This window comes from Aquarana catesbeiana, linkage group LG04, assembly GCF_042186555.1.
Source record: "Aquarana catesbeiana isolate 2022-GZ linkage group LG04, ASM4218655v1, whole genome shotgun sequence".
NCBI lineage: Eukaryota > Metazoa > Chordata > Amphibia > Anura > Ranidae > Aquarana > Aquarana catesbeiana.
In genome coordinates this window covers 565,900,340-566,044,518 of record NC_133327.1, presented here as the reverse complement: position 1 = coordinate 566,044,518, position 144,179 = coordinate 565,900,340, and the positions used below count along the sequence as shown (strand labels likewise).

The 144,179-nt window shown below is 43.1% G+C and overlaps 3 protein-coding genes across 4 annotated transcripts; 1 reads left to right on the top strand and 2 right to left on the bottom strand.

Moving 5' to 3' along the window:
• Positions 1-33,589: 33,589 nt before the first annotated feature.
• On the bottom strand, positions 33,590-67,779 carry TTL (tubulin tyrosine ligase). Its single transcript, XM_073628037.1, has 7 exons — positions 67,363-67,779; positions 54,506-54,584; positions 48,206-48,447; positions 43,238-43,373; positions 40,973-41,242; positions 38,796-38,939; positions 33,590-37,023 (listed from the first exon to the last, which is right to left on the bottom strand). Exons 1-7 carry the CDS (start codon positions 67,517-67,519, stop codon positions 36,909-36,911), a joined length of 1,143 nt encoding a protein of 380 aa, XP_073484138.1. The 5' UTR covers positions 67,520-67,779; the 3' UTR covers positions 33,590-36,908.
• An 18,965-nt stretch (positions 67,780-86,744) lies between these two features.
• NANP (N-acetylneuraminic acid phosphatase) lies at positions 86,745-95,591 on the bottom strand. 2 transcript variants are annotated; one of them, XM_073628035.1, is made up of 3 exons: positions 95,438-95,591; positions 91,658-91,782; positions 86,745-89,926 (listed from the first exon to the last, which is right to left on the bottom strand). In XM_073628035.1, exons 2-3 carry the CDS (start codon positions 91,745-91,747, stop codon positions 89,291-89,293), a joined length of 726 nt encoding a protein of 241 aa, XP_073484136.1. In that variant the 5' UTR covers positions 91,748-91,782; positions 95,438-95,591; the 3' UTR covers positions 86,745-89,290. The 2 variants fall into 2 exon arrangements, with proteins under 2 accessions (XP_073484136.1, XP_073484137.1); XM_073628036.1 differs by having other exon boundaries at positions 95,381-95,522.
• Positions 95,591-135,375, top strand: POLR1B (RNA polymerase I subunit B). Its single transcript, XM_073628034.1, has 15 exons — positions 95,591-96,035; positions 98,763-98,930; positions 100,591-100,737; positions 101,886-102,018; positions 105,925-106,061; positions 109,253-109,476; positions 110,592-110,763; positions 111,917-112,088; positions 112,769-113,050; positions 114,957-115,090; positions 115,988-116,158; positions 118,178-118,334; positions 128,238-128,434; positions 131,761-132,014; positions 134,205-135,375. The coding sequence occupies exons 1-15, from the start codon at positions 95,709-95,711 to the stop codon at positions 135,085-135,087; spliced, it is 3,558 nt and encodes a 1,185-aa protein (XP_073484135.1). The 5' UTR covers positions 95,591-95,708; the 3' UTR covers positions 135,088-135,375.
• The last annotated feature ends 8,804 nt before the right edge of the window (positions 135,376-144,179 follow it).

Sequence of the window (144,179 nt, the reverse complement as noted above, 5' to 3'; positions counted from 1 at the left end):
TTGTAAAAGCAGATTTTTTTTTCTAACCTTAAAGCGATATTAAAGCCTTGTTTTTTTTTTTAATTTCTAAAATAACAAACATGTTATACAGTGGTTTTGCACAGAGCAGCCTGGATTCTCCTCTTCTCGAGTCCCCCACCGGCGCTCCTGGCCCCTCCCCCCTGCCGGATGCCCCCACAGCAAGCTGCCGAGCCGTGGCTCTGTGTGTCCATTCACGCACGGAACTATGGCTCGGATGGCTCGGCCCGCCCCCTTCATCTCCTGATTGGCTCACTGGCTGTGATTGGCTCCCGCTGCTGCCAAAAGCCAATCAGAAGTTCTAGTCCCTGCAGAGGCAAGGCTCTCATGGACATCTCTGGATCGAGAGGGGGTTCAGGTAAGTATTAGGGGGATGCTGCACACACAAGGTTTTTTTACCTTCATGCATAGAATGCTTAAAGGAAAAAAAACCTTGTGCCTTTACAACCACTTTAATGCATTCTCTGCATTAATTTAAAAAACCTTTAGCAATGTAACTCCCTCCCTAAATACTTACCCGTGCCCAAGCTTGTTCCAGCACTGCTCTCTCTCCTTGTCTCCTCACAGGACTCAGATACAGCAGCGGGAGCAGGGCCGAGCCACACTGTGTGCGCCAATTGACACACACAGTCCAGCTTGGGATTGAGTCCACATGAGTGCTCCCATAGCAAGTAGCTTGCTATGGGGATACTCAGAAGGCAGGAGGAGCCACAAGCGCCATCGGGGGACCCGAGAAGAGGAGGTTGCGGGCTGCTCTGTGCAAAACCATTGCACAGAGTAGGTAAATTTACCATCTTTAGTATTACAAAAAATGAACCTTTACAATCACTTTATTCATATAATACATTTAACAAAGAGGAGTTTATTAAAGATTTATAGACAGTAGACAGGGGCTATGTAGCCTAATGTCAATATAGCACAACCATGCAAACCGATGTGCAACTGAATGACCAGTGTGAGATAATGTTCAGGATTTTAATGTGTACTTCAAGGGAACCTTTAAGGTTCAACACAGCAATAATTTGGTTTTAGAACTAGATAATATGAGTATTAGTTATATATATGTTTTTTTACTACTGCTGTATAGATCTAGCCCTGTAAAGTTCCCCTGGCAACCACCTTCCTTTGTTTTTATTTATCTGACAATTAGAAAAGTCCTTTATTTATTTATTTTTTACACTCATGCCACCCATTGCCCTCCATATAACAAAAAAGAAAATATTTGGGCTTAACTACCCATTTTTCAAATGTGTTTTTTGCATGTGAATACAAGGTGTTCTTTGACTGGAAGAGGGGTGAAGAATGCCAAGGCACCCCCCCCTCCAATCACAGAACACCCTGTATTCAGGGCAAATAATAAAATAAATTTATGAATGTAGGGGGTGGAGAGTTAGCAACTCATTATCAGAGCTGTACTCCCGACAGACCTGTAGGTTTTAGCGCTTACTGAGGTGTAAGGGAGTAATGAAATATAATTTGTGGAAAGCAGTGGTGGTTGGTCCAGCCGGGGGGGCGGCAAACAAACCACCCAACAACCCCCCCCCCCCCCGGGTGGTAATCAGGACCAATTCCTGATTGGCTGGGAGGAGAAGCAGGAAGACTATAGTGAATATTAATTCGCTATTGTCACACAACTGGTTGGGCTCAGGACGCAGTGCTCTGCGCCCCAAACCCACCCCTTTTTTAAGCCAATTAGAGCCTCGGGCTCTAATAATGTGCTTCCAAAAAAAACAAAAAAAAACAAAACATAGAAATCCATGCATCCGGTGCCCCACATGTAGAGTAGGGGCCCGGACGCATGGATTCGGGGGCGTTGTCCCTGCGCCCCTAATGGAGTGGCCGCCACTGGTGGAAAGTTATTTTTACATTGCAAATGTCCAAATATATTTTTTTTGGAGTTCATCTTTTATGCCTCTACATATCTTTGCAACTACTTACTGTATCCATGTGAAATATACCTTGTTTTTTTCTAGATAAATTGGTTGTTCATTTAGTGGTATAAGTTAATGGGTATCCTCTGTTTTTTATTTTTTTGTTTTCAAGGGAAAACTGTCTGAAAAAAGGGGGAAAAATAATTTTTAAACTTTAGCTCCATATTTTTAGACTAGGTTCACATTTATTTGTTGTGGGAATGCACACAAAATCACGTATGCTCCCACAACGCACAAAAACGTGCATCCCTCTTGCAGGTGTGCGACAGTGCTGTTAATTCCTAATGGCATCCCCACACACTTGCTAATAAGCATGAGGATATCATATGTGCGTACATTATTTGTTCTTTGTATCTGTAATAGGGCCAAAAACCATAGTGTGTATTTTTCTTTTAGACCCTAACATAAACACTGACACTAACCTTGATCCAGCCCTGATCTAACTAACCATTTGGTCTTTATTTTCTTCTTTTTCAACACACTTTTATTGTGTTTACTTTTATAATAGCAAGGAGGCAAAGATACAATGTACAGTATATTTTTCTCCTCACAGGAGAGCAAGTCCTAAAACTTGTGATCACTGTGATTGGCTATCACAGTGATCGAGTGATTGGGAGATGTTTTACCGCCAATAGTTAGTAAAAACAAGGAGATGCTGACGACATCTCAGTCTCTGTGCTGGGGGTACATATGGAATGCATTCTCAGCCTAAATACATGCCATATAAAAAGTCCACTTGCATGTATATGCTGTGAAGCAGCATATACAGTATGTGTTACACCATGGTTAAGGGGTATTAAAACATACCCAATGACCAAAGAAAAAATAATTGTACTCTAATGCCCTGTACACACGATAGGATTTTCCGACAACAAAATCCATGTTTTTTTCCGACGGATGTTGGCTCAAACTTGTCTTGCATACACACGGTTACACAAATCTTGACGGAAATTCTGATCGCAAAGAACGCGGTGACGTACAACACGTACGACGAGCGGAGAAAAATTAAGTTCAATAGCCTTAGCGGCTCTTCTGCTTGATTCCGAACATGCATGGAATTTTGTGCGTTGGAATTGTGTACACACGATTGGAATTTCCGACAACGGATTTTGTTGTCGGAAATTTTGAGATCTCAAATTTTGTGTGTCGGAAATTCCAATGGAAAATGTCCAATGGAGCCTACACACGGTCAGAATTTCCGACAACAAGCTCACATCAAACATTTTCTGTCGGAAAATCCGACCGTGTGTATGGGGCATTAGATTGTAAGCTTTAACGAGCAGGGCCCTCTAAACCGTCTTGTACCAAATTGTATTGTAACTGTAATGTCTTCCTTCATTTTGTAAAGTGCTGCACAAATGGTTGGCGCTATATAAATCCGGTATAATCATATAATAATTATTGATATTGTATATGCAATAAAAGTAGAAAGTGTTCAAATACATATGTAGTGCCAGAACGCAATAGGGGAGCAAAATGTCTTATTAACACAACAATGACAGCAGTAACTGAGGTAAATACCCTGGCAATATAGGAAAGTGCAAAAACAGTGCCAATAATAGCATGGTCTAACTACTGTGCACAGGTCCTGTCTAACCAGTGGCCACTGGCCAGTAGAATAACAAACAAGTTTGCTGGTGATGGGGCCTTTAAACTCCTATTGGAGTGCTCATCCTTCCAGTAGGCCACAATGCCTCTGGCTGATGATGGTGGATGAGGGGAGGATGAAGTGAGAGTTATCCCGCAATGCCCTGGCCTTCCTCCTTCAGGCTATATGCGCTCTGTCCTTGCTTGTGTCTCTAGATTCTCCTTGGTGCCTAGGGGGTCCCATCCTGGCCTCCAATGTCCCTATTTCCTGCTGACAGACTTCAGCTCTCTCTCCCTTCAGACTCTGGGCTCTCCTGAGGCTATGTATTAAGCTCCACAGTTCTCTGGGTGTTCCCCAGGAAAGTCCAAGGGAATTCAGGATCTTAGACGGTTCAAATCCTGCTGAACCAGCTGAGATTTGAACCGTGTATGGGCAGTCTGAATGTACCAAGTTAATCGATCGATCAACTTGGGTACAACCAGTGGGCCGGATTTTACTTGCGATTATCGCTATCAGCTGCTATAGCCACTAGCAATAACCAATGTCTTCTCCCGGTGGGAACAGCTTCCCCTGCCCCCCCTGCTGGGAGAAAACAATGGCTTGGCAGGAGGGATTCCCGCATCTACACTGTCTGTGTTGATGGGGGAATTGAGTGAATTTCGCTCAGTTTAAAGATATATTCTGATTTATTGCCTTGATTCTGGACAGGCACAATCTTTGGCCCAGGGGTCCCTACACAATCTTTTACACAATCTTATGTTGGACCGTTAAGATCTCTGTGTCATTATCTATGGCACCAAGCCCCTCCTCATCATGTGTCTTTGGTCTATTGAGCAGCATAAACATCCAAAACCCAAAGAAGTGTTTCATGGGAAGGGGTTCTAGTGACTCATCACCCCCAAGGACTGCAGGCATGGCCAGGGCCTATAAGGACTCAGAAGGTCTCTGTGGAACATTTTTTTTATCTGCGGCCAGTGGGGTTTTACTGTAAATCACTAACCTGAAGCATGAGCTGACTAAAAGGATTAAGATGGGAGTCTGGATCTGAATTTACAAATGTCATAGTTTATATTTGACATAGAGAAGATAAGAGGATACTGGTTTTAGGAAGTCAAGTGGACCTACCTGGATGATGCAAAAGTGCATTATCATCTGTATATGGGTAATTGTATAACAATGGCAACTTAAAGACAAAAATAAAAAATGTATACAATAAATAGATATTTAGTATGGGGTGTTTGTCGCTTAACCCTTTGAGGACCATAAAATTACCGTTGTCAATATAAAAATAATTATATTTTTTTCCCTTTAAGAATGTATTTGAACAATAAATAAAACCATTTCCACACGTGTCATTTTTGAGGGAGGAATTATGCTAGATCCATTTGTTGATAAGAACTAATATTTTGACTCAAACCAAAAAAAAAAGTATTTTAAGTTCTTAATCAGATGATACAGGCAATTAAAAACATGGGACAAATACGTCCCTTGGTCCTCAAAGGGTTAACTGCCTTTATCTTTTTTCACTGTTCAAAGAAACTGATCTAAGAAGAACATTGATATAGTATGAGTGTCCTTCAGTGGGTGTCTGAAACCATACAACTGGCAGCTCCCTTTCACTGTCCCTCTGAGTGTTGCAAGCTGAACAGCAACACTTTAATTCCACAGAAAATTGACTATCAACTTTAGCTAAATAATTATAAATCAACTTTAGCTTGATCCTGTTTGTTTCAGACATGACAGCACAGTAAACACAGCACGCCACATTTACTCTCTATGCATACATGATTATTCTTTGTGGAACACTGTAAAAAGCATTTTTCTCACCTTCAGAGTTCCTGTTAAGATGTTTTGTGCTGCAGAGATTAGGTCTTCCTGGTGCTTTCGACCAGTAGGTTGAATACAGAGTTTCTGAACTGACAGCAGGATGGATTTTCCAGTTATCAGGAGGCTATTAGCAGTATGCTCCATTTCCTTTCTTAGAATACCATCATCACACCCCTCACCCAATCTGTGCAGGGAAGCAATATAGTATTATTCTCCAAAAAAGCAAAAAATGGATTTACCAATTTTTTTCTAAAGTGGTGTAAGTAACATTAAAACACATTTGCTGCACATTTGGTTTTGTAAAATCATATCCCTTAGGAAGATTTATCTGCATGTTCATTGCATCAAGTGCCAACATTCACCAACATCTGTCCTTCAATAGGAAATATCACCTATTAAATCGACAGTACTAGTTATTTACGCCAGTACTTGGTATAGACTGTGTTGCAGCAGTTGACTGGAGCAAATACAGTATGTGCTGCAGGATAGGTTGGCATTAAAGCAAACCCACTGCCTTGCCCTGCATATGTAAAGCACATGTTTGCTTTAACATTTAAGGGCTCATGTAGGGGTTGGGTAAGAGTAAGTTAGGACTTGTGCACATGGGTTTGATTGCTTGTCTACTTTAAGCTACTTTACAATTACCATTGGCTTGTATGGGGAGAAATGCAGTTAACGTGAACAGAGAAATGTGCATATATTCAGAAAAAATAGGGAGGTGCCACATTCTATGAGAATGCATTTTTTAGCATCAGGTAGCTGTACTATTCTTTTCTTAAACAGGCATTTGCATCAAATACTATCTGAAAGAAGGTCTTAGAGACTGCTTTACATATTTTCTTTATTTAATAATTTAATTGCAGGAGTGTTTTCTCTGTGCTATGGGCCTGTGTGCAAGAACATAAGTTGTTCTGTGGACCTGCAAGAAGCTAAGAGCCATGTCACACTGATGTCTACACATCTTAGATCAGAGTCCCCTCTTAGATCAGAAGCCCCACTTAGTTTAGAGTCCCCCTTTAGATCAGGAGTCCCCCCTTAGATCAAGAGTTCTCCTTTAGATGAGTCACTTTTACATCAGGGTTTCACCTTTAAATCATAGTCCCTCTTACCTTACAGAAGGGAACTGGGAGCCAGGAAGCAGGAGCCAGGAGGCAGAGCATCTCCTCACAGAGTAAGTTCCATCCTACAGTGCAAGTTGGGGAAACATGCAGGCAGGTGTAATTCGGCCCCCTGCATAGGTGCCATTGTCTGTCAGCTGCCGCGCAGAGAGTAGCCGAGGGTAGGGGGAACCCATGTTCCTCTGAGACTTTCCTTAGGTGTCCCCAGGGGGGCAGCTGTCTAATCAGACTCTGCCACCCTGATTGACCTCTGCAGCCATCTTAAGGGTGGGCAGTGCTAATAAATAGCACTGTCCCCCTTCAGTTGGCACATATTTGTGAATTGGTTATGTCAGGGACAGTAACCTTCTGGCTAGGGACAGTGAGTCTAGTGCAGGGAGAGGTTCCAGTGGAGGAGGGACAGTGTAGGGTCCACTCTTCTGTGTCATCAGCTAGGAGCTTCTCCATCTTCAGGCGCCTTGTTGCCATACTGCCTTCCAGCCAACTTCTCTGTGGGATGCTGTTGGCATTATTAGTGTTATGGGAATCCCCTGCAACTCCTTGTAAGTGCTGCAGTTACAGTCTGGCTGTGTTACAGAGACTCTGTTACCACCTTGTCGGAACTCTTCTGTTAAATATATGTTACCACAAAACCTGCTCTGTGTTTGTTCTCTCTACTCTGGGCACCCAACTCTGGGCCCCCTCACAAGTGGGCCATCGGTTGCTAGGACTCTAGTGGTCCTAGCAACCAATGACTAGGGATGAGACCGCGGTTCAAGTTGAGCGTAAGTTCGACTCGAACATCGGGTGTTCATTTGCTCGCAAACAAACCGAACATATGGGCCGTTCCCATAATGCACTGGCAGAATTTATGATTTCTTGGCCATTTTTCAGAGAATATGAATGATAACACAAAAACTTTTCTATTAGTTAGTGTTTGGCTGAAGCCATTTATTATCAATCAACTGTGTTTACTCTTTTTAAATCATAATGACAACAGAAACTACTCAAATGACCCCGATCAAAAGTTTACATACCCTGGTGATTTTGGCCTGATAACATGCACACAAATTGACACAAAGGGGTTTTAATGGCTAATAAAGGTACCCATCCTCACCTGTGATCTGTTTGCCTGTAATTAGTGTGTGCGTAAAAAAGGTCAATGAGTTTCTGGACTCCTGACAGACCCTTGCATCTTTCATCCAGTGCTGCACTGACAATTCTAGATTCTGAATCATGGGGAAAGCAAAAGAATTGTCAAAGGATCTACGGGAAAACATAGTTGCACTTTATAAAACAGGAAAGACATATAAAAATATATCCAAGGAATTGAGATTGCCAATCAGCAGTGTCCAAACTATAATCAAGAAGTGGAAAATGAGGGGGTCTGTTGAAACCAAACAACGGTCAGGTAGACCAACTAAAATTGCAGCCACAACTGCCACGAAAATTATTCGAGATGCAAAGAAAAACCCACAAATAACTTCAGGTGAAATACAGGACTCTTTGAAAACGTGAGGTGTGGCTGTTTCAAGATGCACAATAAGGAGGCACTTGACGAAAGATGGGAGGCATGGTCGAGTCGCCAGAGGAAAACCATTACTATGCAAATGCCACAAAGTATCCCGCTTATAATACGCCAAACAGCACAGAGACAAGCCTCAAATCTTCTGGCACAAAGTCATTTGGAATGATGAGACCAAAATTTAGCTTTTTGGCCACAACCATAAACACTACATTTGGAGAGGATTCAACAAGGCCTATGATGAAAGGTACACCATTCCTACTGTGAAACACAGAGGTAGATCCATGATGTTTTGTGGATGTGTGAGCTACAAAGACACAGGAAACTTGGTCAAAATTGATGGCAAGATGAATGCAGTATGTTACCAAAAACCTGGAGGAACATTTGCATTCATCAGCAAGGACGCTGCGCATGGGACGTACTTGGATATTCCAACACCACAATGATCCAAAACACAAGGCCAAGTCGACCTGTCATTGGCTACAGCAAAATAAAGTGAAGGTTCTGGAGTGGCCATCTCAGTCTCCTGACCTCAATATCATTGAGCCACTCTGGGGAGATCTCAAACGTGCAGTTCATGCAAGACAGCCCAAGAATTTACAGGAACTGAAGGCATTTTGCCAAGAGGAATGGGCAGATTTACCATCTGAGAAGATAAAGAACCTCATCCACAAACATCACAAAAGACTTCCAGCTTTTATTGATGGTAAAGGGGGCAATACACGGTATTAAGAACTGGGGTATGTAAACTTTTGATCAGGGTCATTTGGGTAGTTTCTGTTGTGATTATGATTTAAAAAGAGTAAACACAGTTGTTTGATAATGAATGGCTTCAGCCAAACACTAACCATGAGTGAAAGAAAAGATTTAGTGTTATTCATATTCTCTGAAAAATGGCCAAGAAATCATACATTTTGTCTGGGTATATAAACTTATGAGCACAACTGTTAATACTCTGCATTCGGTGTAGACTCTATATTCAGTCAGTGTATTTAAAAAATATATATAGATATATATAGATATATATCTATATATATATATAGATATATATATACTCTGTATTTAGTGTAGGCTAGATATTCAGTGTAGACCAGGGGTCTCAAACTGGCGGCTCTCCAGCTGTTGCAAAACTACAAGTCCCATCATGGCTCTGCCTGTGGGAGTCATGCTTGTAACTGTCAGCCTTGCAATGCCTCATGGGACTTGTAGTTTTGCAACAGCTGGAGGGCCACCAGTTTGAGACCCCTGGTGTAGACTCTATATTCAGTCAGTGCAGGCAGTGTAGAATATATAACACAGTGTATTAAAGTGGTTAAGGGGAACCCCACACCAAAATAAAAAAATAAACATCCATACCGGGCCCTTACAGGCAAACTAAGGGGACCCCCAGGCACTATATTTAAAGGAATATTTAATTTTTATTGTTTCACTTTAAGCATTATTAAAACCACTGCTCCTGAAAAAACGGGTTGTTTTTGAAACTTTTTTTTGGCATTGATGCATGTCCCCTGGGGCAGTACCCAGGTCCCCAAACACTTTTTATGGCAATAACTTGCATAAAAGCCTTTAAAATTAGCACTTTTGATTTTTCATGTTCATGTCCCATAGATGGTGTTCGCATGTTCGCACACATTTTTTGCATGTTCTGGTGCGAACCGAACCGGGGGGTGTTCGGCTCATCACCAATGACAAAAGAGATGGTGGGAACCTGTGCTGGAGAAACGGAAAGTGCAGGCAGCCCCTGCTGACAAGAATCTTCAATTTGTGCAGTGTGTAAGAGCACAGTGGGCCTCATACCTCTTAGGAGCCCTGCTCACATTGAGGATATGCCAGTGTTGAAGACTTAAAATGTAAAAATTTATTTTTTTAATTCCTAAGCTAATATGAAATTGTGCATATGAATCTTTCATATTTATGATTTTTATCCTGGATCCCACTGGTTTCCGCCAGTTCTGTCTTTTATCTGCTGCATTAAGTTTCCTTGGCAAACTACAGCGTCTACGGTACTCAATGTTGCCCGTTTCTTTGTGCTTCTTCTTGAATCTCTAGTCTGCTTTGAAATCTTTGCCTGGGAGAGACCTTGCTGATGCAGTATAACAACTTTGTGTCTTGTTGCTGTGTTTAGTTTTACCATGGTATATGACCTGTGCCCTCAAACTGTCTTCCACAACCTCATCTAAGTAGAATTTCACTTAATGACTGTGCTTCAATCCACATATGAAATTGATGATCATTAGCAACCGTTTGGTATAATTGGTCAATCATACACCTGACTCTAAACCTACAAAATCTCTGACTTTGTGCAAGTGTACAAAGTGTGCAAGTGTAATGCCCCGTACAGACTGTCAGATTTTCTGACGGAAAATGTTCGATGAGAGCTTGTTGTTGGAAATTCCGACCGTGTGTAGGTTCCATTGGACATTTTCCATCGGAATTTCTGTAACACAAAATTTGAGATCTGGATCTCAAATTTTCCGACAACAAAATCTGTTGTCATAAATTCCGATCGTGTGTACACAATTCCGACGCACAAAGTTCCACACAATCAATCAAGCAGAAGAGCTGCACTGGCTATTGAACTTCATTTTACTCGGCTCGTCGTAAGTGTTATATGTCACCACGTTCTTGACGTTCGGAATTTCTAACAAGATTTGTGTGACAGTGTGTATGCAAGACAAGTTTGAGCCAACATTCGTTGGAAACAATCTATGGATTTTGTTGTCGGAATGTCCGATCGTGTGTACGGGGATTAAGAATTGATGCCAGTTTGAAGCCAAAGGGTAGTCACACCAAATTTTGATTTGATTTAGATGTTTCTTCTGTTCATTCACTTTGCATTTTGTAAATTGATGAAAATAAACAATTAAAATATACTATATTGTCTAAAGTATTCTTACTTTACAGCATTTCTTCACACCTGCCTAAAACGTTTGCACAGTACTGTATATAATGTGCAAACTGCTGTGCAGAGGCGGCTCTAGGCTTTGTGAGGCCTTCAATAAAACCTAGACATGAGGCCCCACTCACAGCCATAATGGAAAAAATAATTCAAGCGATTAAAAAAATAACTGTACAAATTGCATATATTAAGAGCTTTAAGGTGCTGGTGTCAGTGCTCTTTATCTCGGTGCTGGTGTCAGTGCTCTTTATCTTGGTGCTGGTGTCAGTGCTCTCTATCTCGGTGCTGGTGTCAGTGCTCTCTATCTCGGTGCTGGTGTCAGTGCTCTTTATCTCAGTGCTGGTGTCAGTGCTCTCTATCTCGGTGCTGGTGTCAGTGCTCTCTATCTCGGTGCTGGTGTCAGTGCTCTCTATCTCAGTGCTGGTGTCAGTGCTCTCTATCTCGGTGCTGGTGTCAGTGCTCTTTATCTCGGTGCTGGTGTCAGTGCTCTTTATCTCGGTGCTGGTGTCAGTGCTCTCTATCTCAGTGCTGGTGTCAGGGCTCTCTATCTCGGTGCTGGTGTCAGTGCTCTTTATCTCGGTGCTGGTGTCAGTGCTCTCTATCTCAGTGCTGGTGTCAGTGCTCTCTATCTCGGTGCTGGTGTCAGTGCTCTTTATCTCGGTGCTGGTGTCAGTGCTCTCTATATCGGTGCTGGTGTCAATGCTCTCTATCTTGGTGCTGGTGTCAGTGCTCTCTATCTTGGTGCTGGTGTCAGTGCCTTGTATCTCGGTGCTGGTGTCAGCGCTCTCTATCTCGTTGTTGGTGTCAGTGCTCTCTATCGGGGCTGGTGTCAGTGCTCTCTATCTCGGTGCTGGTGTCAGTGCTCTCTATCTCGGTGTTGTTGTCAGTGCTCTCTATCTCCATGCTGGTGTCAGTGCTCTGTATCTCGGTGCTGGTGTCAGTGCTCTCTATCTCATTGCTGGTGTCAGTGCTCTCTATCTCTGTGTTGGTGTCAGTGCTCTCTATCTCTGTGTTGGTGTTAGTGCTCTCTATCTCGGTGCTGGTGTCAGTGCTCTCTATCTCGGTGCTGGTGTCAGTGAGGGAGATAGCAGCAGAGAAGTCAATCAGCAGGCAGTGCCAGCGCAGGATGTGAATCGCCCGGCCCACCATGGCTGAGGATCAGCTCTGGACTGGGCTGGGACCTCCCGACCCCGCAGTGGAGCCCTGCATAGACGAGGGTAAGGGCAGGGTGGAGGGCGGGGTCAGGGGCTGTCAATCACAGGTGAGCACACTGGGACACTGGCAGAGGACTAAGCTGTCCTGACTGTTTGTGGCACTGATAATCAGGAGGAAGGGAGTGGAGGGGATGGGGACAGAGAGTGGATATAAAGGCCAGTGGCTGTGGCTGATGGATGCTGGAGGAGCAGGTATGAGGGACCTGGCTCTCTCTCATGCTGGTGGTAGTTGGCTGCAGAAAGGGGGTTGTGGCATAGTAGCTGTGCCTCTCCCTGCAGCTGGAGCCCCTGACCCCCCCCGCCCTAATTGACAGCCCGTCTCCATCCAGCCCTGGTGAAGCCTCCCCCTGGCGTGACCCTCCTCTTCCCCTCCTCGTCACTGCATACCAGACGCCAGATGCCTCCTCCGGGTGGGCGGAGATCTCTCTGCAGAGCACTCCAGTGGGGGGTGACGGGGGGGATCTGCATCTCCAAAGCAGCAGGAACATTTAATTTTATTACCATTTTGCTCCAGCTACTGGAATGAGTCTCCTCCCCTTCTCCTCCTTACCCAGACAACACAGCGCTGGCCCTTCCTCTTCCCCAAGACACAGACACGGCCCCATCCTCTCTCTCCACTGCCTGGCCATAGAGCTCAGAGGCAGCATTACTCTTCTGCAGGCCAGAGCGCAGCGCCGCAGTGGCATTGTTGTCAGCAGAGGCGGCTTTTCAATTAGGCGGTCGCGAGGCCAGTGTGAGGCCTTAGGCGACCGCCTAATTTGCCTAATTGGAGAGCCGCCTCTGCTGCTGTGATCTCCCTTTAGCAACCCCATTAGGCTGTGCGACAGCAGCAGCATGGGTACGCCCTGTAATAAATGTTTATTTGTAAGATTAGGACTGAAATATAAACAGTATTACATATAAACCATAGATAATAGTAAATGGTACCTTATTGAAATGTTAGCAAAGTTCTCTGTAGTTTTGGATAATTCTTCTGCCATCTGTTCTAAGTCACAGCTTGCTCCGGTATATTTGCTGCCATCACACTCCAAAGCAATAACCAAGTGACAGAGCTGTACCGCCATTGGAGAAATTATCCTGTCTACAGTTTTGGTTATAAATAATGAAGTAATATCACAGTATGATGTGAAATCCATTGAGTCCTGAATAGTAATAAAGAAATAAAATATCTATAAATTTACCAAACAAAACGTGGCTACTTTTAACTGAAGCATGCAGTAATTAAAGTGTGCCTAATGCTAAACCCTTTTTTTTAACTGACTTTCATTGTGGAGGTCCTCTTCTACTTCCAGTCCAAGAGACACAGTAGGGAGTAAGAGGAGGTCTCTCCAAAGTAAGTAGATATCCCCTCCTAATTGTCATCTGGACACATTTCCCAAGTGGAAGATTTTCTCTTACTTCCTGTTCCTGTGATAATTAAAAAAATTATAGGCGTTGTGGTCACCAGGACCAATAGTGAGTGAGAAAGCCTCTCCCTGCAAGATAAAAGCATAATATGCTAGTATGCATTGCATACTAGCACATTATGAAAGACTTACCTTGAAATGAAGCTCTCTAGCCGTGCGCTGTCACCGCTGCAGAGGCTTCCATCTTCACCCGGTCTTTTTTCTGGGTTTGTGGGCTCCGGTCGCTTGAATGGCCGAGCCACGATGACATCACTCCCGCGCATGCGTGCGGGAGTCTTGGCCACGGCACACAGCTTTGAAGGAACGGCATGGGTATGCCGTTCCTTCAGAGCACATGCACCGGTGACGTCACCGGCTGCTGCTCACTAGAATATCTCCTAAACGTTTAGGAGATATTCATTTTACCTACAGGAAAGCTTTATTGTAAGCTTACGACCCCTTTCACACTGAGGCGCTTTCACACTAAAAAAAGCGCATGAAAAGCTCATGAAAACCTATTTCCATTAAAATCAATGAATGCTTTCACACTGGGGCAGTGCGCTGGCAGGGTGGTGAAAAAACTCCCCTTTCCATTGAAATGAATGGAAAGCTCTTCAAAAGCGCCCGAAAAGCTCTTCAAAAGGGCTCAGTGTTTTACCGGTGGTTTAGAAGCGCCTCAGTGTGAAAGGGGCCTAACAGTAGGTAAAAATAAAAGAGAGTTTACTAACACTTTAATCTCTTCTTCTCAAGAGAGAATTTAGCTAATCTTTTCTCATAGCTGAGCTCCTTCATATCTGCCTCTTATCAGTTTGGTTGCACTTTCTCCAGTTCCCCAATATCCTTTTGTGAACTGATGCCCAAAACTGAACTGCATATTCCAGAGGTCCTACTAATAATTTGTACAGGGGTATAATGTCTCTCTCTCTCTCTCTGCAGTCCATGCCTCTTTTAATACAAGAAAGGATTTTGTTCACTTTGGAAACCACAGCTTGGTATTGCATGCTGTTATTTAAGCGGAGTTCCACCAAAAAGTGTAGCTGCTGACTTTTAATAAACAGACACTCACCTGTCCCATGGTCCAGCGATGCGGCCACCCGAAACCTCGCTTCTCTCCCCCTCCTCTCTGCGATTCTGGCATTGCAATTGTGGGCGCCCGGCCCTGGCTTCACAGCCGTGTGCGCACTGCACAGGCATGAGCCGCACTGTGCGTTATGAATGCAAGGAGGGAGGGGGGAGAGGTGAACTTCCTTCCGGCACCGCGGCGCCAGGAGAGGAAGTGGGAACTGGGTACCTGTTAAAACTAGGTACCCGCTCACTCCCCCAAAAAAGACATGCCATATCAGGGGGTCACGAGTACTTAAAGCGAAAGTTTCATTTTTTGGTGGAACTCCGCTTTAAGCTTATAAATTACCAGAACACCCAGATCAGTGTTGCCAACCCCCTGAACTGAAATTTACTGGCAGGATGACAAAATTTACAAACGGCACCACTTTTTTACTGGCAAAAATCATGAAAATTACTGGCAGATCTGCATTTTTTACTGGCACTGCAAAAAAGTACCTAAAATTACTATTTTCAGTGCTAAACAGTGCAAGGATACATATTTGAACTATAAACATATAGCTAGTGCTGTTAGCAATGTGTTTAAGCTAAACAAAAGTCAAAAAACATATTTCTCCATTGACATAAGGGTCAGGTTACTATAACCCAGCTAGCACTAGGTTCCCTCCTAACATCAGAGTCTGTAGGGATCCCCCTTACAGTGAAAGGGAACTCTTTTGTAAAGGGGAACGCTGCAGATCATGATCTATGGGGGAACTCTGATGTAGAGGGGGGCTCTGGTGACCAGAGACCACCTTATATCAGAGTCCACTGTGTTCCCTTTACATCAGAGTTCCCAATTACATCAGGGTCCGCAGATTGAGTTCCCCTTTGCACTGTAAGGGGCAATCCTGCAGACTTTGATGTAAAGGGGAATGCCAGGAACTCTGATGTGGTGGGCACTCTGGTGACCAGAGACCACCTTCCGCAGAGTGAATACACTAAGGTAAGGGGAGTTACTAATTTAGGGGGAAACCTTTATATCAGTGCCCCTTACATTATTGTATTCACTCCCCCTTACATCAGCAACCCCCCTAGACTGACTTGCCAGTGCTGTCACTGACCTCCTCTCAGGTGCATCGTGCAGGGCTCAGTCAGATGGCTCCAGCTTGGTGGTTCTGGTTTTCCTATGGTCTCCTCTCCACAGTCCACACACGTCTGACTTCTCCCGTGACCCCATGATCCCGGCGGCGCTCCCACTCTTGACTCCTTTCCCGACTCCCCCTCAGAGACTGCAGACATGATGTAGGAATAGGTCAGAGGCTGCGGGCAGGAGATGGTCAGAGGCTGCGGGCACTGGGCAGGAGATGGTCAGAGGCTGCGGACAGGAGATGGTCAGAGGCTGTGGGCACTGGGCAGGAGATGGTCAGAGGCTGCGGACAGGAGATGGTCAGAGGCTGCGGGCACTGGGCAGGAGATGGTCAGAGGCTGTGGGCACACGAGATGGTCAGAGGCTGTGGGCACACGAGATGGTCAGAGGCTGTGGGCACACGAGATGGTCAGAGGCTGTGGGCACACGAGATAGTCAGAGGCTGTGGGCACTGGGCAGGAGATGGTCAGAGGCTGCAGACAGGAGATGGTCAGAGGCTGCGGGCACTGGGCAGGAGATGGTCAGAGGCTGCGGGCACACGAGATGGTCAGAGGCTGCGGGCACACGAGATGGTCAGAGGCTGCGGGCACACGAGATGGTCAGAGGCTGAGGGCACACGAGATGGTCAGAGGCTGCGGGCACAGGAGATGGTCAGAGGCTGAGGGCACACGAGATGGTCAGAGGCTGTCACTCACTGTGATATACACACAGACACATTATATATATACACACACACACATCTCCATGCACAGTGACAGCCATGAGCACACACACAACGGATCCCGTTATCAGAGTAACTTCATCACAATGCACAGTGTGCTCTGCAGACATGAACACCGCACAGCCCCGGTCATCCCCGGCACACATCGGTCACCCCAGCCCCGGCCACCCAGTGGGGAACGCCGCACTGGTTCGGACTGCAGGCATGGCTGGCAGAACAAAAGGCAGCAGCAGACATGGGCAGTGCCAGGTGCCCACCTGATAGTGGGTAACCCCGCAGAGAGTGAGAGAGAGAGCGCCGGAGACAAAGCTGGCAGGCTGGGATGTACTCACCGGAGACGGAGAGTGGAATCCGGGTGATCGGGTGTATATGGAAGTTGGAACCAGCAGAAGAAGAGCTCCGGGCAGGGGGGAAGAAGGAGGGGAGAGCATCCAGGGAGAGGGGAGGAGAGAGTGACTGTTACCTGTCCTGCCGTGGCCGGGCCCGGTAACATGGCTCCTCCTGCTCCCCCCGCTGAACCGCCGAGAACTGAAGATCGAGCGGCGGCCGGCGGCTTCTGTTCAAAAATGGCGCCAGGCGGCGTCATTACATGACTGCGCATGCGCCGGCCTGCCGAGCTTGTACGATCTTTCCCGAGTCCTGCAGGCTTCGGAACGGCGCATGCGCAGTTGCATGGCCGGCCCGCAGCCATCTTTTTTATGGGCACCGGCTGCCCGTAACGGGCATTCACGGACGCCCCGAAAATGGGGTGATTTTTACGGGCTGCCCGTAAATTAACGGGCGGTTGGCAACACTGACCCAGATCCTTCTCCACCTTTAATTCCCCCAGTTGTACTCCCCCTAATATATACAGTATATGATGCATGCACAGGGCCGGACTGGCCTGCCGGGATACCGGGAAATCTCCCGATGGGCCGGCTGTCTGGCTACCCCTGGGGCCGCTGTGAGGGTAGCGGCGCCTGAAAGAAATATGGCTGCGGGGTCGGGCCATCATGCAACTGTGCAGGGGCCAGCGCTGTCCTGAAGCTAGCCATGCTCGGGAAAGCCCGTACATGCTTGGCAATTTTCAGAAATGCGGGCGCATGCGCAGTGACACGATGGTGCCGAGCGGCGCCATTTTTAAAAGTAAAGCAGTTACAGCTTTCAGTGAGGACTCGTCTAGTGGCGTGTGCCTCTTCCTACATCCCTCCGCAGCCTCTGACCTCCTGTCCCCCCTGCAGCCTCTGACCTCCTGTCCCCCCCCTGCAGCCTCTGACCTCCTGCCCCCCCGCAGCCTCTGACCTCCTGTCCCCCCCGCAGCCTCTGATCTCCTGTCCCCCCCTGCAGCCTCTGATCTCCTGTCCCCCCCTGCAGCCTCTGATCTCCTGTCCCCCCCTGCAGCCTCTTATCTCCTGTCCCCCCTGCAGCCTCTGACCTCCTGTCCCCCCCTGCAGCCTCTGACCTCCTATCCCCCCCGCAGCCTCTGACCCCCGCAGCCTCTGACCCCCGCAGCCTCTGACCTCCTGTCCCCCCCCGCAGCCTCTGACCTCCTTTCCCCCCGCAGCCTTTGACCAACTGTCCCCCCCCGCAGCCTCTGACCTCCTGCCCCCCTGCAGCCTCTGTCCTCCTGCCCCCCCTGCAGCCTCTGACCTCCTGTCCCCCCCTGCAGCCTCTGACCTCCTGTCCCTCCCCGCAGCCTCTGACCTCCTGTCCCCCCCCACAGCCTCTGACCTCCTGTCCCCCCCGCAGCCTCTGACCTCCTGTCCCCCCCTGCAGCCTCTGACCTCTTGCCCCCCTGCAGCCTCTGACCTCCTGCCTCCCCCAGCGGCCTCTGACCACCTGTCCCCCCCTGCAGCCTCTGACTTCCTGTTCGCCCCCCCGCAGCCTCTGAACTCCTGTTCGCACCCCCCGCAGCCTCTGACCTCCTGTTCACACCCCCCGCAGCCTCTGACCTCCTGTCCACCCCCTGCAGCTTCTGACCTCCTGTTCACACCCCCCGCAGCCTCTGACCTCCTGTCTTCTCCTCCGCAGCCTCTGACCTCCTGTCGTCCCCTCCTCAGCCTCTGACCTCCTGTCGTCCCCTCCTCAGCCTCTGACCTCCTGCCTCCCACCCCGAAGCCTCTGACCTCCTGTCCCCCCCCCCCCCGCAGCCTCTGACCTCTCCTGTCGTCCCCTCTGCAGCCTCTGACCTCTCCTGTCGTCCCCTCTGCAGCCTCTGACTTCCTCTGTCGACCCCTCTGCAGCCTCTGACCTCCCCTGCCGTTCCCTCTGCAGCCTCTGACCTCCCCTGCACCATCCGCAGCCTCTGACCTCCCCTGCACCATCCGCAGCCTCTGACCTCCCCTGCACCATCCGCAGCCTCTGACCTCCCATGCACCATCCGCAGCCTCTGACCTCCCATGCACCATCCGCAGCCTCTGACCTCCCATGTACCATCCGCAGCCTCTGACCTCCCCTGTACCATCCGCAGCCTCTGACCTCTCCTGTACCATCCGCAGCCTCTGACCTCCCCTGTACCATCCACAGCCTCTGACCTCCCCTGTACCATCCGCAGCCTCTGACCTCCCCTGTACCATCCGCAGCCTCTGACCATCTCTTGTCTTATATCACATCTGCAGTCTGGGGAGGAGTCAAGATTGGGAGTGCCGCAGGGATGGGGGTCATGGGAGAAGTCAGACATGTATGGACTGTGGAGAGGAAACTATGGGTTAAAACCAGAGCCACCGAGCTGGAGCCGACTGACTGAGCCCTGCATGGTGCACCTGAGAGGAGGTCAGTGACAGCGCTGCCAGGCCAGCCTGAGGGGGGGTCAATACAATATCGTAAGGGGGCACTAATATATAGGTTTCCCCCTTATATCAGTAAACCCCCGTACCTTAGTGTTTTCTTTCTGCGGAAGGTGGTCTCTGGTCACCAGAGTCCTCCCCACATTCCCAGAGTTCCCCTTTACATCATAGTCTGCAGGATTCCACCTTACAGTGCAAGGGGGAACTCTGATGTAAAGGGCAATGCTGCAGACCCTGATGTAAGTGAGAACTCTAATGTAAAGGGGAATGCAGTGGACTCTGATATAAGTGGGGTCTCTGGTCACCAGTGCCCCCCTTTTATATCAGAGTTCCCGCTTAGATCATGCAATGTTCCCCTTTATATCAGAGTTCCCTTGCACTGTAAAGGGGAATCCTCCTGATATATGGGGGAACTCTGTGTTGGGTTATATTAATCTGACCTTCCTGTAAATGGAGAAATAAGGTTTTTGACTTTTGTTTAACTTAACACATTGCTAATAGCAGTTTATAGCTTAAATATTGATATTTGCACTGAAAACTGCCATTTACTTTTTTTTTGCAGTGTCAGTACAAAATGTGTCAGTAGATGCCATGATTTTTGCCAGTAAAAAATAGCTGCTGTTTGTAAATTTCATGTCTCTCTTATCTATATATATAATACACTCTTCATATGTGCTTTAAAATGCATGGTTTTCCCTTTTGTGAACAAGAAAATAACGACGTTATGCGTTTGGGCTGGTATAAAAATGCTATGGGGCTGGTATAATAATGCTATGGGGCTGGTATGAAATGATTTCCAGGGCTGGTTTTTATTCCCAGTCCGGCCCTGTGCATGCATACTGTATTTTTAGTGGTTTTAGTTTGTTTTTTTGCAACATTTATCTGCTCTAGTCTCATGTTCGTTTTTAATCCTTCTCCCTCTTTGTGCAGTTAGATTCTCCTGGACTCACACTGACGCCAATGTTATTAACCAGTCTGTTCCACTTCCCCTGCCTCCGGCACCCTTCTCGAATCAAGTTAACTGCACCAAGTCTGAAAGTGTTCCGTGACAATCTGATTGGATATTCAGCTCTGTCCTATGGTATGTATATGTCAATTTTCAAAGCCTGATTTTTGTTGTGTGTCAACTTTGTTTATATACATAGGAGTCAGACCGATCTGATTTTTCTTTCTCCTTTTTTTCAGCCATAGAAAACAGTGCATTGAGAAGCTAGTTGTATGGCTCTACAGCCTCCACCAGCTCCAGATTAGACAACATGAACTACTAAACAGTAATGCCCTGTATACACGAGAGGATTTTCCAACGGAAAATGTTCGATGGGAGCTTTTTGTTGGAAATTCCGACCGTGTGTAGGCTCCATCGGACATTTTCCATTGGAATTTCCGTCACACAAAATTTGAGAGCTGGTTCTCAAATTTTCCGACAACAAAATCTGTTGTCGTAAATTCTGATCATGTGTACACAATTCTGACGCACAAAGTTCCACGCATGCTCGGAATCAAGCAGAGGAGCCGCACTAGCTATTGAACTTCATTTTTCTCGGCTCGTCGTACGTGTTGTACGTCACCGCGTTCTTGACGTTCGGAATTTCCGACAAGATTTGTGTGACCGTGTGTATGCAAGACAAGTTTGAGCCAAAATCCGTCAGAAAAAATCCATGGATTTTGTTGTCGGAATGTCTGATCGTGTGTACGGGGCATAAGTGTTCATCTTTTACTAATACACCACACGGATTTCTTACCTTGTTCAAAATAAGTGTGCACTTTGACTACTTAAAGTGGAGTTCCACTTAAAAAAAAAAGAAATTAAAAGTCAGCAGCTACAAATACTGCAGCTGCTGACTTTTAATAGTCTGACACTTACCTGTCCCAGGGTCCAGCGATGTGGGGGAACGAAGCCCTGCTCGTCTCCCCCTCCTCTCTGCGGCGTGGGCATTGTCACTGTGGGCACCCGGCTGTGGCTTCACAGCTGGGCACGCACTGTGCATGCGCGAGTTGCGCGGTGCACTGTGACTGGCCAGGCAATCATCTGGGACCTGTGACGAATACCAGATGATTGCCGAGAGGGAGGGTGGAGAGGTGATCTTCCGGCGCCACGGTGCCTCGGGAGGAAGTGGGAGCTGGAACCCTCTAAAAAGAGGGTTTCCGCCCCCCCCCCCAAAAAAAATGACATGCCAAATGTGGCATGTCAGGGGGTCACCTTCCCTTAAAGTGGAAGTTCCATTTTGGGTGGGACTTCACTTTAAGTTTGGCGGTAGGTTTCAAACAAAGTGGGAAAAAATTTTAAAGGGCTATTTGATCTCAGATTAAAGTTTGGCATATTTAAGAGCTGGTGATGGTAACACAAAACATTTCAATGTGTATTGTAGCTTACACTGTCTGCAGATCCACTTTTAAAATGGAAATGGATTGGGGCCTCCGCTCCTGCCAAAAACCTCCCAAATGTAGGCATTGTTCCTTTTCAGGCTGAAGGCTAACAGATGTGCAGTTAAAATACTGGTTAACAGCAGATGCTGAATCAAAACAAAATGCAAAGTATCTGTGGGGCAAAAAAAATGTTCAGCCTAGCACATGGTGCTGTTCAGGATGTCCGTAGTCATGCTGCAAGTTGAAAACACAAATTGATTGCTGCATCTAGGCATCGGAATTAAGTTTGCTAAAAAAAAAAAAACACCAGACACCGGTGTGCATTCGCCGACATGCGTTCTCCACTGTAGTACCGGAAAGGACGTCACCCACTGATACTCCGCGTTTATGAATTGATTTATTTATTAATGCAGTGAGCACTTAATTGGGTATATGCTTTAAAGTGATTGTAAAGGCTTGTTTAAAAAATAAAAATAACAAACATGTTATACTGGTTATGCACAAAGCAGCACAGATCGTCCTCTTCTCAGGTCCCTCTTTGCTGCGCCTAGCCCTTCCCTCCTTTGAGTGCCTCTCAGCCAGCAGCTTGCCACAGGGGGCACCCAAGCCAAGTCAGAGCTCCGTGTATCCATTCAGACATGGATCCCTGGCCTGGCCCCCCCCTCTATCCTCTGATTGGCTGACTGACTTTGATTGACAGCCACGGGAGCCAATGGTGCTGCTGCTCTGTCTCAGCCAATCAGGAGGAGTGCACTGGATGGAGGGAAACGTGGGCATCGCTGGAGAGAGAAGGAGCTCAGGTAGGTAATTGGGGGTTTTTTTACAGAAGGTTTTTTATCTTAATCCATAGAATAAGATAAAAAAACCTTTTGCCTTTACAACTCCTTTAAGGAAGCATTTGCATTGATTTTTTACCATATTTACATTGATTATTGGACAGGAGCGTTGTTATTTGGTTTAATCGTAATGGTATTTGAGTGCCACTAGAGGGCACTACTGTGACAGCAGCGTCTCTTAGTAGAGAAACAAACACTAATGCCTCGTACACACGAGCGGACTTTTCGACGGACTAGGTCCGACAGTCTTTCCAACGGACTTTTCAGCGTAGGTCCACCGGACTTTCAAACGAACGGACTTGGACACACACGATCACACCAAAGTCTGACTGATTCGTACGTGATGACGTACGACCGGACTAAAATAAGGAAGTTCATAGCCAATAGCTGCCCTAGCGTCGGTTTCAGTCCGTCGGACTAGCATACAGACGAGCTGATTTTTCAACCGGACTCGAGTCCGTCGGAAAGATTTGAAACATGTTTTATTTCTAGGTCCGTCGGACTTTTGGGGAAAAAAAAGTCCGCTGGAGTCCACACACGATTGAATTGTCCGACGGAGTCCGGGCCGCCGGACCAAGTCTGCCAGAAAGTCCGCTCGTGTGTACGCGGCATTAGGTTTACATTTCCATCAAAGCGCAAGTGACATCCCCATTGTGTGTAGCAAAAGATAAGTGGTGCAGCATGAGCCAAATTCAAGTACATGTTCTAGACATGAATTTGGTGCATTCTTCACCACTTTTAGAGTGCATGAGAGACACTTTTACAAAATCTGCCTGTGCCAGTCTTTATGAAATCCAAGATCTGTGTTTTACTTACTTTTTACTTCTGCACTTCATACATTACTTATTCCTGGCTCCTTCCCTCTGTGCATTACTTACTCCTGACCCCTGCACTCTGTGTGATACCCACCCCTGTGAGCTACTTTCTCCTAACCCTTGCACTTTGTGGGTTATTTACTCCTGGCCCCCTCACTTTGTGGGCTATTTACTCTTGACCCCCTCACTTTGTGGGTTATTTACTCCTGCCCCCCTCACTTTGTGGGTTATTTACTCCTGCCCCCCTCACTCTGTGTGTTATTTACTCCTGAACCCTTCACTTCTGTGCAATACCTACTCCTGACCCTTTCACTCTGTGTGCTACTTACTCCTGATACCTGTACTTTGTGTTACTTACTCAACCTCTGCAAGCTATGTGTTATGTACTCTTTACACAGAGCAGGCTTGATCAGTAGGGTATCTCCGGATTTCATTTTGAAAACCTGGTCACTTTTCTCAAGATCCCCTCTTGCCCAAGCACTGCTACAATGTTGGGATGTAATGGCTGTGAGATAGGAGGGTATCTTCAAATGACCCTCCCCCATCCCCCCAATACACATTTATAATGACAACAGGATCACTTGAGGTACAATTTCAGCCAATTAAGAGACTTGTATTATGATAAGGTATAGCCAAGCAGAACTGCTGTGCAGCATTGCAAAGCAGGAAGCAAAGCCTAAATATGTAATGAGCAAATACAGCTGCCATATGTAGATATATTACAAGTTATACATAGACACAAGGTTTTTTTTTTTTTTAAAACATAACATATTAAAAACATTTTAAATAAAAAGAATGAATTGCAGAGGAGGTGAATCCCTCCTCCACCATCTTCTCTTTTGGTGTAGCAGAGGAAGTACCAAGAGGCAGGTGTTTGAAAAGCCGTAACTCAAGATCCTATTTTTTGTTGTAATAGTTACCTGCTGGTGGTCTCAGAGTGAGCTACGGTAACCATTATAAAATGTTGATTCCTTGAACATATAATAAAATATTATCTGCCCAATTATAAAGACACTATCACCCAGGCATTAAAGAACCACCATAAACCAAATTTTTACAACGTGATGGTACTTCCTCTAAACCAAATTTCAGTGTAAAGTGTAAAACTCAAACATATTAGTAATCTCTAAAAACTGGCAGATATTGAAATATCTGCAAGAGCAATTCTAGTTTTAAGAATATAGTTTTTCAGCAAAGGGTTGTAAAGCGCAGACAAAAAGCATAAAATGACAATCTTAATAAGCCTTTTCTTACCATTCCGTTTACTTGCTGAAATATTCTGTTAGTTCAGGTGCATGCAGTACATCAATAAATGATGCCAACGTGTCAGTCGCTTGGACTGCAGTGTGGTCTCATAGCAACTGTCTGATGCCTGATGACATCATCACACTTTTCTTCTAGCACCTGAAAACACAGTTTTTTCTCTTGGAAGCTCAAGTTATTCTATCCATAGAATACCATGCAAGTGTAATAGCTTGTTGTTAGGTACACACTAGCTTGTTGTTAGGTACACAGCAGATGTCCTATCTTTGTGAAACCTACAATAGATACGGACGTCTATGAAAATCGCCTGTCAGGTATCAGCTTGTGTTTTCAGAAAATGTGCCATATATAATTGATTATAGTAAATTTAGAAGCCCATCTCATGTTTAGGTTTGATAAGCAGCCAATAGCCAAGTGAAGAAACAACACAAGGCAGACTGACAATGCTAAGTTTCATTGCAAGGCAGTGGCATAGCATTGTCAACCTGAAAAAAATAAAAAAAACCTAATCTGTTTACTGGGCCTGGTTGAAGACAAGGCTCATACTATTGCTGAAAGCACAGTAATAGGCCAGGCATACAAGTGCAAATTTCTTGCCTGCAACCACGGGTTTCATGTTTGTGGTTTTAATATTTGGAAGAGTTCATTAAGGCTGAATTCCAGGAATTCAGCTACTTTGTAAAAATAGCTGGTATACTAAGAGTTAAGTCCAACGAAGTGCATGCCACCTCTCTGACTTATCTTTATTACTTATAGATACATTTCTGGAGCTATTGCTATAGTTTTGGAAGCTCCAACACTGGACCTTCTGACCTCAGCTTCCTCAGAAGCAGAGTCAATGCAGCTTCTATGCCCACCTCTCCCTACGATCAACCTTGTCTTTGCACAGCACCAGCAAGGGCCCCTCAACAGACAAGGTAGCTAGCTCAGAAACATAAGAACTATAACCTGACAAGTAAGAAGCTCCAGAGGGATCTTCCTGCTCTGATCAACAGGAAGTTAATGAAGCGCCAACAGGACCAAATTTTAAGTCCCCCAAAACTAAGGGAGAACGTACAGGCAGAACAAGGTGGGTCACCCCCTGCACAAGAGGTCACTGAAAGAGAATAGTCAAGGCTGAGATCTAAACCTTCAAAACATACTCAAGGCCAGAGTATGGTCCAAACCAAACTAGAGACGGTCAGAATACATCCCACAGCACACTTCATGGGACGAAACTTTCTTGTCTGCGCTAAGCATGTACACCTTTCAAGTGTAATAATGGACTTACAGGAAGCTTCCTAGCCTTTAAGAGGGAATGGATGACTGAATCTGAAAAATCCCTGTCTCTTAGGAACTGGGCTCCAACAGCCAAGTGCCAGGTAAGTACTTACTGAGACCGAGATGCCGAGAACGATTCGCCCTTGCGACTAAGCGCAGTCTGCCCCCTGAAGGTGGAACAGGGAGCGGATGGCACGAAGAGGCACAGGCTACCAGCAGGTTGGATGGGACTTGCGTAATACTCCTTGAAGGGTCCTGGTAGATGTGCAGAGACTGGCAATTCAGAAGGTCTGAAACAGGCTGAGGATAAAACACAAGGTTAGCAGGCAGATCCGGGACACAGGCAGAGGGTCAAGCACAGGAGAAAGCAGGTAACTCCAGGTCACAAGCAGAAGTTCAGGCACAGGAGATAGTAGGCAAATCCGGGTCACAAGCAAAGGGGGTCAAACACTGAAGACAAGGCAGAATCCGTATAAACAAGCCGTTGGTCGGGTCCAGGAGAAGAGCAGAGTAGTCAGGGATGATCCGGGTCAAGCAGTAATTCAGTAGGCAGGAAACAGGAAACAACTCAGACAGGAAGCTGAAGACAAACCAGCAACCTGTCTGAGCACCTGAGTGTCTTTAAATAGGCAGCCAGAGCATCACGTTGAGCGTGTGCTAATACGAACGCATGCGCGTTGTGCCATTGGGCCACGAGCGTGCGAGCGCCGCATCGTTCTACTGCGCATGCGTTCGTTACGGAAACCCATTCGGCCAATACGGCCGGGTTGATTATTTCTCTGACACAAGTCAGAAAAAGTGATCATGAAGGAGGATGGTAAAAGGAGCTTGTGAGACAGTAAGTGAAGAGGATCGTCAGGCACACCATCTGGCAGAAGCTTTACAATGTTAGAGTACCACACACTCCTGGACTGGGTCAGAGCAAGGAACATTATCAGAATGCCCTCTATCTCAAACCTGTAAAGCAAAGGAAAAAAAAACATATCAGGCTAATTAGATCTCACACCAGAGCAGATTCGTGAAGGCCAGGGGATCCCTAGTACTGGTGACAATCGGTTCAATTTAATGTTGAACCTGGGAGGAGGTCCACATTTGGTGTTTCGCATCTGTGATAGAGAACTTGAAACAACCTAGGAGAGAACCCATACTTAGCTATCCAAATGTAATTGCCTGAGGAAATCCACCTGCCAATTTTCCATGACTAGGATGTGCACAATGGACAGGGCCGAACGAAAATTTCTGCCCAAGCTAGAATCAGGTCTGTTTCTCTTATAGTCGTGCAATTTCAGGTGCCCCTCTGATGATTGATGTAAACCAGTGCTGTGGTGTTGTTCGACTGAACTCTAGTCATGTGACCCGGAAGGCAAGAGGTCCTGCTCTGAAGGTATAAGTGAATCTCCCTAAACTCCAGCACAATGAGGATAATGTTTCCAATGACTATGTTCCCCTTAACCAGTAGGATGCCCACGACTTCCTTCCAGTCTAACATGCTGACATGCATCGTCAGAACTTTCTAGACCATTGGGACAAAAGATTTCCCTGATTCCAGCACTACTGGGATAGATATGCAACATGACAGGGCAGGCCTGGTCTTGCTAGATAAACACATGGAGAGATCCAGAGACTGAGTTCACTTGTCCCTTGCTGCCATGATGTTGAAGTGCAACAGTGGGGGGAAACAGTGCAGACAGAACTGCCTCGAAGGAGGCTGCCAGCAGGTCCAGAACCCTCACATAAAAACAACACATAGGGTGTCTCCTGGACCACAGTGCTGAAGCACAGAAGGAGCCACCAGAATGGAACCAGGATCCCTCGCTGTGTGCTCATCCCAGATAAACAAAGCCTGGCAACTCCCATCACAGTGACAGGAGGCTGAAATATAACATCTTCCAGAGAAGATGCTTTGAAAAGGGTCCTAAACCTCTTATCTGATGAGCTCCTTCACAGCAGGGTCTGCTTTGTCAATACCTATCAAGATCAGATAAGAGATGGCAAAGTCATGGCCAGCTGCTGCAACTTTAAATTTATGCATGTAGGTAAGGTCCAAACATTAGCTTTAAGCACCGGAGAAATGTCAGAGGATTGAACATTCTCATGGGAGGATTCATCTGAAGAGACTGAGACCTCCACCCTTGATTACTCTTCCTTACTCCCTTTGACAACAGCAAGGCTTTTAGAGGACAAAACACAGAAAAATCTGATATGGGGGAAAGGGGCAAGCGGATGCATGTTCCACCTAGGCACTGCCATAACAACAGCCAACTGCTCCATGATGCTAGATACAGCAGTAGAAAATCCTAGACACACACAGGTAGCAGAGGAAAAATGCATTCATAAAGTATAAACACAAAACAGACAGCCAACATGTAAGTCATGGGGAGATTTAGTGCTGACTGTGTTCTTAGAGGGATCTCAACATACCCCTATACTCCATTAGTCACTTAAGTGTCAGCAGAGCCCTCAGTCCCCATGCCCTCATGTATGTGCTTGTGAGGGAGTCTTGAAGGGTTACTCATGATCAACATATTGCAGAGATCAAGAGGATGTGCCATTGGTCTCAGAGCACTGTAGATAGCAGAGCCAAGAGTTAACCTGAGGGAAGCCTCAAAAGTTGTTACCATTAGAGAACCAATTAATGAAAAACATAACAAAATACAAAATATACCAAATGCTATTAGAACAACCTCCACCACTCACCAGATTAAAAGAATGGAATGTTGTCATTAAAAAAAAACAAACCAAAAGTCCAGATAGCAGCTACACAAGCATACCTAAACACTCCATTTGCTAACATAAATTCAGGGAATAACCCTCGTCAAGTGCAGCCATGAATCACCTCACTCAGGTCCCCCAAGGTACATCTAATGCTATGTGGTCGATCAATCCACAGAAAGTATCAAAAAGATTTTATTGTCCAATAAAATTACCAAATTGGGGAATCTGCAGGAATGGCTATAACTACAGTTATTAACTGGGCTTCACTATCTAAATCTCCAAGAGGTGGGTTGGCAATAACAATCCGTGTATTTAGATAATTTTGCTGGTGGGTACATGATCGTAATTCTGATCATACATTGATAATCACATCACCGAAAAGTATGGCAATATAACCTTGAGTCACTTAAAGATGGATACACACCATACAACTTTTGTTGTTAGATTTCCTTTAGCTTTACCTTCAACTATGTAGTGCAGGGGTCTGCCTGATTGCATACAAATTGAAAAGTATTAAAGGTTCAACCTCATATTATATGGTTTTGGTAAATCTAAAGGAAAAAATCTAAAGAAAATTGTATAGTGTGTATCCAGCTTTAGTCTATTAACATGGACATCAATATAGTCGCTGGCCATTGTGGACTCTTTAAACAGAGCTATAGGGCTGCCATAAACTCAGATACAACACCTCATTGATACAAATTATCGATAGTGGACAGTAGAAGTGATAGAAATTAAGCCAGGTTGAGTGATGTACAGTATATACATGCAGTTGGAGGTTGAAACTGGCAGCAAAAGCAGTAGTAGCGAAGCCAGGCTAAAGGATATACAGTATATGCCTGCAGTAAAAAAGCTGAAGCTAGCTCAGCAGTAACAGTCATGACAGATGGAAATACCAGAAGTCCAAATTCAGCATCATATATTACCAACCAAGCACACTGTTTAGCTCACACTACCCAGGCATCCACACCTTAGCAATAGGTTCCACACAGTGAATCTCACCACTCATTATTAATATTACAGGATTTATATAGCGCCAACAGTTTGCGCAGCACATTACAATGTTAGGGAAAACAGTATAGTTACAATACAGGAATCATAAGGCCCTGCTCATTGAGTTAGAGGCGTTCAACAAGGAAAAAAACAGCGGTTCCAAGAGCATCCTTAAATGCTGTACTGTACCATTATTGGCAGTGGGAGGAAGCCGAATGGCGTCTGTACTGGGAAACAAAGTCCCATAATGGTATACACATGTACTGTATAGCTCAAGGGTGGGTCCATGCGCGCATGCCTGAACCACTGCCCATGATATTGTGAAGCCTGGGAAATCAAAAATGTCACCAGATTAAAAAAGCATAGGGGAAAATGGGTCTTCGGGGTTTAAGTTCCACCAGTGTGAACCACAGTCCTGAAACAGTACAGCACCCTACAAATTTAACAATAGGATGCAGCTGTATGCTAAGGCGAGTGCTTTCTGCAGGGTCCAATGCCAGTCAGTAGCCTTACAGGCCAACCCTGCTCTTCTCTCCTGAACAGGCCGAGAAGCAACAGATCTGGACAGATGGTGCTGGACTAGCCCCCCATGACACAGCAGCTGGACGCCAGGAAACAAAATCGCTACAAGATCAGAGTAAAATGAGAAATTTCTCACAGAGCAGAGGGAAACCGTTTCATCATCTGACACTACAAAAAACTGAAAGCATGCTGGGAGTGGGGTTTATAGAGGGCTGGGTTTTCAGCTACGCTTTGCCAGTGTCCAAGGACCTGGAGGTGGAACATAACCCAATGGTCTAAGAATTAGCCAATCCTGTGCCCTGTGAGGTACTATAAAGAAAAAGGTTTTTGCTTTTGATATATATATTTTTTTTTTTTAGGTAGTTGAGCTTAAAGTAGAACTATGAGCAAAACTTTTTTTTCATTTTTTTTATTTGCCATATCCCTTTCATTGCAGAGATTTGCCTTCACTTCCTTTCCCATAGTCAAACAGGAAGGGAGAGGAAATTCATGAAAATTAAGAAAATTTCTTGGGGACCCCCAGGTCACAAGAGCTAATGTCCCAATTGAAATATTTTCCCTCTCTTACTTTTCTGGGGACAACCCAAAATGTGTGATTTTTTTTTTTTTTACTTTCAATGATAACAGTAAACAGTACAAATAAAGAGGGTGACTCTCCTTAACAGGAGCAGACAGCAATAAAAACTGACATATATGTTCTAATGCCTCCACTCTATACAAAACTAAAAAAAAAAAAAAAGAATTGCCTCTAGTTGTACTCTCCAAATGTCTGGTTGACAAACTACAGGACATAGTTTAACATAGTCAGTCAGGCTGAAAAAAGACACAAGTCCATCCAGTTCAACCATAAAAATAATATCCTACAATCCCATATATCCAAGCCTATACCCACAGTTGATCTAGAGGAAGGCAAAAAACCCCAGCAAAGCATGATCCAATTTGCTACAGCAGGGGAAAAAATTTCCTTCCTGATCCCCCAAGGGGAAATCAGATTTTCCCTGGATCAACTTTACCTATAAATATTAGTACCCAGTTATATTTTGTACATTTCGGAAAGAACCCATGCCTTTCTTAAAGCAACCTACTGAGATGGCCAGAACCACCTCTGGAGGGAGTCTATTCCACATTTTCACAGCTCTTACTGTGAAGAAACCTCTCCGTATTTGGAGACGAAATCTCTTTTCCTCTAGGCGTAAAGAGTGCCCCCTTGTTCTGTGTTGACCATAAAGTGAATAACTCAACTCAAAGTTCCCTATATGGACCCCTTATATATTTGTACATGTTGATCATATCCCCTCCTTAATTGCCTCTTATCAAGAGAGAATAAATTCAGTTCCTCTAATCTTTCCTCATGGCTGAATTCCTCCATGCCTCTTATCAGTTTGGTTGCCCTTCTCTACACTTTCTCCAGTTCCCCCGATATCCTTTTTGAGATCTGGTGCCCAAAACTGAACTGCATATTCCAGATGAGGTCTTACTAATGATTTGTACAGGGGACAAATTATATCTCTCTCTCTGGAGTCCATATCTCTCTTAATACAAGAAAGGACTTTGCTTGCTTTGGAAACCGCAGCTTGGCATTGCATGTCATTATTGAGCTTATGATCTACCAAAACTCTCAGATCCTTCTCCACTACGGATCCCCCCAGTTGTACTCCCCCCTAGTATGTACGATGCATGCATATTATCCCCCAAGTGCATAACTTTACATTTATCAACATTAAACCTCATCTGCCACATAGTCACCAAATTGGACAGTGCATTGAGGTTGGCTTGTAAATTGGAGACATCCTGTAAGGACTTTATTTCACTGCATAGTTTGGTGTCATCTGCAAAGACTGAAATGGTACTTTTAATGTCAGAGCCTATATCATTTATATAGATATAAAAAGTAAGGGTCCCAACACTGAACCTTGGGGTACACCACTGATAACCTTAGACCATTCAGAGAAAGAATCATTAACCACTAAATTCCCTGAATCCCCGAATTCGGTCTTTTAGCCAGTTTTCTATCCATTTACAAAACTGATCTTTCCAAGCCTGTAGACTTTACCATAACTTACGCATTAGTCGTGTGTGGGGAACTGTATCGAGGGCTTTTGCAAAATCCAAGTATACCACGTCCACAGCCACCCCTCTGTCCAAGGTTTTACTTACCCCCTCATAAAAAGAAATCAGATTTGTTTGACAACTTCTGTCTCATGAATCCATGCTGTCTGTTGCTTAAAATATTTTTTCCCAGCAAGAACTCATCTATGTGGTCTTTTATGAAACTCTTCAGTATCTTCCTGACCATAGAAGTTAAACTAACAGGTCTATAGTTACTTGGTGAAGACTTCTTAAATATAGGTACCACATTGGCCCTACACCAATCCAGTGGTACTATTCCAGTCATTAATAAGTCCCTAAAAATTGGATACAGTGGCTTTGAAATGACAGAGCTCAAGTCTTTTAGGATTCATGGGTGGACGCCATCTGGTCCAGGTGCTTTATTCACCATTATTCTGTCCAAATATTTCTGGACCATATCACTTTTGAGTCACTGTGGATCATTTGGGGCTGTTTCAATACCATCTCCATTATGGACTTGAGCTCCCCCATGCTCCTTTGTATACACAGAACTGAAGAATGTATTTAATACATTTGCTTTCTCTTTGTCCCCAGTCACCCACTCTAGATTATTTTGTAAAAGGCCTACATGCTCAGACCTGACCTTTTTACCCTTAATATATTTGAAGAATTTTTGGGGGTTTGTCCTATTATCTTTTGCAAACTGTCGTTCGTTTTGAATTTTGGGGGTCCTCAATTTCCTTTTTACATATTCTGTTATATTCTTTGTAACATTTAAACAACAATAGTGTTCCTTCATTTTAATATTTTTTAAGAGCTATTTTCTTATTGTTTATAGCTTTTTTAAATTTGGCTATGAGCCAAAGGAGATATGTAACATGTATGTATGTCACCAGTGGTCAGTGCAGCCAGCTTTACAGCACAGGGAAAGGGAGTGACCACTTTTGCCTTCCCAGTTCACACCACACATAACCCATTTCAACCTTTAGGACTTAACTTGAAAGGGAACCTGTAATTCCAAATGTGAAGGGTCGCGGTGTCAGATCTGGTTGACTCAACCCAAAATCTTCTGGGTCCCAAATGACGCAGTATGTACTCTTGGCTTGTTGCCTGTTCACCCAGGGGGCCAGAACTCACTTCTCAGTCACATGACGAATCCTAGTTGTCTCCCAACCCCAAAGAACAGCTCTTTCTTCTCAGAATGCCTCAGAAAAACGCTTCTCAGTACCCAGAAACTAGTGTCCTTTTTTCCCCATACTGAAGGACCATAGTTATACATTATAGTGGGAGAGGAAAGAGGCTAAAATATAGTAACCTCCTCCTTACAAAGATATTGGACTAAGGCAGTGCTGTCACTGTCAAAAATTGTGTCATTAAAATGCATTTAATTTGAATTTTGTTTGTCAAGTTACACAATACCATGTGCTAGGACAAGAGCTGGGACACTATACACATAAATAGACCACCTGCCCTCTTACAGATATTCTATGAAATATGCTAATAGAGCTATCTGTCACACATGCGGACATATTAGTTACTTGAGCCTGTAAAAATATTGAAACATCCAGAATGAATTTAGCAATCCGGTACGTGTTGCAGAGGCCATTACATTTTTATTTAAATAAATATATATACACACACACACACACAACATATTTTCAATAGCGATAAAACATGTCAATTGAATTGTAGCAGATACACTGCAAAAACAAAAACCTATGGTGTTGTGGCTGTGTTTATGGTAGCCAAAGGCGAAAACATTTAAACTGTTCTACAACACAATTTTAGCAAAAATAAATGGTGTAAAAATGCAATGAAACCGCTAAGGCACTATACTGGATTTGGAGCATACAGTTTACTTGCTGAAACCCTTGCGTTAAAAGCTATAGTTTCCCCCTAGCAGAATGGAGAAAACTCTAGTACTTCAGGAGCAATACTGGCTGTTGGAGGCTGCCCTGGCAAGCATCAGCTGTATCTTCCCTAAAAAAAGCTCCAAGGCTACAACTGCTTAGAGCTACCTAGACTTTTCCTGTAGAATGCAACTCTGGCCTTTAACCCTTTAAAAGCAATTGCTTGCAGGTGGATGTGAGCAATGACTTTGTTCTAGTTCTACTGCTTTCTGGGAGGAGTTCAGATGCAAGCAGCAGCAATTCCCGTTGGTCAAAACTACAAGTGAAACAAATAGGAATTACTACCAATCTGCCTAGAGGAAGATACCACTTTAAATTGGTATCTTGATTAAATTGGTCCACCTAAAATGAACGTTTCAGCATTGTGAAAATCCTAAGAGACCGGATCACCTATCAGCTTTTTTACATTTTTAAGGGCTTTGATGGAAAGTTGTTTACACTTGTCTGCCCACTTGAAGCATCCATTATAAAGAATTGCTGATCTTCCTGTTGGCTTTTACATTTATTTTCAATAGTTCAAATCAGTGTGTATGAGCTGCAATGCTAGTAAATGGAATTGCCCCTTAATTTTCCAGAAAGATTCAAATAATAAATACATGGAGATCCTGTCAGTCCACAACGCTATTTTACACACTGTGATCTCACTGAATCATGATACCCTGTGCTGCAGCATCTTGATATAGGCTCAGATAAAAAGTTGTCAATGTTGATAATCATTCCTAGCATTCAGAGCAGGACTTATATCTGTCAGGACCAGGAGGAGGAATCCAAGAGGGCACCCTGCATCTGGAGGTAATGACGTGTGGCGACACCACCTCAATCCCTCCCCACCTGTAGAGTGAAGACTTCAGGGGCCAGGAAAAAGCTAAGTAAAAGAAAAACACGATAAAATAACACTACAAGTGGTAAATATAAAATATGTAAAAGTAAATATAAATGCATAAAGTACAATTGAAGAAAGAATATCTGGCGCAGTTCACAATAGAGTATGTCTTAGGAAAGGAGCAAATAACAAGAACCACGACAATTGTCTTCCTGCAGAAGGTAAAGTGATTTTAGGAAAATACCAACTTGCAGTCAAGAGGATAACACTGTCCAAAGAAGTAGAACAAATTAGTCAAGTGTATGCAAGATGAACGAGAACATTTATGGTCAGCCTATGCAAAAAGATTGCCAAGCAATTATATGCTAGGGTAGGATAACTCAATCAATGCATAAATGGCAATCTGGCTTTTACATATACTCTTTGCAGTTGTGTTTTGACACTTTTTTATACTGAAAGAAGCAGTGACGTAACAATCTCAGCTGGAAAAGCATAGGAGGTAAATTGCGCTACTGTAGTCCTAGGTCAATATAACAAAACAGTGAGCAATTTGGTTCGCTAGCATCCAGCCATAACTGAATTAGGAGCTTTGGGTAGATTAACTCTTAAATGTCTTTTGAAAAAATCCTTTAAAGAGACCATCAGAGTCCCAAATACACTGAACTGCACTTGGCTGATTTGTGAGATGCATTGCTCTACACTCAGAACAACAGCACACAGAATGACTGCTGCTTGCAAGGTTCAAGGAAGGCTGTACACAAGGGCCCAATATCAGCCAGTTCAACAGAAACCGTCTGACATTCGGCCAGTGTGTACAGCAGCCTGTCTGACTTCTGGGCATGCTGGAAAACCAGCAGATGACCTGCATCCGATCAGTGTTCACAGAAAATGGCAGCCCCCTGTCAGGACACAATACCACAGTGGGGGAGATCGCTGTACTATCATCACTTGTGTTAGTACAGTGATCTGTCAAGTTTTTTTTTCATTCAGCCCAATGGGTTGAAAAAAAAAAAAAAAAAAAAGTGATAGTGTGTACTAGAGCTGCACGATTTGGGCTAAAATGAGAATCATGATTTTTTTTTTGCTTAGAATAAAAAGAGTCACGATTCTCGCGGTGTAACATCTTCTTTCACATTATACAAAATAAAAAAATTGGGCTAATTTTACTATTTAGTTTTTTTTTTAAATTCATTAAAGTGTATTTTTTCTAAAAAAAAAAATGAGTTTGAAAGACCACTGCGCAAATACATAAAATAAAATACATAAACATACATAAAATAAAAGACATAGTATATTGCAACCACCATTTTATTTTCTAGGGTCTCTGCTAAAAAAAAAAAAAATATATCATGTTTGGGTGTTCCAAGTAATTTTCTAGCAGAAAATAATGAATTTTACTTGTAAGCAGCAAATGTCAGAAAGGGTCTTTAAATGGTTAAACATCCTTCATTTACACCAGAGTTCTTTCCTTTGATGAAAGAACAAAAGGATACTTTGTTTCTACCTATTTGCATGTTGATTAAACTTGGCAGGCTGCCTGGATTTTTTTTTTTCCCCAGCTGTGAGAACACTCTGCACTTGTTAGAAAGAATCGTGACATGATGTTTTGAAGACCGGGAAGGGAAAAAGATCGCAATTTTGATTCCTAACGATTAATCGTGCAGATCTAGTGTGTACCAAGCTTAAGTGGGGGGGGGGTGACATGGGCATTGCCTGTACTGAGTGCCGCCCAATGCAAATGGTAATCCAGCAGCCTCACAGCTCGATTACTACCAGCTTCAAGACTAGTACTAAACATACAGTAATTCACTTTCCTTTTGTCTTTACATCTTATGGACAAGCAAAAAACATTCCTAATTTATAGATAGAAACATCAGTGTTCCAGGTTAGGTTTCGGCAACATCCTTCCTTTTCTGGTTTATAAAAAACAAAACAAAAAAAAAAAAAAACAAATATATACATATAAATATATAAAAACTGAAAGTTTGGCATTTAAAAGCAAATTATAGTCAAGTCCAGTTCAGCACTTCCTGGAGCCTTCAGAAAGTCCTCTGTTCTCCAAATTCTTATTATCTCTCCATTTGGCATGATACTGGGCAAAACATTTGTTTGCATCTTGAACAATAAATAATGTGGCAGCCGAGCATGTCAGTATATAAATAAGGCAGAGGTCTCAAAGCTTGATGAATATATTGTCCTGGTTTCGCTTCTGCACACAGTCATTCAGCGGAAAGACGGTGGAAATTGAAAGGTCTACGATGCCCTGGCAAAGTTCTGCATACAATTTCCTATTAAAAAAAAAAAAAGTGTGCATTAAAATGTGAAATCTGTACTCTCAATTATATAGCCCAAAATAGTTATTACAACCATTTCTTATTCTTAATATTATCTGCATTGCACCTATTATAGCTCCGGGCTTGCTGGATTTAGTTAAATTCACAGTGAAATAAGCTTCAATATAATATATTCTCAAATACCAGGGAACATGCAGCCTCTAAAGCATTGCACCTGTGATCAGCAGATCGTGGGTGCCCTGTAAGATTCCTGCAGACTTGTCAGTGTATCTGTCTGGGACAGGCAGATCCACACACACTGGAAGAGACAATGAACTACCAGAGCACTCAACAGTGCAATGGTTTGAGAACTACAAGCCAACAGCTACAAAGGCCATCGGTACTTATAGTTTCCCATCCATAGAACTCTGTGGATGAATGATGCGGCTGGACAGGCGAAGCTCCGTGTGGCTGGATGGCGTTTTTTTTTTTTTTTTTTTAATATTGACAGCGAGCAGGAGGAGAAGAACCTTCGCTTGCTGTCACAAGAGGCAGCGGAGCGAGTACATGTTACATGTTCCACCCTAAAAACAGGTGGAATATGTAACATGTTCCCAAAGGTGAACTTATCCTTTACCAAAAAAATAAAAAAATAAAAAAAAAAAAGAGAAAAAAGGTTTTTGAAGCTTTATAAAAAGTGAAGGGGTCCATTTATAAAAAGGTGGAAACTGTCAAAAAGGCTGTTTTTTTTTGTCTTTGATAGAGGATAATACATGGTTTCCTAGATTTCCTAAAATATTGCTGAGCTCTCCTGTTTTCCTGAAGCATGCATAGATTTTGGGTGAATTTTCACATAGTTTGCCTTTTAATGAACTGGCAGACAAATGATTTTGGGGTTTTGCAGGTGGTAAAATATACGTGTTTTTTTTCTCCATTTCTTTAGTGATGTATAGTAGTGTTGGAGGCTGAAGTAGAAAATAAGGTGTTCTGAGGCCTGTCACACCACTTGGGGTCCATGCACACAAGGAGCAGAAAAAAAAAAAAAAACCACAGCAAAAAAAAAAAAAAATGCTCATAAGTAGCTCGTATTGCACAAGAGTTTAGGAGAGTTTATGGGTATTTTCTTTTATAAGCGTTTTTTTAATTTTTTTATTCCAAAACATTCCCCTCTGCTCATTTTTCACTGCACACTTGAAAATGCTGAATGCTCCTAAACATGCGTTTAGCGGGTTTTTTTCCTGCCTAAAAACTCCTCTCAAAAACGCACTTGTGATGTTTTTTTTCTGCCCCTAAACTCTACACAGAAAATATGCTTCCAAGAAACCCAATGCACATGGACACCTAGCATAACACTGATCTGCTTCTACATGCAGGAAAAAAAACAAAAAAACAAAAAAATAAATAAATAAAACACAAAACTCCTGAAGAAGCAGAGTTTTTTTAAGCACAGTGTGCATGGACCCTTAATATGAATGCATTTTCATTTCACCAAACCATGTGCAAAGCCCATTTTGGGGATAATCATTACAGATGTTCTCCAACTTTGTAGCCCCAAGATAAACTAAAATAAGTTTTGTGGCCTTTTTTCAGGAGCAGCTTGAGCCCCACACCAGTTCTAACCTTTAAACCTACACATATAACCCAGTTGACCAAAAAGGTGCAGAACTCAGGCAATAGAATGCATATATCATTACAAGCTAGATATAAAAACAAGGTTTTTAAAACAACAATATTACTGAGCTATGGACCCACAGATTGCATAGAATAGCAATACATGAATGACTTACTGTGCACAAGCAGGGGCACCATTGATTTCAATCAACCAGACTTTTAGTTCTTCATCAACCATGAAATCAAAGCCAAACAGCTGGAAACTCTGGTAGGGCAGATGTTTAGTGCAGATTGCCGGTTCTATACATGTCAGACAGACTCTGAGTAAAGAGCACAGATACTAAATTGTTACAAAAATGTAGTAAATAGCCAAGAAACAGGACATCTTGTTCCACAAATCAGAGCACTCCCTGCTATCCCAATGCATATTTCAGTCTTTACAGATCCTGCTTGCAGGACTTTACTCCTATCTGGCTGTTTTTCAAACCATATACCTTGTTTCTTTTATTCAAAACCCCTATTATTTAAATTAGATCCAAAATAATCAGTCACTAAATTCTAATTTAAGCTTTACATGTTAATACAATAAAAGATGGGTTTCAATATTTTTAAGTTAGCAGCTTTCATTAAAATAAATCCTGTTGATTCTGTCATAAAGTCTCTTTATCAGGCACTTCCTGTTATTGGTTTAAAACACTCGTGTGAGGCTCAGAGTAAGTGACGATTCACACTAGCAAATGGGGCCATATGTGATTACTCGCAGGAACTCAGTGCGAATCCGTGCGAACAGGTGCAGATGGGAAGCATCAATGAAAGTAATGTGAGCCTGACAGCACCCATTCGCATATGTTTGCTCATGATCGGCCCAGAACGCAGACAGTCCCATTCGCTGTGTGAATTGGCTCTAAGGCCTGGTTTACAGCACAATTTCTGAATGCGTGTTTTTGATGCATTCCAGTGGGTTTTTCCTCTTTTTTTTCCTTCTTCTTCATCTCAAATAAGGACATGAGGATATGTGTGTTTTTGATGCGCTTTGCCATGTTCCAGATGCATCCCATACACTGAAACGCAATGCACTGGTGTTAATTAGGGCCATTGGAATCCATGTTAAACACAGTCCATGTCCACAGTCCAAATGCACTGGACTGCATTTGTTGTGAACCCAAAGCCCAAAAAGAATGAAGATGTAATGTAGATAGCTGCATTGTTCTAATAACATGGTACTCCCAGAACCCCAAAAAGGAATGAAATCAGGAATAAAATGTAGAACTGCGCTCACCAGTGTGTATAATTGAATAATGTAAGCTATGATAAACAGTCACAGGACTGTAATTGAATCTGGGCTATGATCAAATATGTAGGGATAAAGAGAAAAAATGTTGGAAAGTAGTGAAGAGCTGCTGGCTGAGCTGAAAATCAGCGACGTTGTCTTATTTTTAGGCTAGGTTCACACTGTTACGGGTGGTTGCTGGTGCAAAACAGGCTGTAAATCCCACGCTGTTCCGAGCCTGCAAGCACCCGCAGCCAAAGCGTGCTTCTTTTTTGCAGACGAGGGGGTACCAATATTTCTTATTCACAGCATGTTGTCGTGTATATGTGTAGCCACCCTGCCCGAAGCAGGAGTGTCTAAATTTAATTCTGCATGGATGTAGTCAGCCAACATCAACATGTAGCTCTGTTATATCTAGGCCATGGTTTCTAATTTTTAGAGACTCTCACTGACTGGAATGGTACCACTGGATTGGCGTAAGGCCAACGTAGAGCCTGTATTTATAAAAGGGATCAAGGTCATTACCAAGTAATTACAGACTGATTAGTTTAACAGTCAGGAAGATACTGGAGAGTTTATTAAAAGAACACAAGAGTTTTTGCTACAAAGAAATATTTTAAGCAATAATCGGCATGGATTCACAAAAGACTGAAGTTGTCAAACAATTCAGATTTCTTTTTATGAGAAAGTAAGCAAAAACAAAAAAGAGTTATGGACAATATATACTTGGATTTTGCCAAAGTACCCCACGTGCGGCTAATCTGTAAATGAAAAGCTAAAGGCTTGGAAAATTCATGCAGACTAACTATACAGAAGGCCACTTGGCACAGGACCCCGGAAATCAAAGCCATTATTTTAGTACAGGTGACCAATATAGTGCTTGTCATCTTCCCCAGCTATACAGTGGTTGTTGATAATCAGGGCTTTTGGAAACTAAAGATATCATTCTTTATACTGCTTAGTACAGGTTTATATTTGTGATAAGTATATTCTTTGTGATAAGCTGAAATTAATATTTATTGCCGATATACATGTCACCCCCTGCATGAATCATAAACCAATCACTAAAATGAAACTCTATACCTTATAATTTCTTTAATCTGCCAGAGAATGCTGTTTTCTAGGTTGATGTTCAGGCTGTTCTCAAGGTACTGATTAAACTCATCAAAGAACATCTCATTGCCATCTTCATATCGCCCATAGTTTTTTGAATGCTCCTTCTGAATGCAGTGATTGGTCAGGTGGCTGGTCATGTCCTGAAAGTCAGAATCATTGTATGGTTCCGAGGACGTTCTCAATACACCCTCTCGATACAGGTAGATGTTGTACTGGTTGTCTACAAGGACCCAGCTTCTACAAGACACAAAAAAAAACAAAAAAACACTTAACACCATGATCAATACAGATGTTACTATAAACACTATAGTGTTTATAGTAGTAGTGTAAACCCAATATGCATTTACAGAGACACTTTCATTTTCTACCCCTATAACCATTAAGTAAGCAATTTTTCTACAACCACTGCACCCTTATTGGGGATATTCAACTTTGAAGGATTTATGTTCAAAGCATCTTGTGGTTGTGGTATATATAATGTTCATATACTATGCAAAGAAACCAAGGTATATCAGAGGGGAACAGACACAACATAGGATACCCATTTATGCAAGCTGTTCCATTATTTTAATAAGTTATGGAATTCCAGAACAGATTTTTTTTTTTTTTACTGTGACACATTTCTTAGAGGAGTTCCAGCTTTGGTGAAAAAAAAGTAAAAGTCAGCAGCTACAAATACCCCAGTTGAAGTCCTTTAGGACGAAACGCGTCATTGCTAGCTAGCTCTGCACATTGAGCCTATTTGGATTTTCCTTGTGACCACATTGATTTTTATAATTTAAACATGATGTCAGTACTACTTTTTAAATAAACCCATATATTTTTGACCTATGCCATATGGAAGCTTTCTTTTATGATTCCATTTCCAATCAACTGACGGATGAGAGATCTGTGGGTGCAAGTCGGACTTCCGGAGACTGTGTTCTGAGATCCTGTTCCCATTCCATGCTAGCTTGACTCACCGCTGCTGGCGAGTGGGTCCAAATCTTTTGATAAGAGTACTTACCCTCCCCTTTGGGTGACGGACGCACAGTCCCAGGTGCTCCTTCCACAGACGGTTGTTTACCATCTTTTCCATTGCACAGAATGTTTCCCCTACTCCTTCACATTTGTGTATTTTGTGAATTTATCCCAACACAGACATTGGTGGACTTGTGCTTTTATTGCACTCTGTTTTTGCTTCTCAGTTCATTGTGGTCATCAGCAATTGATTTTGTTTAGCACTTATGCACTTTATTATTCTTACACGTATTTATTGTTTTGCTGTTAAATTCACATGTACCCAATTTATTTTATTTTTTACCATTATTTAGGTTATTCTTTTTTTTACAAGTGTCCATTCACATACTGTTGATGCACATTACATTGTGTTCCTATTGGGTATAATAATTTGTCATTTATTTGCACATTTACTAGTGTCTATTCACTTATTGTCGATACACATTATATTGTGTTTATATTGGTTTATACGCACATACCCATTCAGCGCTGCACTTTTTTACATGGAACTTTATACAATTTGTCACATTGTAGTGTCAGCAGCTATCCGCCCTCATGTTAGCGCAGTAATTTTTACATATTATCATTTCATAAAAGGACACTTACCTGTCCAGGGAGCCACCCGCAATGTCCGCACCCGAAGCCAACCCGTCCATCGGCTCCGGGTGCAGGCGCCATCATCCTTACTAGGGAAACGAGGAAGTGAAACCTTGCGGCTTCACAGCCTGTTTCCTACTGCACATACGCGAGTCACGCCGCACTTTCTGAATGGTCCCATTGTCTTCTGGAACACGCAGGTCCCAGAAAGCGACGGGAGGGAAGGAGAAGGGCAAAAAATCCAGACAGAAGTGATGTACGTCACCGCGGCCTTGTGGAACTGAGGTCCCAAAGAAAATGGAAGAAAAAGGTATGAAAAAAATAAATAAAAAATATCTAAAAACGAGGGTGGGGTGGGGTGTGGTTTAGTTTCCTAAGGAATTCAATTTTTGCCTGGAACTCTACTTTAATAGTGCCAATACATAAAAACAGGATGAAAGTAAAGGTGCAACTAATCTGCCTATAGCGGCCATCTTGGGCAAATATTAAGGAAGCCAACATTTAATTGATCGCATAAAACTGTGTGATCAAGAAGAGTAAAATACTGTAAAATACAATAGCCAATACCAGTGATGCATAATTATCCATTGCTCTAAATAAACATATTTTTGAGATGACAGTAAACAGAAATCTTACCTTATATCAAATTTTCGATGTCCTGGTTCTAGTAATAGGGGGTTTTCTAAATACTTTTGAATAACATGGACTTGACCTTGATTGTCTATGAAGTCTATGAGTTGTGTTGCATCAGAAGATATAAGAATTCCTTCCCCTGAAAGAGATACAAAATGTTAAATGCCAGATATCAAAGATTTTTCCATTTAATATAAAGGTTTGTACTGTCTTCTTAACCATTTCAATACCAGGCACTTTCGCCCCTTTCTGCCCAGGACAATTTTCAGCTTTCAGCGCTGTCACACTTTGAATGCCAATTGTGCGGTCATACAACACTGTACCCAAACTACATTTTTATAATTTTCTTCTCACAAATAGAGCTTTCTTTTGGTGGTATTTGATCACCACTTTTAATTTTTTTTGCTAAATAAACTAAAAAAAAAAAAAGGACAAAAAAAAAAAAAGAACAAAAAAAAAAGTTTTTCTTTGTTTCGGTTATAAAATTTTGTTTTTTCCTTCACTGACGGGCACTGATGAGTTGGCACTGACGGTACTGATGAGGAGGCACTGATACGTAGAATTGATGGGCACTGATAGGTGGCACCAATATGCAGCACTGATGGACACTGATAGGCAGCACTGACAGGAGGCTGTGATGGGCACTAATGAGGTTCTGACATGTGTTACTGTAGCGCACTGATTGGCAATGTGATGAGCACCGACTGGCATTGTGGTGGGCACCAATTGGCATTTTATTGGGCACTGACAGGCGAACCTGAGGGGGCACTGACTGGCAGCTGATGGGCACCCTTTTGGCAGCTGTGGTGGCACATCTGATGGGGCTGTGCTGATAATCAATGTGCTGATTATCAGTACAGACCTCCCCTCTGACAGCGCAATGATCAGCTGTGATTGGTCACAGCTGATCACGTGGTAAGAAGCCTCTTTTAGAGGCTTCTTACCACGATCAGAGATGCGGCGTGTCAGACCGACACGCCGCAGCAGCGATCACCACGCTGCGCGCCCCCGCATGTAATCCTGCTGGACGTCATATGACGCTCAGTCAGGATTTCAAAACCACTTCCCAGCCGTCAATCTGCTATTGGCTGGGGGGAAGTGGTTAAAGTGCAACTTTACGCATAACAACTTGATAAAAATGTTCTTTAAACATGCTACAAAATGAGTGTGTGCTGTAAATTGCCCCCCCTCATTCCCGCTTCTTTGTGCTGGAAGCTGCCATCTGGCCGAGGCCCAGAGCACCTGAGCAGCAGTAAATCATTAGGCTGTCAGCAGATCAGCCTCTACATTTTTGGCTCAGTGGCAAAAAAGGTACAGCAACTGACCATGTGCAGAGCAGGTATTTTAAACAGTATAAACACTTATTTTAAATGTCTAAATATACCTGCAAAAGTTGTAAAGCACTATGTAAACTGTTGGCGCTATATAAATCCTGTATAATAAAAAAAGGGGCCAGCCTAAAGGGATCTAGCAGGACTTCATTTTCTGACTAAACTTCAAATTTTAGTATTTGTTAAAAGGAAGAAAGGAAAAGAAATACACTGACAAGAATCAAAATTAAAAAAATAACTAAAAGGCAAACATTTTAAATAGAGCAGAGAAGAATTAGAACCCCTATCAGGTATTATTGCTGTCTGTGTCCCCATTAGGGAGATTCATCCTATTTGTTTGGTTTAGAATTGAAAATGAAAGTAAAAGTAAAAGAAAATCCGCAAATTTTGGGTTGTCCCCAGAAAAGTAATAGAGGAGGTAATCTTCCAATTGGGACACTAGTTCTGGTGACCTGGGGGTCCCCAAGAGATTCCCTTAATTAGCAGGGATCTCCTCTCACTTCCTGTTTTGGCTAAGGAACAGGAAGTAAATATAAATCTCCTCAACAGGACAAAGATGGCAAAAATAATCCTTACAGGGGTTATAACCCTGCCTTACTCTATCCACAATGAAAAACAAAAGTTTTGCCTATAGTTCTACTTTAAGTATAAGGGTTCAGAGGCCAGAACAGCATACAGAAAGACTGTGAACCAACATGAAGCTTGAAACTCTGCTCTAAGTCAGAGGAAAGGCGTAATCCCCCTGGTCCTCAGAAGTAGGAGTGCCGGCATTCAAGTTCACTCATCTAGCAACAGAATCTATAAACAGGGGGAACGCCTCACTCCCAACCCGACCGGATTGTAAGTAAAGATGTTAAAAAGGCCTTAGTCAGCGCTGCTCCGCAAACAATGCCCTCTGCCATGTTTCACCCCGCCCATCGGGGCTTAGTCATAGAGGTCTATAGGACTGTGTTTATACACCTGAGAGGCACATGCGTTCCATACAGCCGCAGCCAAGTAGCCTGTTAAAAATCAATGACAGGCTAACACAAGCAGTGGTTGTGTGAATCTTCCCTTGCATCTGATCCCTTACATCAATACAGATAATGGTTTATTCACAATGAGACGCTGTACAACCTTAAAATAGAACTGCAATATTTGGTTTCAGTAATAATTTTTGGTCTTTCCATATCGGTGTGTAGCACTTGCAACATACTTTGGAATAGTTGGTCATAAGCCCCATACACACTATCAGATTTTCGGCTGAGTTTTTCCTTCAGATTTACCAAAACCATGTAGTACAAGGGCCTGCCTGATTGCATACACATTGAAACTCCTAAGGTTTGACCTCATATTATATAGTCTTGGTAAATCTGAAGGAAAAACTCAGCAGAAAATCTGATAGTGTGTATGGGGCTATAGTTACAAGTAAATGTTGCAAATTATTATTATTATAGAGGATTTATATAGCGCCTACAATCTACTCAGCGCTTTACAACAAAAGGACAGACAGTACAATTACAATTCAGTAGGAATCCGAGGGCCCTGCTCATTAAAGCTTACAACTGAAGTGTTGCAAATTTCCTACACGGTGAACCTGGATATTTTCATTGCCTAAGGTTTAAATGAAAAGAAACAAAAAAGTGTTTATAGTCACCTAGGTGGATACAGCACCGATCAGAACAGCATCTACACGCGCCGCCGCCCCCCCCCCGCTTCTGAGACCGCTAAATCACTCAGTTCTCAGTCTTCTGAGTGCTGGTGACTGTCAGTTGCCGCTCTGTGCTCTGCCCTTCCAGGGCTCACTGGAGCGCCGGGCTGTGGAGAGGGCAGGCTCAGTCTCCCAGTGGTGGCCTGGAGCTGTCGGTCAGGCATCTGGGTGAATCCCGACTGTAAAGTCTCGATCTTTCTAGAGCATAAACCAGCTGAGTGACGTCGGCCAACAGTGGACTTTAGCCCACTGTTGACTGAAAATGAGTCCAATATTGAAGAACAAAAGTGCACTACTGTGACCCACAGGAGAAGTCGGGCCAAAAGAGCTTTGGCCCGTCTTCTCCTATAAGAACTTGTATTATATTTTACTATTACAGCTTGGAATGTTACACAAATACTCAGTGATTCCTTCAGTGTTCACACTGTACTTTAAACTGAATATGCAGTATATTAATATTTCAAAGTGACTATAAATTATACAAAAGAAGTCAAAACCACATCCATATTTAAACACCTTACTTTGAAAGATTGATGCTTGGTTAGTGGAATACTATACATTAAAATCAAAATCCTAAAACAGAAACGTAATATATTGCAGTTCAGTAGCCCTTAGATAGAGAGAGAGAGATACAGCCCTTTGGTAGCTGTACTATTTTTCCTTTGTTCAGTCTTTTTCTTTATTTTCACACACTTCCTGTTCTAAAATGACTATGCTTGCTCACGGTCCTGAGTCTGAAGGAGCAGTGTTGTCGACCTGGGACAGGAAAAGAGTCAAAACTACAAAACACCTTCTCATAACATAGGGGGAGATATTCCATAGTCCACAGAGAGCTAAGAAAATTGCCAAGACCCCTTTCACACTAGGGCAATTTTCAGGCACTTTAGCACTAGAAATAGCCTCTGCAAAGAACCTGAAAACCACCTCCTATTCATTCCAGTGTGTCTTTGAACACTGGGGCGGTGCGCTTGTGGGACGTTCCGAAAAGTCTTGCAAGCAGCATCTTTGGAGAGGTTGGGAGAGCTGTATTTAGCCCTCCAAAAACGCCCTACCCATTGGAATGAATGGGTAGTGCTTTGAAAGCGCCACAAAACAGGAGTTTTTAACCCTTTGAGTTAAAAGTGCCCCGCTAGTGGGCAAAAGCAGAGCTTAAACAGCGCTAAAGTGCCGCTAAAACGAGTGGAGCTTTAGCGCAAATGGACCGGCAGCTCATTGTGAAAGGGAACTGAAAATAGTGCAGAACAGGCCCAAATCACAGGAGGTTATCAGCTCACAAGACTGGTTGCAGAAACAACAGCCTAGTGTAGGTCTTTTGGCTTTCTATACTGTCAGTACAGATGAAAACCTACAAGGACCTTAAAAGGCAAAGGATGGACACACCATCAAGGCCCATTTACATGGTGCAGATTCTGTTTGAATCAGCAGGGAATCTGTGAGCGGATCCCCTGCTGATCATTTGACACATCTGTGTCACCTCAGTTTCTACTGACAGAGCCCGCTCTGCTCTATGAGTGGCCAGAAGTAAAAACGGACTCCATTGTCCGTTTACACCCGGCCACCTTCAATCCACTCTACCTAAAGAGAAGACAACTCCATCCTCCTCCTTTTTTTAACAGACTCGATCAAACCCAGAGGTAGGTGGGGGTAAATGGACACAAGTCCATTTACCCCACCTATTTATAGGAATGCATGGACCTTCTGATCAGGTCCGCCTGAAAAACTGACAGGTGGACTTGATTGGAATGCCCGTGCGAAAGGGGCCAAATAGTGATTTCATTAATTAATTTTTTTCTGTTTATGCACTTTTGCAAGCTGTTAAATTATGAACAATTTTTTAAAGCATTCTCATTTCACATCATATTTTTCACAAGTGCTTTAAAATACTTTTGCACAGTGGTGTATCTCTCAGAAATCAAATCAATAGACATATGCAAGATCTTTTAGGGTCACCTTTTGCGCCTGAAGAGGACTTGGCAATCCACACGTTTCCCTTCCCACTCTCTTTCCTTTCATTGAAGGATTCCAGAAACTCTTCTCGCTCATCCGTACGGGTGCTGTTGATTAGGTCCTGAAGTCCTTTCCTTACCTGCCCCACCGGAAACTTCTCAGATTTCTCATTGGTTGGGTAAATCACATACGATTCTGGGAACCACGGACATGATCCTAAAAGCTCAGGACTTGTTTTTAGGAGTCTAGGAAAAAAAAGATTACAACATAAAGTAAGTGGTCTCAAATTCAACAATCTAGATCCACAAGATGATGATGAGATGCCTTCAAGACATCACTTTGCTTTGTAAAAAAAATAAAAAACATTAAAATGATATTGTTGTTTTGTTTAACCAGTTAGGCTTAAAGTACCTCATTTAAATAAGGTCAATTGATTGTTATTTAAAAAAAAAAAAAATAGAAAACCTTTACAAAAATGTTATATACTTACCTGCTCAGAACAATGGTTTTGCCCATCCCCCTCTTCTGGGGAAGCAGCCTCCTATGGTGGCACACGTGCAGGCTCGATCCCGAGCTGAGTTGTGTTCGTCTATTGACATATAATGCAGCTTGGTCCTGCCCCCCTCACAGGAACTGATTGACAGCAGCAAGAGATAATGGCTCAGACTGCTCTCACTGAGTCCTGTGAGGAGGGAGGGAGGGAAAGGGAGAGAGCTGCTCTTGGGTACAGTGCTGGAACAAGATTGGGCTCAGGTAGGTATTCTGGGGGTGGGGGAGATGCACATGAAGTTTTTTTTATCTTAAATGCAGAGAATGCATCAAGCCTTTACAACCACTTTAAAAGGAATGGTTACTGCAGACCTCCTTGGCACTTCTCCAGAGACTCCTGGTCTCAACTCTACTAGGATTTATCTACACCTACCCCAGCAGCTACAGAATGTCCAGCTACGGTGATGTTCTCTCGACCCATGGACTTGCTCATTCCCACACAACTCTCCAGTTTAATTTAAATAAATATATTCATTTATATACGCAAGGCAGCTGCTCACAACACTAATGCCGCATACACACGAGCGGACTTTCTGGCAGACTTGGTCCGGCGGACCGGACTCCGCCGGACAATTCGATCGTGTGTGGGCTCCAGCTGACTTTTTTTTCCCAAAAGTCCGACGGACCTAGAAAAAAAAAAGTTTCAAATCTTTCCGACTGACTGAAGTCCGGTTGAAAAATCCGCTCGTCTGTTTGCTAGTCCGACGGACTAAAACCGACGCTAGGGCAGCTATTGGCTACTGGCTATCAACTTCCTTATTTTAGTCCGGTCGTATGTCATCACCTACGAATCCGTCGGACTTTGGTGTGATCATGTGTAGGCAAGTTCGTTTGTTAGGAAAGTCTGACGAAAGTCCGTCGGACCAGTCCGGTCGAAAAGTCTGCTCGTGTGTATGTGGCATTATATTCATGTAATTTAAAACATTCCTTTCTGCCCCTACTTTTCCCAACTTTACAGGTTAATGAGGGGGGAGACTTCCAGAGGCAGGCCTCATTTGGGAACAATAATTGGTTGAGGAAATTACCAATGAGGAATATCAGCAAAGATGGTCTCCCTCTGGGAGGGAGGGGGGAGAAGAGAGGGAGAGGGAGAGAGAGACCCTACCCTGGACCCTGCTGCACTTACCTCTGTGGGTGATACAGTTTCACTGTCCACACAGCCTGATACAGTGGTCCTGGGATTTGAAAACAGTTCTTCCTCTTCTCTCCCTAGGGACTCTAGGACAGGTCAGAGCTGCTCTGATCCATCCTGGCATCCCTAGGGACAGAAGAGGAAAAAAAAAGCATGGCTTTCAAACCCAAGGACTGCTGCCCCCAGCTGCGAAGACAGAGAAACTATTACTTACGGTAGTTGGTGCAGCAGGGGACTGGGGGGTGTATGGTGTCCACCTTTTCATTTTTTTTTTTAAACTGGTCAACTTGCACCTTAAAGTGGAACTTTAGTCAGAAAATGAAAGTGTTACTAAACCCAGGACCCTGCGTTCACTATATCTGGTCTCCCACAGTACATAGAAATGAAATTATTTTAGCAAATATAAACTGCTAAACACCTTTTCACATCAGCAGTATATACAGCGAGGGAAAAATGTATTTGATCCCCTGCTGATTTTGTACGTTTGCTCACTGACATAGAAATGATCAGTCCATAATTTTAATGGTAGGTTTATTTTAACAGTGAGAGACAAAATAACAAAAATGGTGAGGAATCAGCCCAAAACCACACGGGAGAATCTTGTCAATAATCTCAAGGCAGCTGGGACCAAAGTCACCAAGAAAACAATTAGCAACACACTATGCCGTGAAGGAAATCCTGTAGCGCCTGCAAGGTTTCTCTGCTTAAGAAAGCACATGTATAGGCCCGTCTGAAGTTTGCTAATGAACATCTGAATGATTCAGAGGAGAACTGGGTGAAAGTGTTGTGGTCAGATGAGAACAAAATCAAGCTCTTTGGCATTAACCCAACTTGCCATGTTTGGAGGAGGAGGAGTGCTGCCCCCAAGAACACCATCAAACATGGAGGTGGAAACATTATGCTTTGGGGGGTTTTTCTTCTAAGGGGACAGGAAAACTTCACCGCATCAAAGGGACGATGAACAGGACCATGTGTCATCAATTTTTAGCGAGAACCTCCTTCCCTCAGCCATTGCATTGAAAATGGGCCGTAGATGGGTATTCCAGCATGACAATGACCCAAAACACACGGCCAAGGCAACAAAGGAGTGGCTCAAAAAGAAGTACGTCAAGGTCTTGGAGTGGCCTAGCCAGTCTCCAGACATTAAACTCATAGAAAATATGCTGAGGGAGCTGAAGGTTTCATGTTACCAAACGTCGGCCTCGAAAACCTTAAAGCAGAGTTCCACCCAGCTTTTCCTAAAGGAAAGACCACCCCTCCACCGCTTGTTTTTGGATATTTTATTTTATTTTTTCCACTTACCTTAGTGGTAAACAGGTGAACTTCCGCCCCTGCCTTGCCACGGTAAGGTACGTCATGACCTCTTCTGGCTCTGCCCCTCCTCCTTCCCCCCGTTGCCTTCTGGGACCTGTGTGTGTGTCCCAGAAGATGACGGGGCCATTCAGAAAGCGTTGCGCGACTCGCGCATGCGCAGTAAGAAACTGGCGGTGAAACCTGAAGGCTCCACTGCCCGTTTCCCTTAGCTACTATGGCGGCGCCTGCACCCGATCCGATGGATGGATCGGCCTTGGGGGCCAACATCACAGGCTCCCTGAACAGGTAAGTGTCCTTATTAAAAGTCAGCAGCTACAGTGTTTGTAGCTGCTGATTTAAAAAAAAAAAAAAAAAAAAAAAAAAAAAAACACAACTTTTTCAGGGTGGAACTCTGCTTTAATGACTTGGAGAGGATCTGCAAAGAGGAGTGGGACAAAATCCCTCCCGAGATGTGTGCAAACCTGGTGGTCAACTACAAGAAACGTCTGACCTCTGTTATTGCCAACAAGTACTAAGTCATGTTTTGCGAAGTTAATGTTTTCACTCATTAAAATGCAAATCAATTAATTAACTTTTTTGAAATGCGTTTTTCTGGATTTTTTTGGTGTTATTCTGGCTGTCACTGTTAAAAAAAAACCTACAATTAAAATTATAGACCGATCATTTCTTTGTCAGTGGGCAAACGTACAAAATCAGCAGGGGATCAAATACTTTTTCCCTCACTGTAGCAGTCTTGTGAATTTCATGAGTGTCTGGTTAAAAAACTTGTAGGAGGAGTTTTCATTCTGCACTGACTGTCCTATCAGAATCGGCCCCGCCCCCGTGTCACTGGATTTGATTGACAGCAGCGGGAGCCAATAGGGACCAAGACAGCAGCTGGAGCTGCTGTTCTCGTCCCCGTCGCTGGAACGATCGGCTCAGGTAAGAAAAAGGGGGGGGGGGGTGCTGCAGCACAAAAGGTTTTTCACCTTAATGGATAGAATGCATTAAGGTTTGCCGAGATGGTACATGGTTCCGGCGAGAATAGTTGCATTTGTCCCAGGGGCCTCTCCTTCCTGTTTGAGGGTGCGGCTTGGAAGTATTACATATATGGTGGTCTTGTCCCAAGGTTAAGCGCTTCTGGATCCGTCTGTACAATTTCATTCTTTCACTCACACAGGTGAAGTCACTACAGCAAACTCTTCTGGGATGCCCAATAGATGGTACACCAGAATAACGATAGCAAGGTCCTGGAGGACAACCACGATTCCTTTCGACTTGGAAAAACACAAGTTGTCATGGATCATGGTAAATGAGCGCCTTTTGGTAATTCTACTAGACAAATGAGCCATATTCAATAAAATTTGGGAACCCTGAATAAAATACTTCTCTGACCCCTTGTGAGTTGGGTGAGACCAGAAACAATTATACCACGGAGTGTACATGCTTGTTTTTTTCTTTCCTTCTCTCCTTTCTAATACCCCTTGCCTTATACTCTTTCTACAGGGGCAGGGAGAGGGATGTTATAAAGCTTTTAGCAATGTGAGTAGCATATTAGGACGGTCATAATGTCCCACTCAATCTTTCAGATTCAGAGTAATAAGCTGTAACAGATGGGCAGGCCAGAAGATGCTGCTTACAGGTCTTTTTTTGATGTCCTGCCAGCTCAACGCTCCAGTGTGAAAGCCCTCGGGCTTTCACATTGGAGTGACAGGAGAGGCACTTTGCAGGTGCTATTTTTAGCGCTATAGCACCTGTAAAGCGCCCCAGTGTGAAAGGGGTCTTATACTTTAATCAGGGTGTCACTGGCAATGAATCAGGGATACGGATGAGAGCTCTGGAGCCTTCCTTTGCCTTTTAAAACAAACCAGCAGTGACACCATCCTCTTGTTCCCTTTTAAAGCAGTTGTATACAGCTGAACATTTTTATTTTCCTCTGCAAGGTAAGGTCATAATGTGCTAGTATGCATCGCATACTAGCACTTTGTGACACTTACCTTAAAACGAAGCTGTTCCAGCGCCGCGATGTCAGCGCTGAAGGGGCTTCCATCTTCACTCCTCTTGCTCCCGGGTTCGCGGGCTCCGGCACTGTGACTGAGTCACGATGACATGCGCGCGGGAGCCGCCGTTCACAGCACAGGGTTCCGTTCCTTCAACGGGTGGCCGTTCCTTCAGAACGCATGCGCCAGTGATTTCATTGGCTGCATTTAAATGTAAATATCTCCTAAATGGCACACGTCAATAAAGGAAGTTTACTTCATCTTTAAAGCAAGTTTATTCTGAAAAAAATGCTGAGGACCCATCAAAGACTTTGAAAATCTGTGATATCACTTGGGGCATATATCATTTGGGGTATGTTTATCCACAGCTCACCAACTTCCTTTTATAGCAATAACAAAGTTTGTTAAAAATGATTTGCTCCTACGAAAACATGGACCTGAAAAATAACAATTTAATAAATTTCTTGCTGAGCTACTAAGGGTCGGTTCACACTGGGGCGACTTGGGATCCGACTTGTACGCCCTCAAGTCGCCCCAAGTCGCTTTGCATTTAGATTATCATGGTAGGCAATGGGAGCGTCTTAATTGACACTACTGAAGTCGCTCCGACTTCATAAAAGGTTCCTGTACTACTTCTATCCGACTTGTAGGCGACTTGTACCCATTCAACTCAATGTAAGTCGCCTGCAAGCCGGATCTCTCAAGCGACTTTGCAGAGAAAACCCCTCCCTCCCCCCTCCCTCCCAGAGAGGTGATTGGCCACAGGCGAAGTCGCCTGTCATGGAGGCGACTTCAAGTCGCCTCGTAATTTGCCTAAGTCGCGCTGAAGTCGCGCTAAAGTCGCGCTGAAGCCGCGTTGAAGTCGCGGTACAAAGTCGCGCTAAAGTCGTGTTGCCCATGTGTGAACCGACCCTAAGGGTCTGTTAGCGCTATCTGTATTGAACTGTGCTGAACAGCTTTAGCCAGCATAGTCCCAAAGCAAAGGCAAGACAATTTCCTATGGTGTCAGTTCTCATCACTGCATTGTGTTGGCGTGCACTGAAGAAAAAAAAAAACCTGCATGCACTTTTTTTAGCGCAGTGTGTTGATATACAAACTACAGCATCTAAACAGCGCAGCAGTAAATACAACTGAATGAAATATCACTTTTGAAAAAAAAGTTTAAACACAAAATAAACAGTGAGTGCGATGCCTAGGGGTAGGCACATCGGCACTGCACCTCCCTGCAAACACAGCAGCTTGCTGGTGTGAATGGGTCCTAAAATTGCACCACCCAACTGCTTTCATAGGCACAGTCAAAAAATAATATAAACAATTAATAGCACTTACTTTACCAAGGAAGCTTTCCGGCAAAGCTTGTCTGCCCCACGGTAATAATTTACCAGCTGTACTAGTCCAGGTTCATGCCCTGTAGGCAAACAAACAAAACAAAATAAATACTACAAATAGGAAACTAAAACGTTGGTAATACATCAGTATAATTTTTGTTCAAACATTTATACAGAAATCGTTCATTAGAAGATTCCCCCCCCCCCCCCCCCCCCCCATTGAGTAAACTAACATTTCATTTGCAACCCCTTAAAGAGCAAATATGGTCAAAACGTACAATCATTTATTTATTCCATATTGTATTTCAATTATTTCTAGCCTACTATTGTTCTGACCGAAGTTAAAGCTGCATGATTCTGGCTAAAATGAGAATCACAATTTTTATGCTTAGAATAAAGATAACGATTCTCGCGGCGTAACATCTTTCACATTATACAAAAAAGTTGGGCTAACTTTACTGTTTAGTTTTTTTTAAAAATTCATTGAAATGTATTTTTTCCCCAAAAAATGTCTTTGAAAGACCGCTGTGCAAATACAGTGTGACATAAAATATTGCAACAATCGCCATTTTATTCTCTGCTTAAATGTATGTATGTTACATATATATATATATATATATATATATATATATATATATATATATAAAATATAGTTTGGGGGTTCCAAGTAGTTTTCCAGCCAAAAAAAAAAATGATTTTAACTTTGTAAGAAACAAGTGTCAGAAAAAAGTTTAGACTTTAAGTGGTTAAACTTTCTTCATTTTCACACAGAAGTTCATCCCTTTGATCTAAGAAGGAAAAGTTACAATGTTTATAGTACTCTACTATGTGAAAAGCCTGGCAGACTGAACTTTCGACACTTGCAATTTTTTTTTTAACGATTAATCGCGCAGCTCTAACCGAAGTCTGAAAACTTACTTTGTGAAATTCTCACACATTTACGTTCTTGAAGAATTCTATGACAGACATTCACTATGCCCTGTGACTAGGGCACTGCTGTGTCACCGAATTCACAGCGCTTGCCTTCTGATCTACAGAGCTGTTGAAAGGAGGAGTTTCAGGAGGCGGAGTCAGTACAGGAATCACTGCTTGCAGGCAAGGTACCATGGGATATGTAGTCTTAAGTAACTGAAAGCAAACGGCACAGGAGAAGGTGCGAAGCATGCAGGGAATCCAGCAAGTTGTAGAAAGAGTTGGCCAGCAGACAGGCAGAACTCACAACATGAAAAGAGATTTTTCAAGAAAGCTTCAAATATTGGCATCACTATGCTTGAAAAGGAACATCAATTTGACCTCATCATAAAATCAAACAAATGTCCTGAAAACAGATTTTTTTTACTAATGAATGGCCTAAAAAAAAAAAAAAAAAAAAAAAAGCAGACAGTTGTTCAAATACAATTCTCCTCCATGCTAAACGTGGATTGGTACGCTGCAGGATTGGCATCAGTAAATTCTTGCATGAGCGGCCCTATTCACATGCTTACGTGCGCTGCAAGGGTTGTGTGTGTTTATTTACAGGCAATACCACTGATTTTTATATAATAGGGATTTCGCTGAATGAAAGGTGCAGTAACCAAACGCAATTGCCTGAAATGCAAGGATGCAAACAAGGACCTAAAGATTTCCATCTAAAGCTCAAAAAAAAAAAAAAAATAAAATAAAAAATAAAATCAAACAATGTAACTCACTCCAAAATGACTATAAATGCCTAAAACGACTGGGCATTGAGAGGTTACCTAGACAATGGTTATAAGTACTGCAATTTGAGTGAGGATGGATTTCTCAGTATATGCTGTTTTTAATGAATGATGTGCCTGTCTATTTCTATGGCAAATATCATAAATCATTTCACAGAACGTAATGGGAAAACAATTGGTACTTGTGCCAGAAATATCCTTCCGGACAAATACTGAAGAGGCAGAAGGCCTGTGTCAGGATACGGAACAAGCATTATGATTGTAATAAATAACATGTGTGGTACAGTCGCAGTATTACACAATCCAAACTCAAATTATTTAAAGGATAAGTTTACCTTTCACAACATGTTACACCCATATTCAGGGTATAACATGTAACTATACAAGTACCTTAATTAATAATAATAATAATAATAATAATAATAATAATAGAAATGCCCCCACCCCCCATGGTGACAGCCGCGTCACTCACTGTCCTCTGTGAATGTATACCTACAAGCTTGTAGTTCTCAATGAATTACACGGCACTGCGATCGCTGTGGTAGTTCATCGATTCTTCCTGTCAGCGTGTTATTGGCTTCCTCGTAGGAGGTATGAGCAAGCAGAAATACTGACAGGTCTGTAGACCTGCATGGCATCAGCAATCTGCTGATCACTGGTGCAATGCTTTACAGGCTCCTGCAAAAAATAAATAAATGCACATTTTTTTTTACCTGTAAAAAAAAATACGTGCATTTATTTTTTGTCAAAAGGTGAACTTATCCTTTGAAATAGAAACAATGAGAAAGCAGAAATATGTGCGAAGCTAAAAAAGGCCATGTAGCTTTCATACATACATTAAGTCATGTAATGTATTTTAAAGGCATTTTACACTTTCATTTTTTGTTGTTGTTTTAACTAGGTATTAGTGTAGTTATATTCCGTCTTGTTTGCTTTACTTTGTAATGATGGGCTCATGTGTTGTGGCTGCAGTTTGCAGCGTCATGGCTAATCAATTCCCTATGTCCATGTATTCATTCTCCTAGCTTGTCCCTAAGCCAATGGCTTCCTCTGCTGCCTCCATGTCCAGTGAGGAGAGAGAGCAGCTGTTCTCGAGCACAAAGCTAGATCGAGATCAGGTTTAGACAAGTATAAGGAGGGGAGGATGGGGAGGAGTTGCACACATAAGGTTTTTACCTTAGTGCTAGTTCACACCAGAAGCAGTTCCATTCAGTTTTGTGCACTTTTTTTCTACACAAAATGCATGCACAATGTTTTACATGTATTCCAATGGCTCTAGTTCACACCATGCAGTCAGTTTCCGGTGCAGAAACTGACCGGAAACTGGCTGCATGGTGTGAACTAGAGCCATTGGAATACATGGAAAACATTGTGCATGCATTTTTAGTGCATAAAAAAAGCGCACGGAACTGAACGGAACTGCTTATGGTGTGAACTGGCCCCTTACCGCAGAGAATGCATTCTGCAGTTTAAAGCATACCTATCAGGGGACCAAATCCTAACAGCCTAACCCATCCAACTTTAACCCTTTCATGACTGAGCCTAATTTTGAAATTTGGTGTTTACAAGTTAAAATCCGTATTTTTTGCTAAAAAATTACTTAGAACCCCCAAACATTATATATATTTTTTTAGCAGAGAATCTAGAGAATAAAGTGGAGATTGTTGCAATATTTTATATCACACGGTATTTGTGCAGCGGTGTTTTAAACGCAAATTTTTGGGAAAAGGGACACTTTCATGAATTTTAAAAAATCCAAACAGTAAAGTTACCCCAATTTTTTTGTATAATGTGAAAGATGATGTTACGCCGAGTAATATTATATATTTATAAATTGTGTTTAAAGAAAAAAAATTATTTTGATGATTTTTATTGCTGTCACAAGGAATGTAACTGTGACAGTAATAGGTGGTGACAGGTACTTTTTATGGAGGGATCGGGGGTCAAATGACCCCCGATCCCTCCTTTGCACTTCAAAGTATTCAGATCGCCGAAAATGGCGATTCTGAACACTGTGTGAATGGCGCCATTAGCAGCCGAGTAAACGGGACGTCGCTTCCATGTTTATGATTAGCAGGCTGGAACGAAGCCACCCACGGCTTCGTTCCAGCCCGCCCCAGCCGATTGGTCACTGGGCCTCCCGATCGAACGGGAGGCCCGGTAAGAGCAGCAGGAGGGGGGGACGTCCCCCCCCCGCTTCTCTGGTATAACATCCGAGCGGCTTTTAGCCGAATCGGTTGCTATATTCGGATAGCCGATCGCCCGCTCTAAACAACGGTACCGGGATGATGCCTGAAGCTGCAGGCATCATCCCGGTATAATCCCAGAAAGCCAAGTACGCACATCTGCGTACGCTCGGTGGGAAGGGGTTAATAAACATGTAATCTACATCCCCATTCAGGGGGCCTAAACTGCAAACCACCTGGCCACAGGTGCCACTACAAGGGAACCATAGACGTGGCACTGAAAGTGCATCTGCCCAAGTGAAAATAATTCTTCACTGTATGCAGATTGATTAGGTTAAAGTGATTGTAAAGCTTTGGTTTTTTTTAATTTATTTAACCACTTCAGCCCCAGAAGCTTTTACCCCCTTCCTGACCAGAGCACTTTTTACAATTTGGCACTGCTTCGCTTTAACTGATAACTGCATGGTCATGCGACGCTGTACCCAAACGAAATTTGCATCCTTTTTTCCCACAAATAGAGCTTTATTTGGTGGTATTTGATCACCTCTGCAGTTTTTATTTTTTTGCGCTATAAACAAAAGAAAGCGCGTAAATTTTGAAAAAAAAAAAACAAGAAAAACAATATTTTTTACTATAATAAATATCCCCAATTAAAAAAAAACAAAAAAAAAAAAAACACAAATTTTTTCATCAGTTTAGGCCGATATGTATCCTACATTTTTTTTTTAACCAAAATCGCAATAAGCGTATATTGATTGGTTTGCGCAAAAGTTATAGCGTCTACAAACTTTGGGAAAGATGGCATTTTTATTATTTTTTTTCACTAGTAATGGCGGTGATCTGCGATTTTTAGCGGTACTGCGATGGACAGATCGGACACTTGTGACACATTTTTGGGACCACTGACATTTATACAGCGATCAGTGCTATAAATATGTACTGATTACTGTGTAAATGTCACTGGCAGGGAAGGGGTTAACACTAGGGGGCAATCAAGGGGTTAAATGTGTGTTCCTTCACTGTGTTCTAACTGTATGGGGATAGGACTGACGAAGGGGTCCTGCGCGGCCCCCGAAACGTTGCACCCCCCTTGTGATGTGACCATTTTCGATTAAAAAACCTTTTTTGGACAACCTTGTCTGCTGATCCATGGTGTGCTGGCGAAGATGTACTTCTGTTTGATGCTTCCAGAACCCAACTGGTAATCGTTACAGCACCCGTTAATGCTCTATGCCGTTTACCCGGGAACCTGTGCGACTGGAATATTGAATTGAATTGACTAGGTGAGGGGACATATCGTTATTTCTACTTACTAGGACGTTCCCCCCCACCCCTCTGGTGCTTCTCCCGGCTCGCCCCTGCCATCGGGGGACCGGAAAAAGAACCATCCGGCCCAGATGCTGACCATAGAGATTTCCGGTGGGCCAGATGGTCCCCGGAGTCTCTATGATTGTCCGGAGGCTGGGCGAGATGTTATAATCATCAGTCATGCCCGGCCTCTGCATTTGAAGAAAAGGCGCCGGGAAGCTGAGCTCTTTTTTTTTTTTTTTTTTTTTTGCTTTTTGATTTCAGGCTTCCCAGCCTAGGGGTGAGATCTGGGGACTTATTGACCCCAGATCTCACTGTAAAGAGGACCTGTCAAGCACTATTCCTCTTACAAGGGATGTGATCAAAAATAAATGTAAAAAAGTGTCAAAAAAAGTGTCAAAATAGAAAAATAAAGTAAAATTAACAATAAAAAAAATTTAAGCTCCCCTGTCCCCGCGTGCTCGTTTGCAGAAGCGAAAGCATACATAAGACTGATGTGAATGTACAATGTATATGTAAAGCGCTGCGTAAATTGACGGCGCTATATAAGTACCTGAAATAAATAATAAATAAATAAGTCACGCCCACAACGCCATTCAAACCACACATGTGAGGTATTGCCGCGAACATTAAAGGGCAAGCAATAATTCGAGCACTAGACCTCCTCTAACTCAAAACATGTAACCTGTAAAAAAAAAAAAAAAAAAAAAAAAATTGAAAGCGTCGTCTATGGGGATTTTTAACCACTTCAGCCCTGGAAGGTTTTACCCACTTCCTGACCAGAGCACTTTTTACAATTTGGCACTGCGCTGCTTTAACTGGTAATTGCGCGGTCATGCAGTGCTGTACCCAAAACAAAATTTGCGTCCTTTTTTCACACAAATCGAGCTTTCTTTTGGTGGTATTTGATCACCGCAGTTTTTATTTTTTGCGATATAAACGAAAAAAGACCGAAAATTTGGAAAAAAAAAATAAAGATATTTTCTACTTTTTGTTATAAAAAAAAAAAAAAAAAACACACAAAAAAAAAAACAATAAACTCAATTTTAGTCATACATTTAGGCCAAAATGTATTCAGCCACATGTCTCGGGTAAAAAAAAAAAAAAAATCCAATAAGCGTATATTTATTGGTTTGCGCAAAAGTTATAGCGGCAGAGGGGCTAAACCCATGACGTGTCCCAGAGGCTTACAAGGAGGGAGGGGGAGAGGAGAACTTCCGTTCGAGCTGCCTAGGTGGAAGTGGGAGCGGGTACCTGTCAAAATTAGGTACCCGTGTCCCCCCCCCCTTTTGGGTGAGGCGTATAGTCCTTAAAGCGGAACTTCCCATTTTAGGTGGAGCTCCACTTTAACCACTTCACCAACACCCGCCGCAGTTATATTGCGGCAAGGTGGCTGGATAGCGCAAATCGCTGTAGGTGTAAGTTGGTCTGTGCATGTGATATAGCGGGTTGCGGTATACAGAGGCAGAATGGGGCTCTGCCTATGTAAACAAGGCAGATCCCCGTTCTGACAGGGGGCATGATGGAGATCTGCTGTTCCAAGTCATTGGGAACAGCGATCTCTGTGGTTTTCCAGGCAGCCAATCCCCCTTCAGTTAGAACACACCCAGGGAACATGCTTAACCCCTTGATCGCCCCCTAGTGTTAACCCCTTTCACTGCCAGTGTCATTTATACATTGATCAGTGCATTTTTATAGCACTGATCAATGGAGTAATGTCAATGGTCCCCAGATTTGTTTGCCGCAATGTCGCAGTCCCGCTAAAAGTCTCAGATTGCTGCCATTACTAGTAAAAACAATAAAAAAAAAAAAAATTAGTCCCTAAATCTATTCCATAGTTTGTAGACGTGATAACTTTTGCGGAAACCAATCAATCAAAATATGCCTATTGCGATTTTTTAACCAAAAAAATTAGAAGAATATATAACGGCCTAAACTGATGAATACATTTTTTTTGTATTTTTCTTTTTGGATAGGTATTATAGCAGAAAAAAAAAATCTCAAAAATTGTCACATTTTTTGTTTATAGCACAAAAAATAAAAAACGCAGAGGTGATCAAATACCACCGAAAGAAAGCTCTATTTGTGGGGGGGGGGGGGGAGCCAATTTTGTTTAGGTATAGCTTCGCACGACCGCGCAAATTGTCAGTTAAAGTGACGCAGTGCCGTATCGCATAAAATGGCATGGTTAGGAAGTGGGTAAATCCTTCCGGGGGTAAAGTGGTTCTAAAGCCTCAAGGTTTTGTTTTTTTTAGCTTATAAGAGAAGTATGGGGTTAGTTTTTTTTTTTTATCTGAAACATACTTAACTAGGTGGATGCAGCATCGGTCTGATGCAGCATCTGTCCCCTGCCAGCTCTAACACTGAGAACCTAGTGATCAAACACCGCAGATCGTGCAGTTCTCAGGGCTCTCCTTTTCGCCCCACGCTCACTCGAGCGCTGGGCTGTGAAGGCGACGGGAGTGGCTGGCTCAGGCTCTCAGCGGCTCACTGAGAGGCTGAGCCAGGTGTCGGGTCTAGTACGTGATCTGACACTTCTGGGTCTGGCACCTGCTGTGATTATACACGGGTGGGTACTGCGATCACCAGCCAATTACACAGGCAGAACTATGTAAACAAGGCAGACTGACGTTCTGTCAGAAAGTAATGCTTTGATCCCTTGTTTCTGCAGAAGACGTATCTTTGCCTTCTCCTAGTCAAAGCACCTCCAAGCACCTCCCCCACAGTGAATAATCACAACCTAGGCACACAGTTAACCCTTTGATCGCCCCTGATGTTAACCCTTTCAGCTAGGGTCATTAGTACAGTGCATATTTTTAGCACTGATCACTGTATTGGTGTCACTGGTCCCCAAAAAGTGTCAGTTAGGTGTCTGATTTCTCTGCAATAGCACAGTCCCACTATAAGTCGCTGATCGCTACCATTACTAGTAAAAAAATAAGCGTCAATTTTGAAAAAAAAAAAAAAAAACAATATTTTGTACTTTTTGCTAAAATAACTATCCCAATTTTTTTTTTTTTTTAAAGTAAATTTTTTCCTCAGTTTAGGCCGATATGCATTCTACATAGGTAGGGAGGACCCTCACCATGCCAACATCCAAAATATATAAGGATTGACCAAGTCAAAAAAAGACTTTGTGGGCACGCAATGAGAGGGAGCATAAAATTTAAAAAAAAAAAAAAAAAAAAAGGGTATAAATTTTATATTATATGAATATGAAGCATTGATATGAATCAGTGTTACCGCATAAGCAGGGGAAAATGTACCCCCTTCGACGCTGCACCCCTATGTATGGCCTTCCTCACTGTGTGCACACACATCAAGAAAGGCAGTACATAGGGGTTCAGCATCGAAGGGGGTACATTTTCCCCTGCTTATGCGGCACCACTGATTCAAGCCCTAATAAAAGGTCTCCCCCTATGAAATAAGTGCAGTATTTATATATTCAGACATACTATCGGTTTCTATACCTAAAAGGGATTGAGCACTCATCCATTTAAATAATGGTCCTGTACCCATGGGCCAATTCTAGGTACTGCCGATACTGTATTGACTACATTTACAGCAAAAATTTGTTACTACTTACCGCTGTGTGTGACCTATATTCTAATATATTTCCACATAGCCGCTACATACCAGTGATACTTATAGACCACAGGATATGTGTGTACCCATACACACATATGAAAATCGGAATTTTTGTTTGTCTTGGTCGTCTGTTAGTTCTGTGAGGTTCCCCCATACCCTGAGCCACAAGTTCACCAGGGCCTACCCAGTCTTTGTTCTGAGGAAGCGAGAATATCTTACTGTAACGCGTCGACGAGCAAGTTTTTTGAGGCATTACTGGATCAGAAATGTTTCTCCTATTTTGATACATTATGACATTAATCTTTGTACCTTAGATCCATCCCTCTGTAACTGCATCATTGGGTAACTGTGTCCATACAGGGTGTTGTTTATATGTTATATATGTTTATGTTTTTATATGTTTTTTGTAATTTTAATGATGCTGTAATAAAATGAATACCTTTTTATCAATTCTCCCTCTCATTGTGTACCCACAAAGTCCGACAATTTTTTTGACTTGGTCAATCCTTATATGTATTCTTCCACATTTATTTGGTAATAAAAAAAAAAAAAAAAAAAAAAAAAAAAAAAAAAAAAAAAAAAAAAAAAAAAATCGCAATAAGCGTATATTGATTGGTTTGTGCAAAAGTGATACCATCTACAAAATAGGGGAAAGATTTATGGCATTTTTATTATAATTTTTTTTTTTTTACTAGTAATGGCGGTGATCAGCGATTTTTAATCAAGACTGCGACATTATGGCGGACAGATCGGACACACTATACAGCGATCAGTGCTATAAAAATATACTGACTGCTGTGTAAATATCACTGGCAGGGAAGGGGTTAACACGAGGGGGCGATCAAGGGGTTAACCGAGTTCCCTAGGTGTGTGTTCTAACTGTAGGGGGATGGGAGCGACTGGAGGAAATGGCAGATAGTGGTTCCTAGCTAGTAGGAACTCACGATCTGCCTCTCCCCTCAGAACAGGGATTTGTGTTTTGTTTACACACACACACACACACACACACACACACACACACACACGTCCCTGTTCTGTCTCTCGTGCCACACGCATTGGCACCCCCGCAGTGCCGTATCACAAAAAATGAGAAATTACCTTCATCGAAAAATGCCTCAGATGGGCCTGCTCATGCGCAGCACGCAATGTCACGCCAGCTGATATGTTGATCAGCTGACGTGATGCCAACACGGCGCATGCACAGATCATTGGAGGCAGTATCTGACGATCTGCTAAGCGCCGAGAGAGAATGAAATTGACAGATTATGCCTCACTGTCGCGGGGCGGGTTTTGGCTGTATTGAACGCCATGTTTTCTGTCTGTTGCACGGTGGCTTGAGTGTGTTAAACAGAGGGTTTTGGCTGTGTCTAAGGGCGGGTAAAAACACACACACAAAACCCGCCCTGCAATAGTGAGGCAGAATCTGACAATTACATTTTCCCTCGGCGCTTGGCAGATCCTCGGCTACTGCCTCAGGCGATCTGTGCATGCGCCGTGCTGACATCACGTCAGCTGATCAACATATCAGCTGGAGTGATGTTGCGTACTGTGCACGCGCAGACCCATCAGAGGCATTGTTCGACAGAGGGAGTTTCTTGATAGAACACCGGAAGAGAGAGATATATAAATATTAGAGGTCGACCGATATATTGGCCGATATTTGGCGCTTTTTAATTCATCGGCATCGCCCGATTGTGCCGATTATAACTTCAGCACGACTTGCAAATTACTTCTGTAACAGAAGTCAATGCAAGTTGCCTGAAGTGTTCTGTGGAGTGACTTCTCTTCTCTCTGGGCAGCCTGCCAAGTCTGATAAGTGGAAACATTGTATCTTTTTAGTTTCTTTTATCAATGAACTGAACTGGTGTGGAGGAGTTCTCAGTTTAACCATTTAAAGACTAAATCTTTTCTGACATTTGTTGACTACAAGTAAAAATCCTGTATTTTCTGCTAGAAAATTACTTAGAAACCCCAAAAATTATATATATTTTTTTTAGCAGAGACCCTGGGGAATAAAATAGCGGTTGCTGCAATATTTTATGTTACACGGTATTTGCGCAGCGGTCTTTCAAACACAATTTTTTTGGGAAAAAATACACTAATGAATTAAAAAAAAAAAAAGAAAAAAACAAAGCAGTAAAGTTAGCCCATTTTTTTTTCGTCCAAAAGTTTTGATTACCTGTTTAAATGTAAGAAATTTTCTGTATCACTTATTACTTAAGGCTGCTTTCACACTGGTGCAGGCGGGCGTTGATGGTAAAACTCTGCTAGTTTTAGTGGCGCTTTTACCATCATTTTAGCGGTGCTTTTCGGCTGCTAGCGGGGTGCTTATAACCCAGCTAGTGCCCGAGGAAGGTGTTAAATGCACCCGTGAAGCGCCGCTGCCGAATCGCTTTGCAGGTGCTTTGGCAGCGGTGCACATGCATTTCAATGGGCAGGAATGGTGGAGGAGCGGTATACATCGCTCCAAAGATGCTGCTTGCAGGACTTTAACATCCTGCCAGTGCATCGCCTCAGTGTGAGAGCACTCGGGTTTTCACACTGAGACTGCAGGGGAGACATTTTGCAGGCACTTTACAGGCGCTATTTTTAGCCCAAAAGCGCCTGAAAAATGCCCCATTGTGAAAGGGGTCTAACTGTTAGATTTTATGAGATGAAGGGAAAAAAAAAAAAGGCCAAAAAAAACGGCATCATATATCGACCGCCACGATTTCTAAATATTGGCATCGGCCAGAGAAAAACCCATATTGGTCGACCTCTAAAATAATATATATATATATATATATATATATATATATATATATATATATATATATATATATATATATATATATATATATACACACACACACACTGTATTTATTGCCGTGTAACACTCACTTTTTCACCCTGGAAATCGGGTGCAAATAGTGTATGCGTGTTATACGCCCATACTGCAATTTGGGCTGTCTAGGAAGGAACGTGGAGGGGGCGGAAACGAAGAAGTCGTGGACTGCTGCACTCTGAAGAAAGGCATCTTTATTATAAAGTGTAAAAATCCAATATACAGTCACATCAAATGGGGACAAAACAGGGAAGATCGCTAACGCGTTTCACATCATTAGATGCTTACTCATAGCTAAAGGGGAGGGGGGCGGGACGAGTGCCGTCAGATTACATACAGCGAGAACCTCCAGTCTACTCAGCGGCCTCTAATAGGAAGTCCTGTCTCCTGGGCCGTCTTTGGACCATTGTTCTGTCTATCATAGAAGCCGGTCCAGGAGGCGGGACTTTGTATTAAAGAGGCCGCCGAGTAAATAGGTGATTCTCGCTGTATGTAATCTGACTGCGCTCGTCCCGCCCCCTCCCAGGCAGCAGTAATCTGAGGAGAGGCTGCAGGTGGGCACTGATCAGGCTGGGCATTGATCAAGCGGCATTGATGGGCAATTGTGAGGCTGCAGATGGCATTGAACAGGCTGCAGATGATCACTGACCCTTTGATGGGCAATTGTGAGGCTGCAGATGGGCACTAATCAGGCTGCATATATGGCAATGGTGAGGCTGCATATGGGCATTGATCAAGCTGCATTGATGGGCAATTGTGAGGCTGCAGATGGGCACTGACCCTTATTTTGCTTCAAAGTTCTTTATTAAAAATATTTTTTTTTTTCCTGAAACTTCCCATCTAAAATGAAGGTGTGTGTTTATATGCTGATAAATACGATATATATATAGATATATATCTATATATGAAATGTGTGTGTTTTCACTCTATGAATGATCAGATCCATGCATGCTGTGTTGGACATCTGAAGCTTTTTAGCTCTGCCTATCCCAGAACAGACATTGCTCACCCCCTGGGTACTAACAATCACTCTTCTGCACCACAGCTGGTGAGAGTGCTGCAGTTGTACTGTCTGTGATCCCCTCTTGGTGCAGCAGACAACACCCATATGCAGCTCCTTGTACTTCATGCCATGCAGTGGGGTGGATCACCCATGTAATCCTATAGGGATCTAGCTGATGGGTTACAAATAAGTGGTTAAAGCAGCATGACGTCACAGAGGAGGAAGGCATGCGGTCCCTATGACGTTTCTCACCCAGTCTCCCGAATGGCAGTCTGTTCCTTTCTCCCAGCATGAGATTAAATCGGGGATTGTCCCTCTTCAGTCTCTTCCATTGTCCCGTGGCCAGCAGGATCTTACACACTTCAGCATAGACGGTGCTGTTCTCATCCCTCACCACGAAGGTGTACATGTCTCCGCCAACTCTTGTGCGCTATTGTGGTGACCGAGCCGTCCAGCCTCGCAGCATCCCGTGCAGTCCCGGCACCGCTACACTCCCAGGAGGAGAGCCATGCCCGGCGGGGTGTGTGTGTGTGTGACGTCACGTGTCCCCAGTCGGCGCAGGTCTGATCCGATGTGCGGCTATAGGAAGAGCGGCAGCTGCAGCCCGTCACTCTCCAGCCAGGCGATAAACCACTCCCAGGCATTGGAGGCTGGCCTATAGGGTCAGGGAGCAATGGGAGGGGACTAGGCAGAGGGATGGATGGATGGATGGTGGAGAGAGACTATTCCCTGCCACACCCTGCTTTGTCACCAAAGCTCATTCCACCAAAGTGACAAAGGAAGAAGGTGCAACAAAATCTCACAGCACGGAGACACTGAGCCTTTTCTGAATCTCAATGAAAGCCTTGGTGGCTTTTTATTTTTTGCATGCATGTTAAAATGTTTTTTTTTTGTTGCTAAAAATCACTGTAAACTCCCCAAAAAGTATATCATTTCTGGAAGCAGGGACCATGGAGAATAAAATAATACAATAGTTATGTATTTATTTATCAAACGCATATTTCTCTATCGTTCATTTGAACGACATCAATCAAAATCCATTTGTAAGAAATTAAGCTGTGTCCTTTAATTAAAGTGACATTAAAGGTTGTTTTTTTTTTAAAATAACAAACATGTCATAATTACCTCCACTGTGCAGTTTATTTTGCACAGAGTGACCCCGATCCACATGTTCCGGGGTCCCACAGCGGCTCCTCCCCGTAATAGATAACCCCCTCTAGGAAGCTCTGTCCCGAGGGGGATACCTTGTTGGCACGCTCCCGTGTCATATACTCGGCGTCCATAGCTGCCGAGTGTATGACTCGGCCCCGCCCCCCCGGCGCCCACATCGTTGGATTTGATTGACAGCAGTGGGAGCCAACGGCTGCTATCAGTCTATCCAATGAAGAGCCGAGAAGCCGTGGAGAGAGCAGCGCGGGATCGTGCCCACTGAAATTCGGGGCTCAGGTAAGTAAAACACTGCAAGGTGTTTTTTCACCTTAATGCATAGGCTGCATTAAGGTGAAAAAACACAAACCTTTACAACCCCTTTAACTCAGAGAAAAAAAGATTACACAGTGCGTACAGGAAAAAATAAAATTTAAAGTGATTGTAGTTCAGTTTTTTTTTTTTCTATAAAAATAACAAACATGTTATACTTGCCTGCTCTATCGCAGTGTATTTGCACAGAGCAGCCCCAATCCTCCTCTTCTCTGGTCCCTCTTCAGTGCTCCTGGCACCTCCCTCCCGTTCAGTGTCCCCACAGCAAACAGCTTGTTATGGGAGCATCCAAGCCAAGCTGCACCTCTGTGTGTCCATTTAGACACGGAGCTGCATTTCGGCCCCGCCCCCCTCTCTCTCCTGGTTGGCTAACTGACTTTGACAGCAGTGGGAGCCAATGGCGCCACTGCTGTGTCTCAGACAATCAGGAGGGAGAGTCCCAGGTGGCCGAGACACTTGTGGACATTGCTGGACAGAGCTCAGGTAAGTATGAGGGGGGCTGCTGCACACAGAAGGCTTTTTATCTTCATGCATAGGATGCATGAAGATAAAAAAACTTCTGACTTTACAACCCCTTTAGCCACTTCAGCCCCGGAAAGGTTTTATCCCCCTAATGACCAGGCCATTTCTTGCGATACGGCACTGCGTTTCTTTAACTGACAATTGTGCAGTTGTGCGACGCTGTACCCAAATAAAATGTATGTCCTTTTTTCCCACAAATGGAGCTTTCTTTTGGTGGTAATTGATCAAGTTTTTATTTTTTGCGCTATAAACAAAAAAAAGAGCGACAATTTTGAAAAAAAAATATATATTTTTTTTACTTTCTGCTATAAAACATATCCAATAAAAAATTTGGCCCAATATGAATTCTGCTACATATTTTTGCTAAAAAATAAATAAATCACAATAAGCGTATATAGATTGTAGACGCTATAACTGCGACATCTGACACTAAGTGACACTTTTTGATGACCAGTGACACCAATACAGTGATCAGTGCTAAACTAAAAAAATGCACTGTCACTCTATAAATACACTGGCAGGGAAGGGGTAAACATCAGGGGCGATCAAAGGGTTAAGCGTGTTCCTATGGAGTGATTTCTAACTGTGTGGGGAGGTTTAACTGGTGGAAGACACTTTTTTGTCTGCAGGCGGAGTCTTATTACAGTTAGGGGGCAGGGCATTCATTTTTAGACGTGGTGTAGTGGGGAAAGGATAATGTGGCACGCAAAGCGCGCCATGGCGAACCATGGGCGTAGTTTAAACTAAATAATGGGTGTGGCTTAAATGGGACGTGGCTCAAGTTTAACAATTAGCAGATAAAGATACTCCAAACACCTGGTGTTGGCGCTTCAATCATCCCGGCACCATGGTTGTTATGGTGTCAGGATGATTGAAGCGCATTATTTCTATTATTACATTGTAATATAAAATTAAATCATTCAACTCACCATAATGCAGAATCAGTGGAAGCCCTGAGCGTGTTGCCTGCCACTAGATGCCATCAGGTGTCCCCAGCAAAGTCCCTCCTACACCGGGCATTCCCAGCAGAGTCCCTCCTTACATCAGCTCCCGAGCTGGACGCTCATTACTGCCGCCTCTGGGTATTCAGAATTTGTTAGTCTGATTTAGCCTTTGGTGAGTATAGGGCCATGCATTTTGGACCCTCTTGACTAATTGTTACGATACCATCTCTGTGTTGATACTTATTTGGTTCATTATACCCCCTACAGATGTACTACACACGCATCTACCCCTGATAAAGCGAGCATGGTCTTGCGAAACGCATTGAGATACTTTTCATGCCTGTGTACTTTGCAATTTATATTTTATACCATGATGCGTGTAGTGACATTTTTTACTGTATGTATTATTTCAGTGGCTTGGCTATGATTCATGTTGTTTATGTTTGCATGACAATTTTAATAAATTTTGGGCCTGCATTCACTCAATTGTTGACTAACCGCATTCACCTCATTTAAAGTCCCGTGGCGATTTCCTGTATTTTGTTGCATATATTGGGATGGAAGTGTTTTGTGGGTGACACCAGACCTTTTCCTTTTTTTCTCCTTACACCGGGTGTCCCCAGCAGAGTTCCTCCTTACACCAGGTTTCCCCAGCAGAGTCCCTCCTTACATCAGGTGTCCCCAGCAGAGTCCCTCCTTACATCAGGCGTCCGCAGCAGAGTCCCTTCTTACACCAGGCATCCCCATCAGAGTTCCTTCTTACATTAGGCATCCCCAGCGGAGTCCTCTTCACATCAGGCACCCCCAGCAGAGCCCCTTCTTACACCAGGGGTCCCTAGCGGAGCCCCTCCTTATATCTGGTGTCCCTAGCGGAGCCCCTCCTTATATCTGGTGTCCCCAACAGAGCTCCTCCTTACATCTGGTATCCCCAGCGGAGCCCCTCCTTACATCAATGTCCCCAGCGGAGCCCCTCCTTACATCAGTGTCCCCTCTTGTTGGACACACGGGGCGGAGGGTTGGCGGCAGCTCTATTTCCCGTCTTTACCCGTGTGTTCAGTGGAGAGGGGAGGGGCCTCCGATCTGTGCAGCCAATTGGCTTCAGTGTACTAGAGGATTGTCTACTTGTACACTGAAGAGAGAAGCCGATTGGCTGCACAGATCGGAGGCCCCTCCCCTCTCCTCTGAACACACTGGAAAAGATCTTGCAGCTGAAGCCGCCTCCATCATTTTTGCAGCCTCCTGGGGTCTTTGCAAAAACAGTCCCGATTCTCGGGACAAAAGCAAAATCCCGGGATTTTCATCGGGACGGACTCCGATCGGGACGAGGGTCCATAAATTGGAATTGTCCTGGGAAAATCGGGACTGTTGGCAAATATGGAGCTCTTGCTTCCTCTCAGACACAACGGCAGCCTGCCTTGTTTACATAGGCAGACTGCCATTCTGCCTCTCCAGTGAACGATCAGCAGCCATCACGGCCGTTGGACCTGCTGATTGGACACAGCAGGATCGCGGCTTACTTACATAAGCCCATCCAGCAATGTTGCACCAGAGTCTCAGTTGCCCGGGAAGAATGGCCAAAAAATTATTTTTGGTCATTTTTTGTAGCGCTTACCTCCGCAGGAGCTGCTGGATAAAGTGGATTCTTTGTCCTACCACGACTCTTTAAACCGATTGGTCCCCACTGATACACCTCGCTATAAGTAGACAATATATTTTTTTTGTTTTCGTTTTTCAGATCATTCGTTATGATTAATATTCGTTATTTCAAAATAATTTATAACTTCGGATAAATTTGTATTCGTTTCATTCGTATAGATGCGGTATTCGTTATTTAGATAATTCGCAACTTCGGACAAATTCAAATTTGTTCCATTCGTTTAGATGCGGCATTCGTTATTCCAAAAATTCTAAGGAACGAAAATCCGAAAAGAACAAAAACATTCAGATAATTTCTATTATAATTAAACTATTAATAATAATAAAAAAACTATAATAATAGTTAATAAAACATATTATTTTTTAGTAAGACTATAATAATAGATATAAACTATTAAATTATAGGTTTTGGAATTTCCTTTCAAATTTGGCTGTTATTGAACGTAACGAATTCGAATTTATCGAGAGTTACGAATTATCCGGCATTTGTTATTTTGGATAATTTGTAACTTCGGATAAATCCGTATTTGTTACGTTTACTAACAGCTAAATTTAAAAGGAAATTCCAAAACCTATAATTTAATAGTTTATAACAAATTTTTAGAGTTGTTATTATTATTATTATAAATAATAATAATTAAAAAAATATATAATAATGGTTAATAAAACTTAATATTTTATTTTAATAGAAATTATTCAAATGTTTTTTGTTTTTTCAAATTATCGGATTTTCGTTTTTTTGAATCTTCGGATGTCATTCTTATTTTCAGATTTTCGTTCTTTCTGATTTTCGAATTTTCGGTCTTTTAGAAAATTTGTTTTCACAAAAAATTAGTTAAACGATTTTTCGCTAATTCGGATGTTTCCGAATTAACGAGTATGCCGAATTTTGCAGAAAAACAAATTCTGAACGAATCGAATTGCACATGTCTAGTTATGAGTTTGAATGCTGCTCACACCTGTGTAACTTAACCGTTAGTATACTACCATGCTATAATAGTACACAGAAAATAGGCCACAAGCAACTTGATAGTAGATAAAGTAAATGCATAACATAAATGCGTGACTCTTGGCATTAACTAAAAAAGCCCCGAAGTCCACTTTGCCCATATGCCCCTAAGAGTGGGTGTACACGTTCCTGAGTGGGGCACCCCTGGGGATGGCTGTAAAGTACTTACGAAGACTGCTTACATAGGGTTCGTCTGTACGGTGGTGTACGCGTTGCTGTCCTTTTAAGCGTATGACTGTCAAGAGACAGTCTCTCCTGGCATTAAACGGCAGACAGTGATAGGATAAGCACATATGCTTCAGCTCACCACTTCTGGTCCACAAGGAATCTGGTCCAGATCACTTGGTGGTGATCACTTGCTGATGACAGGGATCTACTGCTCCCTGTCATCAGGAGCAGTGATCGCTGTCATGTGAGTTGTAGCCCATCCCCCTGCCCCCCAGTTAGAATCACTCCCTAGGACACACTTAACCCCTTAATCGCCCCCTAGTGTTTAACCCCTTCCCTGCCAGTGTCATTTACAGAGTAATCAATGCATTTTTATAGCACTGATTGCTGTATAAATGACAGTGGTCCCAAAACGGTGTCAAAAGTGTCCAATGTGTCCGCCATAATGTCACAGTCACGATAAAAATCGCACATCGCCGCCGTTACTAATAAAAAAATAAAATAATTAATAATAAAAATGCCATAAATCTATCCCCTATTTTGTAGATGCTATAACTTTTGCGCAAACCAATCAATATATGCTTATTGCAATTTTTTTTACCAAAAATATGTAGAAGAATACATATCAGCCTAAACTGAGAAAGAAATTTTTTTTTTATATATTTTTTGGGAATATTTATTATAGTAAAAAAATATAGCTTTTTTTTCAAAATTGTCGCTCTTTTTTTGTTTATAGCGCAAAAAATAAAAAACGCAGAGGTGATCAAATACCACCAAAAGAAAGCTCCATTTGTGGGAAAAAAAGGACGTCAATTTTGTTTGGGTGCAACGTTGCACGGCCATGCAATTGTCAGTTAAAGCGACGCAGTGCCGTATCGCACAAAGTGCTCTGGTCAGGAAGGGGGCAAATCCTCCTAGGGCTGAAGTGGTTAAAAATATACAATTTTCAGAACTCTATACCTCCTACCTGCCTACTCCTTTGCTCCTGCAGGCTCCTCATTCCATATGATCAGTTCCCAAACCCTCTTCTCTTCAGTGCTTAGTCCAGTAGTCCTGCATTGTAAGTGAGGAACGGTGAGGGCCCCAGAGGGAGTCCTACTGCAAGGCTATTTTATTTTTCCTGAAGTTCAGCTTTTAGGTTAGCCACTAAAAAGGCATCAGTGTGACAATACTTATTAATATATTTATTCCTGGCTAACATGATAACTCATGTAGCAGTCTCCCCGACTTCCAAAGGCCTGATGGGGACCCCAAAGCCAGGGAAAACTGACATTCCTCAGGGTGCAGGTTACTAGGCATAGTGGGTGTGGTGCAAGGTGAAAAGATTGGGCGCCAGTCACTATTTGTAAAAATGAACAGAGAGTTTTATTTCTCTTAACAGGAACGTTGGGGAGAGAGGGTTTAGGGCACAAGACACCCTTAGGCAAATGCAATAGCAATTAAGGCAAACTCCGCAGACAAAAACAGAACTAGACAGACAGCAATACAGAACAAGGGCTTTTAAACTAAATTCATCAATCTGTATCTTGTAGCAACCGCTGTCTCCTATGGCAACAAATTCTCTAACAGTATCCTACTGTAGATCTTCCAGATTAACTCACAGTATCCCACTGTAGATCCTTAGGCTCAGGTCACCATCTCTCACTAGACTTTTTGGACTCTCAGCCACCTGCTGTACTTTATCTTCAAGCTTTACTTACAGCTATCCGCCATACTCCTTCAAGCTTTACTCACAGCTACCCGCTGCCTTCCTGGATGAGTCTCTACTGAGCTTTCCCACTGCTTCATTGTTAACAGCTAGTGAAGCGTCTGCTCTGGTACTCCTTCAGAACTTCATCCCTTCCAAACTTGCCTTCAGTAACAGGAGTGGTTGTCCCTTCGTGGCAACTGCTTCTCCTTTACCTCCGACAACGATCAGGCTCCCCTCAGGCCGAGCCTATAACACGCGTGAGTCCGCCCCAGGCTTTGGGCTTAACCTTGGCTGCTCCTCCTTTGCGGAACCCCAAACAGCTGGATAGGCCTTAAGTAGACCTAGCAGCCAGCATGCCTCTTGGATAGGCTTCAAGCCTAGCAACCAGGAGCTTCTCAACACACACCCACCCAGGCCGCAGCCTTAAGCGGGAAGAACCCTGATCACCTGACTCCTCCCAAATAAATAGCCTATCCCAGCATACACAGCGGTTAAAGAAACTCCTGCTGATTGGCTGAGACAACCTAGTTACCCATTAACTGAATTTATGGTAATCCATCATTCCAAAAGAAACAGTGCAAACTGCAGGAGTCAGTGGATCAACCTACCAATTAGCCAGACTAGTTACCACTTAGCACAACTAGATTTATTAGCAGCCCTGTTTAGGGCCCGAATGCTATACTCACTTTTTTGCTTGCTTGAATAGGCATATTAATCATTGCAAACAGGCTAACAAGTCTGCTGGTGTTGAGGCTCCTGAATTACTGTTAGGAGCGCATTTTCCATCAAGAGTATTTGTAATTTCAAGGTAAAGTATATGTGAGCAACACAGTCCTCCTTGAAACAGCAAAGTGGAAGCTTAAATCAGTCAATAAAACACACTGTGGTGACCAAAAGGCCTCTCATCAAGCAGAAACCTTTATGATTTGCCCCTGGGTGCAATCAGTCCCTCACCAGATGATCCTACGGCAGGATGGATGTAGATTTCACCAGATGAGGGCCTGTATGATACTGGCAACTGAATAGGCAGCACACAAAGCCCTGGTACTCTCTCAAGCCTGCCACCCTTAGAGACCATCTTCTTGTAGCTCTACCCTATATTGCTCTGTAACTGAAGATTTTTGCAGTCAGTCTCTGCATACCTCCCAAATTATTGAGATGGGAAAGAAGGACACCTGTTAGCAAAATTATGTGAGCATAGGACACCCACCCTGCCACGCCCCCTTAAAGGAGAATTATACAAAAAAGTTTAAACACACAAGTGCTTTCTTTTTACCACTACTATTCCCTTATACTGGCTTTTGAAATTTACAAATGCAGCAATTTAGAAATTGGGTGAAAGGTTTAGCACTGGGAAACACTTTTGAAAGATAAAAAAGTGCATTTTATATACAACTATAGGGATCAAATCAAAATGAGGGACAAATGATGAGGAAAGAAGGACAGAGGAACTTTGTTCCAAATCAGGGACAGTTGGGAGCTATGGTCTCTGGATGGCACACAACACTGCCCACAATCCACAGCACAGCCCCATGACACAACAGCTCTCTCTAGGAATAGCCATGTGGTTTTTCTCGTATAGCCTCCAACATTGAAACTGCAGCACAGTACACAGCTCACCATCCTGTGGAATCTTCATCAGCTCAGCTCTGTCCTTGGACTCTGGGCAAACCCACATCCATTGCCCTTAGAAGCCCTTTTCCAGATGGGACCCATGGATAAAATATATTTCAAACACATAATGGGCTGGGAATGATCCAGGAATCTTTCTCTCCGGGACCGGAGTGCACCTCTCTCTCTTTCCTATTTTCTACTTTTTCACCCTCTTATTCCTTTCTCTTTCTTTCCTCTTATTTACAAATCAGTCTTGGAGGCCCCCTGGGCTAATTGAGGCCCCAGGGCTCATATTGAGGTTAAATTAGAAGGTTACACCGAGTAGAGGAGTTGGGGAGGGAGAATCCTCCTCCTGCGACTCCACACACTACACATGAAATACGTTAAGGAATTTACTGGAGAAAAGCTTCTCCTATATATGTTCTACTTTGAGTAAAAGTATTATATTTTTATTATTTTGGTTGTACTTCTTGCTATATAGTATTATAGTAAGGACTAGGAAAAGTTAAACTTCATAATGATACGTGACAATATGTTGTGTAACCCCCTTTTTTGTTTATTATATATAAAAAACTTGTTATTTGTTCCAATGCCTTAAACAAAAATATGTCAAACTGGATTTTATATTTTTTGGAAAAAATTCTGAATAAAAATATTGGAAAAGAAGCCCTTTTCCAGTACCTAGGCTCACTCTTGGGCTATGAATGAGGCCTATGAAGAACCCCAGGCTATTTGTGCTCTCCTGTTCTCTCTCTCCTCTGTTTGTTCAGTGGGCAATGCTAAACACAATCTTGGCAGTGGCCAAAAGCAGTTCTTCTGCCCCCATTGCTAAAGGCTGGCAAAGTCCTCATCTGTGCTCTCCTCTCCCTGCTCTGTTCATTACTCCAGAGAAGGAGAAACAGCCAGTGTGGCCAGGGAGTAATGCTCTGTTGAATGGCTTAAAGGGACCACCATCAGCCAGCACTACACTCATAAAATAATTAAATATAAATTACAAGTTAAAAGATATGGTTATATGTATAATAATAAATACAATAATAAAGAATGTGCAGTCCTTACTGCATTTGATACACAGACCAGATAATTTTCCTAACATCCATTGCTCTATTAGACAAAATGGTTTTATGTAGTATTCATGAGATGAAACTAATAATAATGGTCAGAAAACAAAAGTAGACAGCAAAATTGGTGCATTGATGTCTTGTAGAAAAATGCCTCTTGGTGAGGTGTCCCTTTACAATGGTGGCCAGTGGAGGAGTTGCTTTACAGTAATGGTTAGTAGGAGAAGGAGCTCTTACATGAGAGTCAGTAAAGAAGAGCCACTGCCAATTCAAGTTGTTTCCAAAAGTATGCAGGCACCATTAGTTTTGTGATCAACAGCCAATCCTAAAGACGATATCGATATCCTAAGCGATATCCAAAAGAACCCTGGAGTTCCACGGGACCGTGGTTGAGAAAGTCTGCTTTAGAATGTAATGGCAGGTAAAGACACTAGGAAAATAACTAAAGATTACAGAAAAGTTCATGTTTCCATACTTGTTTTAGGTCAGTGACACAAACTACTGAAATAAGAGGGTCAGCAATGGCAGTCTAAATGTTTTTCTCATGATAGCTTTACTTTAACGCACAGAAGGCTGCCATTGTATAACATTGTTATAAGGCTGCCAGAAGAGCCTTAGAACAATATTAAACATATAGGCATTTGGGACAGCTGCCCCAGGCCCATGGGTCCAGGTAGCTCACCAGACCTATATCTAGCCCTCAGTGAGCTGCGAAGGAAAAAAAAAAAGTTTGGGAGGTCAGGAAAAGCATTTATTTATTACACATATGTAGTACTTACCCTTAAAGGAGTCACTAATTTATGGGTCCCCTGATTCCAGATGCCAAAAAAGACATTTACAACAACAACCTCTGACGCAACAAGGCATTTATTTCTGAAAATAACACACTTCCTGTCTCTTTAGGGTGAATTTACTAAAACTGGAGAGTGCAAAATCTGGTGCAGCTGTGCATAGTAGACAATTGGCTTATAACTTCAGCTTGTTCAATTAAGCTTTGACAAAAAAAAAACCTGGAAGCTTGGAAGCTTGGAAGCTGACTGGTTTCCATACAGAGCTGCACCAGATCTTGCTCTCTGCAGTTTTAGTATATAAACACCTTTGTGTCTACATTTGTTTTTCTACTGTATCTATGGGGCAGCTATGGTTGTTACACGGAATGGACTTCAAAAATGTCTGCCTTTGATCATCTCCATTATATGATGGATTGATGGGTCTAGTAGTTTACACAATAAAGATAAGGTTCTTTGGGCTTAGGTTTCAATTCACAAATAACAAGGACACTGCATTTCTGGGAAAACCAACATGTATTTTCTGTACCTGCAAAAAAATTTCTAAGCCGAAAAAGTGAAAACGAATGCAGCCACCACATGTATCGACTGGTAAGATGCAACATATTATATTTTCGGCTTTGGGTTTTTATATGCTTTAAGGGTGGTTGAATTTGGCCTAACTCTCTTTGTAAGGAACCTAAATAGACTGCACTGAAAGTGTATCTAAAGTCACAATTATTACCTCCTCAACAGTCCAAAGTCCATTAAGGGCCCCTAGCTGGTACCAGCATCTTCTACCAGGCTTCTTTCAGGTGCTGGTCTACTGCCATCTTAATTGGCTGGCACCAAATGATGTAAGTTTTGTGCAGGAGTCAGTCACACAGGGACCGTACCAGCAATGAAAACTGAGCTGAACATGAGAACAGACAAGTAGATTTATTTTATTGCAGAAGAGGCATTGCATGTCTCTTTTGTGACAAACAGCTTGCCTGCTCATAAGATTTCTAATTTTGCCTTTAGTTCCGCTTTAACTTCCCTGGCGGTATTCCAGCAGTCTGGCTCGGGGTGGAATTTCAGAACCAAAAGCGGTAACCCCGAGCCAGACTCGGGATCGCATCGCAGGATCCAGGAGGAGCTTACTTACCTTGTCCCCTGGATCCTGCGATGTCGCCCTGCAGTATGAGCGGCCTGCGAGTGTTGCGACGCACGGGGACCGAGAACGGCGCCAAATTCAAAAAGTGAAACACACACAATACATACAGTATACTGTAATCTTACAGATTACATTACTATATGAAATTATTTCACATCCCTTTTGTCCCTAGTGGTTTCTCCAGTGCCCTGCATGCAGTTTTATATTGTAAAAACTGATCTTTCTGCCTGGAAACTGGAGATTGTCTATAGCAGGGGTCCTCAAACTTTTTAGACAGGGGGCCAGTTCACGGTCCCTCAGACTGTTGGGGGGCCGCACTATAGTTTAAAAAAATATGAACTAATTCCTATGCACACATCTTATTTGTAGTGCAAAAAAAAAAAAAAAACAGGAAAAAAACAGTACAATATTTAAAATAAAGAACAATTGTAATCAATATGAACTTATCAGTATTTCACAGACTCCCCTCATTACAGAACCACTCCCAATCACAGACCCCCCCTCCCCATCACAGACTCACCCCATAACAAAGCCCCCCCATGACAGATCCCCCATCACAGACTTTCCCCATAACAGACTCCGCCATCACAGATCCCCCCATAACAGACTCCCCCATAACAGACTCCCCCATCACAGATCCCCCCATATCAGTCTCCCATATAGCACAGACTCCCCCATCACAGATCCCCCCATATCACAGATCCCCCATAACAGACTCCGCCATCACAGATCCCCCATAACAGACTCCGCCATCACAGATCCCCCCATAACAAACTTCCCCATCACAGATCCCCCCATATCACAGATCCCCATCACAGATCCCCCCATATCACAGATCTCCCCATATCACAGACCCCCCCTATCACAGACTCCCCCATAACAGACTCCCCATATCACAGACTCCCCCATAACAGACTCCCCATATCACAGACTCCTCCATCACAGATCCCCCATAACAGACTCCGCCATCACAGATCACCCCATAACAGACTCCCCATCACAGATCCCCCCATATCACAGATCTCCCCATCACAGATCCCCCATAACAGACTCCCCCTATCACAGACTCCCCCATAACAGACTCCCCCATATCACAGATCCCCCCATAACAGACTCCCCATCACAGATCCCCCCATATCACAGATCTCCCCCATAACAGACTCCCCATATCACAGACTCCCCCATCACAGATCCCCCATATCACAGATCTCCCCATATCACAGATCTCCCCATATCACAGACTCCCCCATAACAGACTCCCCCTATCACAGATCCCCCCATAACAGACTCCCCATCACAGATCCCCCCATATCACAGATCTCCCCATCACAGATCCCCCCATAACAGACTCCCCATCACAGATCCCCCCCCATATCACAGATCTCCCCATCACAGATCCCCCATATCACAGATCCCCCCATATCACAGATCCCCCATATCACAGATTCCCCATCACATATCCCCCATCACATATCCCCCCCATATCACAGACTCCCCCATATCACAGATCCCCCATCACATACCCCCCCATATCACAGATCCCCCCAATATCACATATCCCCCCATATCACAGAGCCCCCATCACAGACTTCCCATATCACAGATCCCCCCATATCACAGATCTCCCCATATCACAGATCCCCCATCACAGACTCCCCATATCACAGATCCCCCCATATCACAGATCCCCCATCACATATCTCCCCCATATCACAGATCCCCCCCATATCACATATCCCCCCATATCACATATCCCCCCCATATCACAGATCCCCCATCACATATCCCCCCATATCACAGATCCCCCCATATCACAGATCCCCCCCCCCCCATATCACAGATCCCCCCATATCACAGATCCCCCATCACAGACTCCCCATATCACAGATCCCCCCTATATCACAGATCCCCCCATATCACAGATCCCCCATCACAGATCCCCCCATATCACAGACCCCCCATCACAGATCCCCCCATATCACAGATCCCCCCAAATCACAGATCCCCCCAAATCACAGATCCCCCCATATCACAGACTCCCCATATCACAGATCCCCCATATCACAGACTCCCCTCATCAATATTACACTGCCGCCCCTTGTATAATGTCACAGCACTCCCACTCAGCACTTACCTGTATCACGTAGGACGCGAGGCATGGTTGGTCCGGACGGAGGGCGGGACTTTGGAAGTGAGGGGCAGGTGATTGGTTCCTGGGACCGCCCCGATGCCTAGTAACCAATCACCTGCTTCTTAGCACAGAAGGTCCTTTGTCCTGGCCTGTCATGTTTCCCGTCCTGTGTGATGGAGGTAGCAGAGGGCAAGGGGAGTGCTGCAATGTTAAAGGGGCAGTCCGTGGGCCGGATAAAAAACGCTGGAGGGCCGGATTTGGCCCGCGGGCCATAGTTTGAGGACCCCTGGTCTATAGCAACCAAAACCATCCCTTTACATCAAAAGGGGTTTTAGACCAGCTAGAACAGCGATAATAAATTGGAATCACTGGCAGAATTGAGCGATAGTGATTTGTGGGGAGATCCGTCAAACACTGAAAAGTAATGACAGTGACAATTCTGCAACTGAGCAAATTTTTGTGTTTTTGATTTGATTACATTATTGAATAATTTTTATTATTATTATATTATTATTTGGTATAATTATTTATAGTTGTTTATTATATTATAATTTATGATTTCGTGTTTCAAACTTTATCATACCCGGGATGTCTACTAGACTCTGGTTTGGACAGATTTAAGTGAGTCATTCCTAAGAATTACAGGCCTACAATATAAAACGCCAAATTTCCATGCAAAATAATGGTACCGCTTTCAGCATCAAAAATATGAAATAATCATACCCCCAGGAAGGTTAAGTTGATGAGGATATCCAACTGACACTTTCAATATTAAATTTTACACTTTTTGGAGACAAATTTTTTTAATTGGACTTTATTGAATGTCTATTTATCTATAATGGATAGCAAACACTTGCATACTATGCTCCCTTCTGACAATCAGCTCCACTCCATGAGTGTACTTTCTGCTATCTCTGTCCACCACCACCTTTAGGCTTGGTTCACACTATGCAGTTTGCTTTTGATCAGTTTCTGTAGTGCTTTTTGCATATTTGCACACATGTTTTTGACACATTTTTGCTCGTTTTTTGATACATTTTGCATTTTTTATGCCCGATTTGTTGTTAGGCAGATTAAAAAATGCAAATTGTGGTAAAACCATGGCAAAAACACACTACATGCTCTTCTGAAGCTTCTCCATTAAAGTCTATTGAATGCATGAAGGTGAAAAACCTTCAGCCCCTGGAACCACTTTAATTCCTCATTTCTCTGCATAGGCTGGGTTTCGACTCAGACTGCTTAGTTCCTGTGATTTCCTATAAAAAAAAACCTAAGTCTATCTGGAAGTTATACGTTCAATATAGGAAAATCCCCTTTTAAAATACTCCAATTATGGTTCAAAACCTTCTTTATAATAAAGAATATGTTATTAAAAATTACCCCAACCTTTTCAAATGTTAAAACCAAATCAAGGAAAACAAGGCAGGTAGGATCCACTACATGAGGGAACGAGATTTCAAAGAGATTATCCTGGCAGTACATTATAAATACCTAAAGGGTGCCATCAGCCTCTTCCCAAATAATCAATATCTCATATATACCTTAGTGTGCATAGAGAGACAGCTTTGCCCGAACAAGTTATTGTTCAAATATGGAACTGTTCCCAATATCTCAAATAAGATTGGCATGGTTAGGGGCGAACCTGGCTCCCATCACTGTCCTTCTTGATGGTCTATAGTATTATTTCAAAAAGACAAATTAAAATGTTACTAAACCCACAACAGTAACATCAGTGTGTATATGCAGTAAAGCATGCTTGTTATACTCACTGTGGAACCTAAGGGGTTAATCCTCCGCATTGTGTATAAAGGCTGTTCGATCCTGTCTCTCTGATCCTCCTCTTTAACTTCGACTCCAATCCATCTCCTGATAGAACAGAGCATTAGGAGTCAGTTTTTCTTGGAAGAGTACATGTGATTAGCACAGGGCCAATCAGCACTGTCGAGGCAGAGGATCAGGGGGAAATGAAAACTCCTCCTACAAGCTTTAACCAGACACTGATAGAAGTCACAAGACTGCTCTAATTGCTGATGTTATTAAGCAGTTTATATTTACTAAAACAATTGCATTTCCATGTTATGTGTACTGTGGAAGACCAAATATAGTGAATGCAGGGTCCTGGGTTTAGTAACACTGTAACCTCCCTGGCGGTATGATTATGTCAGATTTTTGCATCTCAAAGCGTTACAATTATTTTACATAGAAATTTGGCGTTTTATATTGTAGGCCTGTAATTCTTAGCAATAACACACTTAAATTTGTCCAAACAAGAGTCTAGTACAGTGATGGCGAACCTTGGCACTCCAGATGTTTTGGAACTACATTTCCCATGATGCTCATCTACACTGCAGACTGCATGAGCATCATGGGAAATGTAGTTCCAAAACATCTGGAGTGCCAAGGTTCGCCAGCACTGGTCTAGTAGATATTCCGGGTATGATACAGTTTGAAACACAAAATCCTAAATTATAATATAATAAATATAAATAATTATAAAAAAGAATAATATAATAATAATAAAATTAATTTCCCCACAATTCACTATCGCTCAATTCTGCAAGTGTTCTAATTTACTATCGCTCTTTTCTAGCTGGTCTAAAACCACTTTTGACGTAAGGCCCCTTTCACACTTGTGCTACTCCAAAGTCGCACGATTTTGCCGTGATTTTAACAACACAGTCATACGACTGTGGATCCGACTTTGCCCCACAACTTGAAGTACGACTTCAATGAGCAGGGACGCGACTTTGATTATCAAATAATTAGGGGGAACTCCACGCCAATTTAAAAAAAAACACAAAACGGCATGGGTTCCCCCTTCATGGGCATATCGGGGCCTTCGGTCTGGTATGGATTTCAAGTGGACCCCCCCACGCCGTGGCGTGGGGTCCCCCATCAAATCCATACCAGACCCTTATCCGAGCACCAGCCTGGCCAGTCAGGTAAGGGGGTGGGGACGAGCGCCCCCCCCCCCGAGCCGTACCAGGCCGCATGCCCTCAACATGGGGGGGGTGGGTGCTTTGGGGCAGAAGGGGCCCTGTGCCCCCCACCCCAAAGCACCTTGCCCCCATGTTGATGAGCACAAGGGCCCCTTCCCGATAACCCTGGCCGTTGGTTGTCGGGGGGGGGCTTATCGGAATCTGGGAGCCCCCTTTAATAAGGGGCCCCCAGATCACGGCCACCCACCCTATGTGAATGAGTATGGGGTACATTGTACCCCTACCCATTGACCTGGGGGAAAAAAAGTGTCAATAAAAAACACAGTAGAAAGGTTTTTAAAGTAGTTTATTAGGCAGCTCCAGGGGTCTTCTTCCGACTTCGGGGGTCTGATCCGACTTCTTCGCTCTCTTCTCCCGCTCTCCGGTGTCTTCTCTTGCTCTTCGATTCTTCTCCCGTTCTCCGGTGCCTTCTGCCGGGCTCCTCCGCTATCTTCTTCCAGCTCTTTTACTAGCGTTGGCCCGGTCTTCTCCGTCGTCTTCTTCCCTCTTCTTCCAATGGTGACACGACGCTCTCCCCCGCTGTAATGCCGTGTGCGCGGTGCACAACGATTTATATAGGCATGGGGCGTGGTCACCAGGTGATGTCACCCGGTGACCCCGCCACTTATGATGCCAGAGTTCCATCATGCCCCGGGCTGTGACGTCATAAAGGGGCGTGGTCATTGGGTGACATCACCCGGTGACCACGCCCTATGCCTGTATAAATCGTTGTGCACCGCGCACACGGCATTACAGCGGGGGAGAGCGTCGTGTCAACACTGGAAGAAGAGAAGAGGGAAGAAGACGACGGAGAAGACCGGGCCAATGCTAGTAAAAGAGTTGGAAGAAGATAGCGGAGGAGCCCGGCAGAAGGCACCAGAGAGCGGGAGAACACACCGGAGAGCAGGAGAAGAGAGCGGAGAAGTCGGAAGAGACCCCCAAAGTCGGAAGAAGACCCCCTGAGCTGCCTAATAAATTACTTTAAAAACCTGTCTAGTGTGTTTTTTTTTTTATTGACACTTTTTTTCCCCCAGGTGAATGGGTAGGGGTACAATGTACCCCATACTCATTCACATAGGGTGGGGGGCCGGGTTCTGAGGGCCCCTTATTAAAGGGGGCTCCCAGATTCCGATAAGCCCCCCGCCCGCAGACCCTGGCAACCAACGGCCAGGGTTGTCGGGAAGGGGCCCTTGTCCTCATCAACATAGGGGCAAGGTGCTTTGGGGTGGGGGTCATGCCGGTTTTTCGGTGTGGGGGGTCCCTTAAAATCCATACCAGACCGAAGGGCCCGGTATGCTCATGAAGGGGGAACCCATGCCGGTTTTTTCTTTGAAAAAAAAATTGGCGTGGAGTTCCCCTTTATGTACAAGTCGCATGCCAAAGTCGGATCAGTTAATATGGAATCCGGCTTCAGAAAAAAAGTAGTGCAGGAACTACTTTGAAGTCAGCATGACTTAGGGCCCTTTCACACTGGGGCGGGGGCGGCGTCGGCGGTAAAGCGCCGCTATTGTTAGCGGCGCTTTACTGTCAGTATGCGGCCGCTAGCGGGGGGGTTTTACCCCCCGCTAGCGGCCGAGAAAGGGTTAAAACCACTGCAAAGCGCCTCTGCAGAGGCGCTTTGCCGGCGGTATAGCCGCGCCGTCCCATTGACTTCAATGGGCAGGAGCGGTATACACTCCGCTCCTTCACCGCTACGAAGATGCTGCTAGCAGGACTTTTTTTCCCGTCCTGCTAGCGCACCGCTCCAGTGTGAAAGACCTCGGGGCTTTCACACTGGAATTAAAGCAGCGGCACTTTCGGGTCGGTTTGCAGGCGCTATTATTAGCCCCAGTGTGAAAGGACCCTTAAATTCATGCCAATATGAATGGTAGTCATTCAAAATCATGGAGAATGACTTGTCTTGCGATTTTGCAGTCCAAAATTGTGGGACAAGTCGTATAAGTGTGAAAGGGGTCTAAAGGGACACTTTTTGGTTGCTATGGACAATCTCCAGCTTCCAGGCAGAAAGAACAGTATATCATATAAAATTGCATGCAGGGCATTGGACAAAGCACTGGGGACAAAAGGGATGTGAAATAATTTAATACAGTAATGTAATCTGTAAGATTACACTGTACTGTATTGTATTATGATTTTTCAATTTTTTGAATTTGCTGCTGGGCTCCACCCCCATGCATCGCGACGTTCGCAGGGAACAGAGCCCGGCACACAGAGGCATCGGGCAGAGGACGGAGCCCACGGACACAGCGGGGGGACATCGCAGGATCCTGGGGACAAGGTAAGTATACTGCACCAGGATCCTGCAATGCAATCCCGAGTGTGGCTCAGGGTTACCGCTAAGGGTACTGAAATTTAACCCCGAGCCTCACACGGGAAAACCGCCAGGGAAGCTAAGGGGCAGAGTGTATTCAATGCTTTTCAGAATAATGCTCTGAGTAGGTAATGATAAAGTGTCATCCTTAACGTAAAGCATTTTAAATTTTATTGGTTGGGCTCTTTAGCGCTCTTTTTGTGAAAAATGCCCACTTTAAAACATAATGTACACAAACATATACATAAGAGAGACTTTTAATCTTCAGGTTGAATATTAATTTATTAATACACTATGATTACGGTAATTTTTAGTAAACAATTCTGTGCATATCGTTTTGCTAAAAGGCCAAGTCCACCTTTTGCATAGAACAGTAAATGCCCATATATTTGAATTAAAAATTTTTTTTTTTGCAAATGAGCCTGCAAAACACTGCAACCACAAACAGTGGGTCCTAGGTGCAAGGCTCCCGCAGACTCTTTCTCCAGCTCTATGGCCGTACCAAGTTAGAGAGTTAGAGAGCTGGAGGAAGTGTCACTGGACTAGGAGTGTGGTGATCACACTGAAAAAACACTGAATATATTTTCAATTAATGCATAACTGAATCAACTGACATTTTTATATAAACTGGGTGTTCACCTTCAAAGTACATTTGCACCTAAAAATAAAAGAGGTTTACTTTTTAAGTGATTGATATACATGCGATAAGTTAAAGTATCCCAGTAAACTGGAGAATAAATATTAATGTTTGTACACTGTGTCTGTGCTGAATGAACAGAGAATTTAGCATAGGCCAGTGATCTCTACATGACAGGAGTGTGGACATAGTGTGGACATAGCGTGCACATACAGTAGTTAGATGGGAGAAGTAGTGATCTACATATTCCTCATTTAAATAAAAACGTTTGTCTTTTTTTTTGTTACCCCAGAATGATTGTACCCTAAAGGGCAACTCCAGTTTCATGGAAAAAATAATATAGCATATATTATTGTTACAAAAGCCATATTGTTAATAAAAATTACATTTTCTTTTCAATCTGCAACTACTGTAATTTTCTATAAATTAAATTCAATGCAAATTGGCAGCCTTTAGGCGTTCTGTGCATGGCTGGTGTACAAAACGCCCCCAGAAATGTAATTTCCTGCTTGTGTGAAGAACTCTTCACTAAAATACAGGTCAGGTTGTAAGGCATCTTCTGCAAAAAAAAAAAAAAAAAAAAACACTTTTGAGGACATACTTCCTAAAGCTAATCACTTCTAAAGAGATGCTGACACTGCAGTTTTTCTCGTCAGAACCCTAAAAGTGCATCAGCTGCTTATAATGGATTAGTCACTCCCATTCTGAATCACACAGCTATTCTTTAAAATCAGTTTACTATGTTTCAGTTATGAATAAAGACAGTGAGTAATCGGTACCAATCACTCACTGCGTTTATTCATAAAAGAAGGGGCTGGTAAATGACATTTGCCGGCCCTCTGCCCTGCTCACCATCCTGAAACATCCCCCCCCCAGCAGTTGTTGGGAGAGGAGGGAAGCTGGCAGTGCTGCGGGGAGAATGGGGGATGGATGGAGACCAGAGAAGCACACAAATTGTGTTTATTCATTTAACCACTTGCCGTCTGCGGCACGCCAATATACGTCGGCACAATGGCAGCGGTGGGCAAATGGGCTTACCTGTACGTCCCCTTTAAATGGAGGGGCTAGCGGGTGCGCGCGCCCGCAGCGTACAGCGTGACCGTGCCCGTGGGAGGGGCGGACTCATCGGGAGCAGTGATCGCTGTCATGTGACCGGAAGCCCATCCCCCCCACAGTTAGAATCACTCCCTAGGACACACTTAACCCCTTCATCGTTCCCTAGTGGTTAACCCCTTCCCTGCCAGTGTCATTTACACAGTAATCAGTGCATTTTTATTGCACTGATCGCTGTATAAATGACAATGGTCCCAAAAAAGTTTCAAAAGTGTCCGATATGTCTGCCATAATGTCGCAGTCCTGATAAAAATCGCAGATCGCCACCATTATTAATAAAAAATAAAATAATAATAATAATAAAAATGACATAAAACTATCCCCTATTTTGTAGATGCTATAACTTTTGCGCAAACCAATCAATATACGCTTATTTTTTACCAAAAATATGTAGAATACATATCGGCCTAAACTGAGGAAAAAAAAAAATTTTATATATTTTTGGGGGATATTTATTATAGCAAAAAGTAAAAAATATTGTGTTTTTTTCAAAATCGGCGCTCTTTTTTTGTTTATAGCGCAAAAAAAAAAAAAAAGTAGAGGTGATCAAATACCACCAAAAGAAAGCTCTCTTTGTGGGAAAAAAAGGACATCAATTTTGTTTGGGTACAACGTCGCACGACCAATTAAATTGATGTAGTGCCAAATCGCAAAAAGTGCTCTGGTCAGGAAGGGGGTAAAATCTTCCAGGGCTGAAGCGGTTAAAGCCTATGTTTCATAAAGAGAGTATGAAGCTCATCCTCTTGCTGATTTGGAGCAGTGGATGGCTTCTTACTCAAACCCCCGCAGATTGGCTGTTTTCATATGTACAAAAACAGTTGTGAGATGGCTAAAGTGCTGTAAGATGTCAAACCATTTTTGGCCTTATCTGCATGCTTGGACCACACTCTTGTGCTTGAAGGGGATTCCCATATTCTTTAAAAAAACTGAAAACCCCTTTAGGACTACTGTAAATTTTGTAAAACCTCAGGTAGCGCATTTATAGAATGTATAGTGTAATGAGGAGTAGGGCTGGGATTGCTGTTTATTTGGGGGTTCTTATTTAACCAGATGGTTGCCTTTAATCCAGCATTCAGTCCGCCTTGAATGTCTGTGTCCAGATTGTCTCCCACCATCACACAGTCCTCTGGCTTTACTGACACTAGATCACAGCAGTGGAGGAAGATAGATGGTGCAGGCTTCTCTTCTGAATGTTCTCCTCCCACCACAATGGCATCAAACAATGCACTGACACCACAAGCTTCAATTTTCTCCCTTTGAACCTGTCTCTCTCCATTTGTTAACAGAACCAAGCGCACTGATTTCCGCAGTTCGCATAGCATGTTTTTGGCGCTTTCTGACAAGGTCATGAGTTGTAGACGCTTGGTTTTCCACAATGCATATGATTCTTGGGCCAAGTTCTTGTAATCTCCAGGCTTGATTTCCTGCATGGATTTATCCCAGTGCAATGCCCTGAGATTATCAATGGTCATTTCAGAGGGATCAAATGTTTCATGAAGCAATTTTGCTTGAAACCCATTACATATGATATGTATTTCATCTTCTTTGAATTGGCTTTTGTCTTTAAGTAATTTAATCACCTACAAATAAGACAATCCATGTTAGAAATAGAAGTAACATTTCTGCATGCTTGAAAACTTAAGTGGTTCTATAGGCAGAAGATTTTTAACCTTAATGCACTCTATGCATTGAGGTAAAAAACCTTCTGGGTGCAGCTCCCCCCCCCCCCAAAAAAAAATGAAAAGTCAGCATCTACACATACTGTAGCTGCTGACTTTTAATAATAGGACACTTACCTGTTCAGGTAGGACACTTACCTGTTCAGGAGTCCAGCGATGTCGGCACCCCAGCCGATGTTTACATTGGCTCTCGGGTGCTGCCACTGCCATAGCCGGTAAGGGAAACCGGCAGTGAAGATTCACAGCTGGTTACCTAATGCACATGTGCAAAGCTGGCCGGCGGAAGTGGGGACAGGTACCTGTCAAAAACAGGTACCCCACTCCCCCCGGGAGGGGGGGGGGGGGGGGAGAGGAGACAGAAAGGCGGAGCTTCCACTTTTGGGTGGAACTCCGCTTTAAATCTGAGTTTCAGGTAAGCAGCTAAACAACCAGTTGAAATACATATATGGAAACCATTTTATCTATCATGGTCCTCTACTTCTTCCCTAACGCTGTTCTTCATGATGCCGAGAGCTGCTCTGGGGCTGCAGGCACACAGTGGGGAAGATTTACTAAACTTGAAGCACTCAGAATCTGGTGCAGCTGTGCATGATAGCCAATCAGCTTCTAATTTCAGCTTGTTCAATTAAGCTTTGTCAATAAATCCTGGAAGCTGATTGGTTTCTATGCAGAACTGCACCAGATGTTGCACTCTCCAGTTTAAGTAAATACCACCCACTCCCAGTATGTCCCCCGTCTTTGAGGTTGAAGATGTCCGGCATCACTCAACCAAAGACTGAGGAAATCTGGCATAAAAGACTTACTGCAGAGACAGCGCCAAAGGAAGTGAGTATTGCAGCCTGAGCTGCATTTCCTATTCATATACAAGCTGGAGGTTCAATTAAAAAAAAAAAACATCCAGAAGCTGGGCTTTAACCTTTACTTATTAATACACAGCTATATATTATATATTGTATTTTCAGTCCATCATGAACGCTGCTGCCAGGCTCATCCACCTCACAAACCGCTCAGCGTCTGCTATACCCCTCTGCCAATCCCTCCATTGGCTGCCACTCAGTCACAAAATTAAATTCAATATACTAACTATAACCTACAAAGCCATCCACAACCTGTCCCCCAGCTACATCTCTAACCTAGTCACAAAATACCAACCTAATCGTTCTCTTCGCTCCTCCCAAGACCTCCTGCTCTCAAACTCCCTTGTCACCTCATCCCATGCTCGCCTTCAGAAATTCTCCAGAGCCTCTTCCATCCTCTGGAACGCTCTACCCCAATCCGTCCGATTTTCTCCTACTTTATCCACTTTCAGACGATCCCTGAAAACTCATCTCTTCAGAGAAGCCTATCTGGCCCCCACCTAACAAATGTACATTTATCTTCTCAATCAGCACATCACCCACAGTTATTACCTCTTGTATCTCTTGACCTTCCCTCTTAGATTGTAAGCTCTGAGGAGCAGGGCCCTCTGATTCCTACTGTATTAAAAAGTGTATTGTATTTGTACTGTCTACCCTCAAGTTGTAAAGCGATACGTAAACTGTTGCTGCTATATAAATCCTGTATAATAATAATAATAATATTGTATTCATATATAGGAACAGAGAATTTCATAACCCATAAACTAGAACTTACCTCTTCTATTGCTTTTTTGCTGGCTCCAGAAGTGTCAATCAATGTGTTATCCAAATCAAAAAATATGGCTTTAATTCCATTTAACACCATTTCAGAAATGGTGTGGGCACAGGCTTAGGAAGTATCTGACAATAAAAAAGTAATTATGCATTACATGAATTGAGACATTTAGAATACACAAGTGAATATTCCTTGCTTATCAAATCTTGTTACATAGGCATCTTGTTAATGAAGGATAAAGTAAAATTTTAATGATGTATGGCTGTATCTCCCACACTTAAAGCGAATCCTTACCCTAAATAAAAACGTATTTTTCTCTGCATTGTCCCCCCTCCCTCTCTCTCACATCAGCTCCAACACCAAACGATTCCAAAGCTTAGACAAGTAGGTATGCTGTAGTGACAAAACTCTTCAGATTAACAACTACTGTTTACCAAGGGGACCTTAATCAGCCAAGTTAGTTAAAATGCACTCTTAGCCCCCCCATTCACACTGGTGCGGCTTGTCATGTGATTTGACAGATCAAAGTCACATGACAAGTCGCACCCTTTTTCTGGAACCGTTCAAATCAGTGTGACCCCGACTTGTACCGACTTTGAAAAAGGTTCCTGCGCCATTTTTGGCAGTTTTATGTGTGGCTTGCATTGACATTTGTGCATACAGTCGCCCAGATGTCTGCAAGCTGCACATGAAATCGCACTGATCGCTGGCTTTGAAATCGTGCTGAAGTAGCACAATTTCGAAGCTGCATACGGTGTAAACCAGGGCTAACATTAAACATCTACTACAGCAGCCATACACAAAATTAAAGCTATTCTCTTGGATACATTTTTAATTGTAATACAGATTGTGTTATTACTTTTTTTATAGATAATTTCTGATCATATTTTCAATTGTTAGCATATGTTTTGCACCCGTTTAATATGTTAGTAAATGATGAATCATTTGTTGCAATTGCTCACACCTGGATTCATCAAAAATTAAATATGTGTATGCTTACCCAACTAAACTAAACCCTCCTATCATTTTCAGCCAAGGAAGCCGCCATCTTGCCCTCTGTTTAATCTTCAACTGCCATGGTGCTGCACATGTGATCAGTTATGACTCCAGCCATTTGATGGTTTGACAGTTTGGTTGAGAGCACAACAAATGTGACAGTTATAATTCCTGGGAACTTGCTGGGAATGTAACCGTTTTTTTAAGCTGGTAAAGTACAACTTTATCCATAAAAACTTGATAAAAAATAGCAAGGAACATACATTCTACATTAATAAGTTTGCCACCAAAATTAGTGTGTGCTGTAAATTGCCTCCATCATAGCTCCTGTTTCTTCTTGCTGGAGGCTGCCATTTTGCTGTATCCCAGAGCCCCTGAACAGAAGTAAATCATAAAGCGGAACTAAACCCATTAATTTAACAATTTTAAAAAACGGTTTCTGGAATACCAGTGTTTCTAACTGTCACATTTGCTTGTTTCCTCAAGGGAACTGTCAAACCATCAAATGGCTGGTGTCATAGCTGTCCACATGTGCAGCACCATGGCAGTTGCAGATCAAACAGAAGCAGCTTCCTTGGCTGTAAGAGGGATTATTCCACTTTAAGGCTGTCAGCAGATCGGCCTCTACCAACTCGGCAATGCCTAAAAAGGGAGAGCAACTGGGAATGTGCAGAGCAGGGTGAGACAGTATATTACTGGATTTTAAACAGTATAGACACTTATTTTTAATGTTTTACATAACTATACCTGCAAAAGGGACCAGCCTGAAGTGATCTAAGAGGACTTCATTAACTGAAAGTGAAACTTTAGTCAGAAAAAGTGGAACTTTAGGTTCCAAAATAAAAGTGGGCAGACAGGCAGGATTTTTAATGCAGAAGAGACATGCGGGATTGCATCGCAGGATCCATGTAGAGGATACTTACCTTGTCCCCTGGATCCTGTGATGTCTCCCTGCTGTGATCTGCAAGCCGCCATGTCTCGCTCGATTCACGGTGCAGAGCTCCGTTCCCTGCAAGCGTTGTGACGCACGGGGACGGAATTCGGCGCCAAATTCAAAAAGTAAAACACACAGTACAGATACAGTATACTGTAATCTTACAGATTACAGTACTGTATCAAATAATTACACATCCCCTTTGTCCCTAGTGGTTTGTCCAGTGTCCTGCATGCAGTTTTATATTATAAAAACTGTTCTTTCTGCCTGGAAACTGTAGATTGTCCATAGCAACCAAAACTGTCCCTTTACATCAAAAGTGGCTTTAGACCAGCTAGAAAACAGCGATAATAAATTAGAATCACTTGCAGAATTGAGCAATAGTGATTTGTGGGGAAATCCGTCATCAAACACTAAAAGTAACGAAAGCGACAATTCTGTAACTGAGCAAATTTCAGTGTTTTTGATTTGATTACATTATTGAATAATTTTTATTATATTATTACTTGGTATAATTATTTATAGCTATTTATTATATTATAATTTTTTATTTCATTTTTCAAACTTTATCATACCCGGGATGTCTACTAGACTCTTGTTTGGACAGATTTAAGTGAATTATTCCTAAGAATTACAGGCCTACAATATAAAACGCCAAATTTCCATGCAAAATAATTGTACCGCTTTCAGCATCAAAAATATGAAATAATCATACCGCCAGGGAGGTTAAGTTAGTTTCCCCACATGTTTATTATTCTTAAAATTAAAGATGAATAAAAGTGTATCTTAAAGTATAACGTATATTATTACCTCTGTGTATACAGCGCTCCTTCACCGCTCCAAAGATGCTGCTAGGACTTTTTTTAGCGCCCTGCCAGCGCACAACTCCAGTGTAAAAGCCCTCGGGGCTTTCACTTTGGAGAGACAGGAGCAGGACTTTCAGGGCACTTTGCAGGCGCTATTTTTAGCGTTATAACTCCTGCAAAGCACCCCAGTGTGAAAGGGGTCTAACTATAACCCCTTACCTTAACAAAATAAAATAATACATGAATAATAATAATAATAATAATAATTGAAAAAAGCTAAGGGAAAAGCTAAAAATGCTGAAATACCTAGCAACAAATGATAGTTTTCTCTACTGGCTAATAAAAAAACACCAAAGCTCAAAAACACGTGAAAAAACTCTCAAAGACACCACATCAGGTGTGAATGCAGCCTTATAAAGACCGCTCTCCAAAACTAATGGCTCTTTCACACATGTGGACTCTTCAGATCTGCCTGTCAGTTTTTCAGGCGGACCTGAACGGACGCTCCATGTACCTTTATGGAGTGACGGATGTGAGCGGTGACATGTCCGCTGACATCCGATCCGCTAAATCCAGATGGATGAAAGCCTTATTTTCCATCTGTCTGGCGCATCAGATTGGATGAAAGCGGACAGGCGGATCTGTTTTCATCCAAACAGAGGGGAGCTGATATCTGACAGGACTTGTCATCCGCCGGCTCAGCGAATCAACGGATCAATCCTTGCTGTGAAAGCGGAGTCCGTGAAAGCGGACATGAATGTGTGAAAGGACCCTAAAAGAAAAGTTTTGGCGTTAGATATATTTATAGATTGGCTCAACCAGGAAAACAAAACAGAGCAATCACAATGCAAAAAAAATCGATCACGGTGCACAGTAGGATTAGGAAGTGACCACTAGATGGCACTGTACAATAAAAAGAAACGCTTTCTTGGTCTTTACTTATGACAGCTCACGTGAGATGACTAGAAGCAAAGCATGTCCGCCTACCCTGCAGAGCCAACGTAACCTTACAAATGTGCCTCACAGAAAGACACAATACTTTACCACGGTGTTATGGAGTGAAGTGCCACAAGTCACTGCCAGCAGACAGGAAGGCGGGGTGTCAATTTTAGAATGACTGGGAATTAGCTTCCTGTTTCTTGAGTGAGGCACAGTCTAGTCTCTAGAGATTTGGTCTACAACAAAATGGCGGCGTCCTTTCTTTTCACGCCTAGATAGACGATTCTTTCCTCTGGTCCATAATGAGGCGCCGCTGTCTCATCACACACATCACACACATCACGGTTACAGACATATTTGAGAGCCGAAGCTGGCAATGCTTGTCCTGGTATTGCGGAGACTGGCGGAAGTACGTCACGGGCAGCATGTGTGCAATGACCACACCCCCTCCGCCAGCACATGTGTTGCTGAGTACCTGGCTCTGTGTGTGGTGTTCAGCAGAGGACTGTGTGTCCTTCCTGCCATCATGGACTGGACTCAGAAGTGGGATAAACTGCCCAGGGAGCCAAGTCTGAAGAAGCTGACAGACCCTGGCTATGGGAAGCCTGGAAAGAAGCAGCACCCTCCTCTACAGGACATCACCAGAGCTCACATCGAGTCCTTCAACCAGGCCATGACAGAGGGACTCTTCCAGGCAGTGCAGGTGAGGAGGGGGAGAGAGGAGATTATACTTTTCCTATGTGCTTTCTATTCATATCTTCTAACAGCGACTCATTCTTTAAAGTTCAACGCTGGACAAAAAAAAAAAGTTTTCCCAAGTTTTGGACAAAATGTCGAACGCGTCAGTTTACCGAACCCGCGTCAGTTTACCGAACCCGCGTCAGTTTACCGAACCCGCGTCAGTTTACCGAAACCCGCGTCAGTTTACCGAAACCCGCGTCAGTTTACCGAAACCCGCGTCACTTCATTGAACCCGCGTCACTTCATTGAACCCGCGTCACTTCATTGTGGCATCAGCTGTTCTTCAAATCTGTGTTCACTGATGACACTGTACGGCATGCCATGACACTGTACGGCATGCAATATCAGGAAGGATGACAGAAGATGTTGTTTACATTCTCCAACCCCAATCTGCAGGCACAGAATGATGTCGGCCACACTGCTAGGAGTGACATCACTCTATAGCTGGAACTCATCCTCTGACAGAGCCTGCGCCATATTCCTGCCTGACACTAGAACTGCACCCCCCGCCGCTCTGCTCAATGGTCTCCTTGTAGTCCTGGGTGCCCTTAACGTGCTCCCTAAGTTTGGTGTCCCTGTCACTTAGCCCTGGTTCACATTGGAACAACTTGACATGTCAAATTGGCGGCAATTGCTGGCAATGGCACTGTCCTAATTGGTGTGACGCTGCATTTGCGGCGCTGCACCGATTTCAAAAAGAAAAAGTAGTTTCTGTACTACTTTTTGCAATTTCGGGCTGAGATTTACATTGACATCTGTGCAGAAATCGCAGCCGAAATCGGGAGTGAAATTGTGCGAGTTCAGCTGAACTCGCACAGCTTCATTCCCGCAGCTCAGTATGAACCTGGGCTTATGGTTCAGGAGCAGTGCCATGTCAAGCTGACCCAAGATTTCAAAACAACGTGAATTGCGCAGTAGCTAGTGTATTTATGTGTGCATGCGAAGTATCGTCAGTGGAGGAATTTGACATGCAAACCTAAGTGCACTGATGTCAGCATGGACATAGTCGATGAAACGCTGCACATTGTGTGTAGATTTGAAGAACAGCTGATGCAACGGGAAGTGACGTGGGTTTGATAATCTGACGGGTTCGACATTTTGTCCAAACACCTGCACTGCTCAGGTCAGCTGCTCCTTTTTGTATAGAACAGGGATATGCAATTAGTGGACCTCCAGCTGTTGCAGAACTACAAGCCCCATGAGGCATAGCAAGACTCTGACAGCCAGACAGCCACAAGCATGACACCCAGAGGCATGATGGGACTTGTAGTTTTGCAACAGCTGGAGGTCCGCTAATTGCATATTCCTGGTCTAGAGGATCGGAGAAAGCTTCTACTCGATCCTCTGCTCCACCTACAAACAGCGCTCCCCCCCCCCCCACACCGATCCAAAGGTGGACTGTTCCTGATGTCTTCACGTCCAGAGCAGGTCAGTGGGTGTGGTAATGACAGGAACAGTTCACTGCACTAGTCCAGGGTGGGAGAAGAAGGGGGGCAGGAGCCGCAGGGACTAGTCTTGTGATTTGCCGTGATTTGCTATCATTGGCGGGACAGGGACACTGCAGATATGGATTTGACTAGATATTTACTTTGTGAGTTATAACATTTTAATAAACTACCTATTGCTGCACTACATGGCGCTTCACTTTCTTTACTGGGTTCACACACAGGAGCGGTGGGGGAATCGCACTGCATTCCTATTCAAATGGAATGCAATTTTTGCAGTGCAATTTGCGCCTATTCATTTTGTATTGATGCAAAACGCACCACAAAGTATCAGTACTCGCCGATAAAATTCCAGTATTGGTACATCCCTAGTAGAAATTTTCGATGGGAACAACAGTTCTGATGACACTCCAGGATTCCCTCACTTTGAAGGGGTTTCCTCTCACTTCCTTTTTTGGCTATGTGACAAGATGTGAAGAGAAATCTCCCCAATGGGAGACGGATGGCAAAACCTTCCCTTACTCTATACAAAATGGGAAGAACGTTTTGTCTTTTAGTTCTACTTTAAAGTGGTTCCAAACCAACTAGGTCTATTATCTATCTGTGCCCATAAGGGCTCATTTATGCGAACACTGACATCCATCCTGTGTGCTGAGCCACTGGGTTTTGCATCTTCAACCATCCGGAGACTGTTGGTTTCAGGACTGATTGCCACGATCAGGTGGCTTTTACAAGCAAGATTTCTTCACATTTTGTTTTTAATTTAATTCTATCAATAAATTTGCTTGGGATAATGCATAAGGCCGGTGCACCCTCTTTTCTTTGTCTCTTTGACTGAAAATATCACCTGAACGTCGCACTTGTGCGAAGGAGTATTTGTTTGCTCCCATCCTGTTCACACTCTGACCAAGTGCAGATAATCATTCACTGTATACAGATCGATACAGGCAAAAAGTCATACCATAATTTTGGTACATGCAACTGTTTTCAGAACTCTGACTTTACACAACACAATCCAATTTTTTTTTTTCCTGATTTCAACACAGGGATAACATGTTAACTTGCTGTCTAAAGTTTTCCAATTGCTTTCAGATGCCATTGTAACAGGATAATCAAATATATTTACTTTACCTGTCAGGGGTCATAAAGTTTATGCCTGATCGGTGTATGTTTTAAGCTTGGAGTGTAATACCTGCTACAACTTTTCCTATTATACATTCTTTCCTTTCTCCTCTGTCTTATAGGCCATAAAACCAATGGAATTCAGTTTTAAAAATGCTCGTGTATCATTTCAAATTGTGGATGCGGTTATCAGCCAACCCCTGGTCCCCAAGGGAAGCCTCTGTAAGGATCCAAAGGTTTACCCGGCTGAATGTAGAGGGCGAAGGTGCACCTACCATGGAAGGCTGACTGTGAGTAAACATAAGTGCGGTTCTTCACATTCCCCTAAAATTTATTTGTGAAGGTCTTTTGGGGGGAGCAACAGGTAATAGAGACAAGTAGTAACATAAAAACGTGTAAGCATGCCACCTAGAGTGGGGTGGCATATAACAAATGGGTGTAAATCTCAGAAATCAATCCTTTAGGTATTCTTAGGTTTCAAGATACTATCAATGGGTATCTTTTTTTTTTTTTTTTTTTTTTTTTTTTTTTTTTTTTTTTTTTTTTCCCCATGAACCAACCAAACGTATGTTATTAGTGAGTAATGATTACCTGTTACTGATTTTCCTGGTTTCTCTTTGGCACTAAAATTAGATGAAAGATTTTTGTCTAAAATAATTGGATTGCCACAGTTGTAGACGTATGCAATCTCGGTTGGGACCAGATACTAGCTAGAGATTCGCTTTCTAATAGGTCCTGAAGTGGAGGGAAAGCCTTAAAATGTTACTAAACCCAGGAGCCTGCATTCACCATATCTGGTCTCCAACAGTACACAGAACACGGGAATGCATTTATTTAAGTAAATATAAGTTGCTTAAATACCTTTTTCTCATCAGCAGTATATAAGCAGTCTTGTGACCTCTCAGTGCCCAGCCAAATACTGGTTAAAGCTTGAAGGAGGAGTTTTCGTTCCCCTCTGACTGTCCTATGAGGCTGTGTGACCGTTGACCCATTGTCTGGACAGTGCTGATTGGCCCTGTGCTGATCACATGCACCCTCCAAAAAAAAAAACCTCTAGCAATACACGCCAAACTAGGAGTGCCCCCGCGGCTCTGTTCTATCAGCAGATGGATTGGGGACAGTAAAATAAGGGGAGGATCAGAGGATAGGATCACACAACCTTTTTACAAAATGCATAGGATTAACCCCTTAGGTTCAACAGTGACTGTAAGCATGCATGCTTTACTGCATATACAGACTGATTTTACTGTTGTGGGTTTAGTAACACTTTAATGCTTTGAACAGGACACTGCAACCCTAACCAATCCTTAAAGCAGAGTTCCACTCGTTTTTGTAGCTGCTGATTTTAATAAACACACTCACCTGTCCCACGGTCCAGCGATGCGGCTGCCCAAAGCCTCACTCTTCTCTGCAGCGCCGGCATTGCAAGTGTGGGCACCCGGCTGTGACAGCTTGTGGCTTCACAGCTGGATGCGCACTGTCCTCTTAGTGGCCAGGCAAACTTCTGTGACATGTCACAGAAGATTGCAGAGGGGGAGGGGGACGAGTCACCTAGGCGATGAGAGCAGGAAGTGGGAGCTGGGTACCTAGGTACCCGCCACCCATCCCCCAAAAATGACATGCCATATGTGGCATGTAAGGGGACGAGGAGTGCTTAAAGTGGAAGTTCCACTTTTGGGTGGGACTCTGGTATGCTCTAAAAGCTGGAAATTGCTGTTTTTTATACCTCCATGTTCTTCGGTGGGCCTGTACATCATCTTGCTAGCAGGAAGGAATGAGAAGGAAGAGAATGCATGCATGCTTTGCAAAGTGACGTAGAAAGTGATGGTCTGGCTCATACTCTGTACTTTTTGTTTTTTTTTTAAACAGGTGAGATATTTCAACAAATGACAACCTAAAATGTTCTAGTGGGATGGTTGTTTAAAATTATTTTGTATGTTGCTATTACAGGTGGATATAAGTTGGTCTGTTAATGATGTTCCCAGTGGTGTCATCAAGCAATCCCTTGGTTATGTTCCCATCATGGTAAAATCCAAGCTTTGTAACTTACATGGCCTTTCACCGAAGCAGCTTGTGCAGCATCACGAGGAGGAGCAGGTAAGGGTATAATCTTGGACAACAACTTCTTCAGGCTAGTTTATACCTGCTGTTAACATTGCTGCACCTCCAAAAAGGAGTTTGACAAGGGGGTGCAGAGCCAAAATATCTTGTAAATGCTGCACCACAACCTTGTGTATTACATAGAGGTGCACTGAAATTTAGTGCGCCAAAAATTATCGGCTGAAAACTGTGTGGGTTTTTTTTTTTTTCATTTGGCCAAAGGGGGGGGGGGGGCTGGGTCCGCCCCGGGTGCCACCCATTGTGGGAGTGTCATCCTGGCGCCCAGTCCTCCACTCCCTCTTCCTCCCCTTGCCGCGATCTCCGTGTTTTACGGTGCTGAATTGCCCGGCCGCAGTAAGAATGTCCCGCCTCCTGTGATAGACTGCACACTGATCCAATGATGGGACATTGAATCAGCGTGAGGTGATTACAGGAGACGAGACATTGTTACTGCGGCCCAGGCAATTCAAATCCAGCTCCATGACACAGAGATCACCTGCTGATGCGGGGCTGCATATGACGGGCACTGGCGGGCTGCATATGATGGGCACTGGTGGGGCTGCTAGGCAATGGCATGCTGCATATGACGGGCAATGGTGAGGCTAATGGGCACTGGGATGCTGCATATGATGGGCACTGAAGCAGCTGGGCACTGGCAGGCTGCATATTACGGGCACTGGTGGGGCTGCTGGGCAACTGGTGAGGCTGCATTGATTTCTTGTAACATGTCTGCTAGAGGTGCACCAAATGGAAATTTTGCTAATACTATTAGCAGTGTGTTTAAGCTTAAGAGATTGCAGACATGGTACAAGTGATGGTTAGAGACTGCAGACTGCATTTTTCTTGACCTTTCTTACACTAAAGGTGCCAACAATAGTCATATTAATATGATGATATATGGGGATGATAAAAACAGGCTTAACTGCCTTTTTTTTTTTTTTCCGGAATATGCAACTGTAAACCTAAAAGGCATGTTCCAAAATGCAAGCATCAATCAGATGTTAGCTGGTAATGTAAGAAAACGTTGTAAGAAAGTTATAACTGATATGAGGTTCTACACCAGTTTTCTTGCACTGGTATATCATTGTTACATACATCAAAGGTAATTCTTTATGTAGTGTGAATTGCCTTCTCTATTTTCATAGGAAATGGGTGGCTATTTTATAATCAACGGTATAGAAAAGGTGATTCGGATGCTAATTATGCCAAGAAGGAATTTTCCTATTGCAATGATTCGCCCCAAGTGGAAAAGTAGAGGTCCCGGTTATACCCAATATGGTAATTATTTCTCTCTCTCTCTCTCTCTCTCTCTCTCTCTCTCTCTCTCTCTCTCTCTCTCTCTCTCTCTCTCAATAAAAAGTGGTGGCCTCATGCACGCTGGGCATCAAAAGCGCCATTTTTTTTTTTTTTTTTTCTGTTGGCCTATATGTCCTTGCACACATGGGTAGAAAGGAAAAAACATTTCTTGGGTGTTCAGAAGAGAAGTGTCCAACCCCCCCCCCCCCCCAAAAAAAAATCGGCTGACGTATTTAAACATGATTAAGTGTTGGGCATGTTTAGCTCTTGAATGTTCATTTATTCCAGTGGCCACAATAAATCAAAGCAATGATTGAATGCTCGAACACTTGAGGCACCTAAAATGGCATTGCAAAATGCTGCTTTAGGCACGTTTTTTAATTCTGTGCCTAGGGGAGGAAAAAAAAAGTTCTGCGTGCATGAGGCCTTTGTCTCAGCTAGAGTATCCAATCGGCTTTTAAATTTTCATTTTCTATGCTATGTGGAAAACATAGACGCTGGAAGCTGATTGGTTGCTTTGGGCAGTGGCGCCAGTTGAGACAGATCTTGTCTCAGATACATTTTATAAATTCACCCCAGTGTATGTTGGGGTGCCAATCAAAATAAAAGCATGTTACCACACTGGCCTCGTTTGAGTGCACCCTTAAAGTGTAGTCCTGTAGTAGACTACTTCTTTGTTATCTACAGAGCTGGACAAACTAATAGAATGAATGAAGTGCCGGGAAGTTCAGTTCATAAAGTACTATTAAGAAACCAGATGAGCATGCTAGAAAGGATTCACATAAGTTAAAATCCAGCTGTATTTTTAATGTGTGTTATGACTGATCCACACATCAGTTAGATAAAGAAAGTTATCTAATCTTTAAAGAACCTTTTAATGTGTTTATATCGGGAACTTTTCCCTAACAATCTCCCAGTACTGTGGATGAGGGGAAAGAGGCTCCACCTACCTAAAACAGGAGACCCATTATCCGCATTCAATAAAAAGAATATAGTTGTAGTTATTTGCATCTCCTCTGACCTAACAGGAACACTGTTGGTTTATTTTCCCTCGTGTCCTTTTATATTAGTTGCATGGACTTTGAGTATATGCTGCCCCTTGATTTCAGGGACAGTGGACTTAGAGGGGTTGCATGTGTGGGCTTTTCTTGTCTAGGATTTACTTTTGTTAGTATCCTAGCTGTGGGACTTTCTCTTTTCCCCAAGGCCTCATCTCTGCCTGAGGAGACGCAACTATCCTCATTGGTGCAGAGGCTCTAGTGAAGCCTTTCTTTTCTTTCATTTAGTTGGGCTCAGAGTCCTCTACTGTGTTTCATCAGGAAGTGTGGGTTAAGGCCTAGCCCTTGGTGGCCAGCTGAGACCAATAGCATCCCTGGGTGCTTTGGAGGGAGTTCACACGGATGAAGCAGGTCCATGCTTTTCCCTGGATGCCAGCGAGGTTGGGGTAGAGAAGTCTGGTGACAGGCGATGCTTGTCCATTAAGTCAAGTGATGCACTTTCAGTGCATGGGCTAGGTCAGAATGCGGCCTAATACACTATAGGTCTTCCTGAATGGAAAGCAATATATTGGTTGAATGGGAACACCCTGACGCCGACAGACACAAGGGAGAGCTCAAGCGGGTGGTGGATGGACCAGTAAGCGGACCTGGACATTCCCAGCAGACTTCCTCTGGTCAGCAGTGCTACACCACAGTCTTATTCTGTCATGCAAGCTGCTAAAAATCTGGCATATGGGCACCAGGGGCTGTTCGTGTTATAGCTCTCCTTACTATACTATAGTGTGGGTCAGTGTGTGATTTACCCTTGGGAGAACATCCTCTCATTAGTGCTGTTTGCTATTGTTAGGCTTTCTGGCGTGTCTCCTACAAGAGAAGGAATTGAATGCAGTGTGTTTTCTGGTCCACCATGGGCATGGCACACTAGATAAATTCTAGGTATGGGTATTTTTACATAGTTATATTGGACCAATGTAACTATGCATATACCTGGCTGATCCCCATGAAAGCTGGAAATAACTATAGGAGGCACCACTACTACACTGATCTCCTAGCTTCTGGGTCCCCTGCCGAAAAAGCTGCGACAAGAGATCACCTGCTCAGCATGGTGCCATTCAGAGAAAGCTTTGCATTTTATCAATGAGTGTACACTATTCTCTGACTGGGTAAGATGGGCAGGGCGGTGACATCAAAATTGCCACCTAACCTTATCGTGGAATGCTTTGAATTGATTATGAAAATGCAAAACATTATATAATTGGCGCCACAGGACTTTTTCTGCTAGCTTTTAGACAACTGCCCACCTTTTATGAGCTTGGGAGGCTTCGACCATATCTCATCTGATTGTGGGCTAGATGGTTACTCATGTACTGCAGTGTATTGGGTAGAATAGCTATATATCTACATCCATTCAATATGTCTCAGCTACTACCTTTGGCTATGTTCAGGTCTAGGGACTAAAGCTGTACCTATTATGGGCTACCAGTAACTAATATTCACCCCAGTTGGTCTGCTTAAAGTGTATGTAAAGCTTGTTTATTTTATTAAAATAACAAACATGTCATACTTAGTTTTGCACAGAACAGCCCTTATCCTCCCCTTCTGGGGGTCCCCCACCTGAGTGCTCCCATGCCAAGATACCACATCCCCCTGGCTGAGTGCTCCCATGCCAAGCCGCTTGCTATGGGGGCACTTGTGCATACTCGTTTCCAAGCTCCTCTCTGTTTATAAGACATACAGAGCAGGTCTTGGCCTGGAATGCAGTAAGGCTAAAAACCTGCCTTTACAACCACTTTAACCTTGGAGCCTTATCACCTGGAGCCTCCTGAGTTCCTCCTCTGGAAAGATGTATAACAGATTGGTAGCCAGAGACTAGGTTATATCTATATGTGATAATGCTATTTGTCTGTTTTTGTGGCGTAGACCTCATTTGCATACATTTTGCAGATTGTTGGATGTGTATTAGATGTACACACGACAAGTCTAATCTCATGCTTCTGCAGTATGCTAGGTCTGTATATTTAAATATGGCTCAGATATTCACCCTTTGTACACTGTTGGACAAAGACTGTGTTGCTAGTAGATTTTGGCCACATCAAGAATTTTAGTAGAAATTATTATGGTTTAGCTATCAAAAGTTTGGGGTAATTTTACAGGTCTTTGAACAGCGGATTGCCTAAACAACTCCACAGAGCTGCCACCTGGTCCAATTTTCATACAGTGGCTAGATACATCCAGATTGCCCTACTTTTCTGTCAGGACTAAGCCTTGTAGGTCCTGCAAGCAGTAACCCCAGCTGAAGACTATTCACACCTGCGTGTTTAGCAAGTGCACTTACAAAACGCTAAAATTGCATGCCACGTTTGTGGTTCCATGCAATGGCACCACAAACACGTCAAACAGATGCTTATTTTGCTGCACTGAAATGCGCACAATAAACGCACAAACCGGAACTCAGAAAAAAGCTCCATAAGCTCCTTTGCCACCCATACAGCAGCCCATTGAAATCCTATGTGTGTCACACAAAAAAGCGTGTTTAAAATATGCTGATAGTAAATGTAACCTAATAGGTTTATTTCTTGCTTGTCCACTCCTGGAAGATGATTGGGGAAAACAAAGTTGGTAATTCCATTTTCATGTTCATCTTCCAGGACAACATATTCCCGCCTTATGTTTTGTGTTGCATTGTGTTATGATGTTCCATTAATTGCTGTTGATTCTTGATCAATACTGAGGTGACTGTGCTTTATATCGATTGGTGATGTGTTGCCTATTTAGGTAGGCAAAGCCTCTCGTGCTGTCCTTGAAGATTCCTGTAAATTAAGTTACCAGGTTATGAACCTCTTCCCCCTCCCCCCTTTTTTTTTTTTTTTTTTTTTTTTCTCCCTGTTAGGTATATCAATACGTTGTGTCAGAGATGAACACACAGCTGTGAATATGAACCTACATTATTTAGAGAATGGCTCTATAATGGTGAATTTCATCTATCAAAAAGAACTCTTCTTCATTCCTCTTGGCTTTGCGCTGAAGGTCAGTTTTTCTGAAACAAAATTGTTTACTTTTTCTAATAATAATATCTCAGCTTACTTATACTGTGAAGAGAGATGTGTGAATGAACTCTTTTCAACAAGGCCCCACTCACACTTGATCTCGGCATCTTTGATTTTTCATGCAGATTTAGCCAATTGAAATCTAATTTCTAGGCAAAAAAGTGCATTATATGTGTTTTAAGACATCTTATGGAAGTCTAATGGGACAGAAAGGCGTAACTCTGTTCCATAAGAACCTCATGTACTTTTGATCGACAAGACTCAAATGACACAGGCACCATTGATAATGGAGACAGGGAAGGGAGAACACAGTCCAAATACAGCAAAGTGTACTAAGTAATAAAAGCATGAATATGTATTGGAATGATAAAAATGCACTTTCATAGATGATATGCAAGAGGCAGGTAGATCAGACTGTGATGGAAATGAGATCAGCAACCTCAGATGGTGCACATCCAGCCTTGGCCTCAGGCGTGGAGAGAGAGGGTGTGATGCAGGATGGTGACACCACTATGGGATTCCTTTTGCACTGTACAGGACTTGGAAGTGCAGCCAGGAACACCGGGACCTCCTCTGCCTGATGTCACTTCTCAGGCATGCGCAGTCGGGTTTTGAGGCATACATGCCTCTTCGTCAGCCTGACTTCATGGGGTTATCTACTAAGCTTATAAGACAGCATTACAGGAAACATGGTAAGCGAGCCTGGGGATGGACCTCCCAATACTAAAGCTGGGCCAGAAGAAGCAGGCCAAAGACAGCGGAGGGAGCACCATCAGAACGCAAGCACAGATACCCAATAAATCGTAAATAATGATTATAGACGCTCATAAGAATCGATAAAACACACGCTCACTAAATGGACAAAAATATGAACCCGTTTACATGGATGCACAGGTAAATATGACTATGGGAGCTGGAACACAGAGGTAGAATAAAGTCCTAGAGCAATCATTGAATGGTGTGTACATCAAGCTTCTTATTCAGACTGCCAGGGGCCAAAGTGTCCAATTTAAAGATCCAAAATATGTCTGACACAAAGGGTCTTGAACTGTTCACCCTCGGGTAGGGACGCAGTGATGGATACAATGGTCAGTACCTGAAGTACGCTTCGATCTTTTGCCATGATGGACAAGGTAATGTCTGGACACCAAACTTAGGGGAAGCATTTTCCCACACTTCGCCTATGTTCCCTGAAATGGGTATGGGGGGCCTGATGGTCGTACCCACATATTGTAAGCCACAAGAGCAACTAATGCAGTAAATTGCATATGAGGAGGAATTCACTAAATTCATAATTTTTACCATGATAGTCCTTAAAGAATTGTTGACTGTGGGTGACAAACGCATGTCAAACAATTGTATTTTTTACAATGAAACATTCCCTTGAGGGGTAGGAAGGTGGGTATGTGGGTTCTTGAAACAGCTGTGTGCTCAGTCAGCTTGTTGGGAGCATTAATATTCTTGATGCTCTGGCTTTCCTAAAGACCACCTTGGGATGGCAAGCAGCCATGGATCTAATTCCACTGGCCCGGCTTCACTATTGGGAGGTCCACCTCCAGCTAGCTTGCCATGTATTTCATGTGCTGTGGTCTTAGGGGCAGCATCAGGGCCAATCAGGTGTGCTATGGATGCACATGCTAATAGGAGAGGGACACGTGAACAAAAGATTGAGCTTATCACTATGCTATTTTTCCTTCATTGTCTAATCAGGCTTCAATTTGAGTAAAATCGGGACTCCATCCTGGCATTATTTGGCAGGGATGTGTACATTTCAGAACTTGATGGCAAAAGTAGAATAGTTCATGTGTATGTTCAAACTTGTTTGATGACCGTTAAAGAGAGCACAGTGGTTTTGTCTAAATCATGTACAAAATCGGTTGGATAATGAGTGCTAAAGGTTGTTTTCACATTGTTGGCTCAAATGATCAGTCCAATAAATGGTCATTTTGTTTGGTACATTTTAATTGAAAAATACAAAAAAATTACACAGCATATCAACAAAACAAATTTAGTGCCTGTCTGATGTGTGGGGTGCGTTTTTTTTTTTTTTTTTTTCTTCTTTTTCTTTTTCTTTTTCTTTTTTCTTTCCAAAACCACCCATCTTGTATCCTAATTATTACTTGTCTGTTGCAATCTCTTAACCTCCCTGGCGGTATGATTATTTCGGATTTTAGGTGCTGAAAGCGGTACCATTATTTTGCATGGAAATTTGGCGTTTTATATTGTAGGTCTGTAAATCTTAACAATAACACACTTAAATCTGTCCAAACCAGAGTCTAGTAGATATCCCGGGTATGATAAAGTTTGAAACACAAAAACATAAATTATAATATAATAAATAAAAATAAATAATTAAAAAAAAAATAGTAATAAAATAAATTTCCCCACAATTCACTATCGCTCAATTCTGCAAGTGTTCTAATTTACTATCGCTGTTTTCTAGCTGGTCTAAAGCCACTTTTGACGTAAAGGGACACTTTTTGGTTGCTATGGACAATCTCCAGTTTCCAGGCAGAAAGAACAGTGTATATCATGTAAAACTGCATGCACGGCATGGGACAAAGCACTGGGGACAAAAGGGATGTGAAATCATTTCATACAGTACTGTAATCTGTAAGATTACAGTACTGTATGTGTTATGAATTTAACTTTTTTTTGAATTTGCTGCCAGGCTCCGCCCCCGTGCGTCGCGCCGCTCGCAGGGAACGGAGCCTGGCAAGGAGAGGCTTCGGAGGAGGACAGAGTCCTCGGACACTGCGGGGGACATCGCAGGATCCCGGGGACAAGGTAAGTAACGCCGCCCCAGGATCCTGCAATGCGATCCCGAGAGTGGCTCGGGGTTACCGCTAATGGTACTGAATTTTAACCCCGAGCCACACTCGGGAAAACCGCCAGGGAGGCTACGTCATATTTTGTAAGATTGCAGCTGTATCATTTGGATGCTGTGACAGTATATAAGAGCACCTCCAGCAAATGACATGTAATCATGACCATTTTCAAACAGCCACTCTTGCTATTTTTGCTTAATTTTTTTTAGATCATTGTCTAAAGAATTGTAATTTACATTTTCCCCATAATGAACTGAACAATAAGTGTAGGAATGGGATCTCAAAGAGCTAAAGCTAAATTTTAACATTGTTCACTTTTTTTTTTTTTTTCTTTTCCCCCTAGGCACTTGTTAACTTCTCAGATTATCAGATATTCTCAGAGTTGGTTAAAGGCAAGGAGGAAAACTCCTTTTACAGAGACTGTGTCACCCAGATGCTCAGAGGCGTGATGGAGGAAGGTTGTCACAGTCAGCAACAAGTTCTCAAGTATCTTGGAGAGCGATTCCGGGTCAAGTTCTACCTCCCAGACTGGTATACTGATGAGCAAGCGGCAGAGTTCCTTCTGGAGTAAGATACTTGTGACTTAAGGGCGCGATTGCCATTTACTATGAACATGTCTTCTATAGTAATGGTTTAGGTTCTATTTTCATATTTGTACATATAGCACCGCCAAAATAAACTTTGCAAAGTTCTATATATAATATGGGCAGAGTAAATTTAGGATCAGCATGTATTTTAGAATACATTAAAAGTACTGTATGTCAAGGTTTACCTGTCAACATATTGTTTGACACCACTGTGATGTGTGATCTAATGTGGAGCTGAGGACAAAGATGTGAAGTAACAGCTATTGGGGATTTAGTCTTACAGTTCCTTTTTACATTAATGGGGAAAACACATTTTGGGTGAGCACATACAGTATTTTGAGATTTCTCTAGGTATTCCCTATTGTAAATGCAAACTTCACTGCAACCTTTATCAAATTCCAATAAGAATTATTGAATGAGCAAGTTAATCACATGATCTCTTGTCAAAGGGGAGAATTGGAGTTCAAATTTAGCTGATTCTTTCTTTCCTTTTGAGACAGGTCATGTGACCAAAGAATTGTGGTCATTTGACCAGCACTGGAAGGACCCTTGAGCACTTTTCCTTTCACTGGAAAAAAAAATATATTGTAGCATTTCTATTACTGTTTTAATCCTTAATAAAAGAACATTGTACTTCACAGGGATTCAGTGCTGTCCTCACCCGACCAGTTCTTTGCCAGCCTTTGGGTCACGGATGCTGCAATGCTGTGAGAAGCGGGTTGTGACTTTGTGGCTTCACACCACTGCTCATGCACAGGCCATGCTGCTCTGTTTAAACAGTCTTGCAGCATTCTTGGGCTTATGACATGGAGGCTGCGGGTAGAGGGGGGGTGGGGTGGCTGAACTGTTAAAAACCAGGTACCTGCTCCCCCCCCCCCCTCCAAAAAAAAGGAAGGGGGAACTTCCTCTTTAGGTAACGTTCCACTTTAATGTTTGTTTTATCTTTGTCAAGTTAAGACCACAGTATCCTTTTTAAAGCTTATATTGGCATTGTATAGGTTCGCATTGTGATCAATCAGGAACAGCATTTTGCAGTGTGAAATATTTTCTGATTGTACTGTGCTAAACATTATTTTTCCCTTTTTGATTTTCCAGACAGTGTATTTGCATACACCTTAAATCCAACTTAGAAAAATTCCACATGCTGTGCTACATGACTCGAAAGCTTTTCACTTTTGCTAAGGAAGAGTGTATGGAGGAAAATCCTGACAGCTTAATGACCCATGAGGTTTTGACCGCAGGACAACTGTTTCTCATGTTTTTAAAGGTTTGTTAGCAGCCTTTAAAATAGGAGCTTTATCAATGTTCAAAGGATTGTTAAAATATAACCTCTATCACTCTGCGCCTTTGCACTGTCCTGTGTCTATAAACAGGGCAAAGCAAGAGATTAATTTTAAAGCCAGCATCTGACACTCAACTGCCCTTTGTTCCCCCATCAGTCTGTTTTATAAGAGGAAAGGGGGCTCTGTATAAGCACATTGTTGATTCTAATTGTACACAAAACAAGGGGAGGAAAGTGCACCAGAGATGAGCCATGTCCATAAAACATTGAGGATACAAAATAAGGTAGTACTGAGTATTACCAGGGAGGCGGACTTTTTAGGCTAAGAAACAGTGGAGAAGATATAGCAGTATAAAAAATATAAATTTTTTGAAAAATACAAATATCTAAAAAAACAAAATGGTGGTTGTAACATAAAACTTCTATGATTATTGTGCAGTGAGCCCTTGTAAGTCTACGCGTTTCGCCGTTAGGCTTCCTCAGGACACGGCCAAGGTTCACAGATGAGACAGAGAAGGAAATATGTGTCTCTATCTTAAATTGAAATGCAAAAACATGCAAATCACGGTAGGATGAGAAAGTTCAATCAGCAGTTAGAAAGTATATTGGATATAGCTAAATATCTCAGCAGGGGCATGTAGATAGTGTTACTAATTATGGGAACAGCCATTAGAGGGAAGAAGGCCAACACTGGATGCACCAATTAGATCCAGGATTTAGTATCAGCAATGCTGAAGGCTCAATATAATCCCATCGCTGCATATTCAGGATACAAATACTCCAGCGTGCCCCTGGGAGACAGCATTACACTGCACAATTGTACCTTCCACTGAGCTGAGGACTCTCTCATTATATCAATGTGATGGCACCTGTGGCTAAATACAAAATCTACCCGGCACATAATCCACGCTTTCTAAAATGCTGCAGTTTTAGAGAAAGCAGTTGGGGTGCAGTAAAAATGCGGCTTAGCTGCGTGTTTTCCACCGCTTCCAACCACAAGTATAAACTAAGCCTGAGACTTGTAACAACACTTTTTTTTGTTCTGATAAACTTGGAATGTATCTAGCTGATTTAAACTAAATGTTCAGTTGGGCTTTAACTAAAACTAGTGTAATGTGATTTATTTATCTAAATGTAGGAAAAAATGGAAGGTTGGCTTGTTGCTACCAAACTCACCTTGGACAAGAGAGCTCAGAAACCCAATTTAGTTCTAAACACAGAGTCCATCATGAAAATATTCGGTAGAACAACTGATCTCACACAAGCCTGCGAATATTTGCTGGCTACTGGAAATCTTCGCTCTAAAACTGGTAAGCTAAGGCTAAGCCTGTAGAGAGAAGGCTGGTTGAAAACTACAGGGTTTATTTGAAGTTGTTTACTTTATTTCCATGCGTTCCATAGGGTGACATGTTTTAAATCCACATCCATCCAAATTTCCAATAAGTGTTTTTACATCCTATTGCATGCATCATGATAGCACTAAAGAATACGGCCAAAATTAGCAGAATAATATTGTTGGACTTTTATGTAATGACTCCTGAATATTTTAAAAATGTTGGCTAAGGGCCACTGGCAAATAAAAGGATAAGATGTAAAGGGGGGTACTTCTTTCTCTAGGATCTTTACTGGGGAGACCTTTTATCTGGGGTTGTTCCACATTGTGCAGAGAATTCGTGTTATTCTGAAGTCCTCTGATCTTCCCCCTGAGAAATGCATTTGGGTCTTTCATGGTCATAATGTTGTTCACCCTTGTAAACTATTGAGCAAGAATAGAAAGGCCTACTACCTCTAATTACTTGGAATACAGGCCTTTTAAAACATAATACATTTGATTTCTTGTATCCCTTCTTTGACAAACGAGCCAAGTGTAACTTTTTTTTTTTTTTTAATTCTTTAGCATTTATTACTCGTTTAAATGAAAAATAATGAATTTGTCCATTTTCTATATGTGATGGTCTGTATGTGTATTTTGTCTTTCTTTCTTCCCAAGGTCTTGGTATGCTCCAGGCTTCTGGTCTGGCAGTAGTTGCAGACAAGTTGAACTTCATTCGATATCTCTCACACTTCCGCTGTGTGCACAGAGGTGCTGCATTTGCGAAGATGAGAACCACAACTGTCCGTCGTCTTCTACCAGAATCTTGGGGTTTTCTATGTCCGGTACACACACCTGATGGCGAGCCCTGTGGGCTAATGAATCACATGACTGTGACATGTGAAATTGTGACGCAGACCTCCATCAATGCTCACGTGCAGGTTTTGCTATGCACATTAGGCGAGTATTTGTTTTACTTTCAAGTTTGCTATCCTGTGTTTTGTGAAGGTATCTGCTTTTATACTATGATTGCATACAAAGCTTTCTTTGAATGGCTGAGCAGCACGCAGCCCGACTCGATTTAGTTCCAGGATTAGTCGGGAAGTTTGCATCCTGCTGCCGGAACACTGTTCGATATACTGTATGTTGTTGAGGCTACATTTCAACCATTTCAGCACTGGTAGGATTTACCTCCTTAAATGACCTGGCCATTTTTTGCAAAACAGCACTGCGTCACTTTAAAGTGGAAGTAAACCCATCCATAAAACAGTTTCATTTCCGGCATGTGCCTGAAATGCAACACTCCCATTGGTTGTGCTCTCAACCAAACTGTCAAACCATCCAATGGCTGGTGTCATAACTGGCCACATTTGCAGCATCATGGCAGTTGTAGATTAAGCAGAGGCAAAGATGGCAGCCTCCTTGGCTAAAAACAATAGGGGGGTTTTCTTATACTTTAACTGACAATTGCGCGGTCGTGTGACGCTGTACCCAAACAAAATTTATGTCCTTTTTTTCCCACAAATAGAGCTTTCTTTTGGTGGTATTTGATCACCTCCTGCATTTTTAATTTTTTTTTTTATTTTACGATATAAACAAAAAAAAAGCGTCAATTTTGAAAAAAAAAAATGTTACTTTCTGCTATAAAACATTTCCAAAAAAAAATGTATTCATCAGTTTAGGCCTATTTGTATTCTGCTACATATTTTCGGTAAAAATAAATCCCAATAAGCGTTTATTGATTTTGGTTTGCGCAAAAGTTTCCACGTCTACAAAATATGGGATAGATTTAGGACATTTTTATTAATTTTTATTTTTTACTAGTAATGGCAGCGATCAGTGATTTTTTTTTTTTTTTTTTTTTTAGAGTGACTGTGACATTGCGGCAGACTGATCGGGCACCTAATGGACATTTTTGACACTTTTGGGAACCGGTGACATTACTACAGTGATCAGTGCTAAAAATATGCACCGTTATTGTCCTAATGACACTGGCAGGGAAGGGGTTAACTTTAGGGGAGATCAAATGTGTTCTAACGATATGGGGGAAGGGTTCACTGGGACAACACACAGATATGTCTTCCTGCATAGCAGAAAGACAGAATCTGTGTGATCTCCCCTGTCAGAACAGAGATCTGACAGGGGAGATCACTTTCTGTCACTGTGGGGAACGATCGCGGGTGGCCAGTGGACCTCGAGTCCGCCGTGCCCGCCTAATGGGAGCGCGCGCCTACAAATCGCGGTGTACGAGCCTGACGTACACCTATGGCGATATGCGCAGCTGAACCAACGTGCCGCAGTGTAACTGCGGTGGCTGGTCGGCAGGAGGTTAAAGAGTGAACACAGCCACTGCAACTGTTAGTGAAGGAAATTGTTTGGGCCAGCTTGGTCCAAATGAACTGTTTAAAGTTAAAGTAGAACTGTAGGCAAAACTCCCCCCCCCCCCCCCCCCCCCCCCCCCTTTTCGGATAGTGCAAGGGAAGGTTATAAACTGTTCTTTTTTTCCTTTTTTGTTTTGTTTTTTCACCATCTGTGTCCAATTGCGGAGATTTCCCTTCACTTCCTGTCCCATAGCCAAACAGGAGTGGGTGGAAATCCCTGCAAATTAAGGGAATTCCTTGGGGACCACCCCAGTCACCAGAACCAGTGTCCCCAGTGGAAGACTTCCCCTCCTATTACTCTTCTGGGGACAACCCAAAATTTTAGGATTTACTTTCAATGATAATGGTAAACAGGGCCAATAGAGAGGGTGAATCTTCTTAACGGGGGCACAGACCGCAATAAAAACTGACAAACACCCTAATCCCTCTGTACTCAGTCCATAATAAAAAAAAAACAAGTTTTGTATTTAATCTTTCTTCTTTAGGTGTCGTTCCAGTTGATGGAATTCCAGGAAAGTCTTTAGCAGACTGCTATCAGGTTATGCTGGATGGTGCCATGGTGGGCTGGATAGATAAAGACTTGGCTCCAAATCTTGTCAGTGCTCTAAGAACCTTTAAGGTATTTATTTTTTTCCCTTGTTCTTTGCACTCAAAGTGTGCCTGTTTTTTTGACCTGCTAATTTAGAATGGTGTGTTTTTGTTTTTTTGTTATGGGCGGTGGCATTCATTATTTAGGTAGTATTTTATATTACGACCGTACTGCCAAAGTTGTTAGTAAGGCCCTTTTCACACTGGGCGAATTGTGTTAGCGGGGGTTCAGCTCACAGATCCCCTACTGATCAGAGCAGAGTGGACTGATAACTTATCTGTGTCTGCTCAGTTTCTGCAGAGTGGACAAGGACTGAGCCTGCTCTGCTCTGTGGGTGGCTGTGAGTAAACCGACTCTGCTGTCCATTTACACCCAACTACCCAACTACCTTTGATCCGCTCTGCCTAAATAGAATACAGGTCATACAGTGCTTAGAGCTAATGCAGTACTTAGTGAAGGAAATGGTTAGTTTGGACCAGCTTGGTCCAAACAAACTTTTTTTTTTTTTTTTCTTTTTAAAAGGGACAGGAAACATGGAGTTCCTCGTTAACCTTACGAAAATAACTGCTGGTCTTTCCTTCTGAAAATTCTTGTTTATACTGATGCCCAGAGTCAGACCTGGAACAAGTTCAACTGTAAAATTCTGACTGCAGGCTTATTCTCTGTCCTAAAGAAGCCAGACATCTCACGCATTTACAAGTGGGAAGCATTGGCAGTCCACAAATTTTTCTCTTGACAGATGTACCTAAGAAAGATATGAAGAGTTATTTACCCAATATGCAAATAAAACATTTTTGTATACCTGTCTTAATGAACAATGTCTCATTTATTTACCATGAAATTTGAACAGAGTCAGTTTTAATTGATAGTAAATGATGGTCTTTGTGCTATTTATAACAGCTTTGCTTCATTTTGTTTCAATAATAGGTAACGCAGGAAAAAAAGATTCCACCCTGGACAGAAATAGTGTTGATTCCAATGACTGGGAAGGCCAGTCTGTATCCTGGACTTTTTATCTTCACCACTCCTTGTAGAATGGTTCGTCCTGTCAGGAATCTAGCTGTTGGGAAAGAAGAGCTTATAGGAACATTAGAGCAGGTATGTTGGTTTTAGCCCCTCCAAGGTTTCAGGCACCGCAATTTCCCTGGATATTATACCAAAGCAAAAGTGTTGACATGTGATAGAAAACACTACTACAAGCGTACCTTGCAATAGTTATATTTTTCATGTATAGTGCATGTTATGTGATGTGTAACATTTGCAGGTATTTGGTACAGTACTCCTCATGACCGGGTCTTCCTCTTCCTTTCTTACCATATAAGTGCTGACTTTGTTCAAACATCACAGAGGCTCAGTTATACTTCATGGGCCAAGTCTCAGTATCTGTGCTAGAGCTTTTATATTGGCTATGTATACAATTGCATATCTTGGCACTGTAATCTTTAACCAGCCAGTTAGTTCTATCACACTCTCACAACCAGTCCCTCTGTTACCACAAACTGACATGCCAATGTAAAAATCTATTGCACTCTCACACAGCTCATCCCACTGCTCTTGCCTATTGCTCTATTATCTACCAGAACATAGCATTGATCAGATTGATCACTTGGAGAGGGAGAAAACATATATTTCTATAGCAGAGTCATGATGGTTTATGTACAAGAAACATTTAGAGACTGCGTAAAGAATAAGTATGGGTACTGTTCTGCTTTTAAGACCATCCTGCTAAACTGCATTTGCATTCATTCTTTGTGAATGCTGAAATAACAAATGTTACTTGCCTTCTCTTTACCTTCAGGTTGGAAGCTCTTATTTCATAAAAATAGCATAAATCAGGAAAATTCTGCATTATGGCCACTAGATGGAGCAGATGATCATAGTAAGTATTTTATTTCCTATGATCATTAGCTCTATTAACTTCTCAGGAAAATAGCAAATTATAGCCACTTAACACAGTAATTCCTTGATTCACACTACTTTTTATGAATAAACATCTGACCTGGGGAAAACAATAGCCTCATAATATTCACTTTTTGCCTTTGGCAGAGAAAATGTATTTACATGGGTCTTTTGAAAGATTGTTTGTTTTTGTTTTTCGTTTTTTTTATGTAGGAATACATAAACTGCTCTTTTTGTTTTTGGTGTTAATGTAATTAAAGCGGTATTTAACCAAAAATATAACGGAGCTTAAAGTGAAGTTCCACCCAAAAATGGAACTTCCGCTTTAAGTTCTGGTGACCCCCTGGCTTTTTTTTTTTTTTTTTTTTTTTGAGGGGGGGGGGGTAGTGGGTACCCATTTTTTTTTTTTTTTTTTAACAGGCACCCAGCTCCCAATTCCTCCCCTGGCGCCCAAAGGAAGTTCACCTCTCCCCCCTCCCTCCCACGTTACAGGTCCCAGAAGATTGCCCGGCCTTTCGCAGCTCGCCCATGCGCGGTGTGCGCCTGGCTGTGAAGCCACAGCTGGGCGCCCACAGTTAGAATGCCGGCGCCGCGGAGAGGAGGGGGAGAGGAGCGGGGCTTCTTGCTGCGGCCGCATCGCTGGACTGTGGGACAGGTGAGTGTCCGATTTATTAAAAGTCAGCAGCTACACTTTTTGTAGCTGCTGACTTTTAATGGCTTTAAGAATCTTAAGATGTGGTGGCTGCATTTTTCTTTTTAGGATTTTTTTTCCCCTTCTGTTTTCACCTGGTGGTTCTGCCAGTAACACACCTCTGTATTAGAGTGCCTACACTGTGGATGAAGCAAAGAGACACCTTTTGAACAGAAATGTCCGTTTGGGGAGAGGGTAGTGTTAGATGGACTAGCAAATTTAAATACACTAACAAATTGAAGCCAAACTCCAGCTAACACTTTAATAAGCATTTGCAGCACTATATTTTTTTTTTTTGGGGATAAATATTTTACATAACTAAAAGCTGACCAAACCCTGTCAGTAGTAAATGGTTTATCTCTAACTGCTACATCTGCAGGATAGCTTGTTCTGTTGAAAAATAACACTTACTGGTCAGATCAGAATTGCTGATTGGTAATCTGCGAATTAATAAATGTTTGCTTTTGAGTCCCATAAAACTGCTTTAATCTCAACTTGACATGTGTGGTATTTTTATTTTTTTTCAGATCTTTTTGAACATAGCGATATATGAAAGCGAAATTGTCTCTGGTGTCACCACTCATCAAGAGCTCTTTCCACACAGTCTGATGAGTGTGGTAGCCAACTTCATTCCCTTCTCTGACCACAACCAGAGCCCCAGGAACATGTACCAGTGCCAGATGGGTAGGGTTATTTTTGCTTGTATGTGGATTAGAAAACAAAATTTGTACGTCCTGGAACCCTATAAGCAAAAAGTGCATTTGATATGCAGTTTCACTTCTCTTTTACACAATACATTTTAGTACAATCATTGATACAGTTAAACAATCCAAAATGTGACATTTTTTGCATGGACAAGGTGTCTTATCGTTCCATTCAGAAAGCTGAGGAATGCAAACTGACTACTCCCACATGGATCTGCTTCCGTGGGAAGTGTGGCACGTTGGTCTTATGTGTATTGCATTGCGTTAAAATGCTACATGTATGCATTTTAACACAATGAACCTAAATGCATGTAAATATACATCAACTCAGTGTATATCTATTTGGGGGAAAAAAAATATATATATTTTTTTTTTTTTTTATTTTGGCACTGGCAGTATCCATAGCAATTTAGCACACAAATGGAAGGCAATGCACATCCACTTTTCAAGTATTTTCCTACATTTTAATGCAGAACAGGGCCTTAAGGGTTGCATGGGCTTTAAAGTGACATTAAGGCCTTATGCACACTGGGCATAAATGCTGCTTATACAGGTGTTTTTTTTTTTTTTGCAACCTGTAGAAGCAGCTCTATGTTGGCCTTTGTGTCCATGCACATTTTGGCTTTACAGGCTTAAAAAACATTACGTGTGTGTTTTGTGTTTTTTCTTCTTTTTTTTTTTCTTTTTTTTTGTTTTGTTTTTTGTAAACTTTTGGACCAAAAAAAAAACAAAAAACGCATTCGCTCCTAAATGCTCTGTTTAGGCACATCAAGCATTTTTACATTATTAATTTTTTTTTTTTTTGTAGTATTTTGGGGAAACTGTTTATAAAATGCAAACACCCCTACACACGTGTACAATATGCTCCACAGGAGCCTTCTTATGCTCCTTTTTTCTGCCAGCATTTCTGGATTTTTTTCCCTGCTGCCTAGTATGCATGGACCCTATGGCCTCTTTTTTACACAGGCAGAAGCTGTGCTGATTTCTATCATCCAATCATGTGCAATCAAAAATGTTTTTTTTTTTTTGTTTTTTTTTTAAACACAATTTTTCTTGCATGTTCCCCTTAGATCTAGGAGCGACTGCACTTTGCAGTGCACTTGTTGGTGCAAATGTAGTGCACAGGCTATTTGCCTTTAATAAATCAACCCCAATGAGACTTTCTGGGACTTGTGAAAGTCCACTGCAACTTTTGGTAGAAAGGCTGGGTGTACAGACAAAATTACTTTGTCTGGCAAAATAGTGTTGCGTGTCTAAAGGCCTGTATTTCACCTAAAGTGGTTGTAAACCTCAGTCATGAAACCTGAACAAATCACATATATCTGTAGAATTTATTTGTCCATCTCCAAAGCTCTTAGCGTTGTTCCTCTCTGGTGCTTTGTTCCTCCATTAGCAGCACAGAGTCACTTCTTACAAGTTTTCCCGACACATAAGAGAAATTTGTAACAGGGAGGGAGCTCAGCACACAGCTTGTCTAGTCACAGCGCAGCTCAGTATTCCTCCTTCTTTCCTGTGCCGCGCCGTGCCTGAAGGGGGGGGGGTCCCTTTCCTCTAATCAGCTCTCACACACTAACTGCAGCTCTCCAGCCCCTCCTCTGGTGATCCTCAGATGCAGAAGGATTTTATCACAATTCTGCACTTTTGAATGGCTGCATAAAGAGAAGACTGCAGATAAACAAGTAAAATTTATGCGGAAGGATTTGTTTCATCTGTGTATCACCTGCAGCTATTCACTTCTCTGGGTATATGAGAGGGTTTACAACCACTTTTACTCTTCTGGGTGAAACCAGAGACAGCTCGGCCCCGCCCACTGCAGCTGAGAGCCGGAGCGAGGAGAATAATCGGCTGTGCGCGCGGAGCTTATCAGTACAGATCTTCAATTTTTTTTTTTTTTTTTACAGAACACAGGCACAGGGACACGTTATTAAGATACAGAGGGGATAAGAAGATTTGATAGAAGTGGGTTAACAACCACTTTAAATATTAATTTGTTGGTCATCTATTAAAGAGGAAATGTGGTATTTCAAAATTTTCATACTCGGATAGGTGGATGCAGCTGTCCCCCATGGGCTCCAAACAATGAACTGAGCAATCAAGCACCCCTGATCGCTCAGTTCTTCGGTCTGCCCTGAGCACAAAGCGGGGACTGTCAGTTACCTCTCTGTGCTTTGCCCCACCATAGAGGGGGGTGAAGTGGCTGGCTCTGGCTTTCAGCGGCGTGCTGAGAGGCTGAGCCACCTGCCGGTCAGGCATCTGGGTGGATGCCGACCATTGTCTGGATCCCTGCAGAGCCTGGACCAGCTCTGCCACCAGCCGACAGCCCGATGTTGGCTGAATCTGGGTCACAGGAGCGCAGAACTAAGTGCACTCCTGTGACCCACAGGAGATGTATGGCCAAAAGAGCATTTAACTCGTGCAACCTCATCTTTTGTATTTTACCAAAAAATTGGGTAATATATTGTTTGTGCGCCCCAAAATGACCTTTAGTGTTTTTTATTGATAACACTAAGAGAAATAAAGATCCTCAAGATACTACCTCCTACTCATTAATCCTTATAAAATATATGTGTGTCCATGTGTAGGCAAATGCCTAAAATGTCTCCGAAAAAGAGACTGAAGGGGGTGGGAGCTATGGGTAAGGAATATGAAACTAGGAATAAAAATCCTGATTAGGCTCGAACATCCCTACGAACAAAAATAATATATATATCAGCTCGCTGGATCAATTTAGAATCCGTTGTGTATTTATTATCAAAAGAGAATGCAACATTATAAAATGGTACCGCATAAGACAAACTACTCTTATGTTAACTGTATATCCACCTCACATATTCAAAAAAACATTTTTTCTTTCTCGAACATCACGGGACACAGAGCCTCAGTAATAACTGATGGGTTATATAGGTATCACTAGGTGATTGGACACTGGCACACCCTAACCAGGAAGTTCAACCCCCTATATAATCCCTCCCCTTACAGGGATACCTCCGTTTTTACGCCAGTGTCTTAGGTGTTGGACGTGTAAAGATGTCCTGTGCTGAGCTCCAAAGGGAATATGCTATATCCTATACTGGGGCAAGCCAGGCGAACCGGATCCATTTCAAAGTGTCCTTTCTAGGCTGAATTGGATGGTACACGGGCCTCGTGTCCGAAGAAATTAGGTTTTACCTGTAACGCTTCCTTTTTTTAGAGAGCTGGACCCCGCATATCAGAAAATGGTTTTCTATCCTTATTTCTGGCCGGGTGCTTTACAGGCCCAGAACTGTGCATCCCCCTATCCGTAGGGGGCCCCAGTCTCTGAAGGTTTTTCCAAACGGAGCCCACCGTGAGAGGTGAAGATTGGGTCTGTATAACAGAACCCTGCGGCTGGATAAGGCAAGGGAGATTCCACAGAATTTTTTAATTCTAGTAGGATTTCTCCTTTAAAGTAAATGCATGCTATGCCTATTGTCGCCACCGGGGGCTGCCAAGAGCACATACATTCTCATGCTGATGTCTGTCTCAGTGTTTTCACGCTGCACAAGCTCCTCTAGCCGGCTCCAGGTAGGATGGGATGGGGGGCTCTCCTCAGGGATATTCCCCCCCAGACTAGGGGGAGGCCGCAGGTGGTCTGTGTTGCGGTTATACACCGCACTATCGCCGCCGCCATTGCCACGTGCAGGCCCCATCACTGCTGGCCTCTCTCCTTCCTCCTCCACTCCCAGCCTTCCCTCCATGCTTGTCCCGGAGGGTCGGCTCGCGCGGGAAGCGCACAGTTTTTTGAAAAACGAAAGGGGGGGGGGGGGGGGCGCGTCAGCACAGCGTGCTCAGACGTCCACATTTGCCGGCTGCAAGCTATTAAAGGCACACTTTACAGGTGCACAAAGCCTTTGGAGGGACACAGAGCTGACGGTCGCATGTAAGGTGGGACACAGGCATTCTCCTAGGCAGCATTTACTAAAGAAACACCAGACTGGGCATTTGGTAGCAAGGCTTTTGCCAGACTACATCGCTCAGCAGTCAGTGTTCATTTTGTGATACCTCCACCTTGTTGCTTTGCACTATGGGTAGAAGAGGTTCAAATACCCCAAGAACCAGAGGCTCTAGGGGATCTCCTTCAGGTTCTGAGGACCCCCTTTCTGCAGCATCCTCCCCCCTGAGGGGCCAGGGACGGCTAGCCAGGGAGAGCCATTGGGGTCAGGGGCTACACCTGCTTCTGGCACTTCAGCCCCTGTATACATTACACAGGAGGTTTTTTCCTCAACAATTAATGGATTAGAGGAAAGATTAATGGCCGTGATTACATCTTCACTCAGTGGAAGAAAACGTACTAGGCCTTCCTCTGTTTCCCAAGACCCTCAGGTAGAGGAGGTCTGGGATAAAGGAGAAGATCCCCTTTCACAAAATCGGGATGGGACGGATGATTCCTCTTCGAAGGAATCAAGTGAAGAGGGACCCTCTTCGGCTTCCCAAGAGGAGAAAGTCTTAGTGCAGATCCTTGCTGGATTGGTCCGCTCCACATTTAAGTTGCCCATATCTGAATCAGTTAAAGAACCCTCTTCTTCTTTGGGGGTCACTGAAACCTCCTCAAACAGCACATGCTTTTCCTGTTCATAATTTACTTGAAAAGCTCCTTTATTCTGAGTGGGATCACCCACATAAACGTTTTCTTCCGCCGAAAAAGTTTTCAACACTTTATCCTATGGAAGAAAAGTTTATTAAAATGTGGGGAATACCGGCCATTGATGCGGCCATTTCCTTCGTAAATAATAGTCTGACTTGTCCTGTAAACGATGCTCAGGGATCCTGTGGATAAAAAGATGGAATCCCTGTTGAAGGATGTTTTCTCCTTAGCTGGTTCAGTGGTTCAACCTGCAGTAGCAGCGATTGGAGTCTGTCAATACTTAAGAGACCATGTTAAGCAGGTCATCAAAGTTCTACCTGAACAGCAGGCCCAGGGGTTGGCTAACCTCCCAGCGGCCTTATGTTTTGTTGTTGACGCAATCAGAGATTCTATCATGCAGACCTCTCGTCTTTCACTTGGGTTGGTGCATATACGTAGAATTTTATGGTTGAAAAATTGGTCAGCTGAAGCACCATGTAAGAAGCTGCTGGCTGGGTTTCCGTTTCGTGGTGCAAGGTTGTTTGGAGAAGACTTGAATAATTATATCAAAAGGATTTCTTGTGGGAAAAGCACTCTCTTACCTGTTAAGAAGAGTAAGCGTCCCTCTTTCAAACGGACTCTTTCCCCAGCGCCAGGGGCATCAGCCTCCAGGCAGTCGCGACGGCTTCCTCCGTCTGGGTCAAGAAACAAGAGTCAACCCCAGGGACAAAAGAAGTCCTGGGGGAAGAAATCTACTAGACAAGACACTAAGACCTCTTTATGAAGATGCGCCCCCGCTCGCTCGAGTGGGGGGAAGACTGCAACAGTTCTCAAAGCTCTGGCAGGAGGACTTTCAGGACAGATGAGTAATCTCCACGGTAACCTTAGGGTACAAGCTAGAGTTCCAAGAATTTCCCTCTCCTCATTTCCTCAGATCAAGTGTCCTCAGAGATCCAGAGAAAAAGCAGTCGCTCCTTCTAGCGTTAGAGCGACTTTTGTCGAAGGAGGTCATTATGATGGTTCCCACGAAGGATCAGGGATTGGGCTTCTATTCCAACCTTTTTACGGTCCAAAAACCAAATGGGGATGTCAGACCCATTCTGGATTTAAGGGATCTGAATCGATTCCTAAGGATTCAGTCCTTCCGCATGGAATCAATTCGGACAGTAGTCTCCACCTGCTTCGAGATAGGAGGGCGCCATTTCCAGTTTGTGGCTCTGCCGTTTGGGATAGCCACTGCAACTCGAGTGTTCACAAAGATCTTAGCTCCTCCTCTGGCCAGATTAAGGGCTCAAGGTATAGCTGTCATAGCATACCTAGACGACCTGCTCTTGATAGACCGGTCGGTAGCCTCCTTGAACGGGAACTTGAGGACCCCAGTCAAGTATCTGGAACACCTAGGTTTGATCCTCAACCTAGAAAAATCTTTCCTAAAACCAGTAAGAAGACTGGAGTATTTGGGTCTGATCATAGATACAAGCCAGGAGAAAGTATTTCTACCTCAAGCAAAGATCACTGCTTTAAGGGAGTTGATTCTGGCAGTCAGGACCAAAAAGGGTCCTTCTGTCCGTCTTTGTAAGAGGCTGCTAGGGAAGATGGTGTCTTCATTCGAAGCAGTTCCCTATGCTCGGTTTCATTCAAGACTACTGCAACACAGTATTCTGTCGGCCTGGAACAAGAAGGTTCAGGCATTAGACTTTCCAATGCACTTGTCTCATGCGGTGCGTCTGAGCCTCAATTGGTGGCTAATACCCGAAAGCCTGAAGAAGGGGAAATCCTTTCTACCGGTTACCTGGACGGTGGTAACAACAGATGCCAGTCTGTCGGGTTGGGGAGCAGTTCTGGAACAGTCTGCGGTCCAAGGTGTATGGTCCAAAACCGAGAGGACCTCACCCATCAACATTCTGGAGATCCGTGCGGTATATCTAGCCCTAAAGGCCTGGACTATCAGGCTACAGGGTTGCCCAGTTAGGATCCAGTCCGACAATGCCACAGCAGTGGCTTATGTCAATCATCAGGGAGGCACCAGGAGCCGAGCTGCTCAAAGAGAGGTGAACCAGATCTTAGTCTGGGCAGAGAAGCATGTGCCATGCATATCGGCAGTTTTCATTCCAGGGATAGAGAACTGGCAGGCGGACTATTTAAGTCGCCAGCAGTTACTCCCAGGGGAATGGTCTCTGCATCCCGACGTCTTTTGGGCCATATGCCAAAGATGGGGGGTTCCAGATGTAGATCTCTTTGCATCCCGAATCAACAAAAAGATAGACAGATTTGTGGCAAGGACAAAGGATCCTCTTGCATGCGGGACGGATGCGTTGGTGATTCCGTGGCATCGGTTCTCACTGATTTATGCATTCCCGCCTATTCTGCTACTGCCACGACTCCTTCGCAGGATCAGGCAGGAAAGGAAGTCAGTACTTCTGGTGGCCCCCGCCTGGGCCAGAAGGGCTTGGTATGCAGAAATAGTAAGGATGACGGTGGGTTCCCCGTAGACCCTACCGGTACGCCCAGACCTGTTATCTCAAGGTCCAGTGTTCCATCCTGCCTTACAAACGCTAAATTTGACGGTTTGGCTATTGAAACCCACGTTCTGAAGAGTTGTGGGCTTTCAGGTCCTGTGATATCTACCTTGATCAATGCAAGGAAGCCAGCTTCCAGAATAGAGTCTGGAAAGCTTATGTATCCTGGTGTGAATCCAGGGATTGGCATCCCAGAAAATATGTGATAGGTAGAATTCTTGATTTTCTACAATTGGGATTAGAGATGAAGCTGGCCTTGAGTACCATCAAGGGCCAGGTCTCGGCCTTATCAGTGTTGTTTCAACGGCCACTTGCTTCGCATTCTTTGGTCCGAAACTTTATGCAGGGGGTGATGCGTCTTAATCCTCCGGTTAGGGCGCCCCTAAACCCCTGGGACTTTAATTTTGGTTCTGTCTGTTTTACAGAAACAGCCTTTTGAACCAATACGATTCCTTTGGTCTTGTTGACAAGGAAGTAAATTTTTCTGGTAGCCATTTCTTCTGCTAGAAGAGTATCAGAATTGCCAGCTCTTTCCTGTAAAGAGCCTTATTTGATTGTACACAAGGATAGAGTGGTATTGCGCCCTCATCCTAGTTTTTTACCGAAGGTGGTTTCAGATTTTCATCTAAACCAAGACATTGTTCTGCCTTCCTTTTTTCCAGATCCCTGTTCTTCGGAAGAAGGGTCTCTACATTCTTTGGATGTAGTAAGAGCAGTCAAGACCTGTCAAGACCTATCTGGAAGCAACTGCTCAAATTCGCAAAACGGATGTTTTGTTCGTGCTGCCAGAAGGTCCCAATAGAGGACAGGCAGCGTCAAAAGCTACCATTTCTAAATGGATTTGACAATTGATTATTCAAGCTTACGGTTTGAAACAGAAGATTCCTCCGTTTCAGATCAAGGCACATTCCACAAGGGCTATTGGTGCTTCTTAGGCAGTGCATCACCAGGCCTCTATGGCTCAAATCTGCAAGGCCGCAACCTGGTCTTCAGTCCATACATTCACCAGATTTTATCAGGTGGATGTGAGAAGGCATGAGGATATCGCCTTTGGGCGTAGTGTGCTGCAGGCAGCGGTACAGGGTCCTCAGGTATGATTGTACCCTACTTGGTTGTGATTCCCCTCCCCTCAGGTGGCATTGTTCTGGGACATCCCATCAGTTATTACTGAGGCTCTGTGTCCCGTGATGTTCGAGAAAGAAAATAGGATTTTTTATAACAGCTTACCTGTAAAATCCTTTTCTTTCGATGGACATCACGGGACACAGAGGTCCCGCCCCTCTTCTAATACACTTATATTGCTTTGCTACAAAACTGAGGTATCCCTGTAAGGGGAGGGATTATATAGGGGGTTGAACTTCCTGGTTAGGGTGTGCCAGTGTCCAATCACCTAGTGATACCTATATAACCCATCAGTTATTACTGAGGCTCTGTGTCCCATGATGTCCATCGAAAGAAAAGGATTTTACAGGTAAGCTGTTATAAAAAATCCTATTATTTGACCCAACAAGGTATAGAATATGAATTGTAATTCCCCCTAACTTATCAAAGTCTAAGTGTGGAGGAGGGAGAGACACCTAGTCTATGAATTGGGTTTCAGGGATAGGATTCCAAGAGATACTCCTGTGGATGGCCAATAATGTAAATATGCAGTACAAGATTCCTATAGGGTCATTACCCCAGGTGTCCACGGCTGTGCTGTAAGTTAGTAGATTCCAACTGTATGTTCCAAGATCTATAAAGTATCTGTGGTAGCCCTGATAAAGAGAAGTAAAAAATGCAGTGGTCCAAAGAAGGATACACTCCCAGGCTTGTTAGATGTAAAGATCCACCTGGGGTTACATATGTGAATGTTGCCCCGAAACCTCCCTCGCACTGCAAGGTTTATCCAACTGACAGCAAGAAACCATAAACAATAGTGGCCTGTCCATATGTTCCGTATTGGATAATAGATTGTTGAAATATATGACGTTTCAAAGAAAAAAATCATAGATTCATTGGAATAGTATATTTATCACATTTCACAGCCTGTGAAATAAATCTTAGTCCGTAAGTAGGTCACCCAACATGGAATTCTCCCATCTCTGCATAAGTCCCTGGGATTGGAGGTGAAGTATGATCCGTGCCTGACCAGTTTTGCTTTCTGAAAAAGTGAAAGGGTTTAAATAGGAAAAGCCCCATCTTATTAATATTTTCCACAGCAACATCTAGAAATATATTTTCATATAATAAGTTGAAGCAGATTTGCCATAAAATATATGGAACAATTATTAGTATAAATAAAATAGGGACATTTTTATCAGTAACCCTTCTTCCCTTTTTTTTTTTTTTTTTTTTTTTTTTTTTTTTTTTTTTTTTTTTGCAATTCAAGTTATGACCTTACTCAATATAACAACTGTGAAGTTGTTGTTATACAGCTGAACAAATGAGTTCCTGCATTATTTGTGTAACATAGCCCTTGGTTATTATTATTCTTTTCCCAAGTAGTTCAGAGATGTTCTTACAGCCACATGTAAATAAAAACTGGAATGACTGATTCACCACAAACTCAAATGTGTCGCTGCTTGCTGCTGTTACAGTGTACCCTTGTCTAAGAGCCAGACCACAGATTTCATATCCTTCACACAGAATGGCAATGAGACACATCTATGCTGGTGTGTGTGTGTGTGTATATGTGTATGTGTGTATGTATATATATATATAATATATATATATATATTTTATTATTATTCTCTTTGGAATGCCCAGGACTTCAGCTATGTTTCCTTCTTTTTTTTTTCAGGTAAACAGACTATGGGCTTTCCACTAATGACCTACCAGGATCGTTCTGACAATAAATTATATCGTCTCCAAACCCCACAGAGTCCGCTAGTACGCCCCTCTATGTATGATTACTTTGACATGGATAATTATCCTGTTGGCACCAATGCTATTGTGGCCGTCATTTCATACACCGGATATGATATGGAAGATGCTATGGTATGTTATATTTATGCATAAGTCATCTTGAACTCTAGTCCGTGGCGTAAGAGTAGCATACATATATTAGTAAATTGCTTTTTGAATGAGAGCAATTTATTAGGCCTCATGCACACTGCAGCTAAAAAAATGAACGGTTTTACAGGTGTTTGTCACTTCCCTTAACTGTAGGCACTTTCAGCAGTGTGTGGCGATGTCATTAATTCTTAATGGCACATCCATACAATCTGCTAACATGCACACCAAAATGCAGTGCCATGCGTTTTGCAGCATCATTTTTAAAATGGTGCATTCTCCTGTTTTGCACATTTCTCACGCAGGGGGGAAGCCTATTGAAATGTAATGGGCTGTCTTAAATGTGCAGAAACATGAAGGAGAGCTCATGGTTGCACCTTCCTGGTGTGAACAGAGCCTTTCAGAGTGGTAAATTGATTTGACAATCACTTGCCATTGTCAAATGCCCATTGTAAAGACATTATAGAACACATCCAATCAAGCAACATTCCAAGTGTCTGGATTTACCAAGCTGTGAGTGGAAATCTTGCATTGAGTAGGTCAACTTAGAACCTTGTCAGTGTTTCCCCTGTTGCTCATTAAGGAAAATGTACCCCAAAGAGTAAAAATGTTCTCTTTGTGAACATAAATTCAAGTTTTGATGGTTGCACCAACACAAGGGTCCCTAATTTGAAGTTATCCATTGTGAAAGTGACAACCATAAAATGTGTGATTTTTTTTTTTTTTTTTTTTTTCCCCCTTATTTTCAGTATAAACATGGACAGTAATAAAAACCTGACTGATTATAATTCTTGTCCATTCTATTTAAATATAATAAAAGAAAATGTATGTCCACAACTGTTGATCTACCTGTCACAGACAAGGGAACCTAGGAAAGCCACCTGTCGCATGTCCTTGCACATTAACAATTGGGAGGCAGATTATCCTGAGAAAACCAAGTTCCCCGGTCCGGAAACAAGTAACAGCTGTACAACACACACACTTATATTCCATGGCTACCACCAGATGTCAAAGGTGCAAGCCCATGGCAACTAGCTCATTTTAAGTGAGAACCTTGTTTAGTGTAGGAGGGAATGAGAGCAGAACTTGATTTGGCCAGATAAAGCCAGCTGTGATACAGTTCTCAATCTCCAGTATGTCTGGCCATGAGAGTGCACCCAAATCTGACTGGCCACACATGAGCAGATACAAATCTTACATGCAATCTGGTACACGCTAAGGGTTGGGGAACAGTCTAGCAATTGGCACACATTTCTGGGAATCCTCAATCTACCTTGTGAGCTAGAATCCTTGCTTTAATAGTCTAGCCCACTGCCCCCACACACAACTTATGGTAGCTTGCCTGCACCTTGCAGTTTGTTTGCTGACTGGTCTTTTGGGCAACACACACACTCTTAGCTTAGTATACCAAAGTTACTTGCCAAAATGTAATATCTGGAAGGTGGGCAGTGCATAAAGGTATGTAGAGAAATGAAGAGAACAAAAAAGAAAACAATGCATACAGAATTTGGCTATTTAATTATAAATGGGAAGAGAAAAAAATTAACTCTTACTGTTTTTGAGCAGTAAGGTTTATCCTGGTTGCCAACCTACCAGATTGAAATTTACTGACACAGCCAAGTTCTTACTGGCATTTCTGCCAGTCCCACTCCCGGTTTACCTTGCTCCCATTCCACAGACCCGAGGCGCCAGCCGCCCCACTCGGCTCCCTTCCACCATGACATCACAAGACACATTCGGGCACCGCCTTCACCTGACTCCCCACCCCCCACCTGAACACACTGTAGCAGGCACTTGGATGCGCCATGCATCACAGCCATATTTCTTTACTTGCAACCTTTTCCTGTCACTGGCATTTAGTGGCAGGAGAAAAGTGCCCATTTTTATACTGGCTGCCAGGAAAAATACTGACCGTTGGCAACACTGCTGATGGGGAAACTCGCAAGAGTAGATTTGTAGATATTTTGTGTTCAGAACACAATCCCTGACCAATACAAAGTCTATATCTCATGCTCCTCAGTTTGAGATAATGGATGTGGGCTGAACTCTAAAGCCTAGTACACACAATGAGTTTATCGGAACGAATAATCGTGTTTGTGGGTTTTTTTTTTTTTTTGCATGCTAGTCTCATCGAAAATGAAGATTTTACTTAAAGTTCAAAAATGTTCGTACAACAGAACATAGATTCGAATTTGTATTTTATTTTTGAATGGAAACTGTACGGATTAAACTAAAACCGCACGATCTGGTATCGTACAAGAAAATTTTCAAGTTTTGTCAGTTCGGATAATTTTGGACAAAGCTGTGTACTAATAATCAGATTATTATAGATCACGTCAAAAGCGGTATTTTTTGTACGATTTTCTGGTCGTGTGTACAGGCCTTAACCCTTGACTAGTCACTTCCTGAGGAATGTTTCTTCCTTAGCCCTGAGCATGGTTCTTGCCTCCTGAAGTGGTCATGGGTTATATGGACCCATCAATTCTGGTGACAGTTACGACAATTTCACCCACCTCATGGCTGTTGCAAGCAGACCTTCCATAACTTATGTTGGTCTTTCGAAGATTCTGTGCAACCAACGTAAGCTTACAATTTTAGATGAGCTTGTAGTCCATGATATGCACGATCTGAATATTTTGAACTTTATTACAGAGAAAATTATATTCCCTCTGAGGTTGCAGTAGACGGCCTTTTGCCTTCCATCTGAGATAACATGGCTCCCTGCTGGGCTGTAGTTAAAATCTCTGGTAAGGTGACAATTGTCCACTATCTGTACTCCAACCTGTTCAAAACATATTGGCACTCAGGTGCTAATATCTTCAGTTTCTAGGCTTGAGAGTTGTCTATTTAGATTCTAAAACATAACCATGGGGCTTATTTACTAAAGCTGGAGAGTGCAAGATCAAGCTCACTTCTTCTGCATAGAAACCAATCTGCTTCCAGGTTTTATTGCCAAAGCTTAATTGAACAAGCTGAGCTTAGAAATGGGTTTCTAAGTAGTAATGAGATCTGAGAGCGAAGTGTGGACCACTAACGAAACGACAACTAACAAAGTCAGCTCCGCAAAAACTGTAGAAAAGAAAAGAACAATTATTAATACCTTATCAATGGCAGCCAGTCAGATTTCACTATTTGTTTTATGTAAAAATGAATTCAGGTTGATCCCTGCACTCTACTATCAAAGTCAAAAAGTTCAAGTCCCAGAGCAATGTGTATTTTGGTGGCTGCACCTTTTACTAAATATGTTCAGATTTAGGTGTCTCTGTGAAAACATTTGAGTTAGATTTAAGAGTATTTTTTGTCTTTTTCAGATTTTAAACAAGTCATCTTGGGAGAGAGGATTTGCCCATGGCAGTGTGTACAAAACAGAATTTGTAGATCTTTCACAAAAAGTTAAAAGTAGTGAGGACAATTTAGTGTTTGGCATCAAACCAGGAGATGAGCGGGTGATGGGAAGACTGGATGAAGATGGCCTACCTCCAGTGGGAGCTATCCTGAAATTTGGAGACCCATTCTATAGTTATCTCAATCAAAGTACTGGAGAGAACTTCATTATGTATTACAAGTAAGTAATTCTAACAAATTAAATTCTATTTTATACCCTATTGTCCAATTTAAACTGGGAGCAGTTGCCACTATCCTCTGCCCACCACAGTTTTACTGCATACAGCGGCCTGCACTTTACATTCATAAAATGCAGGTTGCATTGTAGATCCTGTGATATCCCACATAGATCTCACTACCCAAAATGTATGTAAACCCCTAAGTGTTGGTTCACACTGAGGCAGCATGACTTGCAGCGCAACACGACAAACGACTTCTGTATAGAAGTCAATGCAAGTTGCCTCAAGGCGCCCCCAAAGTCGTACTAGACTACCTTTTACTAAGTCGGAGCGACTTCCGATTAGAACGGTTCCATTGTACAGAACGGGACACGACTTGTCAGGCGGCTAAGTCGCCTGACATGTCGTCCCAATGTGAACGGGCACTAACAATGGGTGCTCCTTATTGGCTTTCTTTTGATCTGCTAATAGGATAATTGAAAGCGTCTGGCTATATCTGTTTAGTATGTTTAGTACAGGGGTCTCAAACTGGCTGCCCTCCAGCTGTTGAAAAACTACAAGTCCCATCATGCCTCTGCCTGTGGGATTCATGCTTGTAACTGTCAGCCTTGCAATGCCTCCAAGAAGTGTCATCAGCCCTTCCAGTTTTTCCTTTGTGTTACAATACACCTCCCCTCTGCATACAGGAGAGAGGTAGGTGATCTGTAGTTTGGCAGATTACAACTGTACAATTGAGTGGACACCATTGTATGTGTTCTCAGTTTAGTAAAGGCTCTGTGGTGTCAGCCCAAAACAGAAAATTAGAAGCAGAGTGCATTTCTTCTAGATCAGCTAATTTTTCAGTACTTGCAGGGTCTTTAACAACTTCAGCCCCAGAAGGATTTAGCCCCTTAATGACCAGGCCATTTTTTTTGCAATACGCACTACGTCCTTTTAACTGACAAAGAAAATTGATGGGGTTTTTTTTGTTTTGTTTTGTTTTTTTTTCCCCACAAATGGAGCTTTCTTTTGGTGGCATTTGATCACTGCTGCGGTTTTGATTTTTTGCGCTATAAACAAAGACTGACATTTTTGGGGAAAAAAAAAAGGTTTACTTTCTGCTATAATCCAAAAAAAAAATATATATATATATATATATATATATATATATATATATATATATATATATATATATATACACAAATTAATCAGTTTAGGCCAATATGTATTCTACATATTTTTTGTAAAAAAAATTGCAATAAGAGTATATTGATTGGTTTGCGCAAAAGTTATACAAAATAGGGGATAGATTTATGGGTTTTTATTTATTTATTTATTTTTGTTTTTACTGGTAATGGTGGTGATCTGCGATTTTTAGCAGGACTGTGATATTGCGGCGGACGAATCTGACCCCAAGTGACCACTTTTTGGGGACCAGTGATATTATTACAGTGATCAGTGCTAAAAAAAAAATGCACTGATCACTGCATAAATGACACTGGCAGGGAATGGGGTTAACACTAGGGGGCGATCAAGGGGTTAACTGTTCCCTGGGTGTGTTCTAACTGTGTTGGGGATGGGCTTACAGGGACAACAGAGATCGCTGTTCCTGATCATTAGGAACAGCAGATCTCCATGTTGTCCCCTGTCAGAACGGGGATCCGCATTTGTTTTTATAGGTAGATCCCTGTTCTGCCTCTCTGTACCACGATCGCACAGTATCCATTGCATAAAACTACGTACAGGTATGTCATTTTGTGCAATAGAGCTGACCTGCCGCAGTATATGTACTGTGGCTGGTCGGCAAGTGGTTAAAGGAGTAAAACATGGGTGATGTACTGGACTGTAATGGACGATATGACTCCTGTGGATACTGGTTATTACCATTTGAAAGCCTGCACAACATACTGCTGCATAGTGGCTCCATGCACTTGAATGAGTTATAGAATTTTCATAGCACCACAATGGCAGCAGTGTGTGCTAACATGGTTTCTTGCCATGTTAATTTGTGGTTTGAGGAGCAGAAAAATCACTGCTCTACTGCCTTTTTCCTCCCCTCAGCTGCCCATGTAAATGAGGCCTTTGTATCTAAGTTTACGTTTTGGTCCAGGTCATCATAGCAAAAGCGATGGCAAAATCAATGTTTTTTGTATTGTAAGGTTGTTTCTGTGCCTTGCTAGCTGGTTTAAATTGTGTTTTACGTCTTGTTTCAGGAGTAAAGAAGACTGTGTTGTAGACAACATCAAAGTTTGCAGCAATGACCTGGGCATTGGAAAGTTTAAATCTGTTTGCATCACCATGAGGGTGCCACGAAACCCAACTATCGGAGATAAATTTGCCAGCCGGCATGGCCAGAAGGGCATCCTCAGTAGACTCTGGCCATCAGAAGATATGCCATTCACTGAAAGTGGAATGGTTCCAGACATTCTGTTCAACCCACATGGTTTCCCATCAAGAATGACCATTGGAATGTTGATAGAGAGCATGGCTGGCAAATCAGCGGCCTTGCATGGTTTGTGCCACGATGCCACACCTTTTACCTTCTCTGAAGAGAATTCGGCTCTGGAATATTTTGGTGAGATGCTGAAGGCAGCTGGCTATAACTACTATGGCACAGAGAAACTATACAGTGGCATTAGTGGGGAGGAGCTAGAGGCAGACATTTTTATTGGTGTGGTCTACTACCAGCGACTGCGTCACATGGTTTCTGACAAGTTCCAAGTGAGGACAACAGGAGCTCGAGACAAGGTGACCAACCAGCCTGTGGGTGGCAGGAACATACAGGGAGGTATACGCTTTGGAGAGATGGAACGTGATGCTTTGTTGGCTCATGGTACATCCTTCTTGCTCCATGATAGACTTTTTAACTGTTCTGATAGGTCGGAGGCCCATGTGTGTTTAGAATGTGGCAGCCTCCTGTCCCCTTTACTAGAGAAGCCTCCTCCATCCTGGTCATCCATGCGGAACAGGAAGCACTATTGTTCAATCTGCAATCGTTCTGATACAATTGACACTGTGTCTGTGCCTTACGTATTTCGATATTTTGTGGCCGAGTTGGCAGCAATGAACATCAATGTTAAACTAAATGTCAGTTAAAGACAGATGTTATGCAAAGTGCCTTGTTTTATAGTGAGAAGCATTCTGTGCCTTGTGGACAAACTGGTGAATAACAACTCGGACTTACAAACTGTCTAATTGTATACATTTCCTCTTGAGGAATATCTGCCTGTGGAAAATGATTTATTTCTGTTCTGTAAAAATGGAAAAACAAAATTACTGCATTTATTAAGTGTTTTCTTATTTACTAATTTCTTATTGGGACATGGCAAGGGGGCAGTCATGTTCAATGCTGAAAAAGTAAAAATAAAGATGTGCAGTATTATACAGCAGTAAAATATTTTTTCTAGACTATTTGGAGGTAGCCCCGGTTCACACAGGGGCGGCACGACTTGCAGGTCGCCTCACCGAGGCGACCTGCACACGACTCCCACAGCGACTTGCAAAACGACTTCTGTATAGAAGTCGATGCAAGTCGCCCCCAAAGTAGTACAGGAACCTTTTTCTAAGTCGAGCGACTTGCTTCCTATTAGAACGGTTCCATTGTACAGAACGGGGGGCAACTTGTCAGGCGGCTAGGTCGCCTGACAAGTCGCCCCTGTGTGAACTGGCACGTATACTGCAGTTGAAGTGTAAACGTGGCCACACATGTTACAGTCTGATTGTACAGTCTTGAAGCTGGCTGTAGTAGTACGTAGGAAGATTTCAATTTGTCACCTAACCCAGCAACCATATCATATGAGGACATTCTATATTTTGACCCCTAGGCGCCAACCGTGCGCAAATATGCGGCCTCTCAACGGCTAGGCCTTGGTGTCGAGGGACTGCATATTTGCATGCATTAGCACCAATAAAGCTGTGCTGAGAGCGCAGGCCCTGCGGCTCATGAAAAACTCCCGATTGCTTCTTACGATGGGGAGTTTTCGGATCATAAGGCTGCTGTGACCCACCCTGCCTCCCGAGATGCCAAACCCCTTAAAGGTGTCGGCACCAAGGGATTAAGTACACCAGTTACTAGTAAAACCAGCGTCTAATGTAAAATTTTACTACATGTCCTTTTTTCCCACAAATAGTTGTTTTGTTTTTTTTTTGTTATTTTTGCGCTATAAACGACCAACAATTTTGAAAAAATAGATATTTTTTACTTTCTGCTCTAAAACTTATCCAATAAAAAAAGGAAAAAAATCTAATTTCTTCATCAGTTTTTAGGCCAATGAGTATTCTGCTACATATTTTCGGTTTGCGCAAAAGTTAAAGCGTCTAGAAACTATGGAATTTTTATTTCTATTCTTTTTTTTTTTTTCTTCTTCCTTTTTTTTGAAAAGGTTTTGATTAAACTTAGGTTTTGGGAGAAACCAAAGAAATTGGAATCCAACATTTTTTTTTTTTTTTTTTTTTTTTTTTTTTTTTTAATTTTTTTTTTTCCAAGCAAGATTAAGAATGACAGTTGCACCTTTTAAAGCAAGTAATCACAGACTGTTCTTGTATTCCTGTTTTTTCAGTTGCTTTTTTGTATTTTAAACTTTTTTTTTTTTTTCCATTCAAGATAGAGTAGAGAATGGTAAAACCCCTATCAAGTTGTCTGTTGCCATCTGTCCCACTAGGGAGATTTCTCTGTACTGCCTGCCCTGAAGATACAACAGGAAATGTTGAGAAATGTCTCTAGTGAACTCCTTTTCCATATGAAGCCTCGTGCACACGAGAATGTAAGACGAATTATGGTCTTTTTTTTTTTTTTGCACGCTAGTCTCATATTGAAAATGAAGGTTACTAAAGTTACAAAAATTCTCGTAGAACAGAATACAACTTTGGAAGTGATGTAATTTGTATTGTAATATTTTCTATCGTTTCTGAGCATGGTCTTTGTTTTCCGACTTTTTTTTTTTTTTTTTTTGTTCCTGTTACAAAACTTTGTAAATTAGTTTTTCTCCTTCACTGATGGGCACCGATGGGGTGGCACTGATATGGGACACTGATGGGCACTGATAGGCGGCACTGATGTACACTAATTGGTACGGATGGATGCCAATCAGTGCCAAACAATAATGCCTGCCAAATCAGTGCTCATTGTGGGCACTGCTATCCATTGTGGGCACTGATTGGCATCCCTGGTGGTCTAGTGGCGTCCCTGGTGGTCCAGTGTGGGCATCCTTGGGGGGGGGGGGGGGGGGGGGCAGCACTGATAATCAATCAGCACAGACCCCCTTTCAGAGGAGCAGCCAAATCGGCTCACCTCTACTCGCATCTGCCAGACGCGAGTGAGGAAAAGCCAATCAACGGCTCTTCCTGTTTACACTGATCAGCCGTGATTGGACGGCTGATCACATGGTAAAGAGTCTCCGTCAGAGTCTTTACCTAGATCGGTGTTGCGGTGTGTCAGACTGACGCTTGATATCCTGGCGACGTCAATATCCGGTCAGGATATTGAAACCACTTCACCATAATTTTGCTATATGGCGGGCAGCAAGTGGTTTAAAAGAAATCATACGTTCTGGCATCGTACAAGAAAGATTTTCAAGTTTGGAAAATTTTGCATGAACTGTTGTGATCGGCTCTCGAAAGCTGTGTACTAACGATCAGATTATCGTGCGATTGCTTCAAAAGCAGTATTTTTTTCGTCTGATTTTTGATTGTATATGTGCTAGGCTTTAGAGTGCTGTCACACGAATAGTTGCCCCAATTCTAGGATTTTGCCATCGCTTTTGCTATGATGACATCCTAGAATTTTTCTTCCTTTTTTTGTTTTTGTTTTTGTCACCATGACAAACCACCAGGGAAAAAAAGGGGTTAATTACCTCTGCAGGAACACAGAAAACAATAAATGCCTAACATTGGTGTAAACCCCTTTAACACTAACCATGTGTAAATAAATCTTTAAATTATTAACCAATAATTTTGAAACATATGCTGAGACAACTGTGCACTTTTAAGTACCTGTCACCTTCATTCATGTTGGGAAATGTGTGAAAGACTTTACATTATCCTAAGTGTTGCAAAACTTCTACAAGCAATGAAGGATTACCACAATCTAGTAAAAACTATTGAATGTACACAGCCTAGCCATCTGTTCAAATGAAACTTGTACTTTCTACCAGGTACTAACAATCATCCTGTAGCCATGATCCTCCTTTTCAAGACCTGGACTAACATTGGCAGATTTGCAATGGTTGGCAAAGGCTCAAGTCTTCCTCACTGATGTAGCAGAATTCCTGCACCATTTCTGTATTGGACAGGTGCAATATGGAATTGCAAAATGCAATTGCATTTAAGTTTAAGGGTACAAGCTATAAAATGGCTATGCTTCTACAACTAATTTTTACAGACAGAACAGGACACGTAACAACATTTTTTAAAATGTTTCTGTTATGGTATGGTGTTATGGGTTAGTGGTCAACTCCCTAAAAGCCCTGTGGGGTGTGCTTGACATGTTACAGTGGAGCGGTATCTGCCCTGCAGTATAGCCTGTTCTTTGAGGCTGTTAAAAAGGGCGGCCTGCATGCACAGAAGCCAATTTGCTTGTTTATTGGGCTCAGTAACATGCATTTTCAGGTTCCTACAGCACAGAATTGCACCAGCAGTGCAAATTCTCTGCCACAGTCCCTGCACTGTGCAGCAGTTTACTGCACATTGGCCCCAGGACATGGAAAGTACCTGGGACACCTGTCCATTGGAGGTGACTGCCACTTAGGTGTTGGCTTTTGCCTACATTCTTTTCAGCTAGTTAGCTCCTCCCTATAGGCTATCAAAGGCTTACAAACCCTCAGCAAGCCATGGCCTCATGCAGATGGGGTGGGGATGATTAGTGTAGACTTCCAAATCCCTCTATCAGGTACGGGAGGACTTCATGCACAGTTTGCCCTGTAATAGCTCCCATAAAGGTGAGATTAGCTCTGAACCCCTGACCCCCTGGTGTTTTCACTGACCAGGGGCACAATCCACCAGGTCCCCTGTGTCAAGGAAGGAATTTTCTGCTGCCATTTCTGGATTGGTAGATCAGCTCTCAGGGGTTTTCACTAGTCTGAGGTGCAAACGTGGGTGGTCTCCTCCCATTTTGATGAGGCATTGGAGGACAATCCTTACTATGAAGATAAAAGCGGAACAAGCTGTAAAAGGATAGGAAGTCCGCTGTAGACTAATCCTCCCATTGGCAGTTTCAGGCTCCTGGGATGTCTCGGACACAGACCACGGTACGCTTTGTGGTGGAAGTGGTGTTAGCATTAAAAATGCTGTTTGATCGTGTATGCACAGATCCTCCCCCTTTCTGCACTGTCCCCCTGGACAAGCCTGCATAAGACACAGTGCATGGAGTCAGGCTGCACATGTTCAATTTGGTCTCTATTGCTGGAAAGAGCATTTCCTGTTTGATCGGAGCTAGTGCGGTCACATGGTATTGACATCACACATTTGGGCGTGTATAAATATCATAAATGTCAACCCAGTCCCTCTCACTCCTCCTCCATGCCCAGTAGCTAAAAAAGAGGTTAGATGGGATCTCACCTCTTGATTGGATGATTTTCCTCCCATAAAAGCATGTGGACTAAGGCTATAGTGGAGTTCAAGAGGCAGTTATTCCCATAAACAAGATAACACCAGTGTACATGCTACTGCACTGTTCTATAGTACACATGCAGCAATCAGCTATGATGTCATCCCACCTGGCACCCCAATGCCACCTTGCTAACACCATACCTCCTGTCATCCTCATCACACCTGGCACCTTGCTGTCACCCTACCTCCTGTCATCATCGTCTTCATCACACCTGGCACCCCATTATTGCCTTGCTAACACCCTACCTCCTGTCCTCTTCATCACACCTGGCACCCCGCTGCTGCCTTGCTAACACACACACACTACCTCCTGTCATCCTCATCCCACTGCCAGCTTCTAAATATCTGCATTGACAAAGCAGCTTGTTCCAATGTTGAGAGGACAAGGGTCTCTTACCCACAAATGTGTCATGGTCTGTGGATGGGGGCTTATTGAAATATGTAACCCTACGTTAACAATAAAAATGCCACCCCAGGTGAATGATTAAAGTATTATTAAACCAACAACCATAAAACCAGTCTGTATATGCAGTAAAACATGCTTGTTATACTCATTAGTGTGGAACCTAACAGGTGAATTCTCTGCATTGTGTAAAAAGGCTGTTTGATCCTGTCCTCTCTTATTCTCCCCTTCTTCCACTGACTCAAAAAAAAAAAAAAAAAAAAAAAAACAAACCCTGATATTTACAGTCTATGGAGTCAGGCTGCACATGCTCAGATTGTGTATTGCTAGAGAGTTTTTCTTTTTCTTGAGAGAGTGCATGTGATCAGTACTGTCCAGACAGAGGGTCAGGGGTCCTGAATCCTGATAGGACAGCTCCGTGCAGTATGAAAACACCTCCTACAAGCTTTACCAGGTACTTATACAAGTCACATGACTCCTATATACTGCTGATGAAAAAAGGTATTTAGCAGGTTATATTTACTAAAACTATTGCATTTCCATGTACTGTGCGAGACCATATATAGTGAAGCTCTGATGAAGAAGGAATACCTTCGAAACGCGTCAGCCAGCAGCGGTTCGTATGTCCACTCTCCAGGACTCATAGACTGCAATCAGTAGACAGACTGCCGTATGTCAAAGACCTTTTTAAGCGTGATTGTCTCCTACTTTTGTGAGTAGTTTTCATTATGTTTTCTTAATAAATGTACCAAAAGATAATGCACTAGGCTGGTGCGCCCTCTTTTCTTTGTATAGTGAATGCAGGTTCTGGGTTTAGGCCCCTTTCACACTACCGCGACGTTGACGCGATTTCAGGGAATGCCTGTGTAACTTGCATCAAAGTCGTTAAAAAAAAAACTACTTTGTAGTTGGACTACTTTGAAGTCGGCACAACTTGAAGTTGCACATTTATGAATGGTTATCATGGGGAACGACTTGTCATGTGACTTTGCAGTCCCAAGTCGCACAAGTGTGAAAGGGGCCTAAGTAACACTTTAACCACTTGACCGCCTCACGACGATGTACGTCGGCAAGGTGGCACGGACAGGCAAAATCACGTACGTGTACGTGATTTGCCTTCCGCGGGTGGGGGGTCCGATCGGACACCCCCCCCCCCCCCCCCCCCCGGTACCCGAGGCGGTCGTCTTTTGTTCCCCAGCGATCGGAGGTGAGGGGGAGGCCATCCGTTCGTGGCCCCCCCTCGCGATCGCCACCGGCCAATGGGAACATTCCTTTGCTGCTGTATGCTAAACAGCAGCAAAGGAAATGATGTCATCTCTCCTCGGCTCGGTAGTTTCCGTTCCAGCGCCGAGGAGAGAAGACATCACTGTGAGTGCACCAACACTACACACACAGTAGAACATGCCAGGCACACAAAACACCCCGATTCCCCCCCCCCCCCAATCACCCTCCCCCTGTCACAAACTGACACCAAGCGGGTTTTTTTTTTTTTTTTTCTGATTACTGTATTGGTGTCAGTTTGTGACAGTTAGTGTTAGGACAGATAGTATTAGCCCCCTTTAGGTCTAGGGTACCCCCCTAACCCCCCCTAATAAAGTTTTAACCCCTTGATCACCCCCTGTCACCAGTGTCGCTAAGCGATCATTTTTCTGATCGCTGTATTAGTGTCGCTGGTGACGCTAGTTAGGGACGTAAATATTTAGGTTCGCCGTCAGCGTTTTATAGCGACAGGGACCCCCATATACTATCCAATAAATGTTTTAACCCCTTGATTGCCCCCTAGTTAACCCTTTCACCACTGATCACCGTATAAGTGTTACGGGTGACGCTGGTTAGTTTGTTTATTTTTTATAGTGTCAGGGCACCCGCCGTTTATTACCGAATAAAGGTTTAGCCCCCTGAACGCCCGGCGGTGATATGCGTCGCCCCAGGCAGCATCAGATTAGCGCCAGTACCGCTAACACCCACGCACGCAGCATACGCCTCCCTTAGTGGTATAGTATCTGATCGGATCAATATCTGATCCGATCAGATCTATACTAGCGTCCCCAGCAGTTTAGGGTTCCCAAAAACGCAGTGTTAGTGGGATCAGCCCAGATACCTGCTAGCACCTGCGTTTTGCCCCTCCGCCCAGCCCAGCCCACCCAAGTGCAATATCGATCGATCACTGTCACTTACAAAACACTAAACACATAACTGCAGCGTTCGCAGAGTCAGGCCTGATCCCTGCGATCGCTAACAGTTTTTTTTGGTAGCATTTTGGTGAACTGGCAAGCAAGCACCAGCCCCAGGCAGCGTCAGGTTAGCGCCAGTAGCGCTAACACCCACGCACGCACCGTACACCTCCCTTAGTGGTATAGTATCTGATCCGATCAGATCTATACTAGCGTCCCCAGCAGTTTAGGGTTCCCAAAAACGCTGTGTTAGCGGGATCAGCCCAGATACCTGCTAGCACCTGCATTTTGCCCCTCCGCCCGGCCCAGCTCAGCCCACCCAAGTGCAGTATCGATCGATCACTGTCACTTGCAAAACACTAAACACATAACTGCAGCGTTCGCAGAGTCAGGCCTGATCCCTGCGATCGCTAACAGTTTTTTTTTGGTAGCTTTTTATTGAACTGGCAAGCACCAGCGGCCTAGTACACCCCGGTCGTAGTCAAACCAGCACTGCAGTAACACTTGGTGACGTGGCGAGTCCCATAAGTGCAGTTCAAGCTGGTGAGGTGGCAAGCACAAGTAGTGTCCCGCTGCCACCAAGAAGACAAACACAGGCCCGTCGTGCCCATAGTGCCCTTCCTGCTGCATTCGCCAATCCTAATTGGGAACCCACCGCTTCTGCAGCGCCCGTACTTCCCCCATTCACATCCCCAACCAAATGCAGTCGGCTGCATGAGAGGCATTTTTTTTATGTCCTCCCGAGTACCCCTACCCAACGAACCCCCCCAAAAAAGATGTTGTGTCTGCAGCAAGCGCGGATATAGGCGTGACACCCGCTATTATTGTCCCTCCTGTCCTGACAATCCTGGTCTTTGCATTGGTGAATGTTTTGAACGCTACCATGCACTAGTTGAGTATTAGCGTAGGGTACAGCATTCCACAGACTAGGCACACTTTCACAGGGTCTCCCAAGATGCCATCGCATTTTGAGAGACCCGAACCTGGAACCGGTTACAGTTATAAAAGTTAGTTACAAAAAAAGTGTAAAAAAATATATATATATATATATATATATAAAATTTAAAAAAATAGTTGTCGTTTTATTGTTCTCTCTCTCTATTCTCTCTATTGTTCTGCTCTTTTTTACTGTATTCTATTCTGCAATGTTTTATTGTTATTATGTTTTATCATGTTTGCTTTTCAGGTATGCAATTTTTTATACTTTACCGTTTACTGTGCTTTATTGTTAACCATTTTTTTGTCTTCAGGTACGCCATTCACGACTTTGAGTGGTTATACCAGAATGATGCCTGAAGGTGTAGGTATCATCTTGGTATCATTCTTTTCAGCCAGCGGTCGGCTTTCATGTAAAAGCAATCCTAGCAGCTAATTAGCCTCTAGACTGCTTTTACAAGCCGTGGGAGGGAATGCCCCCCCCCCCCCCCCCACCGTCTTCCGTGTTTTTCTCTGGCTCTCCTGTCTCAACAGGGAACCTGAGAATGCAGCCGGTGATTCAGCCAGCTGACCATAGAGCTGATCAGAGACCAGAGTGGCTCCAAACATCTCTATGGCCTAAGAAACCGGAAGCTACGAGCATTTTATGACTTAGATTTCGCCGGATGTAAATAGCACCATTGGGAAATTGGGGAAGCATTTTATCACACCGATCTTGGTGTCGTCAGATGCTTTGAGGGCAGAGGAGAGATCTAGGTTCTAATAGACCCCAATTTTTTCAAAAAAGAGTACCTGTCACTACCTATTGCTATCATAGGGGATATTTACATTCTCCGAGATAACAATAAAAATGATCAAAAAAAAAAAAATGAAAGGAACAGTTTAAAAATAAGATAAAAAAGCAAAAAAAAAAAAAAAAAAAAAAAGCACCCCTGTCGCCCCCTGCTCTCACGCTAAGGCGAACGCAAGCGGCGGACTGTCGTCAAACGTAAACAGCAATTGCACCATGCATGTGAGGTATCACCGCGAAGGTCAGATCGAGGGCAGTAATTTTTGCAGTAGACCTCCTC

Excerpts from the sequence above, each read along its gene's own strand:
- TTL (XM_073628037.1), bottom strand. The coding sequence starts at position 67,519 with ATGTACACCTTCGTGGTGAGGGATGAGAACAGCACCGTCTATGCTGAA. Across the intron at positions 54,585-67,362 it reads ACTGCCATTCGGGAGACTGG|GGCATGAACCTGGACTAGTA; the intron begins GTGAGAAACGTC and ends GTTTGCCTACAG. Across the intron at positions 37,024-38,795 it reads GGTGCCCCTGCTTGTGCACA|GAAATTGTATGCAGAACTTT; the intron begins GTAAGTCATTCA and ends TTTTTTTAATAG.
- NANP (XM_073628035.1), bottom strand. The coding sequence starts at position 91,747 with ATGGTGTTAAATGGAATTAAAGCCATATTTTTTGATTTGGATAACACA. Across the intron at positions 89,927-91,657 it reads GCAAAAAAGCAATAGAAGAG|GTGATTAAATTACTTAAAGA; the intron begins GTAAGTTCTAGT and ends TCTTATTTGTAG.
- POLR1B (XM_073628034.1), top strand. The coding sequence starts at position 95,709 with ATGCTTGTCCTGGTATTGCGGAGACTGGCGGAAGTACGTCACGGGCAG. Across the intron at positions 100,738-101,885 it reads AGCATCACGAGGAGGAGCAG|GAAATGGGTGGCTATTTTAT; the intron begins GTAAGGGTATAA and ends CTATTTTCATAG. Across the intron at positions 112,089-112,768 it reads AAATCTTCGCTCTAAAACTG|GTCTTGGTATGCTCCAGGCT; the intron begins GTAAGCTAAGGC and ends TTTCTTCCCAAG.